The sequence below is a fragment of the Oratosquilla oratoria genome, chromosome 26 (genome assembly GCF_046742065.1).
Source record: "Oratosquilla oratoria isolate Oo_2021 chromosome 26, ASM4674206v1, whole genome shotgun sequence".
Lineage (NCBI taxonomy): Eukaryota > Metazoa > Arthropoda > Malacostraca > Stomatopoda > Squillidae > Oratosquilla > Oratosquilla oratoria.
Window position 1 is genome coordinate 5,878,803 of NC_134802.1, and position 138,816 is coordinate 6,017,618.

Consider the following 138,816-nt stretch of genomic DNA (forward strand, 5'->3'; position numbering starts at 1 on the left):
GAAAAAGAAAACAGTATAATGTCTATAATTCAATGGAATATTCAAGGTTTTAATTCTCATTGAGAGCAGGTTCGAATTCTCTTTAAAGAACATGATGCGTCTGCTATTTGTCTCCAAGAAACTATGCTTGGCAATTTATCCCCTAATGTTGGACTTAATTATAAATTTTACAGATCTCCTCCTATGATTGGGGGCCGTGCCCATGGAGGTACTGGTATCATTGTTAAATCTGTAAACCACAGAAGTGTCCACCTACATTTGGTATCGCAGGCTTGTGTAGTACAAATCTTTACCACTAAATGGATCACTTTATGTACTTTGTATTTGGAACCTGAACTGGAAAATCGACTCCTAGACATATATAACCACTCCTGTCAGCTTGAATTAAATGACCTACAATCTTTGGTTGACCAGCTCCCTGAGCCTTTTATTTTAATGGGTGACTTTAACGCCAAGCATCCTCTATGGGGTGAATCAAGGTGTGACCCCTGGGGCAATATAATTGAAGAATTTATTGATAATAACGATGTCATTTTGATGAATGACTGTTCTAAAACTAGGTTTGATGTCTTTCACAACTCAAGTTCTGCTATAGACCTAACTATTTGTTCATCATCCTTAAGATTAGACTACAGTTGGTCAATAGATGAAGATCTACATGTTAGTGACCACTGGCCTATCCATATCAAATATTTAAAGAACACTCCCTCCTCTTGCTTACTTAAATGGAAGACAGGAGAGGCTAATTGGGAATTATTTAGGAAATCCAGAGAGATTACTTATAAGACTAGTGATTTTTCTAGTAACTCTGATGCATATGATTATCTGGTAGGCATCATACTTTCTGGTGCTTTCTCATCCATTCCTAGGACAGCTGGTAAACCTCAACACCCAGTAGTCCCCTGGTGGAATGATGAATGTGCTTTTAGCAGAAAGATTACAAGAACTTGCTATAAGAGATATCGGAGATATCCTTGTTTAGTCAATAAGATAACGTACAGAAGAGCTCAAGCAAAGCAGAAGAAAATCTTCAAGAATGCAAGGAGGGAATCCTTCATTAAATATATTAGCGAATTGAAATATGACTCTTCCCCTACCTTAGTATGGAATAGGATTTGAAAATGACAAGAAAAGTTTACTCCATCTCCTTTGCCCATTCTCAAGATAAATGACTCTTTTATATCAGATACAAGAGAAGTAGCAGAGGCTTTTGGAAGACATTATGCTGATATTTCAAGTCCACTACATTATTCACATGATTTCAGAAGAATTAGAGACAAGACCATGGTTATTCCTCCTACCAATACGAACTCGGAGGCATATAATCTTCTTTTCACCTTGGATGAAATGGATCATGCTTTATCTTTATCCTCCCCAACCTCTCCTGGAGAGGATGACATTCTTTATTCCATGGATGCTCATTTATCCATATCCTCGAAGAAATTCCTTTTAAATGTGCTGAACAAATTTTGGTCGTCTGGATCTTCTCCTAAATCTTGGAAGACTTCAGTTATCATAGGAATCTTAAAGGCAGGAAAAGACTCTCATGACCCACAAAGCTACAGACCTATTCCTCTCACTAGCTGCATTTGTAAGATCTATGAAAGAATGGTTAATATGCGTTTAATTTGGTTTTTGGAATCTAAAAATCTCCTATCTAACCGACAGTTTGGATTTAGAAGAAACAAGTGCACTATGGACCCCTTACTTTTTATCACTCGTGAAATTCAGAATGTCTTTGCCATTCAGAACTCGAGCATTGCTGTGTTTTTTTACTTGAAAAATGCCTACGATACTACCTGGCGGGGAGGCATTCTGAAGCAAGTTGCAGAGTGGGGTATCGGGGGTAATATGTTCAATTGTTTAAAGGACTTCTTGTCTGACCATTATCTAAAAGTCAAAGTGGGCTCTTCTTTCTTTTTTGCATATCTTCAAGAGGAAGGTATTCCCCAAGGAAGTGTTCTGAGTCCTACACTCTTCAGCATAGCCATTAATAGTTTGTTAGAACAAGTTCCTGTAGGAGTTCATGGATTGGCTTATGCTGATGACTTCGTTATTGTGTGCAGCAAATCGACAACATTAGAAATAGGCCAAAAGATTCAAGAGGTTATTAACTTAGCAACAGCATGGGCTAATTGCAGGGGCTTCAGATTCTCTGCTGAAAAAACAAAAGCCATAAGGTTCTCCAGACTAAGACAGAAGGAAGAGATGCCAACATTATTCTTAGAGGGTGTCATATTACCATGTGAAGATCAAGTAATTATATTTGCAGGGAGGAATCAAGCCTTAGGTATATATCTCATGTCTTGACATCAAAACAGAATCCAAACTTCAAATATGTAAAGCAGCCGGTAGACAGAGCTCCAAGAAAAAGTACTCTGCCGAAACCTTTAGAAGTGAGATGCAAAGTTGGGGCAGAGGAGGTAGGACTTGTTCCTATTACAATTGCTGAGATCACTCCTCCCAAATTCCCTCCTTGGAACCGATGCCCCACTGTAATTTGTCCTTGTAAAAGCAAGAAAAATAGAACTGCTGTATAGCTAAAAAGTGAATTTTTAGAACATTTATCAGTACATGCTGATTCAATTTTTATTTATAGAGATGGATCAAAATCCCAAGATGGTGTTGGTTGTGCTGTTGTATCTGATAGCACAGTTTTAAAGAGGAAGTTGCCTCATTTTAGCTGTTTTTACTGCTGAACTGCTGGCAGTCAGCAATGCCCTCAAATTTGTTTTTAATTCTGTTCCATCTAATAAGAACGTTGTTATGTTTACAGACTCCATGAGCACTCTATCCTCTAAATACATTATTGCCTCTTCACTTTTTAGTCCAAGAAATACAGGACTGGTTGATTCTTATTAACAACCGAAAGAAAATAAAAGTAAACTTTTGCTGGGTGCCATCCCATGTGGGTATCACTGGAAATGAACAGGCCAATGCTGCAGCCAAAGCTGCCACAAGGCTCAGCCATATAACAGACAAAAAATCCCACATACAGACTTCAAACAAGTAATTCATTGTTATGCAATGGAGAAGTGGCAAGAACAATGGACAAGGCTAGATGGTAGTTACAAGTTAAAAGAGATTCACCCCTTGGTGAACCCTTGGAAGTGTCATTCTTTGGACAGAAGGTCAAGTATTGTTTTAACAAGGGTAAGAATTGGCCATTCCTACATTACCCATAAATTTTTTATGGCAAGTGGAGCAGAAAGGCTGGCCCCCCAATGTCCCACTTGCCAAGTTGTTTTTACAATAAAACACATTTAAATTCAGTGCCCTGCATACTCTAATGAGTGCAGGGCAAACTTTTTAACAAATTTATCTTTTAAAGAAATTTTAGGGAAGGAAGCTCATGTGAAGAATGTTATAAAGTTTTTAAAAGACATCAATTTATTTTATGAAATTTAAAATTGTGGTTTAAAGAGTGTAATGAGAAATAGACATTTGGGAATGGATGCAAAGAGGAGACTGTATGAAGGAGTGATTGTGCCAACAGCACTGTATGGGGCAGAAACGTGGAACATAAGAGAAGAAGAGAGAAGGAGTTTGAATGTGTTTGAGATGAGGTGTCTGAGAAGTATGGTGGGGGTTACTAGGCTAGATAGAGTGAGAAATGAGGAGGTGAGGAGGAGAACAGGGGTGAAAAAGGATTTGGGAGAGAGGGTTGATGAAAGAATATTAGGATGGTTTGGACACATGGAAAGAATGAGTGAAGAAAGACTAGTAAAAGAGGTATGGAAGGCAGATGTGGAGGGAGTGAACATGAGGGGACGTCCTAGGATGAGGTGGATGGATGGGGTGAAGGGGGCTTTGGGGAAGAGGGGAATGTCTGTTGAGGAAGGAAGGGAGAGGACGGAAGACAGAGGTGAGTGGAGAATGGTTGTATATGGATGATGTTGTGACTGCATGAGGAGGAATGGGCGGGGGGTGGGGGGGGTAGTATGTGTGAGTACATTTTGACGCAGCCCGAAGGGATTTCTCCCCGTCCTCCCTTTATATGCAAAGGGGGACGGAGAGGGGGGGTCGCCGATTAAATGAAGCGGCCTTGCTGTGGATGTACTGTGTCTTGCGACACTGCTTCTGACCCAGGGCGGTGGGCAGGGTTCAGGGATGACCCGTCATCCAGGAGGTGCTCAGATGAGAGGAAGGGTGGGAGGGGTGTGGAGTGTATTTAGGGATGAAATGGGTGGGAGTGTTTTTATGCCTTTCCCTTTGTGGCTACCTCCCTTGGAAGGGGGAAAAAGCCTTGGTATATGTATGTATGTATGTATATGAATGCTTGTGAGTGTATGTTGTTGTGATGTGTTTTTGTGAGTGCTTATTGTTTTTACTGTTTTACTTGAATTTTTCTCTATTTATATAAGATAAATATGCGCTGAATGGCCTACCGGCTCCGGCGCTTGGCCTTCAAGCCAAAAATTTCATAAATCAATCAATCAACCTCCGAGGCCCTGCATGTGTAAATAGTCGTTTCTGGAACTTTCCAACTCTGCAGAGACTTTTCTTTTATTGCTTGAGGCATCAGGCAACTGCAGTATCTTTTATGTATTTCTCTCTTTTTCTTGATATATGGTGTGGCCCTATAGATATATATGATCATGATAACTGCACAGACTGTATATTCTAAACCTCCACCACTACCTGATCCTCCTTATCCTCCTGATCCCTCTCCTAATATTGCTGATTCTAACATTGACAATGTTGGCTCAGCAAAAGTAAAACTCCCAGTTGTTGACTCTGGCTTGAAAAAGGATTTCGGTAATGATACTGTGACTTCATTGATAGATAATTCTGTTGTCCCGAAACCTACAATTGGAATGGATTCTGGAGTGACAAAATCATCTTTAGATACTCTGAAGCCTATAAATAGCTCCAGTATTGCTCGTAATTGTCATAGAATTTTATATTTCAAATATGTCTCTCTAGATAAGAGTTATGTTGACTTACATGAAGAGTTCAGTAAGTTTGGATCAATGAAAGAGATCAGGGTTAAACTGAAGACTTTAAGGCTTGGCTAGTCTGGATTTAATTTCTTTCTAATCAGGATGCAGCTGCTGCCTGCTTGGATTATAATAATTCCAAAGGAAATGAATCTTTGGCCCAATTTGTTGCTATGGCACCATCAAACCTGGATGTCTTTTATCCAGAAAACTCAATAGAGGATAGGAAGGAAAGTGTACAGAGGCCTCCCAATCCACCTGGCTTATTATCACTCTTGCAAAGGAGCGTGCTAACTTGTTCAAGTTTAGAAGGTTCTCGAAGAGTCACCTTGGCTCTGGTAATTTGACTTACAGGTATCACGATTTGGAAGAAATTCCTTCTTAATTCATGTAAAGTCTTATGAGCAAGCTGCTATTGTGCTTAATTCAAGTCAGAAATCAGACATTAAGGAAGTTAAACCCCACTACACCTTTAGATATTTATGACTTTGAGGAGAATAAAATTTTAGAAACGTGCCCAACTAATGTTTGGAAGGTTTTTAAAATCCCTCGTTATTCTATGATTATCTTAACTTTTTTCTGGCGAAGATCTACCTTATTATGTAGAGATAGAAAAATATATTGTTTATGTGAAGCAGTTTAAGCCTTGTTCCTTTCAGTGCTTTAACTTCTATGGTTTTGGCCATCCTGCCGATGTGCAAGAGACAAACTGTGTTTGATATGTGCTCAGCCTGAGCATGGGGATTGTTCCTGCCCAAGTGTCTGTATAAATTGTACAGAAGAGCATAATGCCAGGGATAAGAACTGCAGAATTTGTAAGAAGGAACAGGAAGCATTACTAAAATCCCATGCAGAACATATTAGTATTGGTTATGCTAAAAGACAACTAAATAGTTCTAAAAGATAGTGATGTTAAAACAAATAGTAATGAGGATCAGCCAACTGTAGAATCCAATAGAAGTAAAAATGCCAATATGAATTCTGTTAACACTGAACCCAAGCCTCAGTGTAAAAGTGTCACTATTAAATCTAATTGTCTCTCTTCTTCTCAACTTGGAGTTTCTAGTACATCTCAACCCTCCTCTGCAGAGGTTTCCTCACTCCCTGTTGAGGGGGTGTCTCCTGCCCCATCTGGAGGGGCACCTAAGGTTTCTTTTGCTGAAACCTCACAGACTTCTTTCAATGAAGCATCCTCTCAAGCAATCTCTCTTACAAAGGATTAGAAAGGCGGAGCATGCCGACAGGAGACCTTTTGATCCATATCTAGGTCGGATGCAAAAAAAAATCATATTAATAATAAAATAATAAATAAAAACTATTATAATGTAAATAACAAATAAAATACATAAATATATGCATAGGTATAGTTAAATGATAAACAAACAGGTAAATAGTAAATAATAATAAATTGACATATAACTAATAATATATGAAAATCAGACAGACATGTGATAACAAAACAAAAACAAATAATATAAGATAAATTATGATCATTACAGCATCTTGTTTAGGTATTTATCTAAATGATTCTTAAAGCTTCGAACTGAACTACATTGCACTACCTGTGCATGAAGTTTATTCCATTCATTAACTACACGGTTGGCAAAGTTGTTTCTACCTACTTCCAAATTGAATCTATTTCCGGACAGTTTGAGACCATTGTTTCTTGTCTGATTCTCATTCAATGTGAAAATTTTGTCACTTTTGATGTCAATTCCCTTTAAAATCTTAAAGACCTGTATCAAGTCACCTCTGAGTCTACACTTTTTTAGGGAAAACAGATTCATGTGTTTTAGTCGATTTTTGTATGATTTATTTTTGATATTTGGAATCAGTTTTGTGGCTCGCCGTTGTGGCTCTCTTCCATACTAAGGAGACTCCCCAGTAGAGGGATTGCTAACTGGTGTACCTCAGTTGAGGTGCACAGAAGCAATGAAGATCCTCTAACTCTAGAACCCAATAGAAAAACAAATGCGAATAAGAATTAAGGAAAATGGAGAAAAAGTGGGAGGTGAGCCAGCTGTTGTTTGCGGACGACACTGCGCTTGTGGCAGGTTCGGAGGAGGGATTGAGGAAGCTGGTGACAGAGTTTGGGAGAGTGTGTGATAGAAGAAACTGAAGATAAATGTGGGTAAAAGTAAGGTGATGAGATGTACAAGAGGTGAAAGTGGCAGTAATCTGGAAGTGAGCATTAAAGGAGAGCAACTGGAGGAAGTGGATAGTTTTAGATATTTGGGTGCAAATGTGGCAGGAAAGGGTGGAGTGAAGGTGGAGGTAGAATGTAGATTGAGAGAAGCGAGTAAATGCCTTGGTGGTTTAAAAAGTGTAATGAGGAATAGGAATCTGGGAATGGATGCTAAGAGGAGACTGTATGAAGGAGTGATTGTACCAACAGCACTGTATGGAGCAGAAACATGGAACATGAGAGAGGAAGAGAGAAGGAACTTGAATGTGTTTGAGATGAAGTGTCTGAGAAGTATGATGGGGGTTACTAGGCTAGATAGAGTGAGAAATGAGGAAGTGAGGAGGAGAACAGGGGTGGAAAGGGAGCTGGGAGATAGGGTGGATGAAAGAGTATTAGGATGGTTTGGACACATGGAAAGAATGAGTGAAGAAAGACTAGTAAAGGAGGTATGGAAGGCAGATGTGGAGGGAGTGAACATGAGGGGACATCCTAGGATGAGATGGATGGATGGGGTGAAGGGGGCTTTGGGGAAGAGGGGAATGTCGGTTGAGGAAGGACGGGAGAGGACAGAAGACAGGGGTGAATGGAGAATGGTTGTATATGGAAAATGTTGTGATGAAAATTTTTTGACGCAGCCTGAAGGGATTTCTCCCCGTCCTCTCCTTTATATGGGGGGACGGAGAGGAGGGGTCGCCGATTTAACCCCTTCCATACGGTGCCGCACACGTAGGCGTCATGGGGAGCGAGTGTATTCGCGAGGCTGCCATATCGGCGTCTTGATTATATTTATTGTAGTCGCCCCTCCATAATGACATTCTTTCTAATTCTTTTGTAATCGCATTTTCTATGGTTATCAAAATTCACGGGTGAAGAGAGAACGATCGATATAAGCGGTGACTATATTTTATGATGCGAGTATTATTACGACACGTCGTACGGCTGGCATTGGCTGCTGCCACCGAGATCTAAGTCCATGACGCCTACGTGTGCGGCACCGTATGGAAGGGGTTAATGAAGCGGCCTTGCTGTGGATGTGCTGTGTCCTGCGACACTGCTTCTGACCCAGGGCAGTGGACAGGGTGCTGGGATGACCCGTCATCTAGGAGGTGCAAAGATGGGAGGGAGGGTGGAGGGGTGTGGAGTATTTTCGGGGATGAAATGGGTGGGAATGTTTTTGTGCCTTGTCCTTTTTGGCTACCCCCCTGGTAAGGGGGAAAAAAGCCTTGGTATATGTATGTATGTATGAATAAGAATTCCTCTGTTAATGCTGAACCCAAGCCTCAGCGTGAAAGAGTCACTACTAGATCTAATCGTTCTTCTCCACAACTTCTCAATCCTCCTCTGCGGAGGTTCTCCCATCCCCTATTGAGAGAGTCTCTCCTGCCCCATCTGGAGGGGTACCTAAGGTCTCCATTGCTGAAACTTTGCATGATACCTTCAATAAAGCCTCCCCTCAGACAATCTCTCCCAAACTTAGGGGGCTCCCCAACAAAGGGATTGTTGACCGGTGTGCCTCACTCGGTTGAGGTGCACAGAAGCAGTCCTATGGAGTCTGAAGCTGTGTGCAGTAAAAGACTCCACAGTCCACCCTCATCTCCAACTTTTTCCCCATATCGTGATATGCAATATAAGAAAGGAACTAGTAATTCAGACTCTCTATCAACATCTGTAGGACCATTGTCAGAGAGGAGGATGCCACCGTTGAAAACAAAGAAATTAGATAAGAACCCATCTTGTAAGTTCTCTCTCTCCTGACCTTCTCTTCCCAGGCCAGGAGAACCAAAAAAGAAAGAGAAAACTGTATAATGTCTCTAATTCAGTGGAACATTCAAGGTTTTAATTCTCATCGAGAGCAGGTTCGGATTCTCTTTAAAGAACATGTGTCTGGTATTTGCCTTCAAGAGACTATGCTTGCCGATTTATCCCCTAATGTTGGACTTAATTATAATTCTTATAGATCTATGATTGGGGGTCATGCTCATGGAGGTACTGGTATCATTGTTAACAAGTCTGTAGACCACAGAATTGTCCACCTACATTCAGTGTTGCAGGCTTGTGTAATATAAATTTTTACCACAAAATGGATCACATTTGTTCTTTGTATTTGGAGCTTGAACTGGAAGATCAACTTCTAGACGTATTTAACCACTCCTGTCAGTTTGAATTAAATGACCTACAATCTTTGGTTGACCAGCTTCCTCAGCCTTTTATTTTAATGGGTGATTTTAATGCCAAGCATCCTCCCTGGGGTGAATCAAGGTGTGACCCCTAGGATAATATAATTGAAGAATTTATTGATAATAATGATGTCATTTTGATGAATGACTGTTCCAAAACTAGGTTTCATGTCTTTCACAATTCAAGTTCTGATATAGACCTAACTATTTGTTCATCATCCTTAAGATTAGATTACAGTTGGTCAATAGATGAAGAGCTACATGGTAGCGACCACTGGCCTTATCCATATCAAATATTTAAGGAATATTCCCTCCTCTTGCTAGCCTAAATGGAAGATAGGAGTGGCTGATTGGGAATTATTTGGGAGATCCACAGAGATTGATTGTAAGACTAGTAATTTTTCTAGTAATTCTGATGCATATGATTATCTGGTAGGCATCATACTTTCTGGTGCTTTTTCATCTATTCCTAGGACAGCTGGTAAACCTCCACACCCTGTAGTCCCATGGTGGAATGATGAATGTGCTTTTAGCAGAAAGATTACAAGAATTTGCTATAAGAGATATTTGAGATATCCTTATTTAGCCAATAGGATAACGTACAGAAGAGCTCAAGCAAAGACTTTTATATCAGATACAAGAGAGCAGAGGCTTTTGGAAGACATTATGCTAATATTTCAAGTCCACTTCATTATTCACCTGACTTCAGAAGAATTAGAGACAAGACCACTGTAGTTCCTCCTACTAATACGAACTCAGAGGCATATAATCTTTTTACCTTGGATGAATTGGATCATACTTTATCTTTATTCTCCCCAACCTCTCCTGGAGAGGATGTCATTCTTTATTCCATGGTTGCTCATTTATCCATATCTTCAAAGAAATTCCTTTTAAATGTGCTGAATAAATTTTGGTCTTCTGGGTCTTCTAAATCTTGGAAGACTTCAATTATCATAGCAATTTTAAAGGCTGGAAAATATTCTAATGTCCCACAAAGCTACAGACCTATTGCTCTCACTAGCTGCATTTGAAAGATCTATGAAAGAATGGTTAATATGCATTTAGTTTGGTTTTTGGAGTTTAAAAATCTTCTATCTAACCTTCAGTTTGGATTTAGAAGAAATAAGTGCACTCTAGATCCCTTACATTTTATCACTCATGATATTCAGAATGCCTTTGCAATTCAGAATTCGAGCATTGCTGTGTTTTTTTACTTGAAAAATCCAACTTGCAGAGTGGGGTATTGGAGGTAATATGTTCAGTTGTTTAAAGGATTTTCTTGTCTGATCGTCATCTAAAAGTCAGAGTGGGCTCTTCTTTCTCTTCTGCATATCTTCAAGAGGAAGGGATTCCCCAAGGAAGTGTTCTGAGTCCTACACTCTTCAGCATAGCCATTAATAGTTTGTTAGAACAAGTTCCTGTTGGAGTTCATGGATTGGCTTATGCTGATGACTTCACTATTGTGTGCAGCAGATCGACAACATTAGAAACAGGCCAAAAGATTCAAGAGGTTATTAATTTAGTAACAATATGGGCTAATTGCAAGGGCTTCAGATTCTCTCCTTAAAAGACAAAAGCCATTAGGTTCTCTAGACTGAGACACAAGGGAGGGATACCAACATTATTCTTAGAGGGTGTTATATTACCATATGAAGATCATGTTAAATACTTGGGTCTGTTTTTGGACAAAAGGTTGACATTTACGCATCATATAAATGAGGTCATATGTAATGTTAAACAGCAACTTAATATACTAAAGGTAGTGTCTTGCTTCAACTGGGGAGCAGATCGTATAACTCTAATAAGGCTTTACCAAGCATTGTGCCTTAGCAAAATCAAATACGGATGTCAAATTTATGGATCGGCATGTAAAACTTTATTAAAGAAGCTTGATGTAGTCCACAATATGGCTTTGCGGATTTGTTCGAGTGCTTATAGAACATCTCCAGTGGATAGCTTGTATGTGGACATAGGAATTCCTCCCCTTTATATTTGCAGAGAGGGATTAAGCCTTAGATGTATATCTTGTGTGTTATCACCAAAACAAAATCCAAACTTCAAATATGTAAAGTAGCCGGTAGACAGAGCTCCAAGAAAAGGTACTCTGCTGAAACCTTTAAAAGTGAGATATGAAGTTGGGGCAGAGGAGGTAGGACTTGTTCCTATTACAATTGCTGAGGTTAAGCCTCCCAAATTCCCTCCATGGAACCGATCTCCCATTGTAATTTGTCCTTGTAAAAACAAGAAAAATAGAACTGCTGTAGAGCTAAGGAGTAAATTTTTAGAACACTCATCAGTACATGCTGATTCAGTTTTTATTTATACTGATGCATCAAAATTCCAAGATGGTGTTGGTTGTGCACAGTTTTAAAGAGGAAGTTGCCTTATTTTAGCTCGGTTTTTACTGCTGAACTGCTGGCAGTCTACAATGCCCTGAAATTTGTTTTTAATTCTGTTTCATCTAATAAGAGAGTTGTTATCTTTACACTCTGAGCATTCTATCCTCTCCAAGTAAATTATTGCCTTTTCACAATTCATGACTTATTGATTCTTATTAACAGCCAGAAGAAAATAAAAGTAAACTTTTGCTGGGTGCCGTCCCATGTGGGTGTCACTGGAAATGAGCAGGCCAATGTTGCAGCCAAAGCTGGTACTAGGCTCAGTCACATAACGGACACTGAAATCCCACACACAGACTTCAAGCAAGTAATTCATTGTTATGCAATGGAGAAGTGGCAGGAACAATGGATGGATGGTAGTTACAAGTTAAAAGAGATTCACCCCTTGGTGAACCCTTGGAAGTCTCATTCTTTGGACAGGAGATCAAGTATTGTTTTAACAAGGGTAAGAATTGGCCATTCCTACATTATCCATAAATTTTTTATGGCAGGTGGAGCAGAAAGGCTGGCCCCCCAATGCCTCACTTGCCAAGTTGTTTTTACAATTAAACACATTTAAATTCAGTGCCCTGCATACTCTAATAAGCGCAGGGCAAACTTTTTAATAAATTTATCTCTTGAAGAAGTTTTAGAGGAGGAAGCTCATGTGGAGAATGTTTTAGACATCAATTTGTTTTATGAAATTGAAAATTGTATATATGATTGTGTGTGTATCTTGTTTTGATGTGTTCCTGTGAGAGCTTATTGATTTTACTGTTTTAATTATTTATTTATTTGTATATGATAGATGTGCGCTGAATAGCCTACCAGCTCTGGCAATTGGCCTTCATGCCAAAAATTTCATAAATCAAATGAATCAATCTATTTCTCATTACACTTTTTAATCACCCAAGGCATAAACTTGTTTCTCTCAATCTACATTCCACCTCCACTTCTCCCTTTCTTGCCACATTCACACCCAAGTATCTAAAACTATCCACTTTTTTTATCCACGGAACCGCAAACGCCTTCATTGTCGCTGGGCCCCAAAGAAGAGGATAAACGACGAAAAAGGAAACCTGGTTTGTATTGAAGGGGAGGGGAGAAATCGTGAGTGTCCGTAATGATATCTCTGCAGTGTTAGTTAATTGTATTAAGGAATAATTTGCAAAAATTAAGGAAAAAATGAAAAGTTCGACGCGAAAGGAAACTGCGAAGCAGAGCCATCTGGTAATGACATGACAAGCCACAATGTAAACAAACATTTCATCATGCCGACCACTACTAGGGAGCTTCACAAAGATGTTTTTTCTGGATTTAATAAGTATGAAAGCAGGAGTCTAAGTCGTATCTTAGAGATAGAGAGGGAAGTGAGCAAGAATAGGATACGGTGGGAGAATGAAATTATGGAATTAAGAAACAAAATAGTTGGATTAATGGACTGCCTAGCACAAGCAAACGTTGATATTTCCGACCTGAGGAGAACTAACTTGGATCTGAGAAACGACATTAAGGAATTGAAAAAGGAAATAAGAGAGCTGAAGAGTGATAATGAAAAGAATAGAATTAATGATACTACCAATAGCGAAAACTTAAAAACAAAGGTAAATAACAAAATAAAGGAAATAACTGAAAAAATCGAAGAGAACTTAGGTGAGGAAAGTATCCAAAAGATTAAGAAATGGAAGGAAAACATAGAAAATAAAAAAATTGCTTTCAAAGAAATAATCCAACAACAAATGCAGGATAATGCAAAAGACAATTATTCAAATAATTAATAAAAAAGCAAATTGGGTCAGAGACACAGTGGATAAAAAAAAAATACATTGTGGTATATGGGCTAAAAGGAAAATATGGTTTGACTAGATTCATGACAGGAAAAGAGACGGCAATAGAAATCTTAAAAGAAGTTCATGAGAGAGCCCAAGATGCAAGTAAAGACTTTGAAGAAACATATAGGATCGGTAGCTATTCTAAGGATAGAAATCGACCCCTAAAGATAAAACTAATATCACAAACGGCAGTAGAGGGCATATTTGAAAAAGTAGATAAATTGGCAAGGAATGAAAAATACAATAAGATATGGATAAAAAGGGAAATGAATACTGAGAAATTAGAAAAAGAAGAGACACTAAGCATACATACATGCATATACCAAGGCTTCCCCCTTACAAGGGAGGTAGCTAAAAAGGAAAAGGCATAAAATCATTCCCACCCATTCCATCCCTGAATACACTCCACACCCCTCCACCCTCCCTCTTATCTTAGCACCTCCTGGATGACGGGTCATCCCTGCACCTTGTCCACTGCCCTGGGTCAGAAGCAAAAGGAAAAGGCATAAAATCATTCCCACCCATTCCATCCCTGAATACACTCCACACCCCTCCACCCTCCCTCTTATCTTAGCACCTCCTGGATGACGGGTCATCCCTGTACCTTGTCCACTGCCCTGGGTCAGAAGCAGTGTCGCAAGACACAGCACATCCTCATCAAGGCCGCTTCATTAAATCGGCGACCCCCCTCTCTGTCCCCCCATGCATAAGAGGAGAAGACGGGGAGAAATCCCTTTAGGCTGCATCAAATTTTGCTCACACATACTACCTCACCCCCCATCCCCCCACCCATTCCACCTCATGCATCACAACATCATCCATATACAACCATTCTCCATTCACCTGTCTTCTGTCCTCTCCCGTCCTTCCTCAACTGACATTCCCCTCTTCCCCAAAGCCCCCTTCACCCCATCCATCCACCTCATTCTTGGACATCCCCTCATGTTCACTCCCTCCACATCTGCCTTCCATACCTCTTTTACTAGTCTTTCTTCACTCATTCTTTCCATGTGTCCAAACCATCCTAATACTCTTTCATCAACCCTATCTCCCAGCTCCCTTTCTCTTCACCTCCTCATTGCTCACTCTATCTAGCCTAGTAACCCCTATCATACTTCTCAGACACCTCATCTCAAACACATTCAAACTCCTTCTCTCTTCCTCTCTTATGTTCCAAGTTTCTGCCCCATACAGTGCTGTTGGCACAATCACTCCTTCATACAGTCTCCTCTTAGCATCCATTCCCAAATGTCTATTCCTCATTACACTCTTCAATCCACCAAGGCATTTACTCGCTTCTCTCAATCTGCACTCTACCTCCACCTTCACTCCACCTTTTCCTGCCACATTTGCACCCAAGTATCTAAAACTATCCACTTCCTCCAGTTCTTTCTTAATGCTTACATCCAGTCTACTGCCACTTTCACCCCTTGTACATCTCATCACCTTACTTTTACCCACATTTATCTTTAGCTTTCTTCTATCACATACTCTCCCAAACTCTGTCACCAACTTCCTCAGTCCCTCCTCCGATCCTGCCACAAGCGCAGTGTCGTCAGCAAACAACAGCTGGCTCACCTCCCACTTTTCTCCATTTTCTTTAACCATTTCCTATCCCTGACCCACTACCCTTGCATTTACTTCTCGCACTATAAGTTGAACAGCCAGGGCGACATAACGCATCCTTGACGAAGTCCCACCTTTACCTCGAACCACTCACTCTCTCCATTTCTAATCCTGACACAAGCTCTACTACTCATATAAAAACTCTTGACAGCTCCTAGAAGCTTTCCTCCTATCCCATATATCTGCATAATCTCCCACAGTGCCTTTCTGTCTACCCTATCTTAAGCCTTTTCCAGATCCATAAAAGCCCAAAAAACATCCTTCCCCTTTCCTATAGCTTTCTCACATATCTGTCTTACCACAAAGATCTGATCTACACAACCTCTACCTGTCCTAAATCCACATTGTTCCTCACCAATTACTCCCTCTGTTCCTCTCCTAGTCCTCTCAATCAAGATCCTCCCATAAGCCTTCCCAACTACACTTAACAGGCTAATCCCTCTGAAACTACTACATTCACACTTGTCCCCTTTTCCCTTGTAAAGTGAAACTATACAGGCACTCCTCCAGTCCTCTAACACTCTACCCTCTCTCCACCAAACATTAAATAACCTCACCAGCCAGTCCACCATCACTGTACCTCCTTTTTTTAGACATTCTGCATGGCATCCATCCAGACCAAGTGCCTTACCTGCTTTCATCATCTTAACAACTGTTTTCACTTCATCCTTCCTTATTTCTCCTCCATTCTCCTCTCTCATCACGGTCATTTTCTTAGCATTTCCCACTGCAACTATCTTTCCTTCCCTATCCTCCTTCACATTTAGCAACTCCCAAAAATATTCTGCCCATCTTCCCCTTACTGCCTTCTCTTCCATTATCATCTCTCCATCTGCACCTTTTACCTTTTCTTCTCTACTTGATTCGCCTCCTCTTCCTCTCTTAATTTCTTCCAAAACATCTTTTTATTACTTTCAAAATTTTCTGTCATACTCTTACCCCATTTCACATCTGCTCTCCTCTTTGCCTCCTTTACCTTTTGCTTTACTTCTCTTTTCTTTTCTTTGTACGTCTCATATGACTCCCTCGTCCTATTTTGTAATCAATCTGTGAAAGCTCGCTTCTTCTCTTCTACAACCTTCTTTGTTTCCTCATCCCACCATTCACTACCCTTCCTTCTATTTCCTCCTGTCCTTCTTGTTCCACACACCATCTTTGCACACTTTATGACTCCCTCCTTGAACCATCCCCATTCCTCCTCCACACCTAGCTCTACTCTATCCTTCACTCCCTCCCACTCCTCCTTCAGCTTCTTGTACTCCTCCTCCTTTTCCTTTTCATTTAAAGAGTTCACTCTAAACACCTCCCTACCTTTTGTCCCTTTCCTCTTTCTCCATCTGTCCTCCACTCTCAACTTACCTTCCACCAAAAAATGATCTGATATTCCCCCTTAACTCTTCCTATCATAGTCTTATTTACCACTACATAATCCATCAATGCTTTATCTACCACCCTTCCATCCACCACCCTCTCCCATGTGTACTTATGCTTGACTTTCTTCCGAAATACTGTATTTGCTATCATCAACTCTCTTTCTAGACACATTTCCACCATCAACTCTCCACTACGATTCTTTCCTGGAACTCCACATTTCCCAACCACTCCATCAATTGGACCATTTCCTACCCTAGCATTAAAGTCTCCCAGTACTATTACATTGACATTTCTCCCTAAATCCTCTATGCACTCATTTAAATCTATCCAAAAGGCCTCCCTTTCTTCTACACTCTTCTCACTGCCAGGCCCATATGCACTTACAAAGACCCACATCTCCTTTCCCAGTTTCACCTTCATCCACATTATCCTTGAGGAAACCTCCTTCCACTCCACTACACATTTACCTATCTCTTCACTTACTAGAATAGCCACCCCTTCCCTCCCTCGCTTTCTCTTCACTCCTGATAACCTCCCACTTACACTCCCAAACTTACACTCACCCTTCCCTTTCAGCTTAGTTTCACTCAAAGCCAACACATCCCTCTTTCTTCTCACAAACATACTACCTATCTCTTCCCTTTTACTCTCATCTGTACCACATCCACGCACATTAAAAGACCCAAACCTTAGGGTGCTGATTGGAAAACTCCCAGACCCTCTTATGCCCTTACTTTTTCGTTTAGGAATGACCCCTGTGGGGCTACAAGGAGAAGGATGCCTAGTCCCACTCCCCGTCCCTTTCTTCTCACCTCTTACGATCCAAGTGGAAATACTTGGTGGCAATATTCTTTTCCCCCACCACAGGGAATTCCCCCACAGCAGAAAATGAATACTCAGAGAAATGGTACAGGACAGCAGCAAGGGATTGGGGGACAGCATAACAGAGGGACAGTCGTAGTATAAAAGTGTCATCATTTCTCTATGAAGAGTTTTCCTCTATCATAGACAAAATGTGTGACTCTGGTCCATAGGGGCGCCCCATATAGACCCTAAAGTATCAACTGGATGCTACTTTGCCACAATAACAAGCAGCCAATACCCCAGACAGGGATACCCCAGAAACATATAGGATCGGTTGCTATTCTAAGGATAGAAATCGACCCCTAAAGATAAAACTAAGATCACAAATGGCAGTAGAAGACATATTTGAAAAAATGGGTAACTTGGCAAGGAGTGAAAAATACAATAAGATAATGATAAAAAGGGAAATGAGTACTGAGGAATTAGAAAAAGAAAAGACACTAAGAGATGAAGCAAAGGAAAAAAAACGTGAAAAGAAAGGAGACAGAAAGCAAAGAATTCCATTGGAGAGTAATCGACCTGAGACTAAGGAAATGGTACATCAGAATGGGCGAACCAAAGACAAAAAAAAAAAAATGGAGAGAAGAAAATTGAAAGTGGCCTATACCAACATCAATGGATTAATTTCAGGACTGAATGAACTTAATGATTACCTGCTAGAAGAAAACCAGACATAATGGGAATTGTGGAGACTAAACTAAGGGGCGAAATACCATCCATCGATGTTGGAAATGGACTATATAATTACTGGATTAAAAACAGAGACAAGAAACAGGGAGGAGATGAAGCAAAGGAAAAAAAACGTGAAAAGAAAGGAGACAGAAAGCAAAGAATTCCATTGGAGAGTAATCGACCTGAGACTAAGGAAATGGTACATCAGAATGGGCGAACCAAAGAAAAAAAAAAAAAAAAAAAAATGGAGAGAGAAGAAAATTGAAAGTGGCCTATACCAACATCAATGGATTAATTTCAGGACTGAATGAACTTAATGATTACCTGCTAGAAGAAAACCAGACATAATGGGAATTGTGGAGACTAAACTAAGGAGCGAAATACCATCCATCGATGTTGGAAATGGACTATATAATTACTGGATTAAAAACAGAGACAAGAAACAGGGAGGAGGAATCATGTTCTTGGCCAAGAAAAAATTGAATGTGACAAAAATTGCTGAGGGCAAAGGTAATGTAGAACTGATCATGATAAAAGTCGAAGACAAGAATATGAAAAGTAGAAAGTTTGTGGTGACTTATGTGCCCCCAAAAATGAACGCTTGGAAAGAGAACAAGCATACAAAAATGTTAGAAGATACAAGGCAATCATTAAACGAGATACTAATGGGCGGGGGTAATCTGGTAATTATGGGGGACTTCAATTGCAAAGAAATTTGATGGGAAAACATGACAGTGCTAGGAGGAGACGACTTATGAGGTAACGTACTACTAGATATGACCATGGAATACACAATGACTCAGTGGGTCAGTGAAAACACCAGATACAGAAGCAACGAAGAGCCGTCAAAACTAGATTTAATTTTTACAACAGAACCTCAAATTGTGGATAAAATCCAATACAAGACACCAATTAGAAAGAGTGACCATATACTCTTTGAAACTGAGCTAAAGGAAGAAATATACATGGAGAGAAATGAAAAGCATAGGAAAGGAAGATTGATGTACAACAAAACGGACTTTGCACAACTAAAGAAATTCTTCCAGAATGCCAATTGGGAAAAATTTTACATGGAAGAGACAAAAATGAAAGAGAAATGAGATATCTTGATGGATAATTACAATGAAGGGGTAAATAAGGACGTACCAAGACAGAAGCAAGTGTGTACATTAAATGCTGGTTCAACAAAAGATGCAGTGAGGCAAAAGACAGAAGGGACAGAGCTTGGAAAAGGTGGAGAAAAGATAAAAAACCTGGAAAATGGCAAGTCTAAACTATAGAAATGAGTATATTAAAGTGAGAAGAGAGGAAAAAAGGAACCATGAAAAGGATATAGATAAATGCAAAGAGCAACCCAAACTATTCTATCGATACGTGAATGGTAAACTTAAAAACAAGCAAGAAATGGTGAAACAACGCCAAGGAAATATAGAATACTGTACACAGAAGATTTAGAAATGGCCGAAATCATGAAAAATCATTTTAATTCTGTCTTCACTAGAGAGAAAACACAATAAAGGAACGAAGGTAATGAAAGGCGATCTCCCCCCATGAGCGACATAACAATAGCACAAAAAGAAATATTAGAACACCTATCAAACCTTGACGCCAGGAAATCACATGGCCCAGATGGAATTGCAAATTGGATTCTAAAAGAATGCAAAGAAGAACTACATACATACATACATATACCAAGGCTTTTTTTCCCCTTACCAGGGGGGTAGCCAAAAAGGACAAGGCACAAAAACATTCCCACCCATTTCATCCCCGAAAACACTTCACACCCCTCCACCCTCCCTCCCATCTTAGCACCTCCTAGATGACGGGTCATCCCTGCACCCTGTCCACTGCCCTGGGTCAGAAGCAGTGTCGCAGGACACCGCACATCCACAGCAAGGCCGCTTCATTAAATCGGCGACCCCCCCTCTCCGTCCCCCCATATAAAGGAGAGGACGGGGAGAAATCCCTTCGGGCTGCGTCAAAAATTTTTGCTCACACACACTACCTCACCCCCATTCCCCCGGACTAACGGACAAAATACATAACATGATAAATTGCTCACTCAAAGAAGGAAAAATACCGAAAGACTGGAAAAATGCTAACATTGTACCAATATATAAAGGAGGAAACAAGGAAGAACTAACTAACTATAGGCCAGTCTCACTAACAATCACTATAGCCAAAATTTGTGGGAAAATAATCAAGAATAGATGGGTAAAACACCTGGAAGACAACAATATAATAAACCCAAGACAATTTGGGTTCAGACAAGGAAGATCATGTAACACAAACTTAATATGTTTCTACTCAAGATTAATAGACATAGTGCAAGAAAGGAATGGATGGGCTGACTGTGCCTTCCTGGACTTACAAAAAGCTTTTGACAAAGTACCACACAAAAAATTATTAAAGAAACTCAAACATATAGGAGGGATACAAGGGAACCTACTAAAATGGATGGAGGACTTCCTGATTGGTAGAAAAATGAGAGTAGTGCTCAGAGAAAAATATTCAGATTGGAAAGAGGTGATCAGTGGAGTACTGCAAGGATCTGTACTAGCTCCAATAATGTTTGATAGTTATGTGAATGACATGGATGAGGATGTAGAATGTTACATGAGCTTCTTTGCTGATGATGCCAAAATGTTAATGAAAATAAAAACTGAAGAGGATTGTGAATCACTGCAGGAAGACCTGAATAAAGTATGGAACTGGAGTCAGAAATGGGAGGTGGACTTCAGTATTAAAAAGTATAGCATAATTGAGTTTGGAAAAAGCCAAAACAGAATATCAGGTCAATATAAAATTGGAACCAAGGAGGTAAAGAAGGAGAGATCCGAAAAATATTTGGGTGTAATTGTCTCAAATGACTTGTCCTATGACAAACAGATAAACAAAATTGTTGGAGAATCCTACAACTTGGTAAGATCAATAAAAGTGGCATTCACATATTTGGACGAAGAAATAATTTAAAAAATATTGGTCACACTGATAAGGCCTAGACTAGAATATGCAGCGACATTGTGGTCACCCAGTACCAAAAAGAATATAAAGAAAATAGAAAGAATCCAGAGAGCAGTAACAAAAATGGGACCTACACTCGCAAACTTGTCATATGAGGAGAGATTGGCTAAACTGGAGTTACCGACTCTGGAGCAAAGAAGAGAGAGAGGTGACCTACTGACCATCTACAGAATCATAAAAGGCACAGAAGTACTTAATAGAGAGGACTTGTTAGACTGGGACAGGAGAAGCACAAGAGGACATGGAAAGAAAATAAAAAAACATAGCTACAGAAGAGATCTGAAGAAAAACAGTTTTCCACATAGAGTGGTAGACACTTGGAACAAACTGGACAAGGAAATAGTGTGCTCAAAAACCATTCATGAGTTTAAAAAGCAAACTAGACACTGTGAGATACAAAGGCGGGACACCATGAGCATAGCTCCCCTTCCCGCAAAATACAACTAAGTAAATACTTCCTGTCTCCCTTAATACTCACTTCCAGTTTGCTGCCACATTCTCTCATTGTACATCTCATCACCTTACTTTTCACCCACATTTATCTTCAGTTTTCTTTCGCACACTCTTCCAAACTCCACCTTGCATATTGGCTGCAAGTTATTCTGGGGTTAACCTCTTCACTCCGGGGCACATCGTACGTCTGGCAGCACTAGCTGCCCGACGTGCGATGTTGCGTCATAATAATCGCATTATAAAAGATAAAGTCAGTGCTCAATCGTTCGTTCTCTTTCACTTGTGTATTTTGATAACCATAGAAAATTGATGAAGCCAGTTTAGAGAGAATGGAAATTACGTAGGTACGACTACAATAAATATAATCAAGATGGCGACGTCGGCATCATCGAGTACCCACTTGCTCCTCATGCCGCCTATGTAGGCGTCACCGTATGGAAGTGGTTAAAAGCTGCACAGTAGCATGCAGCTGATACTTAAGGGTCTATATGAGGCAACCCTATGGACTGGAGCCACTCATCATTTTGTCTGTGGCAGAGGAAATCTCTATTCATAGAGAAATGATGATACTTTATTATACTGCAACTGTCCTTTCATTGTACTGTCCCCTCAATCCTGATAATATCCTCTATGACTTCTCTCAATGTTCATTTTCTTTTTTGCTGAACCCTATGGCGGGGGAAAAGATACTGCCACCAATTGTTCCCACTTGAGTTGTAAAAGGTAACAAAGATGGGAAAGGGATAGGACTAGGCATCCCTCTCCCTGTAAGCCCCCCCCCCCAAATAAAAAATAAAATAATAATAATAGTAATAATAATAATTTAAGGAATGTTCATTTGTAAATGTGAAAAATTCCCCCCTGTTGGGGACTGTATGATAATTGTTTAAGTATGTTGATAATAATAAATAATTCTTAACTATGAACTTTTTCCTGTACTGAGGATTTATTTTGATCTTTAGTCAGATATGATTTGTGCTAAAATTTAAACAATCCATTAAATTATCTATTTGGTAATGCTTAAAGCAAACCTTACATAACTTGTAAAATAATTCATAAATTTAATTCTCAAATGTTGGCAAATCTGCCTTTATTAAAAATTCAATAAATTGTTTTGTTAGTTATTGGAGATGCTTCAAACTGTGTGTCAAAATGTCCAAATTGGTTAGCAGGGCAAAGTTGTCCTTCGTTTTTCTCAACAGCTGGTCTCCAGAATTCATTCAAATATGTTCAGGATGACTCCATAGCTCTGCACCATCATTCATTCTAAAAATGGTTCACTGTCTTTTTCTATTTCTCTTTTTACTGAGAACCATTAAAGTAGAAACCAACCTCCTCCTTTTGTTCCTGAAGTCATTAATATAATTTACCAAAATAGTTGTACTTCCTTATTTTCCTATTATTACACTTTCTCTTGTTCACCTTTTTGGTGTCTATAAGTGAAACTCCTCTTGGTAACCAGTAAATAACTTTGGTCAAGATGTAGAGTTATAATTTATTTTGCTTGAAATCTCTAATGCAAATAATTTTGACCTTTTACTTATTATCATTTGAAGTATTATAAATTGTAATAATTTAGATTAACTTATCACACATTCCTATTATCACACTGGGCTTTTGCAAAAAAAATTTAGACACTAATTTGTGTATGGAACCAAGAACAGAAAATTAATTTCAGTACCAAAAAATACAAAGTACTAGAAATGGCCAATTGCTACAAAAGATTGTCTTTAAAGTATTCCCTAGGAAGTAAATTCATTACAAAATCAAAAGAGAAGAAAGGTTTGGGAGCATTGATAAAGGAAAACCTTCCACATGACATCATCATCAGGGTTGCTCAAGAAGATTAAAGTGGCTTTTCACTATATGGATGAAGAGATGATGTAAAAACTCGTAGAAATGCTGATCTGTCTAAGAGTATGTGTCAGTAGTATGGTCCCCACATAGTGAATATGAGCAAGATCAAGTGAGTACAAAGGGTAGCAACCAAGTTGTACCCAGCCTGGCAAGTCAACTGTATGAGGAAAGACTAAAAGCACTAGGCCTGCCAACTTTGAAAAATCAAAGAGAAAGAGTTGATGTGGTTACATTATTCAGGTCACTTAAAGGAATAGACTACATTGACAGACAGAAGAGATCTCTTGATTAAGGATAGAAGGGTTTTAAGAGGTCATAAGAACAAATTATGTAAGACTGCATGTTTGAAATATGTGGAGAAATACAGTTTTCCATATAGATGCTTAAATACTTGGAATAACTTAGATGATATAGCCCAAGCTAGACCAGTACATGAATTCAAATCTAAATATGATATAGACCATGTTGGAACTGTACATGAATTTGAGGCTAGGTATGATAAATTGGAGAGTAGGAGACATGACCTAACAAGCATTGCTCCTTTTATGTATACTGCAGTTAGATTAGTACAGGTAAATACACTCTTTTAATAGTACCTTTAGTCATATGTTTTGCCATTGTACTTAATTTATCATACCTTCTAAAATGAAATTTGATCATATTTTGCTTTTTCTTATAGGTGGGATGTTCAAGTATGTTACAAGTGCAAATTACTTTGGAGAAATGATTGAAATGTGGGGCTATGCTGTAGCCACTCAAGCCCTTCCAGCTATTGCTCATGCCACCTTCACATCATTGTTCCTAAGCAAACGGGCTCTTGAACATCATAGGTATGTATCCAATTGTATTGTTTTACTTCAGACAAATGCATTAGTGAGTTTCATTCCAAAGGAAGAGAGGGAAAATTTTACTTTACCTAAAATCCATAGGACTTTTATATCTTTAGTTGATTGGATTTTTTTGGTAGAGTGGGAGAAATCTTATTCAGTGACTTTACATACAATAACACATACACCATATACTAATAGAGTTTTAATTAAAAGAACAGAACAACATAGAAATGACAAACATAGAGAAGGAAGAGTTATGTACAACAAAACGAACTTTGTAAAACTAAGGAAATTTTTCCAAAACACAAATTGGGATAGGTTCTCTAAAGAGGAAACAAATATGGATGACAAATGGAACATATTTAAATACAATAAGGAGGGAGTTACTAATATGTACCAAAAAAGAAACAAAAAGAAACTTATATAAAATGTTGGTTCAACAAAAGATGTAGTGAGGCTAAAGCCAGGAGAGATAAAGCTTGGAAAAAATGGAAAAAAGACAGGAAAACATCTAAATGGCAAACATATAAAAAACTTAGAAACGAATATGTAAACATACGCAGGAAAGAAAAAAGAGAATATGAAAGGGATATCATAGACAAATGTAAGGATCAACCAAAACTCTTTTACAGATATATAAATGACAAACTAAAGGATAAGCATGATATAGTAAAATTGCGTGAAGGAGATAAAGAGTACATAGACGACACAGAGATGGCAGAAGTTATGATCAGACATTTCAGGTCTGTTTTTACAATTGAGAGCTCACAACCCCAGGAGGACGAACAACTAGAAAGTTCACCCATGATGAAGGAAATAAAAATAACACAGAGGGAAGTAAGAGACCAAATAAAAAGTCTAGATGTTAGAAAGTCGTACAAACCAGATGAAATTGTAAATTGGATATTGAAAGAGTGCATAGACGAACTAACAGGTAAACTACACAAGATAATAGACTTCTCATTAAAAGAAGGAAAGGTACTGCAAGATTGAAAAGATGCAAACATAATACCAATATATAAAGGAGGAAATGGGGAAGATCCTACAAACTTTAGACCGGTGTCCCTCACAAGCACAGTAGGAAAAATATGCGAAAAAATGATCAGGAACAGATGGACCAAACACTTGGAAGAAAATAAAATAATAAACCCCAAACAATTTGGTTTTAGAAGTGGAAGATTGTGCACCACAAATCTAATCTGCTTTTACTCAAGACTAATTGAGATAATACAAGAAAGAGATGGATGGGCAGACTGCGCCTTCCTGGATTTGCAGAAAGCTTTTGACAAGGTACCACACAAAAATTTAATAGGCAAAATTAAAAAAAATAGGAGGAATTCAAGGTAAACTATTGGAATGGGTGAAGGACTTCTTAACTGGGAGAAAAATGAGAGTGGTACATAGAGACAAAAGTTTGAAATGGGAAGATGTAAAAAGTGGCGTCCCACAAGGCTCTGTTTTGGTTCCTTTAATGTTTGCCATGTACATAAATGATATGGACAAAGGAGTAAATTGTGACGTGAATTTTTATGCCAACTATGCCAAATTATTCAAGAGAGTGAAAACAGAAGAAGATTGCAGATCGCTACAAGATGACCTGGATAAAGTATGGGAATGGAGCCAGAAATACGAGATGAACTTCAACATCAAGAAATAGCATAATGGAATTTGGAAGAAGAAAAAACAGAGTTTTGGGAAAATATATGATTGGACACAAAGAAGTAAAGAAAGTAAACTCAGAGAGGGTCCTAGGAGTAATCATCTCAAGTGACTTGACACCTGACAAACATGTAAATAAATTATTTGGAGAGACTTACAACTTATTAAGGTCAATGAAAGTGGCCTTTGACTACATGGATGAAGAGATGGTTAAGAAAATAATTACTACATTGATAAGACCAAAACTAGAATATGCTATATCAGTGTGGGCACCAAACACAAAGAAAAACACAAAGAAATTAGAAAGAATCCAAAGAGCGGCGACAAAGATGGCACCCACACTATTAAATTTGACATATGAACAAAGATTAGAGAAATTACAGTTATCAGCATTGGAGCAGAGAAGGGAAAGAGGCGACCTGTTGACCATCTTCAGAATTATGAAAGGGATGGAAGTTCTCGATAGAGATGACCTATTGAAATGGGACAAGAGAGAAACAAGAGGACACGATAAGAAGCTAAAGAAGGACAGTTACAGAAGAGACCTAAAAAAGAACAATTTCCCGCACAGAGTGATAGATGTCTGGAACAAACTAAACAGTGAAACAGTGAATGCCAGAACTATACATGAGTTCAAGAATAAACTGGATGTGGAGAGATACGAAAACGGGTCACAATGAGCATAGCTCCCATCCTGTAAAATACAACTAGGTAAATACACACGAGCAGTGATTGAAGCAGGATGTATTGAAAATGTGCTCCGAACTGCTAATTAGTGATTTGCCAACAAAAGAATTTAGAACCAACCAACCCCTACCTAGTTGTTTACACAAAACAAGAAGGGATATATATACAGTAATTTGAGTGGCCAACAATGTAACCATCTTTGTATCTTTATTTTTTTCACAATCAATTACAAAAAATGAAGGACATAGGGACAAAGAACCAACAAAAAGATGCCTAGAGCCGCTGCATGGGGTTATAACGAAAAGGATGTGCCTGAACAAGACCCTAAAGGCCTACCAAAGGTTTGAAAGAATTTTTTTTTCGGGATTTAACAGGGAAAATAACAATATAGAGGGATAGATACAGAAAGTGAACCCAGAAATAGGGAAATCAACGAATTAGATGAAATAATCAAACTCAAAACTGAATGCAAAAGTATATACAAAGAAGTAGCCCTATTATGAAAGGCCAATGAAGAAAATAACAGGGAAATAGATGAGTTGAGAATGGAACTAAATAGGATAAAGGGAGAAAATAAAACATTGAAAAATGAAGATATGAATGGGAATGAGGCATTAAAGAAAGAGATGAAGGATCAAATACAGGCAGTGACCAAGAAAGTGGAAGAAAATATCAAAGAAAATTACTTTCAAGAGATAAAGAAACTGAAAAGTAGAACAAGAAAGTCAAAAATTATCTTTAAAGAAATAGTGGAGCAGCAGGTCAAGGAGAATGCTAAGGAAATGGTAATCCAAGTGATTAAGGAGAAATGTAATTTGGTTAGGGATACAATGGACTGAAAAAGATGCATTGTTAATATATGCTAAATCTCCCACTCAAGCAGCAATGATATCCGACTTAAAAATCAAACCTGATGGAATCATCAAAGAAATAAAACTCCATTACAACTTTAGCTATGCCAAGGGGGTTATTTTCAACCAAGACCTACATGAATTGCCGGAAGAAGAAATTCTTGAAATGTGCCCCGAAGCAATATGGAAAGTTGATAAAATTCCAAGATCTCACATGATTGTTATCACATTTAACAATGAAAACCTCCCTTATGATATTATAATCAACAAGGAAAAAATGAATATTCGCCCTTATAAACAAAGACCCTTACAGTGTTACAATTGTTATGGCTATGGTCATCCCTCAAGGAAATGCACAAGGAACAAAGTCTGTGGTAATTGCTCCCAAAATGAACACGGTGACTGCGACCAACGAGAACTATGTATAAATTGTAAAGAAACTCACAACACTAAAAACAGAAACTGCCCTACATATAAAAAGGAGCAAGAAGCTGTCCTGAAAGCTTCCATAGAAAAAATAAGCATAGGACATGCAAAGAGGCTGTTACTAAAAACAACCTACAGTGAAGTTCTCCAAACAAACAAATCCAACACCATTGTGACATTCTCGACAAACAAGGATAAAAACCACAGACCTTTAGATGAAACCTCTAATCCCCCCTCTTTGGGGGATCACCGGACTTCCTCGAGGACCCACCGGGCTTCCTTGGAAGCCCTCCGAACTCCTGCGGAGAACCCCCAGGCTTCCTCGGAAGTCCCCCAGACTTCCTTGAAGGCTCCCCAGGCTTCCTCGGAGCCCCCCCAGGCGTCCTCGGAGGCCCCCCAGGCTTCCTTGGAGGCCCCCCAGGCTTCCTTGGAGGCCCCCCAGGCTACACCGGAGGCCCCTCTGGCTTCTGCGATGGCACATGAAACATCCTCAAAGTTCCCTAGGGGCCCCCCATCTGCTTCTGAGAACCACAAAACAGACTACGGGACCCTAAGCAAGAAAAGTCACAACCTTGTACAACCAAAAGTACAAAACTCAAAATCCAAGGAGATGCAAAACTCCTATAAAAAAAGACCCCGAACTCTCTCTCCTACCCAAGTAACACCTGAAGGTGCCCGCCAAAAGAGATCCAATCACTCCAACTCGGGACCATACCACTCAGAAAACAAAACCTGGAAACCCAAAAAAGAGACACCTAAAACAAGCCCCACTAGAGACCCAGTAAAGAAGCGACCTAAATAATGTCTCTTATCCAGTGGAACATACGTGGTTTCAACTCTAACCTAGAACAACTTAGGATCCTTTTTAAAGAACATAAAGTCTATGCCATTTGCTTACAAGAGACTATGCTAGGAAACACTTCCCCAAATTTAGGACATGAATATGCTATCTACATATCCCCACCTCTTCCAGGTGTACCTATACAAGGAGGACCAGGGATAGGTACAGGCGTAATTGTTCATAAGTCAATGAATCATCGAAGCCTTCACCTAAATTCAGCTTTACAAGTATGTGCAATTCAGATTTATACAACTAAATGGATTACTCTATGCTCATTATATCTAGAGCCTGCACTAGAAAACAGATTGCAAGATGAATTAGGCAATCACCGACAACTAAAACTGGAAGACCTACAGAACCTAATATACCAGCTACCCCAACCATTCATTTTAATGGGGGATTTTAATGCCAGACACAGGCTGTGGGGAGAAAGAACATGTAACCGTTGGGGCAATATAGTAGAAAACCTACTAGACAATAACGACATTGTACTACTAAACGAAGGTTCCCCAACCATATATGATATCACCCACAATTCTAAATCTGCCATTGACCTCACGATCTGCTCCTCTTCGTTGAAACCAGAATACCAATGGTCTGTAGACGAAAATTTATACGGAAGCGATCACTTTCCTATCCATATGAAATTAAATAGAAATATTCCATCCCCTTGTTTACCAAAATGGAAAGTTGAAGAAGGAGATTGGAAAACATACCAAGACTTCACAAAAATTGACAAAAATATTGAAGATTTTCCAAATGCCTATGTTGCCTATGAACACCTCGAGAGAATTATGATTAATGGGGCCATGAAGTCTATACCAAAAACTCGAGGAAATCCTAGACGCGCTCTAGTTCCATGGTGGACAGATGCCTGTGCCTTAAGCAGAAAAATCACTAGAATTTGCTACAAAAAGTACAACAGACGACCTATAACAGTTAACCTAATAACTTACAAAAGAGCACTAGCTAAACATAAAACTTTAAAAAGCAAGGAGAGAATCGTTCATCAGATACATAAGTAAATTGAAACAAGACTCTCCCGTAAGCTTAGTATGGAATAGAATCCGAAAACTGATGGGAAAATTTGTACCATCTCCATTTCCCATCCTTAAAATTAACAATGAAATAATTTCTGATCCCCTTGAGGTGGCGGAAACGTTTGGACGATACTTCACAAACATTTCAAGTGCTCTCCACTACACTCCCTTCTTCAGAAAAATTCGAGAAAGTACAATAATTGTCCCTCCAAAAAGTAAAAACACGGAGGCATATAATCTCCCCTTTACACAAACTGAACTAGAGTACGCAATACTTCTATCATCTATAATTTCACCTGGTGAGGATGATATAATTTACTCAATGATTTCACATCTTCCTACATGCACCAAATTTTTTTTCCTAAATATACTAAACAAATTTTGGACTACAGGATCTTCACCAAAATCGTGGAAGACTTCGATCATTATAACCATACCAAAACCAGTGTCATGGCCATGTTCACGATACCCCGACCATGACAATATGTTGTAGCGAAGGAGCCCGGATCCAAGAGAAACAATGAGCCCCATTTATATGTCACGAATCTAGGCTCTATGTTTGAGTTTATACATCGAATCGAGACTTAGGATTCGCTCCTAAAGGAATTTAAAGGGGAAATAGAAAAAGAGGCAATTGGTGCAATTGAGACAGGACAAACTGAGGGAAGTCTTGACTCAGATATTGAAGACCTAACATTTTCTTATAATTTGGACAGATCAGATAACAATGAGGCATTGGAGAAATCCTTGTCGTCATTGGAGGGAGAGATGCGGGAAGAAGTTAGAGCGATACTCCGCGAGCACATCCAGGTATTTTCCCCATGCCCCAGCGTTACCCAAGCAATCCATCACGACGTCATACTAGAAGATGGTGCCAAACCGGTGAGACAAGCGCCATACAGATTGTCGCCCCAGAAGAAGAAAATCATGGAGGAAGAAGTTCAACAGCTCATGACCCAAGGTTTGGTGGAGCCTAGTACTAGCCCCTGGGCCTCACCGGCCATATTGGTACCAAAACCCGGAGGTGAGTGGAGGCTGTGCGTGGATTACAGGCAAGTAAATGCGGTCACCCAGGCCGATCCTTATCCCCTCCCTAGAATTGATGACCTCATTGAGGAAGTTGCTACAGCCCAATTCCTTTCGAAGTTAGATTTGATGAAAGGGTATCACCAGATTCCCCTTACAAGTAGGGCCCGCACGATATCTGCATTCGTCACACCCCATGGGCATTTCCAGTATACTGTCACCCCCTTCGGAATGAAAAATAGTGGCGCATCCTTCCAGCGCCTTGTGAATTGGCTTGTCGAGGGATTACCAGGTGTCAGAGCCTATTCGGACGACATCATTGTGTTTTCCGACACGTGGGTTGATCACCTGTACAGGCTGCAGGGGTTGTTTGACAGATTAGCACAGGCCCACCTCACCGTGAACATGAAGAAGAGCTCCTTTGGGAGAAGTTCTATTGCATACCTCGGACATCAAGTGGGCCAAAACAACATCACACCATTGGAAGCCAAGATCAAGGATATAGTGGAGTTCCAGGTTCCGAAGACACGACGAGGCATCAGAAGATTCTTTGGCATGCTGGGATTCTACCGCAGGTATTGTCCAAACCTCGCGGATGCGGCTGCTCCTTTAACCCGCATGCTCTCTTGTAATCCTTTCAGGTGGGATGAAGGCGCAAATGCAGCCATAGAGGAGTGTAAGAAACTTCTCTCTAGAGGTCCTGTCTTAATTGCCCCTGACTATGGTAAGACCTTTATCATATTCTGCGACGCCAGCAAAGTAGCTGTAGGCGCCATGCTTGCGCAAGAGAAGGATGGCGTCATGAGGCCCATCTCATTTATGTCTCAGGTTCTCAAGGACTACCAAACACGGTATTCTACCATTGAGAAGGAAGCTCTTGCCCTTGTATTAGCCCTTAAGAAATTCCATGTATTCTTAGATAGAGAAGTAGTTATCCTTAGTGATCATAATCCATTGAAATATATCATAGAAGGTAAAACCAAAAATGATAGGCTGGCTAGATGGGCGATAGCTCTCCAAGGTTACAATTTAACAGTAAAATATATTCCAGGAAAATCTAATGTGGTAGCTGATGCCTTATCACGTCCCGACATAAAATGCTCAGACCCCATTTCACAGGCCTGATCATTTTTTCCGGCGAAAGGGGGATATATGTCATGGCCACGTTCACGATACCCCGACCATGACAATATGTTGTAGCGAAGGAGCCCGGATCCAAGAGAAACAATGAGCCCCTTTGTGCGCAGGGACTCTATGGACAAGAAGTGCGCGCGAAATGTGTCGGCGGAGGAGTATGAAATCGGTGACCTCGCCGATGTCAGGTCAAGGGGCACGCACGCCAAAACCAGGCGGCGATGTAGAGCCAACATATAAAGTCACATTACATTGTAGAATTAAGGTATCAAATAGAAATTATTTTGTGAGCCCTCTCCACACAAGAATAAAGGAAATGGTGGAAGTGTGGAGTTGGGTAAATAGAATTAGGATAAATAAATTAAGTACATGTTGGCACCTGTGCTATGACGCTGGTGTCGTGCGGTCTGTGTATATAAGAAGGGGAGCAGTGGTCCTTACCCCACCCCGTTCCTGCACCGCACTCTGTTCTTGCTCAACATTGGTAAGAGATATATATATGTATTTATAATTTTATACTGTGCTAGAAAATCTATTTCCCGTTGCTTTTGTCCATTGTTTTTCTTTATCCCCGCGAAGAGAAAGAATATCCAAAACGAGGCTACGTTTTGAATCTAATATTCTAGATTGAAGGAACTGCTCGAATCCTAAGTCTCGATTCGATGTATAAACTCAAACATAGAGCCTAGATTCGTGACACCAGGAAAAAAAACCAGTCTCCCTGAAGGGTATAGACCCATTGCTCTAACCAGTTGTGTATGCAAAATATACGAACGAATGATCAACACGCGCCTTGTATGGATTTTAGAGTTGAAAAATCTCCTCTCAAACAGACAGTTTGGCTTCAGAAAAAACAGAAGCACTATAGATCCACTGATATTTCTTACCCGAGAAATTCAGAAAGCTTTCGCTACACAGAGCCAAACCATAGGAGTCTTTATCGATCTAGAAAAGGCTTATGACACCACCTGGCATGGTGGCATCCTAAAACAACTTGCTGAATGGGGTATAGGAGGAAATATGTTCTTTGCAATTAAAGATTTTCTTACTGATCGTATCCTAAAAGTAAGAGTAGGTTCATCTCTCTCTTCACCTTACACCCAGGAGGAAGGCATACCCCAAGGAAGTGTCCTCAGCCCAACACTGTTCAACATAGCCATCAACGGACTACTAGAACAAGTACCAATCGAAGTGCATAGCTTGGCATATGCAGACGACATTGTTCTAATCTGTAGTAGACCATCAGCACTGGAGGCAAGCCAGAAAATACAGACTGCCATTAACTGTACCACTGCATGGGCAGAAAAGAGAGGCTTTAAATTCTCCCCAGAGAAAACTAAAGCAGTCCGCTTCTGCCGAAGAAAGATAAGAGAAGAAATCCCAACCCTAATCCTGGAAAACTCTATTCTTCCATACGAGGATCAGATCAAGTACCTAGGACTAAGCCTTGAAAAAAACTAAACTTTAATACACACATTAATGAAATAATACATAACATGAAACAACGCTTCAACATCTTAAAAGTAGTTTCACGTTTCAACTGGGGAGCTGACAGAACAACTCTGATACGAATATACCAAGCCGTGCCTAAGCAAGATAGATTATGGATGCCAAATCTATGGGGCTGCCTGTAAAACCACCTTAGAAAAACTAGATATCATCCAAAACATGGCTATACGCATCTGCACAGGTGCATATAAAACGTCACCCATAGACAGCCTAAATGTTGAAGCCGGCATTCCTCCTCTTCCAATTAGAAGGGAGGAACTAGGATTGAGATACCTAACAAGAGTACTGTCATCAAAAAACAACCCCAACTACAAGTTTGCTAAAACACCCAAAGACAGAGCTCCAACTCGACCTAAGCTCTCCAAACCACTGGAAGTTAGACTGGAAAATAGTGCCAAGAACATAGACATGACCCCTCTAGACGTCAAAGAAAGTTTACCAGCTAAATACCCTCCCTGGTGTAGACCTGAAATCAACATTTGCACTTTCTGGTGTAAGAAAAATAGCTGCCCAGAGTCCGAACTTAGAAGTAAATTCCTTGAACACAGCAGGACCCACACAGATGCAACTAGTCTATACACTGATGGATCAAAAACTGCAGACAGAGTAGGTTTCTCAGTGATTACCCCTCAATCTATTATAGAAAAGAGAGCTCATTTTAACATTTCTATTTTTACCGCAGAACTGCTGGCAGTTCTTAATGCTTTAATTTATATTTTTAACAATGCATCTCACAAAGAAATTGTCATATATATACAGACTGTAAGAGCATTTTAACATCAATAAAATCAATATTACCAGTCAACCCCATTATCGGACAAATACAAGATTGGCTGGTCCTCCTCAGTAGCAGAAAGAAAATAACTGTGAACTTCTGCTGGGTGCCTTTCCATGTGGGAATAAAAGGAAACGAGTTAGCTGATACTGCAGCTAAAGAAGCAGTTGGGCTGGCACATATCTCCCAACTCAAAATCCCCAAAATGGATTTTAAAAACCGCATTAGAAGTTACACCAGAGAACAGTGGCAACTTCAATGGAATAATGGAAATAACAATTTAAAGCTCAAATCCATCAAACCCTCTGTCATCCCTTGGAGTCATTTCCAGGGAGACAGGAGGACAGGTATCGTCATGACTCGCCTTAGAATTGGACACACCTTTTTAACCCACAAGTACCTGTTGACGACTGGAGTGGAGAGACAGGCTCCCCTCTGCCCCACTTGTCGAAAGAATCTTACAGTAAAACACATTTTAAAGGAATGCCCACAATTCAGCTCTGCTAGAAGAAACAATCTTTTGGAAGGGCTTACCATCAGTAAAGTTTTAGTAGAAGACGCTCCCATAGATTGGATAAAATGTTTTTTAAAGGAAATAGATCTGTTTTACCATATGTAAATTTCTACAGAAATTGAGTGGATGAATTGAAACAAATGTTTTAAAGAATAAGTAGATATATACATGCTGAATGGCCCCAGGCTCCGGCGCTTGGCATACTAGCCAAAAACTCCATAAACCAACCAACCAACCAACCACATGTCCCTTCCCTGTATTATATCTAGTAGTCTTGAGTAAAAACAGATCAAATTAGTAGTACATGATCTTCCTTGTCTAAATCCAAATTGTCTCTGATTCAGTATATTATTATTCTCCAGATGTTTTATCCATCTGTTTTTTATAACTTTTTCACAGATGCTACTGTGCTTGTAAGGGAACCCGGTCTGTAATTTGTTGGGTCTTCCTTATTTCCTCCTTTATAAATTGATACAGTGTCAGCATTCTTCCAGTCCTCTGGCATTTTTCTTCTCTGAGCGAGATACTTGTTATGTTGTATATTTTGTCAGATAGTTCTTATTTTGCTTCTCTTCCTTCAACCCGATGTTGTATTTTTTCTCCAGTGAAAACCAACTTGAAGTGTTTGTACATAACTTCAGCCATTTTGGTATCATCTGTGTATTCTCTGTTTCTTTGGCACAGTTTCACTATTTCCTGTTTGTTTTTTAGTTTCCCATTTACATATCTATAGAGTAGCTTTTGTTGATCTATACATTTTTTTATTATGTCTTTTGCATAGTTACATTTTTCTTCCCTGTGTACTTTTACATATCCATTCCTTTGATTAACATATAATTGCCACTTTCTAGGTTTCCTGTCTTTTCTCCATCTCTTCCAAGCTTTGTCCCTTTTATCTTTCACCTTGCTGCACCAGCACTTGATGTACACCTTTTCTTGTTTTTGCTTTGGTACATATTTCTCCACTCCTTCTTGATAGATCTTCATCAGAATCATCCCTTTTTCTTCCATTTGTGTTTTGTCTTTGTAGAATTTTTCCCAACTCGCTTTAAGAAAAAAAATTCATGAAGTTCCTCAAAGTCCATTTTACCATACATCAGTCTTCCTTTTCTGTGTTTCTCATTTCTCTTTATATATATTTCCAACTCTAATTTTAACTCGAATAATTACTGAAGTACATGAGACTTACCGTAGGTTAGTTGAGATGTGCTTCTGGTTTTATGAAGCAAATCAATTCTGCTGAAGGGTAAGCATTCATATGAGATACGCTTTGCCCAGCCGGGTCCAACAGTCTTTGAATAATACGAGCACCCACATGATAACCTGGAACTTGATTGTTTTGTAATAGAGAGATTCCCAGTTGGTTATGTGTAAGGGGAGGAGAGGAGGGCATATGAATGCTTACCCTTCAGCAGAATTGATTAGCTTCATAAAACCAGAAGCACATCTCAACTAACCTACGGTAAGTCTCATGTACTTCAGTAATTTCATATCAGCAAATCACAATTCTGCTGAGGGTTCGCAAACATATGAGATTTTGAAGACATGTGGGTGTCGTGCCTCAGAAGTTCTTAGGCAGGTGAAGTTGGGGCCGTTCCCCAATTTTTCCATTTCAAATTTAGTATGCCCAAGCTAATCCAGTACTGCATCTTGGAATGGGTCTCCCTCCTGTACAATTTCCTTGTTGTAGTGTTTGGCAAAGGTCGATTCTCTTAACCATCCAGCTTTGGACATGATGTGGTGTATAGGTACGGATATGGATCTAGCTTGAGAGGCAGCAGCCGAGCGAACACTGCTCGCTGTGTATTTGGTAGAGTCAATTCCAGAGATAGTAAGTACATGCTTGATCCATCTTGCAATTGTGTCTCTTGATACCGGCTTGTGCGGTTTGATGAAGCTTATGAGGAGTCTTCCATCCTTCTTCCTTGTCTCATCTCGGAGGTGTTTCGTTTTTTCCAGATATGTGCACAAAGTCCTGCACACACACAAACATTTGTCCTTAGTGTAGGGAAAGAACTTCACAGGGCGACATTGTTTAATGTTGTCACCTAACCAGACTGAAATAGCTTCTTCCTTTATGCTTATATTTTTGAGTACTAGTAAGTGTAGGGTCTGAACTCTGGCAGCTTGTGTAAGTGCCATCAGCATTACTAGTTTGAGTGTAAGTTCTTTCAGTGGGAGAGACTGTAAGAGTTCCAACTGTTTCAGTTTTGTTAATACAGGTTTGACATCCCAGGTGTCCTTATATCTAGGCATTGAAGGCCTCAGGTTGAAAACTCTCCTCATTAACCTGATGACTAGGGGATGGTTGCCTGCCCTGCATCCGTCCACAACTATCCCCAGCGAGGATAGGGCCCCCCCCTTGTGTTAATACTGTTGTAACCCACACCTCTGTGGAAAGTTTCTGTTAAGAAGTTTATGACGTCAGTTACAATGGGAGTAGTGGGATTGATGTCCCGTCTATGACAAAATTGTGCCCACCTGTTGATATGTGATCTGTATTGTTTGCTAGTTCCGGGTTTCCATGATGCCAAGATAAGGTCCGTACCTTTTTCAGATATACCTTGTTCTCGCAAGCTTTCCCGGAAAGTAGACAGGCCATCAATCTGGTATGGGACATGATGGGATGTTCTTCCGTCAACAGGGGCCACACCAGCACTTTCTTTCTCCTCATTATGATTCTTGGATCTTCTACGAGCAGCCTGAGTAGTGCTCCCATCTAGGGCTGTGATGTCCAAAATGGAACGATCATCCAACCTCTGGCCCCTTCTGCTCTTAACTTCTGCAGGCATCTAGCAATCAGGGAGAAAGGGGGGAAAATGTTGCCCAATTAAGGTTGAATGCATCACAATAATTTGATTCTGGGTCTGGCCTCCAGGAGCAAAACTGGGGCTCTTGTTTGTTCAACCTAGATGCAAATAGATCAATGTTGGGTGTGCCAAAAATAATGCTTAATTTCTTTAAAAAATTCTCATCCAACTTCCATTCATGTCTGTCATTGAAGTTCCTGGATGCTGTATCAGCTAAAGTATTATCACTCCAGGAATGTAGGAACATGTGATCCAGGCATCATTGTTTAAACACCAGTTCCAAATATCAGAGGAGACATTGTTACATACTACCGACTTAGTGCCTCCCATTTCACTGAAGTAGTTAACTGCTGTAGTGTTGTCACAGAAAACTTTGATGTGCTTTCCTCTGACCTCATTTGCAAAAGATTTTAATGTAAGGAGCACAGCTATGAGTTCCCGGGTATTAATGTGAAGCTTCTTTTCCTCTGATGTCCATCTTCCATTGACTGACTGATGATTTATGCAGCCACCCCAACCTAAGTCTGAAGCATCTGAGTATAAGACAATTTCAGGAGTTGGGTGAATTATTCGCCTATGTTGGGTCTCAACATGTTTGATCCATCAAGTCAGGTCTGTTTTCATTTTGTCGGTGATCAACATTTTATCCTCAAAGTTCCCATAACTCCTTCGCAATGCTGTAATCTTTGCCGATTCAAGGTGACGATAGTGTAACTTTCCAAGTTCCACAGCTGGGAAGGCAGTAACTAGAAACCCGATCACCCTGGCTACTTCTCTGATTTTGTCACTAGTCTAGCTATTAGTTGTTTACATCCAAGTAGAATTCTTTCTTTCCTACGTATTGGTAAGGTAACAGTCTTTTTGTCCGAGTCAATGACATTGCCAAGGTATTCGATACTTTTAGTGGGTTCTTGTCTTCCCACTTCCAAACTTCCATGCGCCTGGCTTCCAGGATGGAAAGGGGGATTTGGCTGTGATTTTGCTTTTGAGTTTTTCTGCCTCTTCAATTTGTCTTGCGGATTGCGAGAGGTCATCCCCAAACAGAAAGCGTGACATGGGCACTTTGTCAGAGCATAGGTGTGAGTACTTTTGATTTATTTCCCATTTGATGTTAAAATGGCGAACCAAATTGTTACGGTAGTTGGCATGACCTAACAGTGCCAGAGCACCATCAATCATGCCCACCTCATGGGCCACCACAGCGTTGCCTTCATCCTGGGCCACTTTGTCAAGCACCGAAAGTGATTTGATGATGATGGAAGCTGTCTTAGTTATATCTTTATTGACTTCCTTCATGCGTAAGTCTGCTTTTTTAGCGCCCTGTTTTAGCGCCTCCAAATTTTGCATATTGCACTCAACTGGGGATAAAGCAGGGCAATTACCGGGTCTCTTGGTACTCTCGTCCTCCACAATTTCTTTATAGGTGTCCTCCCTCATGCCGTGGTCAAATATTTGATTGACCATGTCTGCTACATGTTTGGCAACATGTCCGGAGACTTTTTCAACTGGGCCGAAAACCTTAGAGGACTGCATCAAAATACTGCCAATGGGGAAATCTTCATGCAACTCACCTTCTTCACTGCTGCTTCCGTCGGAGATAAAACCCGAAAAGTTACCTGGAGAGGGCGTAACAGGCCCTGCTTCCTTTTTGGTTGTCTAGCACAGATTTTGCAATGTTAAAACAGAAGCCCATTTTCGTGAGTAATTCAATGGTAGAATTAATGCAATCATAGCATCCAGAAAGAGAAGCACTGCTCATGAGAGCGTCATCAATAAAGCTGGTGATGGTGAAGCCCTTTTTCTCTTAAAGTAGCAAAGGTAGGTTTCATGAGTTTGGTAGAAAGTCTGGGTCCTTCTGAGATTCCATTTGGGAGACAGGTGAACTGATAGACTTTGCCATACCATTGAAAGCAAAGGAATTTTTGCTGTTCTTCCGCTATTCTAATAGAGTAGTAGGCATGTTTAAGATCCACAGATGCCATATAGTCCCCTTCATTTATCAGTCTGATAGCTTGTTCAAAGTTCTCCATTTTGATATTGATATAGGGAATGTGGTTGTTTAATTTTTTGTTCCGCCAGGCTAAAGTTATATTCCACATTCTCAAAACACAGGTAACCGATATCATTGACATTGATATTCAAGTGACAATGTTTGACTATGTCTAGAATATATGTATCACTAGTGATTTTTTCCCACTCATGTACAAATCTGTGAAGGGAACCTGCCACAAAGGTGGTACTTGCCTGGTTTATTGTCGGGGAGTGCTGCGTCCCCTGCCTTTGGAGTTTTTTTTTAATCCAAGGCCTGCCGAGCGTAGTAAGGCCTCTGGTCTCCCCTATGTCCTAGCCTCCGCTGTCCATAGGGTTGAACGCTTTTAGTTGATCCATATCACTCCTCAGTTCAGCGATGGCTTGCAGTACAGTGTGCCAAGAGGCTGAGGAGTCGTCATGTACTTGGAAAGCAGTACGTGATGTGGAGCCGTCGGGGGGCGGGGGAGGGGGGTTGCCATGTCTTTTAGACTTCGATACGTAGCGCCAACGCGAGTATTTCTATCCCGATGGGAAGTACTGTTGCTTGACCTGCGTGATTTATGCTTGTATTTGCGAGTATGTTGGTTTGTTTCTCCTCCGTGAGAGGAGGCGCCCGACTTCCTGCTTGTATGGGTATGCGTTTCGTCGGAAGACGACATAGCGGTTGTGACCGACGGAGTCGTATGTACGTTGTTGTATTTACCTGATAATTTAGTGAGTTTCGTTAAAACTCAAAATGAGAGCGTCGTAAACGCTTATTAGATGATAAAATGAGCGTCGTAAACGCTTATTAGATGATAAAATGAGCGTTGTAAACGCTTATATTATATTGCAAATTGAGCGTCGTAAACGCTTATTAGATGATAAAATGAGCGTCGTAAACGCTTATATTATATTGCAAATTGAGCGTCGTAAACGCTTATATTATATTGCAAATTGAGCGTCGTAAACGCTTATATTATATTGCAAATTGAGCGTCGTAAACGCTTATATTATATTGCAAATTGAGCGTCGTAAACGCTTATATTATATTGCAAATTGAGCGTCGCAAACGCTTATATTGCAAATTGAGCGTCGTAAACGCTTATATTGCAAATTGAGCGTCGTAAACGCTTATATTATATTGCAAATTGAGCGTCGTAAACGCTTATATTATATTGCAAATTGAGCGTCATAAACGCTTATATTATATTGCAAATTGAGCGTCGTAAACACTCGAATGCCAGGTCAAGCACTAGTAAGCAGGGAACGGTTGAAATCTACGTGCGACAGAGTAAACAATCTTGACGACCGTTCGGAACGGCAGCGCGTAAGCAACTGTTGGACCGGCTGGGCGAAGCGTATCTCATATGTTTGCGAACCCTCAGCAGAATTGTGATTTGCTGATATAAAATTTGTTATCACTCTTCGCAATTGGTGTCTTGTATTCAATTTTGTCTACTATTTCAGTTTCTGATGTAAATATTAAATCTAGTCTTGATGGTTCTTCATTATCTATGAATCTAGTGTTTTCCTTTACCTATTGTGTCATTGTATGTTCCATAGTCATGTTGAGTAATACTTTTCCCCATTGATCCTCTCCACCTTTCACTGTCATCTCTTCCCAACATATTTCTTTGCAATTAAAATCACCCATGAGTACTGCATTACTTCCATCCTTCAGCATCTTGTTTAATGAAGATTTCGTATCATCTAACATTTTTAAGTAATCTTTCTCTCTTCAAGACCCTGTTCTTGGGGGCACATAAATCATTGCAAATTTTCTGCTTTTCAGGTCTTTGTCTTCGACTCTTATTGTGATCATATCCACCCTGTTCTCTCCATATGTAATTTTCATCACATTTAAGTTTTTCTTAACCAGGAACATGACTCCTCCACCATCATCATAATCAGATGATTAGTTATCATCTTTGTTAGCAATGATCAGTTCTTGGCCAGGAAAAAAAATATATTTGTAGGGCACTTGACTGCCTCTATCCACTGCTTGATCCCATCGGGCTTTAACTGATGGAGTGGGTGACATTTTGGAGTTTCAATAGTAAAATCTATAACAGTGTCTTCTTTTTGTTCCTCTTTTTCAGGTGATATATATATATATATATATATATATATATATATATATATATATATATGTATATATATATGTATATATATATATATATAGAGAGAGAGAGAGATAGATATAAAGGTACTGTGAGAGGTATTGCAGATATATGGGATAGGAAGAAAGCTTTTAGGAGCTGTCAAGAGTGTTTAAGAGAGTAGTGGAATGTGTGTCAGGATTAGAAATAGAGAGAGTGAGTGGTTTGAGGTAAAGGTGGGGCTTCATCAGGAATGTATTGTGTCATCTTGGCTGTTCAATTTGGTGGCTCGATTGCTACCAACACTTTCAGTTTCCTTCTCTCCTTAATTACTGGATTTAATTCTGTTAACTGTTCCTTCTGTGATATAAAATTTCCTCATTCACTTTCTACTTTCTTTACTTTCTTTTTATCATTGTATAATTGTAAGTCACTCATTTGTAGGCCCCATGCCTCTTTTGTAGTGTATGTTTTTAGTCAAGTTCCATTACTCAGTAAACGAAGGGGAATTAAATTGAACTTAAATTTTTCTTCATTTTCTTCACGAATTCTTTTACAGCGTATTGTCTTAGGTACACCAGAGGATTCCCACCAGGGATCCTTTTACACCCACCAAGCCAAGTCTGCTTCGACATCACTATTTAATTCATCCAATAATTTTGACCATTGAAAATAAGTGCCACCCTTTAAGGGCGTGACTTTACCTCCATGCACCAATAATTTCTCTCCTCCTCCACCCTTTTCTCCAATCAGAAAGGCTGTTATATTGTCTCAAGCAATACTGCTTACACAAACAATCTTGTTACAAAGCAAAATGGCTTTAGCGTTAACAGTGTGTAACATCAGCACCTACATCGATACCCTAGCTTGTGTTTACAAACATTGGGCAGTGAGCAAGAATATGCAACTCTGCAACTCTGTAGCGGCCATTGTTTTCAAAACATCTAAGTCATAAAATTAATTTCTTGCCATCTATCCCTCTATTTACCTACTTGTCTATTTTTATCTACCTGCCTCTTACAGGGCTTAGCAGCTACCCTTGGTCATCCCAACCAATTATTTCTACTACCCTCTTACAGGGCTTGCTAATATATACTTGAAGTTAAATATTTAAACTACCCTTGCATAAACTGGTAGAATGGTATCAGTAAAGCATGTCAAACATATACATTTCAAAGAAACAAGCAACCCCTCCAAAATGCATAAATGTTAATAACAATTCAAGCAGAAAAATGGTGAATAACATATTTGTCAGAAGCAACAAAGCATAAACTAAATAATTTGCAACACATATGATGCAATGTTAAATAGATTTGCCAAACTCACTACTTTGATTAAGAACATTAAATTTAAATGGAGAATGGTTTCATAATTTCAGAGAGGTTGAGATAGGTAATATGTTATGAAAGTTATAATATTGTAAAGTGTCTCTTCTTGAAATTCAATTTTTGTTAAACACACACTTATTATTTTTTTTTTTAAGACACACAAAATAAGGGTTCAATACTTATGTGAATTGTCCTTAAGTATTGGCAAGATTCTGAGTCTGACCACAGCAGGGCCAAGGTCTTCATGTCTGGCCAAAGTAGAATCTCTGCTTGACACCAAGTTCCAGTAGTTTAGGTCTCCCATCACAAGTACATACATTTCATAAAAAAATAATTTTATTTGTAAAATATATCAAGATTAATATCCAATTTATGTATTATATTATTAATATATTCCCTATACTCCTCTGGGTTTAATATATCATTAAAATTTATACATAGGGTATCACAGCAGTTATGTTCATCATCAAATTGTATCTTAACCTTCTTCATATCATATAAGTGGCTTATCAATTCTTCCATAGTTTCTAAGTGTAAGATCTTGTATTTATTTCCACCTGCAGAATTAATTACCCTATATGGACCTGAGTACCTTGGTGAAAGTTTATTATAGGGTGAATGTATTTTGACCTTGACTAAATCTCCTATTTTTAATTCTAGTTTATGTGCTATTTTGTGTTGTTGCTTTTTCATCTCTTGCGAATACTCTTCCATATGTTCTCTAACCCTTTGGTAAATACTTTGAAAAGTGTTTATCCTATTGGAGATATAATCATCTATATTATACACAGGTTTCTGCTGTACAATCAAGATTTCATATGGAAGAGTTTTGTCTTCCCCCCAAAATAGTAAAATTATGTGTTTCACCTGTTGCTATGTTAATTTGGTTGTTCAGAGTACATTTAACACAAAGAATCCAAGTATCCCAAGTTATACTATGAGGACTTATCATACTTCTAAGACATGTAATAATTTTCTTATTTAACCTCTCTACAACTCCATTACTTTGAGGATGATTCACTGAAATATTGACTTGATCTTAAATAAACTACATAAATTTTCCAAGATTTTGTTATTAAAATCAGTTCCATGATCTGAAACTAAGATCTTAGGTATAGTGAAATTACAGATTATTTTATCATAGATTACTGAAGCAATAGTTTCAGCTTTCTTATTTGGAATGGGTTGTAAAATACAAAATCTTGAAAAATAATCAATGGCAACAAATACATATATCCATTCTCAGACATAGGTAACTCCAATATATCTATATGAACTCTTTTCCAAGGTTTCTGTGGAATGGGATATGTTAACATAGGAGCAGGTTTTGGTGTATTTTCTTTCACTAACACATTTCAAACAATTTTCTATATAATCATATATATCTTTCTTCCAGGAATATATTCAAACTTAACTTTGTAGCCCTGAAGTACTGCAAACCATCTAGCTAGTCTGGCCATAAGATTATGTTTAAATAAGTTCTGAATAGCTGTATGATCAGTCCACACTCTAATTGGATATCCCAGTATCATATTTCTAAAAAAAAATCTAATAAATATATCACAGCTAAAGTTTCTCTTTCTGTTATAGAGTAGTTTCTCTCTGTGCTATTACAAAGTCAGGATGTGTAAGCTATTGGTTTCAAAGTTCCATTTCTCTCTTGCATAAGTATGCCTCCTAACCCTATGTCAGATGCATCAGTACAAAGAATGAACACTTTATCATAGTCTGGAAGTATTAAAACTTGAGAACTCGTGAGTTTATCTTTCAACTTGTCAAAAGCTTGCTGTTGTGCAAGTCCCCACGTAAACTTTGAGTCCTTCCTCAAAAAAGCTCTTAATGAATTAGCAATGTCAGCATATTGTTGAATAAATTTTCTATAATATCCTGTCAATCCCAAGAAACTTCTAACTTTTTCTACATTGTTTGGAAATGGAAAATTCTTGACTGCTTCAACCTTTGAATTCACTGTACTAATTCCATGCCTGTCTATCTTATGTCCCAAATAAATAACACTGTCCTGCAAGAACTTACATTTTTCAAGTTTCACTTTCAATCTGGCTTCAACTAGTCTTGAGAATATCAAATCTAATTTCTTGAAGTGCTCAGCCACTGTCTGGGAAACTATTAAAATATCATCTAGAAATACACTGACAGTGTTTCGTAACAACCCATCTAAAACTGTATTCATTAATCTCATATAAGTTAATGGACTATTAAATAACCCAAATGGCATTCGTTTGAACTCATAGTGTCCCATTGGAGTGGAAAATGCTTTGAGCTCTCATGAGTCTTCATGCAACTCAATTTGCCAAAAAGCAGATTTGATATCTATATTGCTAAAATATCTATTCTCAGTTCCCAAACTTCTAAGAATGTCCCCCTCACTGGTAATGGTAACCTGTTATGTATGGTGTGCTTATTAATTCCCTATAATCAATAACTGGGCGCATAGTACCGTTTGATTTTGGTACTAAAATCAAAGGAAAGTTCCACTCATTTTTACTATGTTCAATAATATCCTGCAATAACATTTCAGTGGTTAGTTTATCTACAGTGGCTAGTTTAGAGTGAGGAACTCTGTAGGCCAGAATATAAATAGGTTGAGTCCCTGGTTTTGATTTAATCTAATGTTTTAAAACGGTTGTTTTGCCAAAGGCGTCCCCTGGCAAAGCAATTACTTAATTGTGCTTCACGAGCAAAGCAACTAGGCTTTCATCCAACTCAGGGCAACTAGTAGGTTCTAGTTGATTCTTGTATTTCTTTCCCAACTCTGTTTCTTCCTGAACTGAACAGATTGATGAAATTGGTAATTCCAACTCCTCAGTACTCTCATTTAAAATCTTATTGGGTTTTGTACACATCTGAAAACATCCTATTTATGTACCTTTTCTTAAGACTATATTTTTCCTCAAAGTATTAATCATTAATATTTCTACCATGTCCTTATTTGACATATAAATCCCTGAGTCCAATTTCAAACCTTTTATGTACCTTTTCTTAAGACTATATTTTTCTTCAAAGTATTAATCATTAATATTTCTACCATGTCCTTATTTGACTTATAAATCCCTGAGTCCAATTTCAAACCTTTTAATCTAATTGATTCTGGGATGGTTAAAATTTTCAGTCTACAGTGACTCCTTTCAACTGCACTACAACCCTGTTAATTGCTCTGGAGTGTAATAATGTTGACTTTATTACGCCACCATCCACAATTTGCAAGGCTTCATTTGTAGTTGATGAATTAGTAATTTCTGGGATTTCTTGAACATCTGAGTTGGGTTCACTATATGTGGCTTTACTTTCTGTTGGTCTGGACCACTCGGCCTCGTTATCTAAAATAAAAATGTTATCTTTCCTATCTATTTCTAGGGATTCTTTGATTCCTGTCACTGGTCTTAAGTCTGGTTGATTTAAAAATGGGATTAACTGTGATTTCATTAAGATCCCAGGTCAGCAGGACATATGACCATGTTCTTTTTTCTCATAGTTGCAAATCCTATCAATAAATCTCCTGGAAAAACAGATTCTTCTACAACTATCACTGGAATGTGCAAATGTTCATTTGTATATAAGATGACTTCTAGTTCAACCTTACCTAATGTTTTTAACTGATTTCCAGTTACTCCTTGCAGTGAGTAATGGATAGGTTCTAAGATTTTCATGCCCGGTTTTAACTGGTTTAAAACTCTACCAGTTATAACATTAACTACAGATCCTGTATCATTAAATATTTTAATAAATATATTGAACACTCTACCAGCAATGAGAGGTCCTACAGAAGTACTGCCAATTGTAATTGTCAGTTTATAACCATCTTTGATGTTGGATTTTTCTTTCACTCTTATCCTTAACACAATACTGTCTATTTATATATATATGGGGAGTTCTGTAGTATTCATTTATTATGTGTCTGGGGTTTTTCCTCTTGTTTCGGGGTGCATATGAAAGTTTCTACATTCATGTGTTCTATGTCCTATCCTTGATGATGCATACAGAAAGGTGGGTTTTTACAACTGAATTCATTATGACCCTCATATTTGCAATTTCTTCAAATAGTTCCATAATAACAGTCTTGTGCTTTATGCCCCCAAGTATCACAATTGTAACATACAATTCTAGTATCTTTTGATGGGCTTCTAACTCTATGTCCAAATTATTTTTTCCTATACTCACTCCTAGAGTTCCTAGTTTCTGTTGTCCCACTGTCATCACATATGGATTTATGATTCCGGTCTCCTGTACCCTTGAAGAAGATAATCTACCTCCCCCTAAATTCATAGTTGAGTTGAGATCTTTATACAGCTTTTCTGCCATTAAGTCCACAGAGCTTTTTGTTAAGCCAAATGTGATTAATTTTATTACCTGAGAAACTTTCATTTTGTCACTAGATCTTTCTATCCAATTCAGCTGAATCTTTCAAGATAGAATTCATGTCTTTTGACCACTTATCTAATCTTGCTAAGTATTCTGTCTGATTCACTTGTTTTAACTTCTTTGATTATTCTAACCAAAGACCTGATAGGATCCTGGTCACACTTTGACATAAAATGTTTAATGAAAAGTTTTTTATACTCTTCATATTTGTTAATATCTTCCATTTGCTGGAAATATATGATAAACCGAGCTCTACCTTTCTCAGGATCTACATTCTCTTGTAAAATTTCTATTTTCCTTTTTTCTTAAGTTATATTTTTGCTTACAATTAAGGTGTCTATCATGTTGAGAAATTTATTAACTCCTAAGGTGTTTTCATCACTGGTGAATTTGGGAATGTTAATATTTAAGGTATGAACCTCATGTCTAAGAACATTAGTCTTAGTTTTTAAGTTGATTTGACTTGACTGCCTCCATGTAGTCTTCCTTACGTACGTCAACCTCATTGCTCCTTATCAGTCTTTGTTCACTGTTGCTTTGTAGTGTCTCATTCCCTGCTTTGTAGGTCATCTTGTAGATTGCCTCATTCCTTGTTCACTCATAGTATGAAGACGCCTCATTCGTCATCCTTGAAATTAACATACACGTTGATTGTGGTTGTACATTGGATGGTTGTGGTTGTGTGCACTATTTTTAAAGTTGATTCACTTTTACCTCAGTCTTGTCTAATCACTTTGGAGGAGGTTCATCCCACCGCTGCCACCACTCTTAGCTCTATTGCTACCAACACTTTCAGTTCCCTTCTCTCCTTAATTACTGGATTTGATTCTGTTAACTGTTCTTTCAGTGATATGATTATTCTGCATTCACTTTTTACATTCTTCACTTTCTTTTTATCATTGTATAATTGTAAGTCTATCATCTGTAGGCCCCATGCCTCTTTTGTAGTGTATGCTTTTAGTCAAGTTCCATCACTCAGTAAACGAAGGGGAAATAAATTGAACTTTAATTTTTCTTCATTTTCTTCATAAATTCTTGTACAACATATTGTCTTAGGTACACCAGAGGATTCCCACCAGGGATCCTTTTACACCCACCAAGCCAAGTCTACTTCGACGTCACTATTTAATTCATCCAATAATTTTGACAATTGAAAATAAGTGCCACCCTTTAAGGGCGTGACTTTACCTCCGTGCACCAATAATTTCTCTCCTCCACCCTTTTCTCCAATCAGAAAGGCTGTTATATTGTCTCAAGCAATACTGCTTATCCCAGCAATCTTGTTATGAAGCGAAGTGGCTTTAGCATTAACAATCTGTAACATCAGCACCTATATCGATACCCTAGCTTGTGTTTACAAACATTGGGCAGTGAGCAAGAATATGCAACTCTGCAACTCCATAGCAGCCGTTGTTTTCAAAACATCTAAGTCATAAAATGAATTTTTCATCACCTACCCCTCTATCTACCTAGTTGTCTACTTATCTACCAGCCTCTTACAATTTATACATGGATGGGGGTGATGTGTGAGGTAAATGCAAGGGTGGTGGGTCAGGGATTGGAAATGGTTAAAGTAAATGGAGAAAAGTGGGAGGTGAGCCAGCTGTTGTTTGCAGCTGACACTGTGCTTGTAGCAGGATCAGAGGAGGTATTGAGGAAGTTAGTGACAGAGTTTGGGAAAGTGTGTTAAAGAAGGAAGTTGAAGATAAATGTGGGTAAAAGGTGATGAGATGTACAAGGGGTGAAAGTGGCAGCAGACTAGAAGTGAGTATTAAGGGAGAGAGACTGGAGGAAGTGGATAGCTTTAGATACTCGGGTGCGAATGTGACAGGAAAGGGAGGAGTGGAGGTGGAGGTAGAATGGAAATTGAGAGAAGTGAGTAAATGCCTTGGTGGATTAAAGAGTGTAATGAGAAAGAGATATTTGGGAATGGATGCTAAGAGGAGGTTCTATGAAGGAGTGATTGTGCCGACAGCACTGTGTGGGGTAGAAGCATGGAACTTAAGAGACAGAAGGAGTTTGAATGTGTTTGAGATGAGGCATCTGAGAAGTATGGTAGGGGTTACTAGACTGGATAGAGTGAGGAATGAGGAGGTGAGGAGGAGAATGGGGGTTTAAAGGGAGTTGGAAAATAGGGTGGATTAAAGAGTATTGGGATGGTTTGGACACGTGGAAAGAATGAGTGAAGAAAGACTAGTAAAAGAGGTATGGAAGGCAGATGTGGAAGTAATGAACATGAGGGGGCAACCTAGGATGAGATGGATAGATGGGGTAAAAGGGGCTTTGGGGAAGAGGGGAATGTCTGTTGAGGAAAGGTAGGAGAGGACAGAAGACAGGGGTAAATGGGGATGGTTGTATATGGATGATGTGATCCATGAGGAGGAATGGGTGGGGGATGGGGAGTGAGAGAGTTTGTGTGAGAAAAATTTGATGCAGTCTGAAGGAATTTCTGCATGAGGAGACGGTGTTAGCTTTGTTGGTACTAACACTTTTTTATTTTAGTTCTTCTGTAGGCCCCATGCCTTGTCCTTCTCTTTAATTATGTTCCACCATAACTTTTGTAACAAGTTAGTAATGTTTCTGGATGGGGTAAGCAAACTGGTCTACATTTTCTTGATTTTCTTCTTCACTAATTCTCTACATCGCTTTTAGATAAGGTACATGAAGGACTCCCACCTGGGATCCTCTTACACCCACCAAGCCAAGTCTGTTCCGACGTCACGATTTGATTCATCCAATAACTTTGAATGTTACAAATAAGTGCCACCCTTTTAGGGCATGACTTTACTTCCATGCACCAATAATTTTTCTCCTCCACCACCCTTTTCTCCAATCAGAAAGACTGTTATACTGTCTCAAGCAATACTGTTTATGCAAGCAATTTGTCACAAGCAGAACAAGCTCTGTTTACATTTCATCACATCAGCACCTACCTTAACCAATGTTTACAAATATAAGACGGTAAGCGAAATATGCAACTCTGCAACTTGCAGTCAGCCATTGTATCATAACCGAATATAAAATGAATATAAAATTTACATTCTTCTCCACCTACCCCTCTATCTACCTAAATGTCTACCTCTATCTACCGGCCACTTACAGATGGAGGGAGGGGGGGATCACCAATTTAATGAAGCAGCAACACTGCTTCTGACCCAGGGCAGTGGACAAGATGCAGGGATGACCCGTCGCCCAGGAGGTGCCAAAATAAGAGGGAGGGAAGGGGAGTGGAGTGTGATGGGGATGGAATGGGTGGGAGTGGTTTTTATGCCTTTGTTTTTTTGGCTACCTCCTTTACAAGGGGGGAAAAGCCTTTAGGATAAGTATATGGATACATATATATATATATAATATATATATATATATATATATATATATATATATATCATTATAAAGTAATGTCGTAGCACATTGATAAAATAAACTTTTTATCCCACAGTCGGAAAAAGAAGACACTAATGTCGAATGTTCTGTATATTTCGATCACTAACTGTGACCCTCTTCAGCAGAAAGTTCATTCTGCTGAAGAGGGTCACAGTGATCGAAATATACAGAACATTCGACATTAGTGTCTTCTTTTTCCGACTGTGGGATAAAAAGTATATATATATATATATATATATATATATATATATATATACATACATAAATCATTTATATATATCTATATGTATATATGTGTGTGTGTATATATATATATTTATTATATATATTATATGTATATATATATAATGTAAGTGTGGGTATGTGTGTATATATATATATATATATATATATATATATATATATATATATATATATATATATATATACACAGCCAGTCCTCGTTTAACGACGGAGTATCGTTCAGAAGACCCCGTCGTTAAGCGATTTCGTCGAGAGAGACATACATCTATGAGCATATAAACAAAGATTCGGAAGTAGGCAAAGTGACAAAGTGCTACATGCTAGGTTATTTTATTCAGGGAATGTATATTAATACATTTTGTATGTTTACTTACTGTCCATCTTACTGTGGTTGTAGGTGCATGGATACTCGAGGGGACCACATCAATTATAAATAGGTTTAACGTGGAATATACATGGGCACATTATGTGCTTACAAGTGCAATGAAAGAACTAACTGGGCGTCGCTTCTATGCAGTAAGATTATACAGCTAAGGCCGCTTTCACACGAGCGTTTCCGTACGCGCGTTCAGGTGCGCCGCGTTTTAACTTTCAATGGAGTTCAATGGGACCTTTCACACGACGCGGTTTACGGATGTGCAACGCAGCGCAAACGCAGTGCCAGCAAGAACGCATCCATTTTTCCTGACGCACGCGTCCTTGCTGGCTACTAGTGGCAATGAGAGCTTTCACCCGAACGTTCTAGAACGCGTCCACGCAGGTCCCGCTGCCATATCAGTCATCGCTTCCAGCTGGGTGATGTAAGTTACACATCCCGTTCTGGTGTGTAGTTCATTCGAATATGATATAACAGTCATGATTTATAGGAAATACAGTATGCATAGATATTTTAGCACAGTTGGTACACATGCATGCATATATCACGTAGCCTACTAATATTAATTAATGAAGAACATTTTCAGACGAGTAGCAGGATGGCATGCCACAACACTGAGGAGTTGATTTCCGAAGTAGAAAAGAGGCCTGCGCTATGGGATCCTTCGAAAGAAGGTTCGGGCGGGAGCGCTCACCGCAGGCCAGCGGCATGGCCTGCTGGTCAGTGAAACGCGAACGCGTGGCAAACGCGTGTACAAATAGCTGATGCGTTTCTGTGCGTCCGTTCGACGCGTGCACAGAAACGCTCGTGTGAAAGCGGTCTAAGCATACGAAGCGACGGTGCCGCTACCTAATTAGGTACATTGTGCGTGTGCGGTGCGCTATACGTTCGCTACGCGTCCGAGTCACTTTAGCAACGCTGTGTCCAGAGTTGCGGGCAGCACTGGGTTGCTATGGCAACGTCTGGCCGTGTAGAGGTGCACTCACGCTAAGTGTGCTGTGAGCATGCACGTGTACTGTGCATGCATGCTTACTGCTCCTGACGTTCGCTCGGGGGTGAAATACCACACACTGTATCACTTTGCACATTACACTGCCAATGGCTATGCGACATAGCCATATTATTATACCACACACACGTCATTGGGCTGCATGCATCGTACATACGTATGCATGCTACGCCTAACACTCGCACGGGGGTAAGCTACCACACACTGTATATCTAAGTCGATGGCTTTCCTCTGCTTCTTAGGACCGGATCCAGTAGGAGAATTTGTATTCTTTCGTTTTCCAGTCATCATGAAGGGATAAAGTTGTATACTGTTAACTAGAAATCACTAAAAAATTGAGGAGCAAATTTAAGTATAGATACTTGGAACAAACTGAATAATGAAATAGTATGCGTAAAAACCATTCATGAGTTTAAAAGCAAACTAGACACTGCGAGATACAATGGCGGGACACCACGAGCATAGCTCCCCTTCCCGCAAAATACAACTAGGTAAATACACGCTAGCAGCGTGTTACGGTTACAACTGACGAGTAGCGATCGCATGTGTTTCGGTAGGCGCGAAGATTCGAATGCAGTAAAAGAATATATATATATATATATATATATATATATTCTTTTTTTTTAAGAAGCCGTCGTAACTCCGAGTGGTCGCTAAACGAGATCGTTGTTAAGCGAGGACTGGCTGTATATATATATATATATATATATATATATATATATATGTATATATATATATATACATATATATATATATACATATATATATATATATATATTATACAGTCACTATCCGAGTTATGACCTAGATCGGTTCTGACCAACCAGTCATAAGTCAGATTGGTCGTAAGTCGGATCCCGTTCAAAATGGCCAACACAAGGGTTATACTCTAGGATACATGATATCAATCTGTTGCATTTTTAAGTAACCTTTTCTATTGAATACTATTATTTACAAGCTGTTTACTATTTAATTATCAATTGTATGCCTTTTAGTTTAATTTTTATCATTTTTTCTTAGTTTTTTAATGTTTTAATACTGCGCTGTATTTCAGTATATATATATGTATGGTTGGTTGTACGTCATCTACACTTTCTTCATGCTTATGGTTGAGAGAAAGATACCACCCCACGAGAAGGGGTGGTATCGATGCTGGGTGATGCAGGAGAGGGGGTGGCATCGATGCTGGATAAGGCAGGCTTGGGGGTTTCCACACTTGGGGTAACGATTCTCTTTATAAACATGCTCAAATCAGTTTGGATGTTTTGCTTTTTCTTCTCTTCATAGATCTCTTTGTATGGACTCATTGTTTCTTGCATCGCTCGCTCTATCCAGGCAAACCATTCAACATTTGGATCCATGCCTTCCAGTTTTTGTAGCATAGCGTTCATAATGGACATGGCTTCGGATAAGCCCTTTACAGTAAACTTTCTTTCGGGCACTTCTACAATTTCCTTTTCTGCCTCTCTTCTTTCTTCTTCAGCTTTTCTTTCTTTTTCTAATTGCTAACAGTTCTTCATTTGGTAATTCATCAGGCTCTTCAGTTATAATTTCTTCAATTTCTTCCTCGTCACATCCTAGCTCCAGCTGAATTGCCATCCGACCTAGATATGGACCAAAAGGTCTCCTGTCGGCATGCTCCGCCTTTGTAATCCTTTGTAAATCCTTTGTGAAATTTTTTTCCTTGGGCATTGCTTAATTCCTCCTCACTATTAAATCCAACAAAATCTCGAAGAAAGCATTTGTTGCAGTGTTTCCATATGCCCTGCATACATTTTTCTGTTACTAAATATCAAGCGTTGGCAACATGTTTGATACAATGATAGATGTTGTATGACTTCCAATATTCACGGAAATTCAAATTAGGGTTTGCATCCATTGCTTCGATGGCCTGATCAAAAGAAATGCGCAAGTAGTGCGCCTTGAAGGTTGAAATCACCCCTTGGTCCATGGGTTGGATTTGGGGGAGGGTATTAGGGGGTAGGTACACAACTTTTACATTTGGATGAAGATCATCCAAGTAGGGTGGCCAGGTGTATTGTCAGGCACTAATAAAATCTTAAAAGAAATGCCTTTATTACTGCAATATTGACGCACTTCTGGAATAAAACGGTTTTGAGACCAATCCTCAAACAGTCCCTGTGTCATCCACACCTTTTTGGTACTTTGGAAATAAACAGGAAGGGCATGCTTATTCACATTTTTCAGTGCATGTGGATTTTCCAAAAGCGCAATGAGAAAAGGTTTCAATTTATGTCCTGCAATGTTACCACCAAAGAATAATATGAATCTTTCTTTTATTGCCTTATGCCCTGGTGCACTTGAGAATTCTTTTCTAATGCATGTTCCTTTTGGCATTTTCTTCCAAAACAAAGCTGTTTCATCTACATTAAAAATTTGTTCTGGCAAATATACTTCATCCTTAATTAATTGATCAAACTCATCCACAAATGCCTTAGCTGTAGGCGCATCACTGCTAGCAGCCTCACCTTTCGACAACACATGGTGAATCTGGTAACGCTCTCGAAAGCGAAGAAACCACCCAGCACTCGTTATGAATTCATGTGAAGCGTATTCTTCACCTGCACCTTCTTTCAACATGCAAAATTAACTTATAGCCTTACTTTGCACGGCAACTTTTCCAGCTCTGTAATCGGTCCTTCACACTGTTTTGTGATGATAGTTGACTTAATTGGGGCTACTGATTTCACTGCTTCCTTAATGCGGTCCTTGTCCTTCAAAATTGTAGACACCGTGGAGTAGGAAGAGATGAAGATCTCGAGCGATATAATTTACTTTTTTGCCTCCTTCATACTGCTTTATCACTTTCATCTTCATCCCCAATGACAGTGCCTTCCTTGCTTTCTTGGTAGAATTGCCATCTGAAGAATCGGACTTTCTCTTGGGGGCCATGGTTACGGTGTCCTGTAAATGAATGCTGCCATAACTGTTGTATGCGATGCCGGGCTGCCACAACTATTTTACATGCTGTGCTGCCAGACATATACTGTAAACTCATAATAGGCATCTGCTAGACATGGTCATAAGTACGTAAATATCCTTCATCCTTAATTAATTGATCAAACTCTTCCACAAATGCCTTAGCTGCAGGCACATCATGGCTAGCAGCCTCATCTTTCGACAACATGTGGTGAACCTGGTAACGCTCTCAAAAGCAACGAAACCACCCAGCACTCGCTATGAATTCATGTGAAGCGTATTCTTCACCTGCACCTTCTTTCAACATGCAAAATTAACTTATAGCCTTACTTTGCACGGCTTGCAACATCACTTTCACATTTCTTTGCCGATTATCTTCCAACCATGTGTATAGCAACTTTTCCAGCTCTGTAATCGGTCCTTCACACTGTTTTGTGATGATAGTTGACTTAATTGGGGCTGCTGATTAAACTGCTTCCTTAATGCGGTCCTTGTCCTTCAAAATTGTAGACACCGTGGAGTAGGAAGAGATGGAGATCTCGAGCGATATAATTTACTTTTTTGCCTCCTTCATACTGCTTTATCACTTTCATCTTCATCCCCAATGACCCTTCCTTGCTTTCTTGGTAGAATTGCCATCTGAAGAATCGGACTTTCTCTTGGGGGCCATGGTTACGGTGTCCTGTAAATGAATGCTGCCATAACTGTTGTATGCGATGCCGGGCTGCCACAACTATTTTACATGCTGTGCTGCCAGACATATACTGTAAACTCATAATAGGCATCTGCTAGACATGGTCATAAGTACGTAAATATCCTTCATCCTTAATTAATTGATCAAACTCTTCCACAAATGCCTTAGCTGCAGGCACATCATGGCTAGCAGCCTCATCTTTCGACAACATGTGGTGAACCTGGTAACGCTCTCAAAAGCAACGAAACCACCCAGCACTCGCTATGAATTCATGTGAAGTGTATTCTTCACCTGCACATTCTTTAAACATGCAAAATTAACTTGTAGCCTTACTTTGCACGGCTTGCAACATCACTTTCACATTTCTTTTCCTATTATCTTCCAGCCACGTGTATAGCAACTTCCATCTCTGCCATAACTGTCGTACACAATTCCAGGCTGCCACAACTATCTTATGGGCTGTGCTGCCAGACATATACAGTAAACTCATAATAGACATCTGCTAGACATGGTCGTAACTACGGGTGGTCGTAACTCACGTACGTCGTAACTTGGATAGTGACTGTATATATGTATAGGGTATTCAGGATAAATTTGATAATTTTTTTATCTGTCATTTTAGAACTGTGACGAGTGAATTACGAGACTAATTGAAGTGTTGTGAGTCGTGGTGGGACAGTGGTGACAGTGGTGGCAGTGGTGGGATTCGAACCCACGCTTTACCTAGACAGGACGGTGACTAAACAAATCCGCTACTCAGCACTTCGCAGTCATAACAACTGATATTGAATTAGCATTCGTGTTCTCCATCTACCTAATTGTCTACCTCCATCTACCGGCCTCTTACAGGGCTCGGCAGCTACCGTTGGTCGTCCCGACCAATTTCTTATTTCCCTCTTACAGGGCTTGCTAATATATATTTAGAATAAGCTAATCTACCATTGCGTAAAATTGTATATCAAAGATATAAGCAACCCTCCAAAATGCACAAAATAGTTCAAACAGATTAAATGTAAATAACATGCATGCAAACTATATAAATAAATTGCAAGTAAAATAATTTGCAAAATTCAATCAGAACACTATTTTCAATTGTGAATCATACATAAATTAAGCAGACACATGGTTGATATGGTTAATGGGTTTTGACAGAGTCAACCTCCGGAATACAACAATGGCAATCAGTGCAGACAATAACATTGAAAGAAAAGGTATAAGAATAATTGTTGTAATAGGAAAATCATTTGAGGGAGATCTTGACAATGATCTCTTAATTTTCAAAGGAGGTGAGTTTTCAGGCAATGTGAAGTTGAAGGTTGAAATATATGAATCTTCTGTTAAATGCATGGTATTAAGGGTATTAGAAATGGTGGAAATAGTGTCTCCATGCAATTCACAGGTATCAATTACAGAGATAAGACCTTCAACCAAATCCAATTTAGGACTCAACCCGGGACAATTGATTGATATTTTTGTCTTGTTAGGGAAAAACAGATAATGAGATCCTTGTATGTTACAATGAGGAATTTGGTCTACAGAAATTTTTTGATAATGGCAATTGTTCATAACAGACACATTCCTAACCAGAGAAGCTTCACATGAATTTTTCAAAGCTTCACGGAACACAAAAAGAGAAGAATGACAAAGATAAAGATTCTTATTAACTCTTTTACAATCATTTAATTTATCATTAGAGATCATGCTTTCTTTTAGATTGTCTACAGAAAGGATGTAATTGATTGGATCTACAACTGGAGTATCTACTTCATATAATGAACCATTTACCTTCAATGGGAAAGGTAATTTGAATAAGTTAAATTTCATGCTTGATGAAAAAGGAATTTCTATTATCACTGAGGTTATATTTAAGTATGAGGTCAATAATGGGTAATATAAGGCCTAAATTGCAAATTTGCAAAATTCACTATTTTAGAGTTTTAAGTGTCTCTTCTTGTTCAATATTCATAATTATTATTTTTCAACACAATTCATTTTCAAAGACAGTCTTAATATCACTTATGTGAGAGGTCCTTAAGGTTCCAAGTCTGTCCACAGCAGATCCTAGGTCTCCATGTATCTGCTTGATACCAAGTTCCAGTTGTTTAGGTCATCCCAAGTACATACAAATGGTCAAAGCAATACTATCTGTAAAATACATCAAGATTAATATTCAATTCATACAGAATACAGTCAAAATATTCCCTATACTCTTCAGGGTTCTCAACATTGATTCATAGGGTATCACTATAATCATCTTCATAGATCTGTAACCTTATTTTCCTCATGTCATCTAAATGTCCTATCAATTCTTCCCTTGTTTCTAAATGTTTAAGTCTAAATTTGTTCCCACCTGCAGAAGCAATTACCCTATATGGACCAGTGTACCTTGGTGAAAGTTTATTATTGGGTGACCATTAGTAAATCTCCAATTTTCAATTCTAGTTTGTGAGCTATTTTGTGTTGTTGTTTTTTCATCTCTTGTGAATACACCTGCATATGTTCCCTAACTCTTTGGTGAATACTTTGAAAAGTATTTATCCTATTTGATATATAATCATCAATATTATATATGGGTTTCTGGTCTGCAGTCAACATTTCATATAGCAGAGTTTTGTCCTCCCCAAAAATTATAAAATGAGGTGTATCACCTGTTGCTACATTAATTTGATTGTTCAGGGTACACTTAACTCAAGGAATCCAAGTATCCCAAGTTACACTATGAGGACTTATCAGAGTTCTAAGACGTATAATTTTTTTTTTTATTTAACCTTTCTACTACATTACTTTGGGGATGATTTACTAATATATTGACTTTCTTTATACAGAATACCCTACATAAATTTTCCAAGATTTTGTTATTAAATTCAGTTCCATTATCTGAAACTAAGATATTAGGTGTAGTGAAATTACAGATTATCTGATCATAGATTACTGAAGCGATAGTTTCAGCTTTCTTATTGACTATGGGTTGTAATATACAGAATCTTAAAAAATAATCAATAGCAACAAATAAATAATTATATCCATTCTCAGACATAGGTAATTCCAATGTGTCAATGTGAACTCTTTCCCAAGGTTTATGTGGAATGGGATAGGTGAGTATAGGAGCAGGTTTTGGTGTATTTCCTTTTACCGTAACACATTTTACACACTTTTCTATATAATCATATATAGATTTCTTCATACCTGGCCAAAAGTATTTAAGTTGTGCTTGCCTATAAGTTTCATCCTTTCCTGGATGTGAGCTACAATCACTATCATGAAGTAACTTCAATATCTCATTTACAAGAGTTTGTGGTATTACCAACTGATTTATTTGGCCTCTAGAAATGTCTTTCCCACTTACAACTGTTTTCCTATACAAAATTCCATTAATCAAATGAAATTCCTCTATCTTATACCCCTTTGGTAGCTTTGGAGGATCTCCTCTTGGGTTCATCAAATACTTGATTAATGAATCACATGTCTCATCATCTCTCTGTTCTCTTATTATTATTTCCTCATCTAAAGTTACTAATTCCTCTATACTACAAATAAAACTAATCAACTCAGTCATTGGTTGACTAATGTTTCTAGAAAGTGCATCTGCCGCAGCATTCTTTCTACCAGGTATATATTCAAATTGAACTTCATAGCACTGAAGTATTGCAAACCACCTAGCAAGTCTGCCCCTAAGATTCTTATGCTTAAATAAGTTTTGAATAGCTGTATGATCAGTCCAAACTCTGATTGGATATCCTAGTATCATATCCCTAAAACTTTCTAAAGAATAAATTACTGCTAAAGTTTCTCTTTCTGTTATAGAGTAGTTTCTCTCCGCACTATTACAAAGTCTTGCTGTGTAAGCTATCAGCTTCAAAGTTCCATTTCTCTTTTGCATCAGTATGCCTCCTAATCCTATGTCAGATGCTTCAGTACAAAGAATGAATTCTTTTTCATAATCAGGGAAACTTAGGATGGGTGAACTCGTGAGTTTATCTTTCAACTTGTCAAAAGCTTCTTGCTGTGCAGGTCCCCATATGAACTTTGAGTCCTTTTTCAACAAAGAACTTAGTGGATTAGCAATGTCAGCATATCTTTGAATGAATTTTCTATAATAACCTGTCAATCCTAAAAAGCTCCTAACCTTGTCTACATTGGTCGGAACCGGAAAATTCTTGACAGCGTCAACCTTTGAATTCACTGTACTAAGTCCATGTCTGTCTATCTTATGTCCTAAGTAAATGACACTGCCTTGCAAGAACTTACATTTTTCAAGGTTTACTTTTAACCCTGCTTCTCCTAGTCTTGAGAATATCAAATCTAATTTCTCAAAGTGCTCCACTGCTGTCTGAGAAACTATTAAAATGTCATCTAGAAAAACACTGGCAGTGTTTCCTAACAATCCATCTAGAATAGTATTCATTAATCTCATGTAAGTTAATGGACTATTACATAACCCAAATGGCATTCTCTTGAACTCATAATGTCCTGTTGAAGTAGAAAATGCTGTGAACTCTCTTGAGTCTTCATGCAACTCTATTTGCCAAAAAGCTGATTTGATATCTATTGTGCTAAAATATCTATTCTCAGTTGCCAAACTTCTCAAAATGTCACCAATAATGGGTAATGGTAACCTATCACGAATGGTGTGCTTATTCAATTCCCTATAATCTATAACTGGGCGCATAGTACCATCTGATCTTGGCACCAAAATCATAGGAAATTCCACTCACTTTTACTATGTTCAATAATATCCTGTGATAACATTTCAGTGATCAGTTTATCTACTATTGCTAATTTAGAGTGAGGAACTCTGTAGGCAGGTATGTAGATAGGTTGTGTTCCTGGTTTTAACTTAATGTGATGTTTTAAAACAGTTGTTTTGCCTAAGGCGTCCCCTGGCAAAGCAATTGCTTTATTGTGCTTCACAAGCAAAGCAAGTAAACTTTCATCCAACTCAGGGCAATTAGTTGATTGTAATAATTCTTTATATCTATTTCTTAAGTATATTCCTTCTTGAACTGAACAGATTGATGAAGGTGGTAATTCTATCTCCTCACTATTCTCATTTAAAATCTTAATGGGTTTAGTACACACCTGAAAACATCCTATTTGTGTACCTTTCCTTAAAACTATCTCCTTATTCATAGTGTTAATTACTAGTACTTCTACTCTGTTCTTATTTAACTTATAAATCCCTAAGTCCCACTTCAATCCTTTAATTTTAACTGATTCTGGGACTGTAATTATTTCAGAGTCTACATTGACTCCTTTCAAACACACTTCAACCTCATTAATCGACATGGGATGTAACAATGTCAACCTTGCCATGCCACCATCTACAATTAGCAAGGCTTCAGTCGTTGATAATTTAGTAATTTCTGGGATATCCTAAACATCTGAGTTGGGTTCACAAGTTGCTTTACTTTCTGTTGATCTGGACCGCTCGGCCTCGTTATCTAAGATAGAAATGTTATCAAGGGATTCATTGATTCCTGTCACTGGTCTTAAGTCTGGTTGATTCAAAAATGGGATTAACTGTGACTTCACTAAAATTCCTAAGTCAGCAGGACATATCACCATGTTTTCTTTTCTCATAGTTGCAAATCCTATCAACAAATCTCCTGGAAAAACAGATTCTTCTACCACTATCACTGGAATATACAAATGTTCATTTGTATATAAGATAACTTCTAGTTCAGCCTTACCTAATGTTTTTAACTGATTTCCAGTTAATCCTTGCAATGAGTAACGGATTGGCTCCAACATTTTCACTCCTGGGTTCAACTGGTTTAAAACTTTACTAGTAATTACATTAACTACAGACCCTGTATCAATAAATATTTGAATAGGGTTATTGAATACTCTACCCGCAATGAGAGGTCCTACAGAAGTTTTACCAACAGTAATTATCAGTTTGTCAGTTTCTTTCATTTCTCTTGCATTCCCATATTTAACACAATACCGCCTATCAGTATATATATGGGGAGTTCTGAAATTGTTTATTCTGTGTCTGGGGGTTTTCCTCTTAGCCCTGGGAGTACCCTGAAAATTTCGGCATTCATGAGTCCTATGACCTATCTTATTATGATAAATACAGAATGGTGGGTTCCTACATTGATACTCTGTATGACCTTCATACTTGCAATTTCTGCAAATGGTTCCATAAAAACATTCTTGTGCTTTGTGTCCCCAGGTATTACAATCAAAACATATGATTCTGGCATCCCTGGATGGACTTCTAACATGCCGTCTATGTCCTACTTCTGTTTTCTTAAACTCTCTAGAATTCCTATGTTGGCTTTGTTGACTTACAGGCATTACATATGGGTTTATTGTTCTGGTCTCACTGTATCCTTGAAGAAGATAATCTACTTCTCCTAAACTTATGTTTGACTTAAGATTTTTGTACAGCCTTTCTGCTGTTAAGTCATCAGAATATTTTGCTAATAAGCTAAATGTAATCAATTTGATTACCTGAGAAATTTTTATTTTGTCACTAGATCTTTCTATCTAGTCTGAATCTGTCAAGATAGAATTCATGTCTTTTGACCATCTATCTAATCTAGCTAAGTACTCTGTGTCAGTTTCACTTATCCTAACTTCTTTTATCATCTTGACTAACGACCTAATAGGATCCTGTCACATTTGGACATAAAATGTTTAATGAAGGCTTTCTTATAAGCTTCATATTGGTTGATATCTTCCATTTGCTGGAAATTAATGATAAACCTAGCCATTCCATTTTCAGGGTCGATATTCTCCTTCAGGACCTCTATTTTTCTTTTTTCATCTGTTATATTTTTGCTTACAATAAGAGTGTCTATCAAATTAAGATATTTGTTGACCCCATAGGTATTTGCTTCCCCCGTAAATTTGGGGATATTACAATTTGAAGTATGGACCTCATGCCTCAACACGTTAGACTGGGTGGTCATAACTTACTTTAACCTGGCTGCCTCCACGTATTTGCTTGCGATGTCACTTCGTGATGTCAACTTCTATCTTGACATCCTCCTTCCTCAGCCTTGTCATTCGCCAACGACGTTGTTCCTCAGTTGAAGACCGTCTTGCTGGTTCCACTCGTATCCACTCGTAATAGTAGTTGCTCGTAGTTTGTAGATAATTCATTCCTCGTCTCTTGAAACCAACACACTCTTGGTTGTGGTTGCCGTATTCCCGTAAACTTTCTCGCACCACCCTTGAAACCAACACACTCTTGGTTGTGGTTGCCGCATTCCCGTAGACTTTGTCGCACCACTTCGCACCAGTCTATCTTGCTTCCACCACTTCACGCACCAGTCTTATAATCTCTTCGGAGGTGTGTTTAGCACCCAGTTCGTCCCACAGCTGTTCACCACTGTCCCACCACGACTCACAACACTTCAATTAGTCTCGTAATTCACTCGTCACAAGGCCCCCATGCCTTTGTTACGTCAGTTTCACTAACTTCCAAGTTCATCTTATTCAGTAGGCCCCATGCCTTGTACTTCTCATACTTCAGTCAAGTCCTTAGGTTAAATAAAGTTGATTAATTTTTTTCCTTTTCTTCTCACTAAATTTACACTTAAGTTACACACAGAGTCTCTTCTTCCGTCTTCGTCTAGCGAGATCTCCATATCATACGCCAAGCCACCTTCGTCTGACGTCACTAATTTTTCTCATCCAATCTCCTCTTACTTCTCAAATAAGTTTCACACCTTATGGGCGTGACTTTAAATCCATCCACCAATAATTGTTCTCCTTCTCCACCTTTTCCTCTAATCCGAAAGGCTGTTACATTGTCACAAGCAATATCGTTTACCTCAGCATTTGTCAAACGAAAAATAGCTTAGCGCTTACACATTGTTACATTAGCATATTTCATCGCCGCTCCAACCCTTGTTTATAAAAACAGTCAAATCCAAGCTATCGCGAGTCTGACTCAGCTATGTCGCCTATCGGCTGTTGTTTACCTAGACAGGACGGCGACTAAACAAATCCGCTACTCAGCACTTCGCAGTCATAACAACTGATATTGAATTAGCATTCGTGTTCTCCATCTACCTAATTGTCTACCTCCATCTACCGGCCTCTTACAGGGCTCGGCAGCTACCGTTGGTCGTCCCGACCAATTTCATATTTCCCTCTTACAAGAACCATTTGAAAGATTTGATAGTGGTAAAGTGCAACAGATAGCTGCTTATGTGTACTATTGGTGGATATGAGATTTAGATAGCATGGACGACTGGAAAGCACTGGAATATTGGAAGAGAATGACCTGCATCATGATGATTTGTGTTGGATTAAAAAATTCAGAAATCTTAGCTGCAGCTCACTGTTCCTTGAATACCATGAAGGCGGTGAGATGTGAGCTGGAGAATTGTGACAGAGATGTGGAAGCAGTGGCTAGCAGGAAAGATCATAACAGGTGTTCTGACTGTCCACACAACAAAATTAGTTGAGAAGCCGCCAAAAAAAGGTGCGGCAAGATCCAGGTAAGGCAAAGCAAACCCTGGCAAGAGAGATGGGCATCAGAGTGGTGACTTTGAAGAAAGTGCTGAATGAGGATCTTCACAACTCATAAAAGAGGTGCAAGGGCCAACTGATCATTGCCAAGGCTCAAGATGCCTTATGAAAGCCAAGAAACTCCTCAACAAGGTCAAATACCCAGTCGAGCTGGGGATGCTCTGGTTCTTCTGAGATGAGAAGAAATTCTGCCAGGACCAGTTGCACAACACACAGAACAACAGGTGGCTAGCCTACAGTCTGCACAAAGTCTTGCGTTTCATGAAGACCAAGTTCCCTCAAACTGTATTTATCTAGTCGTATCTTATGGGAAGTGGAGCTGTGCTTATGGTGTTCTGTCTCTATATCTCATCAAATCTAATTTGCACTTAAATTCTTGTATTGTTTTTGCACACACTATTGTTTTATCTAGTATGTTCCATACATCCACCACTTTGTGGGGAAAGCTGTTTTTTTTCATGTCTCTTCTATTACTGTCCTTTTTTAATTTCCATGTCCTCTTGTGTTTCTCTTATCCCAATTTAGTAAGTCATTTCTATTAAGGACTTCTGTGCCTTTCATAATTCTGTAGATGGTCAACAAATAACCTCTTTCTCTTCTTTGTTCCAGAGTCTAGTTCTAGTTTTGACAATCTTCATATGACATTTTTTATAGTGCTGGGGCCATCTTCGTAGTTGCTGTCTGGATTCTTTCAGTTTTCTATATATTTTTTTTAGTACTGGGTGACCATAGTGTCACTGCATACTCCAATTTGGGCCTTATGTGACTAATATTTTCTTTACCATTTCTTCATCCAAGTAAAAGCCACTTTTATTGATCTTAGCAAGTTGTTGTTGTTCCCTAGACTATCTGTCCGAGCAGTCCCATCTCCCTAAGTAATGCCATGGCCGAAATGGGGTTTTCCCACAAATCCTTTATGGAGTGTATATTGTGTTGTTTGCGTGCGTGATTGTGTATAATGCAGTCTTCCATGACATGTTGAATAGTATGGGGGTGAAGTGTTACATCCTGGGCATTTGTCCACAATGCAGTCATCCAATCTCTTCTGGTAGCTTAGAAGGGCTGGGTGGTGGCCACATCACAGTCTGGCCAGGTGGACCCTGTCTTTTTGTGGGAGAGAGGATTCAGAGGGATGGATATCAGGGGGTCTGGCATGCAGCAATGTGTTGTCTTTTAGTGCATTAATGGAGCAGTGAGTGATGTGATTATGTTTCCGGAGGCTGGTATTTGGTGGTTTTGGGGGAAGAGAAGAGAGTATTTGAGTGTGATAAAGATATTTGGGTGTTTTTTTTTTTACATATATTTTTGGTGTGTGTTGGTGTCCTGCTATATAGTGTAATGGGTGTGCTGTGTTTGTAGAGGCTGCAGCAAGTGTTTGTGTGCCTCTCATGTCAAGGTGATCTTTGACTTTGAGGACTTTTGCTTCATAGTGTAGGTGGTCTGTAGGTGTTGTGTATGTGCAGCCTGTAATTGTTTTTAATGCTTTGTTTTGTATGTTCTGAAGGGTGTTGAGGTGTGTCTCATTGAGGTTAGGTGCCCATGCTGGACTTGCACAATTCATCACTGAGCATGTGCATTGTTTGTATATTGTAGTATTAGTTTCTTTGTTTCATCCAAATGTTGTTCCAGTGATTGATTTAAGTGCATTGAGTTTAGGTGTGCATTTATTTTTTATGTTTGTGATGTATTGTTTAAGTGACATGGATGTATCTTATGTTACACCAAGAATTTTTGGGGTGTGTGTGTGTGGTATTAGAGTGTTGTTGATATAGAGATGAGGAATATATTTGTGTTCTTTTGTGCAGTTGGTGGGAAGTGTTGCTGTAGATTTGGCTGGGGCTATTTTGAGTCTGTAATAAACCATGTGTTGAGTGTATCAAGGTATGACTGTATTATTTCTGTGGCTTTGTCTGTGTTACGATGTGTACATATGATTTTTATGTCGTCTGCGTAGGGAAAGATTTGTATTTCTGAGGTGTCTGGTGTGGGTATATCATGCATGTATAGATTAAAGAGTGTGGGGGATAGAGCAGAGCCCTGTGGTACTCCATTTTTAATGTTTCTGATGTACAATGATTGGCCAGCCAGATAATTGGCCAGCCATCTTTTGTTGTTATTGTGAATGTTTGTGTTATATATTTTGTTAGTTTGTAGCAGGGGATAGCATCAAAAGCTTTACTAATGTCTAATGTTATAAGAAGTGTTCTGTGATGGGGCCTATCTGAGTTGATGCCATCTAATATTCTTTGAATGAGGTCTATTAGAAGAGTGTTTGTGGAGTGTAGTGGCCTAAAACTGTGTTGTGATTCAGCAAGAGGAATATGTGGTGCAATGAGTTGAAGTATGAGGCATTCACTGACTTTGGAGGGGGTACAAAGAAGTGTGATTGGGGCGTGTGGTGTAGGGATTATTGGGTCTTTATTGGGTTTTGGGATTGTATTTACCTAGTTGTATTTTGCATGAAGGGGAGCTATGCTCATGGTGTCCCGCCTTTGTATCTTGCAGTGTCTAGTTTGCTCTTAAATTCATGAATGGTTTTTGTGCACACTATTTTTTTTGTCCAGTTTGTTCCAAGTGTCCACCACTCTATGTGGATTTTTTTTTTTTTTCTTCTTTTTTCAGATCTCTTCTGTAGCTATGTTTTTTTTATTTTCTTCTCATGTCCTCTTGTGTTTCTCTTGTCCTAGTTTAACAAGTCCTCTCTATCGAGTATTTCTGTGCCCTTCAATATTCTGTAGATGGTCAGCAGTCACCTCTCTCTCTTTGCTCCAGAGTCGGTAACTCCAGTTTAGCCAATCTCTCTTTGTATGACAAGTTTGCAAGTGCATGTCCCATTTTTGTGGCTGCTCTCTGGATTCTTTCTATTTTCTTTATATTCTTTTTGGTACTGGGTGACCACAATGTCACTGCATATTCTAGTCTAGGCCTAATCAGTGTGACCAATATTTTTTAAATTATTTCTTCGTCCAAATATGTAAATGCCACTTTTATTGATCTTAGCAATTTGTAGGATTCTCTGACAATTTTGTTCATCTGTTTATCATAGGACAAGTCATTTTAGATAATTACACCCAAACCTTTTTTGGATCTTTCCTTCTTTACCTCCTTGATTCCAATTTTATATTGTCCTGATATTCTATTTTTGCTTTTTCCAAACTCCACTTCCAAAGTCCACTTTCCATTTCTGACTCCAGTTCCATACTTTATTCAGGTCTTCCTGCAGTGATTCGCAATCCTTATCAGTTTTTACTTTCCTTAACAGTTTGATGTTGTCTGCAAAGAAACTCATGTAACATTTCACATCATCATCCATGTCATTCACATAAATACATTATTGGGGCCAATACAGATCCTTGCAGTACTCCACTGATCACCTCTATCCAACCTGAATATTTTTCTCTGAACACTACTCTCATCTTTCTACCAATCTGGAAGTCCTCCATCCATTCTAATAGGTTCCTCCTGTATGTTCCAATTTTTTTTTTTTTTTTTTTTTTTTTCCAATAATTTTTTGTGTGGTACTTTGTCAAAAGCTTTTTGTAAGTCCAGGAAGGCACAGTCAGTCCATCCATTCCTTTCTTGCATTGTGTTAATCTTGAGTAGAATCATATTAAGTTTGCGGTACACAATCTTCCTTGTCTGAACCCAAATTGTCTTGGGTTTATTATATTATTGTCTTCCAGGTGTTTTACCCATCTATTCTTGATGATTTTCTCACAAATTTTGGCTATAGTGCTTGTTAGTGAGACTGGCCTGTAGTTAGTTGGTTCTTCCTTGTTTCCTCCTTTATACATTGGTACAATGTTAGCATTTTTCCAGTCTTTTGGTATTTTTCCTTCGTTAAATGAGCAACTTACTATGTTATGTATTTTGTCCATTAATTCTTCTTTGCATTCTTTTAGAATCCAATTTGCAATTCCATCTGGGCCATGTGATTTCCTGATGTCATGGTTTGATAGGTGTTCCATTGTTTCTTTTTGTGTTATTATCTAGCTCATGGGGGGAGATCGCACCTCATTTCCTTCGTCCCAATATTGTGCTTTAGAGTGAAAACAGATTTGAAGTGATTATTCATGACTTCGGCCATTTCTAATTCTTCTGTGTATTCTATATTCCCTTGGTGTAGTTTCACCATTTCCTGTTTGTTTTTAAGTTTACCAATCATGTATCAATAGAATAGCTTGGGGTGCTCTTTGCATTTATCTATACAGACGCTCCTCAACTTACGTTTTAGTTTTAGTTACGTTCCGAACGGCCGAACGTAAGTTGAAAATGAACGTAAGTTGTTACTGTACTATACATCCGTAAATTCTATTACCGTATCTTATAAAACACCCCTAGATCATTAGTTATACACATAACATTGTAAAATAATAACATTAATTTCAAATAAATTAAATTCAAGCAACATAAATTGAGATGGTGGAGGAGGAGGAGGAGGCAAGGCACGTTCAGTCTGTTGTTTGTGCCATGTAAACAATGGATGCAGCGTCATGCGTAAGTATCGTTTGAACTACGGAGAGCGCGCTAAACTAAAAAATTCTATTTTTTTTTACAGTCCGTTCAAACGTAAAATCGAAAAATGTAAAACGAATGAACGTAAGTAGAGGAGCATCTGTAATATCCTTTTCATGGTTCCTTTTTTTTCTCTTCTCTCTTTAACATACTCATTTCTATAGTTTATATACTTGCCATTTTCCAGGTTTTCTATCTTTTCTCCATCTTTTCCAAGCTCTGTCCCTTCTATCTTTTGCCTCACTGCATCTTATGTTGAACCAGCATTTAACCTCTTCACCCCGGGGCACATCGCACATCTGGCAGCATTAGCTGCCCAACGTGCGATGTTGTGTCATAATAATCGCATTATAAAAAATAAAGTCAGTGCTCAATCGTTCATTCTCTTTCACCCGTGTTTTTTGATAACCATAGAAAATTGATGAAGCCAGTTTAGAGAGAATGGAAAGTACGTAGGTACGACTACAATAAATATAATCAAGATGGTGACGTCGGCATCATCGAACACCCACTTGCTCCTCATGCCGCCTACGTAGGCATCACCGTATGGAAGTGGTTAATGTACATTCTCTCTAGCTTCTGTCTTTATACGTGTCTATTCACCCCTTCATTGTAATTATCCATCAAGATATTTCATTTCTCTTCCACTTTTGTCTCTTTCATGTAAAAATTTTCCCAGTTTGCATTCTGGAAGAATTTCTTTAGTTTTGCAAAGTCCATTTTGTTGTACATCAATCTTCCTTTCCTATGCTTTTCATTTCTCACCATGTATATTTATTCCTTTAGTTTAGTCTCAATAAGTATATGGTCACTTTCCAATTGGTGTCTTGTATTGGATTTTATCCTCAATTTCAGGTTCTGTTGTACATATTAAATCTAGTTTCGACAGCTCCTCATTATTTCTGTATCTGGTGTTTTCACTGACCCACTGAATCATTGTATATTTCATGGTCATGTCCATTAGTACATTACCACACAAGTCTTCTCTCTCTGTCATATTCTCCCAACAAATTTCTTTACAATTGAAGTCCCCCATGATTACCAGATTACCCCGGTCCATTAGTATCTCATTTAATGATTGCCTTGTATCTTCTAACATTTTCATATGCTCACTCTCTTTCCATGCGTTGGTTTTTGGGGGCACATAAGTCACCACAAACTTTCTACTTTTCATGTTCTTGTCTTCGACTTATATCATGATCAGTTCTACATTACCTTTGCCCTCAGCAGTTTTTGTCACATTCAGTTTTTTCTTGGCCAAGAACATGATTCCTCCTCCCTGTTTCTTGTCTCTGTTTTTAATCCAGTAATTGTATAGTCCATGTCCAACATCGATGGATAGTATTTCACCCCTAGTTTAGTCTCCTCAATTCCCATTATGTCTGGTATTTCTTCTAGCAGGTAATCATTAAGTTCATTCAGTCCTGAAATTAATCCGTCTATGTTGGTATAGGCCACTTTCAATTTTTTTCTTTCTCCTTTTTTTTCTGTTTTTGATTTGCCCATTCTGATGTACCATTTTCTGTCTCATGTCAATTACTCTCCAATAGAATTCCTTGCTTTCAGTCTCCATTCTCTTCACATTTTTTCCCTTTGCTTCATCTCTTAGTGTCTTCTCTTTTTCTAATTCCTCAATACTCATTTCTCTTTTTATCCATATCTTATTGTACTTTTCACTCCTTGCCAAATTACCTACTTTTTCAAATGTGTCTTCTACCATTTGTGATCTTAGTTTTATCTTTAGGAGTCGATTTTTATCCATAGAGTAGTGGCCATTCCTATATGCATTGTCTACATCTTTGCCTGCATCTTGGGCTCCATCCTGAATTTTTTTAGGATTGCTATTGCTGTCTCTTTTTTTTTTTTTTTTCTCTCTTATGTACCTCGCCAGATCATGTTTTTCTTTTAGTCCATATACCACAATACATTTTTTCCTATCCACGTCTCTGACCCAATTTGCTTTTTCATTAATTACTTGGATAATTGTGTCTTTTGCATTTTCCTGCAATTGTTGTTTTCCTTCCATTTCTTAATCTTTTGGATACTTTCCTCACCTAAGTTCTCTTCAATTTTTTCAGTCATTTCTTGTATTTTGTTGTTTACCTCTTTTTATAAGTTGTTGCTAATGGTTGTATCATTAATTCTCTTTTCATTTTCACTCTTCAGCTCCCTTATATAATTTTCTATTTCCTTAATCCTATTTCTTAGATCCAAGTTAGTTTTCCTTAGGTCGGAAATTTCAATGTTCACTTGTGCTAAGCAATCCATTAATCCAACAATTTAATTCCTTAAGTATTTAATTTCGTTCTCCCACCATATCCTATTTTTGCTCATTTCCCTCTCTATCTCTTAAGATTCGACTTAAACTCCTTCTTTTGTACTTACTGAATCCCGAAATGCATCATCGGGATATTCCCTCATGGTCGCAAGAGTCACACAAAGAGCATGGCATCACTAAATGGCTCTGGTTTGAAGTTGTCAATCAAGTCACTTTTTTTTTTTTTTTTTTTTTGCTAATTGCATCGTAATACATTTAACTAACACTGCAGAGATATCATTTTGGAACAATTTCTCCCCTCCCATACAATACAAACCAGGTTTCCTTTTTCATTGTTTATCCACTTCTTTGGGGCCCAGCGACGAAGGTGTTATAAATATTATTTTCCCATGCTTCCAGATGTCAGGTATAGTGCTGTGTGAACATTTGTAGTTTGCAATGTTTGTGAGTGCATGTATACCATGTGGTCCAATGTGTTTTAGGTGGATGTTACTTATGTTGTCAGGGCCACAGGCAGATGAGTGAGGTTATGTATTATGTGTTTTGTCTGACTGTCTATGAAGGGATAGTCTGAGTCTTTGGGAAAGTCTTTCTTACATCAAATGGTGCATCATTCATCAGGGTGAAGAGATGGCTTGTCTATGCAAAATGATTTATGATTGTGTTTGCTTGTTGTGTGTTTGAGGGTAAATTATCTGTTGTTGTGGTTACTGCTGCATGAGAGCATGTTGTGTTACTGTTGGATAGTGTAATGCTGTTGAGTGTTTTGTACAATTTGCTGGTGTTTGTTTTGTGATCAAGTGTATTGACAAACTTTTGCCTTTTTTTTTTTTCATGTATTCTATTGGAACGGGGATTGGGACTAGGCATCCTTCTCCTTGTAGCCCCACAGGGGACATTCCTAAACAAAAAAGAGAAGGCATAAGAGGGTCTGGAAGTTTTCAGACCAGCACCCTAAGGTTTGGGTCTTTTAATGTGCGTGGATGTGGTACAGATGAGAGTAAAAGGGAAGAGATAGGTAGTATGTTTGTGAGAAGAAAGATGGATGTGTTGGCTTTGAGTGAAACTAAGTTGAAAGGGAAGGGTGAGTGTAAGTTTGGGAGTGTAAGTGGGAGGTTATCAGGAGTGAAGAGGGGGCGAGGAAGGGAAGGGGTGGCTATTGTAGTAAGTGAAGAGATAGGTAAACGGGTAGTGGAGTGGAAGGAGGTTTCCTCAAGGATAATGTGGATGAAGGTGAAACTGGGAAAGGAGATGTGGGTCTTTGTAAGTGCATATGGGCCTGGCAGTGAGAAGAGTGTAGAAGAAAGGGAGGCCTTTTGGATAGATTTAAATGAGTGCATAGAGAATTTAGGAAGAAATGTCAATGTAATAGTACTGGGAGACCTTAATGCTAGGGTAGGAAATGGTCCAATCGATGGAATGGTTGGGAAATGTGGAGTTCCAGGAAAGAATCATAGTGGAGAGTTAATGGTGGAAATGTGTCTAGAAAGAGAGTTGATGATAGCAAATACAGTGTTTCAGAAGAAAGTCAAACATAAGTACACATGGGAGAGGGTGATGGAGGGAAGGGTGGTAGATAGAGCGCTAATGGATTATGTAGTGGTAAATAGAATTATGATAGGAAGAGTTAAGGATGTACATGTGCTAAGGGGAGAGGGTGGGGGAATATCAGATTATTTTTTGATGGAAGGTAAGTTGAGAGTGGAGGATAGATGGAGAAAGAGGAAAGGGACAAAAGGTAGGGAGGTTCTTAGAGTGAACTCTTTGAAAGAAAAGGAAAAGGAGAAGGAGTACGGAAAGAAGCTGAAGGAGTGGGAGGGAGTAAAGAATAGAGTAGAGCTGGGTGTGGAGGAGGAATGGGGATGGTTCAAGGAGGGAGTCATAAAGTGTGCAAGGATGGTGTGTGGAACAAGAAGGACAGAAGGAAATAGAAGAAAGGGTAGTGAATGGTGGGATGAGGAAACAAAGAAGGTTGTAGAAGAGAAGAAGCGAGCTTTCACAGATTGGTTACAAAATAGGATGAGGGAGTCATATGAGAGGTACAAAGAAAAGAATAGATAAGTAAAGCAAAAGGTAAAGGTTGCAAAGAGGAGAGCAGATGTGAAATGGGGTAAGAGTATGACAGAAAATTTTGAAAGTAATAAAAAGATGTTTTGGAAAGAAATTAAGAGAGGAAGAGGAAGCGAATCAAATAGAGAAGAAAAGTAAAAGGTACAGATGGAGAGATGATAATGGAAGAGAAGGCAGTAAGAGGAAGATGGACAGAATATTTTAGGGAGTTGCTAAATGTGAAGGAGGAGGGAAGGAAAGACAGCTGCAGTGGGAAATATGAAGAAAATGAGAGTGATGAGTGAGGAGAATGGAGGAGAAATAAGGAAGGATGAGGTGAAGGCAGTTGTTAAGATGATGAAAGCAGGTAAGGCACCTGGTCTGGATGGATGCCATGCGGAATGTCTGAAAAAGGGAGGTACAGTGATAGTGGACTGGCTGGTGAGGTTAATTAATGTTTGCTGGAGAGAGGGTAGAGTGCCGGAGGACTGGAGGAGTGCCTGTATAGTTCCTCTTTACAAGAGAAAAGGGGACAAGTGTGAATGTAGTAGTTTCAGAGGGATTAGCTTGTTAAGTGTAGTTGGGAAGGCTTATGGGAGGATCTTGATTGAGAGAATTAGGAGAGGAACAGAAGGAGTAATTGGTGAGGAACAGTGTGGATTTAGGACGGGTAGAGGTTGTGTAGATCAGATCTTTGTGGTAAGACAGATATGTGAGAAAGCTATAGGAAAGGGGAAGGATGTTTTTTGGGCTTTTATGGATCTGGAAAAGGCTTATGATAGGGTAGACAGAAAGGCACTGTAGGAGGTTATGCAGATATACGGGATAGGAGGAAAGCTTCTGGGAGCTGTCAAGAGTTTTTATGAGAGTAGTAGAGCTTGTGTCAGGATTGGAAATGGAGAGAGTGAGTGGTTTGAGGTAAAGGTGGGACTTTGTCAAGGATGTATTATGTCTCCCTGGCTGTTTAACTTATACATGGATGGGGTGGTGCAAGAGGTAAATGCAAGGGTAGTGGGCAAGGGATTGAAGATGGTTAAAGAAAATGGAGAAAAGTGGGAGGTGAGCCAGCTGTTGTTTGCGGACGACACTGTGCTTGTGGCAGGATCGGAGGAGGGATTGAGGAAGTTGGTGGCAGAGTTTGGGAGAGTATGTGATAGAAGAAAGCTAAAGATAAATGTGGGTAAAAGTAAGGTGATGAGATGTACAAGGGGTGAAAATGGTAGTAGACTGGAGGAAGTGGATAGTTTTATATACTTGGGTGCAATTGTGGCAGGAAAAGGTGGAGTGAAGGTGGAGATAGAATGTAGGTTGAGAGAAGCGAGTAAATGCCTTTGTGGATTAAAGAGTGTAATGAGGAATAGACATTTGGGAATGGATGCTAAGAGAAGACTGTATTTACCTACCTAGTTGTATTTACCTAGTTGTATTTTGCGGGAAGGGGAGCTATGCTCGTGATGTCCCGCCTTTGTATCTTGCAGTGTCTAGTTTGTTTTTAAACTCATGAATGGTTTTTGCGCATACTATTCCATTGTCCAGTTTGTTCCAAGTGTCCAAAACTCTATGAGGAAAACTGTTTTTCTTCAGTTCTCTTCTATAGCTATGTTTTTTTATTTTCTTTCCATGTCCTCTTGTGTTTCTTTTTTCCCAGTTAAGTAAGCTCTCACTATCGAGTACCTCTGTGCCTTTCATGATTCTGTAGATGGTCAATAGGTCACCTCTCTCTCTTCTTTGCTCCAGTGTCGGTAACTCCAGTTTAGCCAATCTCTCTTCGTATGATAGGTTTGCAAGTGCAGGTGCCATTTTTGTAGCTGCTCTTTGGATTCTTTCTATTTTCTTTATATTCTTTTTGGTACTGGGGGACCACAATGTCGCTGCATACTCTAATCTAGGCCTTATCAATGTAACCAATATTTTTTTCATCATGTCTTCGTCCAAGTATGTAAACGCCACTTTTATTGATCTTAGCAAGTTGTAAGTCTCCCCGACAATTTTGTTAATCTGTATATCATAGGACAAGTCGTTCGTGATAATTACTCCCAAATCTTTTTCGGATCCTACTTTCTTTACTTCTTTGGTTCCAATTGTATATTTTCCTGATATTCTGTTTTTGCTTTTTCCAAACTCCATTATGCTACACTTCTTAGTATTAAAGTCCACTTCCCATTTCTGACTCCAGTTCCATACCCTATTTAGGTCTTCTTGCAGTGCTTCACAGTCCTCATCAGTTTCTATTTTCCTTAGCAGTTTGGCGTCATCGGCAAAGAAGCTCATGTAGCAGTTCACGTCCTCATCCATGTCATTCATATAGATAGCAAACATTATTGGTGCCAGCACAGATCCTTGCGGTACTCCACTGATCACCTCTTTCCAGTCTGAATATTTTTCTCTGAGCACTACTCTCATCTTTCTACCAGTCAGAAAGTCCTCTATCCATTTTAGTAGGTTTCCCTGTATTCCTCCTATGTGTTCCAGTTTTTTTAGTAGTTTTCTGTGTGGTACTTTGTCAAAGGCTTTTTGCAAGTCTAGGAATGCACAATCAGCCCATCCATTTCTTTCTTGCACTATGTCTATTAGTCTTGAGTAAAAGCATATTAAGTTTGTGGAGCATGATCTTCCTTGTCTGAATCCGAATTGTCTTGGGTTTAATATGTCATTGTCTTCCAGATGTTTTACCCATCTATTCTTGATTATTTTCTCACAAATTTTGGCTATGGTGCTTGTTAGTGATACTGGCCTATAGTTGGTGGGTTCTTCTTTGTTTCCTCCTTTGTGTATTGGTACAATGTTAGCGTTTTTCCAGTCCTCGGGTATCTTTCCTTCTTTGAGTGAGCTGTTTATTAAGATGTGTATTTTGTCTGTTAGTTCTTCTTTGCACTCCTTTAGAATCCAATTTGCAATACCGTCCGGGCCATGTGATTTTCTGACATCCAGCCTTGATAAATGTTCTGATATTTCCTTTAGTGATGCTGTAAACTCATTCATGAGGGGAGATTTCTTGTTTTTGTCTATGTCACAATTTGGTATTTTCTCTCTGGTGAAAACAGATTTAAAGTGATTGTTCATGACTTCGGACATCTCTAAATCTTCTGTGTATTCTATGTTTCCTTGGCATAGTTTCACCAATTCCTGTTTGTTTTTAAGTTTACCATTCACATACCGATAGAATAGTTTGGGTTGCTCTTTGCATTTGTCTATAATATCCTTCTCATGGTTCCTTTTCTCCTCTCTTCTCACATTAACATACTCATTTCTATAGTTAACATAAATTTGCCATTTGCTTTGTTTTTTGTCTTTTCTCCACTTTTTCCATGCTTTGTCCCTTCTGTCTTTTGCCTCACTGCATCTTTTGTTGAACCAACATTTAATGTACTCTCTCGCTTTTGTCTTGGTACATGCCTGTTTACCCCTTCATTGTAGTTTTCCATCAATATATTCCATTTCTCTTCCACTGCTGTTTCTTCCCTGTAAAATATTTCCCAGTTTGCATTCCGGAAGAATGTCTTTAGTTTTGTAAAGTCTGTTTTGTTGTACCTCAGTCTTCCTTTCCTATGCTTTTTGTTCCTCTCTATGTCTATTTCTTCCTTTAGTATAGTTTCGATGAGTACATGGTCACTCTTTCCAATTGGTGTCTCATACTGGACTTTATGCACTATTTCAGGCTCTGTTGTAAATATTAGATCTAGTTTCGATGGCTCTTCATTATTTCTGTACCTTGTGTTTTCACGGACCCATTGGGTCATTGTGTACTCCATGGTCATATCTAGCAGTACATTGCCCCACGAGTCATCTCCTCCTTGCACTGTCATGCTGTCCCAACAAATTTCTTTGCAATTGAAGTCCCCCATAACTACCAGATTACCCTTACCCATTAGTATCTCATTGAGTGATTTTCTTGTGTCATCTAGCATTTTTGTATGTTCGATTTCTTTCCAAGCGCTTGTTTTTGGAGGCACATAAGTCACCACAAACTTTCTACTTTTCATATTCTTGCCTTCGACTTTTATCATGATCAATTCAGCATTACCTTTGCCCTCTGCAATTTTTGTCACCTTTAGGTCTTTCTTGGCCAAGAACATGATTCCCCCTCCCTGTTTCTTGTCCCTGTTTTTTATCCAGTAGTTGTATAAACCTTGTCTGATAACAGTGGATGGTATTTCACCTCTTGGTTTGGTCTCTACAATTCCCATTATGTCTGGTTTTGCTTCTAACAGATAATCATTGAGTTCGTTCAGTCCCGAAATTAGTCCGTCAATGTTGGTATAGGCCACTTTTAATTTTCTTCCTTCTCCCTGGTTTCTTCTTCCCTTGTTTTGTTCGTTTTGAAGCGCCATTGTCTTAATCTCAAGTCTATTACTCTCCACTGGAATTCTTTGCATTCTGTCTCCGATCTTTTCAAGTTTTTTTCCTTTGCTTCTTCTCTTAGTGCCCTTTCTTTTTCTAATTCCTCAGTACTCATTTCTCTTTTTATCCATATCTTATTGTATTTTTCACTCTTTGCCAAGTTACCTACTTTTTCAAATATGTCTTCTACTACCACTTGTGACCTTAGTTTTATCTTTAGAAGAATATTAGTTTTATCTTTAGAAGGATATTAGGATGGTTTGGACACATGGAAAGAATGAGCGAAGAAAGACTAGTAAAAGAGGTATGGAAGGCAGATGTGGAGGGAGTGAACATGAGGGGACGTCCTAGGATGAGGTGGATGGATGGGGTGAAGGGGGCTTTGGGGAAGAGGGGAATGTCTGTTGAGGAAGGATGGAAGAGGACAGAAGACAGGGGTGAATGGAGAATGGTTGTATATGGATGATGTTGTGATTGCATGAGGTGGAATGGGCGGGGTGGGTGGGGGGTGAGGTAGTATGTGTGAGCAAAAGTTGACGCAGCCCGAAGGGATTTCTCCCCGTCCTCTCCTTTTATGCAATGGGGGGACGGAGAGGGGGGGGTCGCCGATTTAATGAAGCAGCCTTGCTGTGGATGTGCTGTGTCTTGCGACACTGCTTCTGACCCAGGGCAGTGGACAAGGTGCAGGGATGACCCGTCATCCAGGAGGTGCTCAGATAAGAGGGAGGGTGGAGGGGTGTGGAGTGTATTCAGGGATGGAATGGGTGGAGATGATTTTATGCCTTTCCCTTTTTGGCTACCTCCCTAGTAAGGGGGAAAAAGGCTTGGTATATGTATGTATGTATGTATTCTATTGGTAATATCTGTGTTTAGTGTTTGTATTTGGTCTGCTATGTTTTGAGGGATAGGTGTGGGGGTATTGTGTTTAAGTTTATCTTGTTGTCTGATGAGGCCTTGGATTTCTGGTGTGAATTTGGGGTTGTGTGATTTTCTGTTCCTCTTGGGATATACCTCTTGTCTGCATTTTGTATGATTGTATTAAAAGTGTGTACAGTATTGTTTATGTTTGATTAGTGTACTGGTAAGTGTCTCAAAACGTTGTTCTGTCTCTTCAGTAAAAGCTTCCCAGTTTGCTCTCTTATAGTTGGTGTATGTGTGTCTGTGGCCAACTGGGAACTGGGAAGCATCTTGTTTTGGTAGTGATGATGGTTTGAAGGTGGCCAGGTCAGATATAGGATCTTGTTCTCCAGATGTTTTATCCATCTGCTTTATATAACTTTTTCACAAATTTTAGCTACCGTGCCTGTGAGGGAAACTGGTCTGTAATTTGTTGAATCTTCTTTATTTTCTCCTTTTCTAAATTGGTACGATTACAATGTAAGCATTTTTCCAGTCTTCTAGTATTTTTCCTTCTTTGAGTGAGCAACTTGTTATGTTATCTTTTGTCTGTTAGTTCTTTACATTTTCTTTTAATATCCAGTTTGCTATTCCATCCAGGCCATGTGATTTCCTGACATCGAGGTTCATTATTTCTTCCATTATTTCTTTCCATGTTACTCTTATTTTCCGTATGGGAGGGAATTTTATTTCTCACCCTTCATCCCGATGTTGCATTTTTTTCTAGTGAAAACTGACTTGAAGTGTTTGCTCATGACTTCTGCCATTTCTGTATCTTCTTTGCATTCCATATTCCCGTAGCATAGTTTCACTATTTCCTGTTTATTTTTTAGTTTACCATTTACATATCTATAGTGTAGGTTGCATGGTTTAACACAACATTGGTGGATAAAGGAAAGTCTGGTGGTTGTTGTTGGCTTTAATCTGCCAGACAGCATTCTGCTCTACAAATACACAGCAAGCTCCAATGAAACCTCAGTGTTGCCAGAAACATTTCCTATATACATATCTACACAGTGGCCATGCATGGAAATAAGTAGGCTGTTGCCATATTAGTATAAGGAATATTTGGAAGGTTGGTCGCGTTGGATGGTGACATAATGAGAGGCACTAGGAGAGCCTTTGTCCATGCAGGTGGCTTGACCTGAGGTGCACAGAGTCTATTTGTCGCTGAAGGGCATTGCCAGGAAAGTTGGCAAGCTGGTTCATTTGGATAATAAACCTTTCCCTTGGGAGATCGGCAACAACGTCAGAGTACCAAATTGTAATCTATGTGTATTTACCTAGTTGTGTTTTACGGGAAGGGGAGCTATGCTCGTGGTGTCCAGTCTTCATATCTCATTTTATCTAAACTATTTTTAAATTCATGTATTGTTTTTGCACACACCATTTTCTCATCTAACTTGTTCCAACTGTCTATTACTCTGTGAGGAAAGCTGTTCTTTTTCACATCTCTTCTGTAGCTGTCTTTCTTGATGATTTTCTTTCCGTGTCCTCTTGTATTTCTATCATCCCATTTTATCAGATTCTCTCTATCAATAATTTCTATGCCTTTCATGATTCTGTAAATAGCTATCAAATCTCCTCTCTCTCTTCTTTGCTCTAGTGTCTGTAGTTCAAGTTTTGCTAGTCTCTCTTCATGTGATAGTTTTGAGAGTGTTGGTGCCAATTTTGTAATTGCTCTTTGTATTCTTTCAAGTTTTTTTATACATTATTTTTGTACTTGGTGACCACATCGTTGCAGCATATTCCAATCTTGGTCTTATCAGAGTGATTAGAATTTTCTTCACCATTTCTTCATCCAGGTATGTAAATGCTACTTTAATTGTTCTTATTGAATTATAAGTTTCTCCAAAAATCTTATTTATATGTTTCTCAGGTGACATTATTCATAACAATGACTCCCAGGTCCTTCTCATTTTCTACTTTTTTTTATTCCTTCTTCTCCCAATTTATATGATCCTGTTATTCTGTTTTTGCTTTTTCCAAATTCCATTATACTACACTTTTTAGTGTTGAACTCCATCTCCCACTTCCTACTCCATTCCCATACTTTATTTAGATCACTCTGTAGTGATACACAATCTTCTTCCGTGTTCACTCTTTTCAGTAGTTTTGCATCATCTACAAAGAAGCTCATATAGCTTTCAATTCCTTCATCCATATCATTAATATATATAGCAAACATTATTGGGGCCAGAACTGTTCCTTGCAGAACACCACTTATTACTTCATCCCATTTTGAGTGTTTGTCTCTTATCACTACTCTCATTTTCCTTTCTTGCAAAAAGTCTTCCATCCATTTAAGCAGTTTGCCCTGTATTCCTCTTTCAGTTTCTAATTTCTTAAGCAACTTCTTATGTGGTACTTTGTCAAAGGCTTTTTTTAGGTCTAGAAATGCACAATCAGCCCATCCATCTCTTTCTTGTATTATATCTATTAGCCTTGAATAGAAACATATTAAATTAGTGATGCATGATCATCTTTGTCTGAATCCAAATTGCCTTGGATTTAGCACGCTGTTTTTTTTTCTTCTAAATATTTTACCCATTTACTTTTGATAATTCTTTCACAAATTTTTGTTATTGTACTTGTTAGAGAGACTGGTCTATAGTTGGTAGGGTCTTCTTTATTACCTCCTTTATATATAGGTACTATATTGGCTTTTTTCCAATCATCTGGAACTTTTCCTTCTTTCAAGGAACTATTTATTATGCTATGTATTTTGTCTGGCAGTTCATTTCTGCATTCTTTTAAAATCCAGTTTGCTATTTCATCTGGTCCATGCAATTTTCTAACATCAAGATTACTCAAGTGTTTCATTATTTCATTCTTTGTTATTTCTATTTCTTTCATAGGGGGGACTTTCTCTTTCCATTCAATCTCTTCTGGTTGTATATTCTCCCTTGTAAACACCGATTTAAAATGCTTGTTCATAACTTCCGCCATTTCTATTTCCTCAGTGTATTCAACTCCTCCTTGTCTTAATTTCTCCAAGTCTTGTTTGTTTTTCAGTTTGTTGTTTACAAATCTGTAGAATAGTTTTGGTTGATCTTTACATTTTTCTATGACATCTTTTTCATATTTTCTCTTTTCCTCTCTGCACGCTTGTACATATTCATTTCTATAACAAGTATATATTTTCCATTTTTCAGGTCTTTTGTATTTCTTCAATTTGGTCCAAGCTTTGTCTCTTTTGTCTTTTAACACTCTACAACTTTTGTTGTACCAGCACTTTACATATTCTTTTTTTTTTTTTTTTTTTTTTGTCTTGGGACATACTTTTCCACTCCTTTTTTATAAATTGTTGTCAAAATATTCCATTTCTCTTCTACTGTTGTATCTTCTTTGCGTATTCTTTCCCAGTTTTCATTTTGAAAGAATTCTCTTATTTTATAAAAAAGACAAAATTTCATACATCAATCTTCCTTTTCTATATTGTTCATTTCTTTTCATGTATTTTTTCTCATTTAGTTCTAGTTCTATCAATATGTGGTCACTTTTACTTATTGGTGCCTGGTATTCTATCTTTTCCACTATTTCAGGTTCTGATGTGATTATTAGGTCTAGTCTCGATGGTTCTTCATTTCTATACCTAGTGTTCTCCTGAATCCATTGTGTCATTGTGTGGTCAATAATCATCTCAAGTAGAACATTTCCCCATGAGTCTTCTCCACCCTTTACGGTCATCTCTTCCCAGCAGATTTCTTTGCAATTAAAGTCGCCCATCATAACTATTCTTCCTCCATCTTCCATTATCTTGTTTAATGTTTCTTGTGTCTTCTAACATACTTTTATGTTCACTCTCTTCCCACGAGGCTGTTTTTGGGGGCACGTAGTTTATTACAAACTTTCTGCTCTTCTTATCTCCGTCTTCTACTTCTATCATAATCGTCTCTACTCTATTCTTTCCATATGTGACATTCTTCACGTTTATATCCTTCTTAGTCAGGAACATAACTCCACCCCCTTGTTTTATCTCTCTGTTTCTAATCCAATAATTATATGCATTGTGTTCTATGCTGTTGGGTGGTAGTGGACCTTTTAATTTTGTCTCTACAATTCCCATTATGTCCGGTTCTTTTTCCTTCAGTCCAGTCTGACTGTTATTAATCCATCTATATTTGTGTAGGACACTCTTAACTTTCTGTTATTTCCATTGTATTCTCTGTTTCTTTTTTGTTTCTGTTATGGTCCATTTCCTCAATTTCAGATTCACTACTCTCCAGTAGAATTCTTGTTTTTCTGACTCCATTCTGGTCTTGTTTCTTTCTTTAGCTTCTTTCCTTTTCATTTTTTCTTCCTCTCCTTCCTCTTTATTAATTTTTCTTTTTATCCATACCTTGTTATATTGTTCACTTGCTGCTAGCTTCCCTGTTTTTGCTAAGATGTTCTCTGCTGTCGTTTGTGACCTGAATTTAATCTTAATTGGTCTGGTCTTATCTGTACTCTATTTTCCGAGCCTCAACATCTCTTCAATTTGTTTCAGTATTTCAGGTTCATCTTCCTGAACTAATTCTAGTAAACTGCTTACTTTTTCTTTTTCCTCACTGATTCTTGAAGTTCTATCTGGGTTATGTTTCTCTTCCATTCCCAATATAATTATACATTTCTTTTTATCTGCTAAGTCTCTTACTATATTTGTGTATTTACCTAGTATTTACCTAGTTGTATTTTACGGGAAGGGGAGCTATGCTCGTGGTGTCCCGTCTTCATATCTCATTTTATCTAAACTATTTTTAAATTCATGTATTGTTTATGCACACACCACTTTCTCATCTAACTTGTTCCAACTGTCTATTACTCTGTGAGGAAAGCTGTTCTTTTTCACATCTCTTCTATAGCTGTCTTTCTTGATTTTCTTTCCGTGTCCTCTTGTATTTCTGTCATCCCATTTTATCAGATTCTCTCTATCAATAATTTCTATGCCTTTCATGATTCTGTAAATAGCTATCAAATCTCCTCTCTTCTTTGCTCTAGTGTCTGTAGTTCAAGTTTTGCTAGTCTCTCTTCATATGATAGTTTTGAGTGTTGGTGCCAATTTTGTAATTGCTCTTTGTATTCTTTCAAGTTTTTTTATACATTTTTTTGTACTTGGTGACCACATCGTTGCAGCATATTCCAATCTTGGTCTTATCAGAGTGATTAGAATTTTCTTCACCATTTCTTCATCCAGGTATGTAAATGCCACTTTAATTGTTCTTATTAAATTATAAGTTTCTCCAAAAAATCTTATATGTTTCTCAGGTGACATATTATTCATAACAATGACTCCAAGGTCCTTCTCATTTTCTACTTTTTTTTATTCCTTCTTCTCCCAATTTATATGATCCTATTATTCTGTTTTTGCTTTATCCAAATTCCATTATACTACACTTTTTAGTGTTGAATGCCATCTCCCACTTCCTACTCCATTCCCATACTTTATTTAGATCACTCTGTAGTGACTCACAATCTTCTTCCGTGTTCACTTTTTTTAATAGTTTTCCATCATCTGCAAAGAAGGTCATATAACTTTCAATTTCTTCATCCGTATCATTAATATATATAGCAAACATTATTGGGGCCAGAACTGTTCCTTGCGGAACACTGCTTATTACGTCATCCCATTTTGAGTGTTTGTCTCTTATCACTACTCTCATTTTTCTTTCTTGCAAAAAGTCTTCCATCCATTTAAGCAGTTTGCCCTGTATTCCTCCTTCAGTTTCTAATTTCTTAAGCAACTTCTTATGTGGTACTTTGTCAAAGGCTTTTTTTAGGTCTAGAAATGCACAATCAGCCCATCCATCTCTTGTATTATATCTATTAGCCTTGAATAGGAACATATTAAATTAGTGACGCATGATCGTCTTTGTCTGAATCCAAACTGCCTTGGATTTAGAACGCTGTTTTTTTCTAAATATTTTACCCATTTACTTTTGATAATTCTTTCACAAATTTTTGTTATTGTACTTGTTAGAGAGACTGGTCTATAGTTGGTAGGGTCTTCTTTATTACCTCCTTTATATATAGGTACTATATTGGCTTTTTTCCAATCATCTGGAACTTTTCCTTCTTTCAAGGAACTATTTGTTATGCTATGTATTATGTCTGCCAGTTCATTTCTGCATTCTTTTAAAATCCAGTTTGCTATTTCATCTGGTCCATGCGTTTTTCTGACATCAAGATTACTCAAGTGTTTCATTATTTCATTCTTTGTTATTTCTATTTCTTTCATAGGGGGGACTTTCTCTTTCCATTCGATCTCTTCCGGTTGTATATTCTCCCTTGTAAACACCGATTTAAAATGCTTGTTCATAATTTCCGCCATTTCTATTTCCTCTGTGTATTCAACTCCTCCTTGTCTTAATTTCTCCAAGTCTTGTTTGTTTTTCAGTTTGTTGTTTACAAATCTGTAGAATAGTTTTGGTTGATCTTTACATTTTTCTATGACATCTTTTTCATATTTTCTCTTTTCCTCTCTGCACGCTTGTACATATTCATTTCTGTAACAAGTATATATTTTCCATATTTCAGGTCTTTTGTATTTCTTCAATTTGGTCCAAGCTTTGTCTCTTTTGTCTTTTAACACTCTACAACTTTTGTTGTACCAGCACTTTACATATTCTTTTTTTTTTTTTTTTTTTTGTCTTGGGACATACTTTTCCACTCCTTTTTTATAATTTTTTGTCAAGATATTCCATTTCTCTTCTACTGTTGTATCTTCTTTGTGTATTCTTTCCCAGTTTTCATTTTGAAAGAATTCTCTTATTTTATCAAAATTTGTTTTTTCATACATCAGTCTTCCTTTTCTATATTGTTCATTTCTTTTCATGTATTTTTTCTCATTTAGTTCTAGTTCTATCAATATGTGGTCACTTTTACTTATTGGTGCCTGGTATTCTATCATTACCACTATTTCAGGTTCTAATGTGATTATTAGGTCTAGTCTCGATGGTTCTTCTTCATTTCTATACCTAGTGTTCTCCTGAATCCATTGTGTCATTGTGTGTTCAATAATCATCTCAAGTAGAACATTTCCCCATGAGTCTTCTCCACCCTTTACGGTCATCTCTTCCCAGCAGATTTCTTTGCAATTAAAGTCGCCCATCATAACTATTCTTCCTCCATCTTCCATTATCTTGTTTAATGTTTCTTGTGTCTTCTAACATACTTTTATGTTCACTCTCTTCCCACGAGGCTGTTTTTGGGGGCACGTAGTTTATTACAAACTTTCTGCTCTTCTTATCTCTGTCTTCTACTATCATAATCGTCTCTACTCTATTCTTTCCATATGTGACACTCTTCACGTTTATATCCTTAGTCAGGAACATAACTCCACCCCCTTGTTTTATCTCTCTGTTTCTAATCCAATAATTATATGCTGTTGGGTGGTAGTGGACCTTTTAATTTTGTGTCAACAATTCCCATTATGTCCGGTTCTTTTTCCTTCAGATACTCGTTCAGTTCATTCAGTCCTGTTATTAATCCATCTATATTTGTGTAGGACACTCTTAACTTTCTGTTATTTCCATTGTATTCTCTGTTTCTTTTTTGTTTCTGTTATGGTCCATTTCCTCAATTCCAGATTCACTACTCTCCAGTAGAATTCTTGTTTTTCTGACTCCGTTCTGGTCTTGTTTCTTTCTTTAGCTTCTTTTCTTTTCATTTTTTCTTCCTCTCCTTCCTCTTTATTAATTTTTCTTTTTATCCATACCTTGTTATATTGTTCACTTGCTGCTAGCTTCCCTGTTTTTGCTAAGATATTCTCTGCTGTTGTTTGTGATCTGAATTTAATCTTAATTGGTCTGGTCTTATCTGTACTATACTTTCTGAGTCTAAACTTCTCTTCAATTTGTTTCATTATTTCAGGTACATCTTCCTGAACTAATTCTAGTAATCTGCTTACTTTTTCATTTTCCTCATTGATTCTTGTGGTTCTATCTGGGTTGTGTTTCTCTTCCATTCCTAATATAATTATACATTTCTTTTTATCTGCTAAGTCTCTTACAATATTCTCCTTCTGTCTCATCACTTTGATAACAGAGTCTTCAGTTTGTTCTTTCATTTGCTGTTTAATTATATCAGTAAATGCAATTTTACTGTTTTCCTGTATTTTCCTCCATCCCTGTGCTTCTTTTGCTATGGCCTCTTTATTGTCTTTATTGCTCCTTTTTAATTCTTCATTCTCCTCTTTTAATTCTTTTAACTGTCTTTTTAGTTCTATTTCATTAGTCAAGTTTTTGTTCGCCTTCTCTAGTTCTTCCAATCTTTCAACCCTTTGCGGAATTTTTGACATTCTACCAAACCTAATCTCCCAATGTTCGGTCATTTGTTCAAGTTTTTCCTCTAGTCTTGCCAGTCGGGGGAGGTTGATATCCGCCCCCCCCCCCTCATTAAATCCATGGAAATTATTATCCTCACCTTCGATTGTGCAGCTCTTACCTATGTTTCTAATCTTTACATTTTTGTTAGTCCCTTCATCGTCACTAAATTGCTCTGGCCCGTGCTTGTTTACATGGGGTCTTCCTGCCTGGACCAAGTCTTCTCCTTCCTCATTTCCTTCCATTTCCCTCAGTAATCCCTCCCCTTCTCCTTTTTCCTCACTTTCCCACTACACCACAAGCAATCCCCTTCCCTGCAAATACAATTGTGTGTGTGTGTGTGTATATATATATGTATATATATGTATATTTATATATTTATATATATATATTAAAAAAAAATATATATATTTATGTATATATATATATATATATATATATATATATATATATATATGGATATATATATATATATATATATATATATATATGTGTGTGTGTATATATATGTACATATATGTATATATATATATATATATGTATATGTGTATATATGTATATATATGTATATATATATGTGTGTGTATATATATATATGTATATATATATATATATATATATATATATATATATATATATATATATATATATGTTGCAAGATAATACCTATACAGATATTTACCTTTACCTAGTTGTATTTACCTAGTTGTAATATACGGGAGGGGAGCTATGCTCGTGGTGACCCGTCTTTGTATCTCTCCGCATCAAGTTTTATCTTAAAATCTTGTATAGTGTTAGCACATACTGTTTTGTTGTCAAATTTGTTCCATGTATTTATCGCTCTGTGTGGGAAACTGTTCCTTTTCAAGTTTTTTCTATAACTATCCTTTTTCAATTTTTTTCCGTGTCCTCTTGTTTTACCGTTGTCCCACATTAATAGGTCGTTCCTGTCTAAAACTTCATTGTTCCTGTCTAAAACTTCATTGTTAATTGGTTCCACAAGTCGTGACTAATGTTGAAAAGTGACTTAAGTCAAAATAATCACACTATAAACCACAAATAAGCACTCCCCATTGTGGGTAGAGCTGGTGGGAGCCAATTCTCACTAACACACACCATGACTCACATAACTGGCACCAACACTCTCAAAACTATCATATGAAGAGAGACTGCAAAAACTTGAACTACAGACACTAGAGCAAAGAAGAGAGAGAGGAGATTTGATAGCTATTTACAGAATCATGAAAGGCATAGAAATTACTGATAGAGAGAATCTGATAAAATGGGATGACAGAAATACAAGAGGACACGGAAAGAAAATAAAAAAAGACAGCTATAGAAGAGATCTGAAAAAGAACAGCTTTCCACACAGAGTAATAGACAGTTGGAACAAGTTAGATGAGAAAGTGGTGTGTGCAAAAACAATACATGAATTTAAAAATTGTTTAGATAAAATGAGAAATGAAGACGGGACCCCACGAGCATAGCTCCCCTTCCCGTAAAATACAACTAGGTAAATACAACTAGGTACAACTAGGTAAATACATGTTGGAGGAGAAAGCCTAATACAAAGGCATGGGTATAGTTTTGTCTTGCTTTACTAAGACTACATTGCACAGTTATCAATGGTGCAGAGTAGTTATCAATGGCACAGAATACAGGGAACAAGCAGACTCGATCACAACTCAATTGGTATGCGTGTCCAAATCCTGACACTCACACACACACTCTTCCAAGCTTGACTCTCACTCTATCTTTTGTATTAAAACACATACCAGGTAACACAGCACCCACGAGACTGCTTAAACTTAACAAAAGGATTACACAGATCATACATTTGTAACAGTTTTCTGAATAAGATAAAAACAAGTAAAAACAAAATTTTAACTTATCTGATGCATGGTAATGTTGCTTCCTGGGGCTGGTATAGGAGGATGTAACATAGAAGTTGATGGCTGAGGATCATTAGGAGAGAAATCATCAGCAGACAAATTATTTTGTATAGGGACTTGTCTCAGGAACTTATCAAGAGTGTCTTGAATTCCTTTGCTCCTTCATTACAAGCCCCCATAACCTTTGAAAAATATTGAGCCTTTGGATCCATGTCTTCAAATAAAGCGAGACACTTATCCATTTGTTCAAATGCCTCTTGCATTTTCTTGATGGTAAAGTGACAAGGTTCAGGTCTGGTTCTTGTTCTTTATTTTATTGTTCATGAAGTTACATCAACTCTTTGTTCATCAGGGATGCCTTATTTTTCTCAAATAGTTCTACGAAATCTTACTCATTTAAATCCATCTGCAGCTCACTGCTCAATGTCACCAAGGATTTGTTGTTGGTAGCCTCATCAAAGCCCTTGAAGTCCTGCACAAATTGTGGGCATAGCTGTTTCCATATGCCATTCATAGCCATGCTCTGAATCTCATTCCATGCAGCTGATATGTTCATTACTGCTTTGTAGATGTCATATCCTTTCCAGAAGTCACAGACAGTGATAGACTCATTCAGGTCGGTTGCTACAATAGCTTGATTTAGTGTATGCTTCATGTAGTAGTGCTTGAAGATTGCAATTATCTGTTGCTCCATCAGCTGCAACAGAGATGTAGTGTTAGGGTGGAAGTAGATGACAATAATGTCAGGGTGAAGATCTCCAATGTTTTGTGGGTGGCCAGAGCACTATCTAAATGAAGCAGAATCTTAAAAGGAATCTTTTTCTCCTTACAATACTTTTCTGGTTCAGATACAAAATTATGTAAAAACCAATCTTCAAAAATAACTAGTGTCACCCATGTCTTTGAATTAGCAGCCCAAAGAACTGGGAGAGATGCCGTAACTACATTCTTTAGCATGCAAGGTTTCTGTGCATGATGAACAAGTACCCAGTAGTGGTTTTAGCTTATAATCACTTGCACAATTACTGCCCAACAATAAGGTCAAATGTTCTTTGGATACCTTGTAGCCTGGGATAGTTTTCTCCTCCTTGGAAATGAATGAACAATCTGGTAATTTTTTCTAGTACAATCCTGTCTCATCAACATTGAATATCTGTTCAAGTAGAAACCCATTTTCTTCAATGATCATCATTAAAGTACCAAGAAGTTTCTGTGCAGCAACTACATCAGCTGATGCATTTTCACCTAGTTTTTTCAGGAAGTGATAATTATGGCGCTGTTTAAATCCTATAAACCAACCTTGACTTGCTTTAAACTCTCCTCTTCATCTACATAGCTTTTCTTTGAGATCTTCAAACAAAGACAGTGCTTTCTCCTAAACTAGTTCCTGACTTACTGAAGCAAACTGACGATTCTGCCTGTCATTCCAAAGATACAGAAGCTTTTCAGTTTCTTCATAAATCTTTCTTCTTTTCTTGTTGATGATGGTGTTCCTCATCCCTGGAACTTATTCTTTGACATGTGATAAAATCCTGTCCTTATCATGCACACATTGTTGATACAGTCATCTCAATCCCAAAGATCTTGCAATGACAGCCACCTTTTCACATTTCTTATGCCATTTTATGATTTCCACCTTATCTTCCAGCGATATAGCCTTACACTTAGCACTAGCATCTGCACTGGGACTTTTCCTCAGAGCCATCACAGTTGAAATGCAAATGAAGGAATAAATCTCATATTGAAGAGGTTAAGGTTTGCATAATGTTCAAACAGATCAACATGCAAATCCTACCATAGTGTAACATAAGAAACACCACCCTTACAACAACCAGCCAACATATGAAACAAAAATGTAGCCACATGCATGCCATTGCTGTTTGTTCAGTACTTCACAAATCACATTCTGAATATGCTCGGAACACTTTCATTCAGCAATTCCACGAACAAGAAACCACACCATTACTGAGAATAGCTTCTCACACAGTGATAGATATCTGGAACAAACTGAATGAGAAAACAGTGAGTGCTAAAACTATACAAGAATTTAAGAATAAATTGGATGTGGAAAGATACAAAAGCTGGTCACTATGAGCATAGCTGTCTTCCCATAAAATACAATTAGCTTTTGAACTAGCTATGTAGGCTGCCAAAGAAGACAAAAATTCTTAATTGTGCAATAAAAACAGGAGGCCTGGTTTGTATTGAATAGGAGCGGAAGCAATTGTGATTACCCAAAATGATTTCTCTGCAGTGTTAGATTGATTTGATAAGAGAAAATGCAGGAAAAAAAAACAGTGATTTTGAGACGAATGTCAACTCAAAAGCAGAGCCATCTAGGGGGACCACGTCAAAGTAAAATATAAAGAGAAGAATCAAGACACCAGCAAAATTTAGACTGTATAATGAAGGCTCCTTTTCCAGTTTTGGTAAGTACAAAAGAAGGAATTTGAGTCAAATCTTAGACATGGAAAGGGAAATCAGTAATAATAGAAAATGGTGGGAGAACGATTGTAGAATTAATGGAATGTTTAATCCAAGCTAACAACAAGATATCTGATCTGAAGAAATCAAACTCTGAACTTAGAAATGAACTCAAGATAATAATAAAATATATAACAGAAGTTAAATGAGAAAATGAAGATTAATGATACTACCAATAGTGAGAACTTAAAAAAGAGGTAAATAACAAATACAAGAAATGACTGAAAGAATTGAGGAAAACTTAGGTGAGGAAAGTATGGAAGGAAAACAGAGAAAATGAAGAAATTTCCTTTAAAGAAATAGAAAAACAGATGTTTGTTTAAGAGAAGGTAAAGTGCCAGAGGACTGGAGGCCTGTATAGTTCCACTTTAGAAGGAAAAAGGGGACAAGTGTGAGTGTAGTAGATTAAGAGGGATTAGCTTGTTAAGTGTAGTTGGGAAGTCTTATGGGATTGAGAGGATTAGAAGAGGAACAGAGAGAGTAATTGATGAGGAACAGTGTGGGTTTAGGACAAGTAGAGGTTACATAGATCAGATTTTTGTGGTAAGACAGATATGTGAGAAAGGTATAGGAAAAGGTAAGGATGTCTTTTCAGCTTTTATGGATTTGGAAAAGGCTTATGACCTCATGCATCACAACATCATCCATATACAACCATTTTCCCTTCACCCCTGTCTTCTGTCCTCTCCCATCCTTCCTCAACAGACATTCCCCTCTTCCCCAAAGCCCTTTTACCCCATCCATCCATCTCATCCTAGGTTGCCCCCATAGTTCACATCCTCCACATCTGCCTTCCATACCTCTTTTACTAGTCTTTCTTCACTCATTCTTTCCATGTGTCCAAACCATCCCAATACTCTTTCATCTACCCTATCTCCTAACTCCCTTTCCACCCCCGTTCTCCTCCTCACCTCCTCATTTCTCACTCTATCCAGCCTAGTAACCCCTATCGTACTTATCAGACACATAGAGAAGGAAGATTAATGTACAACAAAACTGACTTTGTAAAACTTAGAAAAAAAAATCAAAATGCCTGTTGGGAAAAATTTGCAAAGGATGAAACAAAGATGGAAGAGAAATGGTACATTTTTAAAGAAATATATAAGGAGGGAGCAGATAAACATGTGCCTAAGCAGAAACAGAAAAGGGAGTACATAAAGTGCTGGTATAATAAAAAGTGTAGAGATGCTAAACATAGAAGAGACAAACCTTGGGAAAGATGGAAAAGAGACAAAAAAGTGACTAAATGGCAAACATACATCAAACTAAGAAATGAATACATAGACATACACAGAGAGGAAAAAAGAAACTATGAAAAAGATATAGCAAAATGCCAAGATCAACCTCAACTATTTTACAGATATGTAAATAATAAACTAAAAGACAAACATGAAATAGTGAAACTCGTGAAGGAAATAAAAAATACACAGAAGATGTAGAAATGGCTGAAGTAATGACCAGACACTTTAAGTCTGTATTTACAATTGAAAGCTCACAAATGTGGGATGATGGTCACCAAGAAGGATCCCCTAAAATGAAAGAAATAACGGTGACACAGAAAGAAATAAGGGACCAAATAAGGAAACTCAATGTCAGAAAATCACATGGGCCAGACAGAATAGCAAACTGGATATTAAAAGAATGCATAGATGAACTCATAGATAAAATACACAAGATAATTGACTTCTCACTCAAAGAAGGAAAAGTACCACAAGACTGGAAAAATGCTAATATTGTACCAATATATAAGGGAGGAGATAAAGAAAATCCAACAAATTATAGACCGGTATCCATGACAAGCACAGTTGCAAAAATATGTGAAAGAGTTATCAAAAATGGACTAAACACTTGAAAGAGAACAAAATACTAAACCCCAACCAATTTGGATTTAGAAGTAGAAGATCATGTACAACAAACTCAATATGCTTTTACTCAAGATTGATAGATATAATACAAGAAATAGATGGCTGGGCAGACTGTGCCTTCCTGGATCTACAAATGGCTTTTGATAAAGTACCAAGTACCACACAAAAAATTACAAAAAAAATTGAAACAATAGGTGGAATACAGAGAAAATTATTGGAATGGATGAAAGGCTTCTTGAAAGGAAGGAAAATGAGAGTAGTACTTAGAGAAAAGAACTCAAATTGGGTAAACATGTCAAGTGGAGTCCCCCAAGGCTCCATGTTGGCTCTGATAATGTTTGCTGTTTATATAAACAACATGGATGAAGGAATTAATGTTATATAAACTTCTTTGCAGATGATGCAAAACTATTGAAGAGAGTGAGTAAAGAAGAAGATTGCAAATCTTTTCAAGAAGACCTGGACAAAGTTTGGAAATGGAGTAAAAAGAATGAAGTGAATTTCATCATTAAGAAATGTAGTATAATGGAATTTGGAAAAAGTTGAAATAGAATATCCAGTCAATACAAAATTGGAACAAAGGAAGTTACAAAAGTAAACTCAGAAAGAGACCTAGGAGTAATTATCTCAATGACAGGACACCAGACAAACATGTAAACAAAATAGAGAAACCTACAATTTAATAAAATCAATGAAAGTGGCCTTTGACTACATGGATGAGGAAATGGTAAAGAGAATACCAGTTACAATGATAAGACCAAAATTAGAGTATGCAGGATCACTATGGACACCCAATACAATAAAAAACATAAAGAAACTAGAAAGAATTCAAAGAGCATTGACGAAGATGGCTCTAACACTTAGCAAGTTGACATACGAACAAAGATTGGACAAACTAAACTTACTAACTCTGGAGCAACGAAGAGAAAGAGGCGAATTGATAACCATCTACAGAATTATGAAAGAGATGGTAATACTTGATAAGGATGATCTACTTAAATGGGACAGAAGAAACACAAGAGGACACAAGAAGAAACTTAAGAAGGACAGTTACAGAAGAGATTTGAAAAAGAACAGCTTTCCACACAGAGTAATAGATACATGGAATAAATTGAATGAGAAAACAGTGAGTGCTAAAACTATACATGATTTTAAGAAAGAACTGGATGTGTAAAGACACAACTGCGGGTCACTACAAGCATAACTCTTCTCCCACAAAATACAACTAGGAAAATAGATTCAAACTCCTTCTCTCTTCCTTTCTTATGCTCCATGTTTCTGCCTCATACAGTGCTGTTGGCACAATCACTCCTTCATACAACCTCCTCTTAGCACCCATTCCCAAATGTCTTTCTCATTGCGTTTTTTAATCCACCAAAGCATTTACTCACTTCTCTCAATCTTTATTCTATCTCCACCTCCACTCCTCCCTTTCCTGCCACATTCGCACCCAAGTATCTAAAATTATTCACTTCCTCCAGTCTCTCTCCCTTAATGCTCACTTCCAGTCTGCTGCCACTTTCACCCCTTGTACATCTCATCACCTTACTTTTACCCACATTTATCTTCAACTTCCTTCTTTCACACACTCTCCCAAACTCTGTCACTAACTTCCTTAATCCCTCCTCTGATCCTGCTACAAGCGCAGTGTCATCCGCAAACAACATCTGGTACACCTCCCATTTTTCTCCATTTTCTTTAACCATCTCCAATCCCTGACCCACCACCCTTGCATTTACCTCTCACACCACCCCATCCATGTATAATTTGAACAGCCAGGGTGACATAACACATCCATGACGAAGTCCCACCTTTACCTCAAACCACTCACTCTCTCCATTTCTAATCTTGACACATGCTCTACTACTCTCGTAAAAACTCTTGACAGCTAAAAGCTTTCCTCCTATCCCATATATCTGCAAAACCTCCCACACTGCCTTCCTGTCTACTCTGTCATAAGCCTTTTCCAGATCCATAAAAGCCCCAAAAAACATCTTTACCTTTTCCTATAGCTTTCTCACATATCTGCCTCACCCATCCTAAATCCACACTGTTCCTCACCAATTACTCCTTCTGTTACTCTCATTATCCTCTCAATCAAGATCCTCTGTAATGTTCTAGCCTTTCTTGGTGGGTTAATCAAAATCACAAGACCTTTCTAAAAGTCTAATACAAAATTATTACACTGGCAGACCTTCCTTGTCTGCTTTCCACCTCAAGACTGACAGGTCTTCTCTCTGTCGGTGGGGTACATCTGCAAAGTTCTGCATCAGCAATAATGAATGGTGTACAGTTTTCTAATATTACTACATTTATTATAGTGATACAAGTTTTGGATACTATTTTATTTTACAATGGTTAGAATGATTAGTTATTCCTGATCATTTATATATTATGGTTATTAATCTAGGTTACATAGTATATTGTGTATGGGTAAAAGGTGTTCTTAGGAATCGGGTACTTCACAGTTTGGTCACGTGAAGGAAGAGGTTGGTGGTATGTATTTACCTAGTTGTATTTTACGGGAAGGGGAGCTATGCTCGTGGTGACCCGTTTTCATATCTCGTTTTATCTAAACTATTTTTAAATTCATATATTGTTTTTGCACACACCACTTTCTCATCTAACTTGTTCCAATTGCCTATTACTCTGTGAGGAAAGCTGTTCTTTTTCAGGTCTCTTCTATAGCTGTCTTTTTTTATTTTCTTTCCATGTCCTGTATTTCTCTCATCCCATTTTATCAGATTCTCTCTATCAGTAATTTCTATGCCTTTCATGATTCTGTAAATAGCTATCAAATCTCCTCTCTTCTTTGCTCTAGTGTCTGTAGTTCAAGTTTTGCTAGTCTCTCTTCATATGATAGTTTTGAGAGTGTTGGTGCCAATTTTGTAATTGCTCTTTGTATTCTTTCAAGTTTTTTTATACATTTTTTTGTACTTGGTGACCATATCGTTGCTGCATATTCCAATCTTGGTCTTATCAGGGTGATTAGAATTTTCTTCACCATTTCTTCATCCAGGTATGTAAATGCAACTTTGATTGTTCTTATTAAATTATAGGTTTCTCCAAAAATCTTATTTATATGTTTCTCAGGTGACATATTATTCATAACAATGACTCCCAGGTCTTTTTCATTTTCTACTTTTTTTATTCCTTCTCCCAATTTATATGATCCTGTTATTCTGTTTTTACTTTTTCCAAATTCCATTATACTACACTTCTTAGTATTGAACTCCATCTCCCACTTCCTACTCCATTCCTGTACTTTATTTAGATCTCTCTGTAGTGATTCACAATCTTCTTCCGTGTTCACTTTTTTCAGTAGTTTTGCATCATCTGCAAAGAAGCTCATATAACTTTCAATTCCTTCATCCATATCATTAATATATATAGCAAACTGTGTATGTATGTTTGTATGTGTGTTGCTGTGTAGTTTTCCGTTGTGTTGTAATCTGTGAGATTATGGTTACACCTCCCATAAGCCTTCCCAACTACACTTAACAAGCTAATCCCTCTGAATCTACTACACTCACACTTGTCCCCTTTTCCCTTCTAAAGTGGAACTATACAGGCACTTCTCCAATCCTCCAGCACTCTACCCTCTCTCAGGCAAACATTAAATAATCCCACCAGCCAGTCCACTATCACTGTACCTCCTTTTTTCACACTTTCTACATGGCATCCATCCAGACCAGGTGCCTTACCTACTCTCACTTCGTCCTTCCTTATTTCTCCTTACCTGCCTTCACTTTATCCTTCCTTATTTCTCCTCCATTTTTCTCACTCATGCACTTCCCACTGCAACTACCTTTCCCTCCCTGTCCTCCACATCTAGCAACTCCCTAAAATACTCTGCCCATCTTCCTCTTACTGCCTTCCTTTCCATTATCATCTTTCCATCTGCACCTTTTACCTTATCTTCTCTACTTGATTCGCCTCCTCTTCCTCTCTTAATTTCCTTCCAAAACATCTTTTTATTACTTTCAAAATTTTCTGTCATACTCTTACCCCACTTCACATCTGCTCTCCTCTTTGCCTCCTTTATCTTGTGTTTTACTTCTCTTCTCTTCTTTGTACCTCTCATATGACTCCCTTGTCCTATTTTGTAACCAATCTGTGAAAGCTTGCTTCTTTTCTCCCACAACCTTCTTTGTTTCCTCATCCCACCACTCGCTACCCTTCCTTCTATTTCCTCCTGTCCTTCTTGTTCCACACACCATCTTTGCACACCTTGTGACCCCCTCCTTGAACCATCCCCATTTCTCCTCCACTCCTGGTTCTACTCTATCCTTCACTCCCTCCCACTCCTCTCTCAGCTTCTTCTTGTACTCCTCCTTTTCCTTCTCATTTAAGCAGTTTACTCTAAGCACCTCCCTACCTTTTGTCCTTTTTCTCTTTCTCCATCTGTCCTCAACTCTCAACTCACCTTCCACCAAAAAATTATCTGATATTCCCCCACTCTCTCCCCTTAGAATATGTACATCCTTAACTCTTCCTATTATACTCCTATCTACCACTTCATAGTCCATTAACGCTCTGTCTACCACCCTTCCATTCACCACCCTCTCCCATGTGTACTTATCCTTGACTTTCTTCCAAAACACCGTATTTGCTATCATTAACTCTCTTTCTAGACACATCTCCACCATCAACTCTCCACTATGATTCTTTCCTGGAACTCCACCTTTCCCAACCACTCCATCTATTGGTTTATTCCCTACCCTAGTATTAAGGTCTCCCAATACTACTACATTGATGTTCCTCCCTAATGCCTCTATGCACTCATTTAAATCTATCCAAAAAGCCTCCCTTTCCTCTACACTCTTCTCACTACCAGGCCCATATGCACTTACAAAAACCCAAATCTCCTTTCCCAGTTTCACCTTCATCCACATTAACCTTGAAGAAACCTCCTTCCACTCCACTATACGTTTACCTATCACTTCACTTACTAGTATAGCCACCCCTTCTCTCCCTCACCCTCTCTTTACTCCTGAGAACCTCCCAACTACACTCCCAAACTCACACTCACCCCTCCCTCTCAACTTAGTTTCACTCAAAGCCAACACATCCATCTTTCTTCTCACAAACATACTACCTATCTCTTCCCTTTTACTCTCATCTGTACCACATCCATGCACATTAAAAGACCCAAACTTTAGGGTACAGGTCGGAAAACTCCCAGACCCTCCTATGCCTTTACCTTTTTTTAGGAATGTCCCCTGTGGGGCTACAGGGAGAAGGATGACTTGTTCCAATCCCCGTCCCATTTTTCTCGACTCTTATGTTCCAAGTGGGATACTTGGTGGTAGCATTCTATCCCCCACCAAAGGGTAAGCAAAAAAGGAAATGAATATTCAGAGAAATGGTACAGGACAGCAACAAGGGGTTGGGGGACAGCATAATGGAGGGACAGTAGCAGTATAATAAAAGTGTCATAATTTCTCTGTGAGCAGAGTCCTCCTCTATCACAGACAAAATGATGTGTGGCTCTGGTCCGTAGGGGCACCCCATATAGACCCTAAAGTATCAACTGCATGCTACTTTGCCACAACAACATGCAGCCAATACCCCATATTCGTTCCTAAGTTTTATATATGTTTGTCATTTGGATGTTTTTTTTTTTTTTTTTTTTTTTTTCTCCATTTTTTCCAGGCTTTGCCTCTTTTCTCTTTAGCCTCACTGCATCTTTTGTTATACCAACACTTTATATAAATCTCTTTTTACTTCTTTGGTACATATTAATTTCTTCCTTGTACTTTCCTTTGAATACGTTCCATTTATCTTCCATCTTTATTTCCTCTTTGGAAAATTTATCCCAGTTTGCATTTTGGAAAAATTTCCTAAGTTTTACAAAATTGTTTTTTTTGTACATTAACCTTCCTTCTCTATGTTTATCATTCCTTGTCACATCATTTTGTTCTTTTAGTTCAAACTCAATTAGTATGTGGTCACTCTTCCCAATTGGTGTCTTATACTCCATTTTGTTCATGATATCAGGTTCAGAAGTGAATATTAAGTCTAGTTTCGATGGTCCTTCATTGTTTCTATGTCTAGTTTTTTTTCCTTAACCCATTGTGTTAAGGTATATTCAATGGTCAAATCCAGTAGGATATTGCTCCAAAGTTCTTCTCCCCCTTTTACTATCATTTCTTCCCAGATTACTTCCATTGCATTAAAATTGCCCATAATTACTATGTTACCACCCTCTTTCAGTAACTCAGAACATTCATTGTGTCTTCCAATAATTTAGAATGATCACTATCAGACCAGGCCTATGTTTTTGGTGGCACATATACTACAACAAATTTTCTACTTTTCATATTATTATTTACAACTTTGATCATAATTAGTTCTACATTATATTTGCCTACATTTATCCTTGTCACATTTAAACCCATTTTGGTCAACATCATGACTCCTCCTCCCTGTTTATCTGTTCTATTTTTTGCCCAGTGGTTGTGTAGCCCTTGTCCCACCATATTTGTTGATAGAGGACCTTTCAGTTTTGTCTCCACAATTCCCATAATGTCAGGTTTCTCTATTTCCAGATAGTCATTTAATTCATTAATTCCATAAATCATACCATCCATATTTGTGTATGCCACTTTTATTTTTATCTTTTCTTCTCTTTTTTTTATCTAAGTTTCCATTTTTCTGATGTACAGTAAGTCCTTGTTATACGGTACATATGCATTCCTGAAAACCTTACCGCAAATTGAAATTACCATATACTGAACCCATTATAACATGTAATAATAGGATATGGCAGACATACCTTCTCCCTGCTCTTTCCTTTTCAAAATATCTAGTGGATACCATATCTGTGAATTTTTTGTACCGTAAATAGAATCGAGGGTAGTAAGTACCAAATATCGTAACTGTGAATTTACTGGATAAAGAATTACTGTATAAGGAGGACTCACTGTACTATTTTTTCAGTCTCAGATCCAATAACAGTTGGCAGTAGGTAATTTGCAAATATATTGCCATTGACTAAATTTCTTGCATCAGGGTGGGCCTGGCAGTTATTGAGGATGAGGATAACTTTCTTGTCCTTGTAAACAATGTTCTCTCTAATTTTTTACTGTATGTGCAGAAATTTGCTTGTGTGCAAACTTTGCCTTCTTTGAAAAGCATGCACGTTTCCATGGCAGCAAAGTAATTTTGTATGTTATGGAAGTGCTAGAATTAGAAGAAAAAAAAGCAATTATTGGTTTAATGGTTGGCAAGATATCACATTTTTAGAGATTTTATAAATTGATGTTTGGGTGGAACTTCTTTATTGAATGGATTTTAATATAATTTGAAAACCTTGTGTGCGCACATTTTTTCTTTTAGTGCTCTAGTTGTAAAACGTGCATGTTCACAGCTTAGAGGTAATGTTGCTTGTAAAGTACTTTTTCTTGCAGTTGATCCTTAACAGAAGGTACAAACTTCTAGGGAAACCAGTAGTGAAAAATGTGTTTGTTCATTCACTTACTGCTTCATAATTGACGGGGAAATGAATTGTGTTCTTGAATGCTCTTAGGGCTATATATTTTCCAATCACTAAGGGCTTTAATTTGTGGGTGCCAGTCACTTGGTCTTCGTTTTTCTTGAAGCCTGATGGGGCAGCCAGTGAAATATCAGGGATTATTCTGTAGTGCAGTGAGGTTTCAGCTATATTTTAGATGAACTCTGGTTCAACATCATGCTCACTGATCAAGTCATGAAATTTATTAACAAATTTGACTGCTGCCACACTATCAGCTGATTTTTTTTTCACCACACACATCAAGATTCCTGATTCTGTGCCTTTCCTTTAATCTATTGAGCCATCCTTGAGAAAATTCATGCTCTTCCTTAATTTCCATGAGCTCATGAAACTCGTGGGCCTTTTCAATAATAATAGGGCCGGTCATTGGAAAACCCTTGGTCCTTTTCACTTGAAACCACTCATACAGTACTTTATTTAGCCTTTCAAACTTTGCATCCTTTTGAAGTATAGTGCTTTTCTATGGTATGGGTAACATCAGAGTTCACAATGAATTTCATGAGTTTGTCTTGTTGCTTTTGGATGTCATAAAAGGTGTTTGAACCAACATGTAAGTTTTCATCAATATACAGTACTTCTATTTACACCTTGTTCCATTTTCCAACATGTTTCAATTTTTTGTTTTACAATTACCATGACCCATTTTCTTTTTGTTGCACCATTAACCAAATGTTTAAAGGGAGCCATGGTGGTGGTTATAGATGGTGAATATAGTGATCCTGGAATACTATAGTTTGCATGCACACAGTGAAAGCATAGCAGGAACTAGAGAAGGGTGCAGCTGTGGCCTGTGGGTTGGTAGTAAACATGCAGATGGCACAAAAAAAACACCCACTGTATTTCAATTTTCTGTTGGATCATAGATTTATGTAGATAAATGAATTTAGAAAGTTTCCTAAAAACCTACATTTAACTGCAACTTATGGAACTTTGGAACATGGATAAACGGTGTTTTACTGTAATATAATGTTTTACATCTTAGGTTTAATAGGAAACTTCACTGTATTGATAAACATTCCCTTCAGGAATGTCTTGTTAACATTCATTTTGTGTTACAGTATTTTGAGTTTGTAGTACCCAATGTGTTATTGTTATTTGCTATTCTTGATCACTGTTTTTAATGCCATACTTGTCCTCTAAGTTCTGCAGCCAATGCATTCTAAATGCAAGCACAATGTAGACCAGTGATAGGTATTTGCTTGTGATGGTTGTATAAGATGGATATTGAAAAGAAGCCTCTTTCTGTCTATTATCTTCAAAATATGTCAATCCATGTGGAGGTGTACATGGCTGGCACTTGTCTTTGGAGCATGCACAGTGCCTCTATATCATCCTAAATTGCCCCCACCCATTTTCACACAAGGAGAGCTGACAATCATGAACCGCTCTTCTTCTTCCTCTTTTCAAACTCCTATCCCTCCTCTTCTTCCTCCTCTTCCTTCTCATTTTCCTCCCATTCCTCCTCTTCCTCTTCCTCTGGCTCCTCTCTTATTCCTCCTGCTCCTCTTCCTCCTCCTCTTAGCTGGTGACAGAAACAAGTTCACACTATTGCAGTACAGACAGCAGTTCAGTGTTTCATCTCAGTTCAGTGTTTCATCTATGGACAGGACCAAAGATTGATGCCAGCTACTATGGAGCAACTTATTATAACAATTACAATATTAGCATAGATCTCCAAACCATTCCAAGGACGCTTTTGTAATTTCATACTGTTTTAGGTTTATACAGTAAATAAATACAGTGTTCTCTCTGAGGGTGTATGGGCTAGCCAGGGAACCATTGAACCTTGGGGTCATGGGTCTTCTGCAGATGATTCAGATATTTTGTATAATTTTTTAATGAATTTATTTGTAGCTTCAAACAATGTTCCTTCTAATTTTTTTGCTGTGAGTGTGTGCAGAAAATTGCTTATGTGCAAACTTTGCCTTCTCAGAAAAGTATGTGTGCACCCATGGCAGCAAAGTCATTTCATTTGCAGTGGAAACACTAGAGTTAGAAGAGAAAAACAACAACAACAAAGCAATTATTGGTTTGATGGTTGGCAAGTTACCATATTTTTAGAGAATTTATAAGTTGATATTTGGGTGGAACTTCTTTATTGAATGGATTTTAATATAATTTGAAAACCTTGTGTGTGTGCACATTTTTTCTTTATGTGTGCTAGTCGTAAAACGTGTGTGTGCACATGTGCTCAGCTTGGAGGGAACATTGGCCTCAACCCACCCACAGAACCATTAGATCTTTTATTCTAGACCCCAGCCTAGTCTAAGAATAAAACAACAGCCTGCAAGGATGCTTCCAAGAGGGGTTGAGAAAGGTTGGATGTGTCTCAAGGAATTAGATGTATCTACCTTTTGGAGAGTATGGGTATCATGTGTAAATGTCACCAGTTACAATTTTTTTTTTCAAAATTTCCATTACCCCAGACTAGGGTATTGACTGTTTTGGGTGCCCCTATGGATTAGTTGCACATCTAATGAAAGAATGATGATACTGTTCCCTTGAACCTGTCCTTTACCACTTCTATGACACTACCACTTCTGGATCTTCCTGTGGTGTTGAGTTGGGGGTAAGAATTCTGCCACCATATTTCCCATGTATGTCATAAAATGCAACTAAGTGGAATGGAGTAATGGGACTAGAAATCCTGCTGTCTGTATATTTCTAAGTTGAGGCATAAGAGGATCTGATACAGGTGAGAGTAAAAAGGAAGGGATTGGCAGTATGTGTGAAGGAAGATGGATGTGGTGTTAGCATTAAGTGAAAGTAAGTTGAAGGGGAAGGGTGAGGTTGAGTTTGGGAGTGTGGTGGAGAATGATGAGGGGGTGAGGGAGTGAAGGAGTAGCTATTCAGGCGAATAATGAGATAGGAAAATGCATGGTGGAGTGGAGGAAGTGTCTATGAATATAATATGGGCAAAGTCAAAATTGTAATAAGATAAGTATTTACCTAGTTGTATCTTAAAGGAAGGGGAGCTATGATCTTGGTGCTCCATCTTTGTACTCAGTGTCTAGTTTGCTCTTAAATTTGTGTATAGTTTTTGCACACACTATTGTTTTATACAGTTTGTCCCAGATATTCACCACTCTGTATGGAAAACTGTTTTCCTTCAGGTCTCTTCTATAACTATCCTTTTTGAGTTTCATTTCATGTTCCCCTATATATCTCTTATCCTAATTTAGTAAGTCCTCTCTATCAAGGACTTCCGTGTCTTTCATGATTCTGTAAATGGTCAGTAGGTCACGTCTTTCTCTTCTTTGTTTCAAAGTTGGTCATTTCAATTTAGCAAGTATCTCATATGACAAGTTTGAAGGTGTCGGGGCCATTTTCGTGGCTGGTGTCTGGATTTGTTAAATTTTCTTTATATTCTTTTTGGTACTAGGCGACCATAGTGTTGCAGTATACTCTAGGCTAGGCAAGTATTTTTTTCAACCATTTCAACATCTAAATAGGTAAAAGCCACTTTTATTGATCTTAGCAAATTGTAAGATTCTCCGGCAATTTTGTATATCTGTTTATCAGGGGACATGTCATTTGAAATAATTACTCCCAGGTCTTTTTCAGATCCCGCTTTCTTTACTTCCTTTGTTCTGATTTCATATTGTCCTGATATTCTTTTTTTACTTTTTCTGAACTCCATTATGCTACATTTCTTAATGTTGAAATCTACTTCCCACTTTTGGCTCCATTTCCTAACCTTGTTTGGATCTCCCTCTAGTGATTCACAATCCATTTCAGTATTCATTTTCCTCAGCAATTTAGCATCATCTGCAAAGAAGCTCATGTAACAATCCACATCTTCATCCATGTCATTCACATAAATAGCAAACATTATTGAAACCAATACGGATCACTGTGGAAGTCCATTAATCACCTCCTCCCAAGCTGAACTCTTTTCTCTGAGCACTACTCTCATTTTTCTGCCATATCCCTCTTATGTTTTCCATTTTTTTAATAGTTTTTTTTGAGGTACTTATTCAAAGCCTTTTTGTAAGTCTAGGAAAGCACAATCAGCCCATCCATCCCTTTCTTGTATTATATCTATTAGTCTTGAGTAGAAACAGATTAAGTTTGTGGCACATGATCTTGTAGTGTTCTATAACCAATACGTGTAGTTACCCCTTTAAGACTTGTGACCGCCAAATATAGGACAAAACTATGGTTACCCCTTGGGACAACATGCGTTCAATTAATTTATATTCATATAAATAATAATAGTCACTCCAGGGTCACCAATTGTGGTGACACCACATTTGTAGTGTCACCACATTTGGTGACCCTGGAGTGAATATTATTATTCATATGAATATGAATTAATCAATCGCATGTTGTTCTAAGGGGTGACCATAGTTTTGTCCTGTACTTGGCGGTCATGAGTCTTAAAGGGATAACTACACATGTTGGCTATAGAACACTACAATCTTCCCTGTCTGAATCCAAATTGTCTCAGGTTCATTATATTGTTTTCTTCCAGATGTTTTATCTATCTATTCTTGACCATTTTTTCACAAATTTTGGCTACAGTGCTTGTAAGGGAGACAGGTCTGCAATTTGTTGACACTGCTTGTTTCCTCCTTTATATATTGGTACAATATATGCATTTTTCCATTCCTTTTGTATTTTTCCTTCCTTGAGCGAGCAACTTATTATATATATTTTGTCCATTAATTTTTCTTTACATTCTTATATTATCCAATTTGCATAGTAGTGAGAAAAATGATGAGTAAAGGGAGGCATTTTGGATTTCTTTAGAATCACTGATGTCCCCCATGTGGTGATATACAGTTCTTATAATTTGAAAAATAAACTCTCCTTCAGCTGAAAAAGTGTAAAACCTTGGTTTAAAACGCTTCAAAAGAACAAGGCATCAATGAAAAAATAAAAACAAATTGCCCACCTGTGGGGCGTACACCCCAATTTGAGAACCACCAATTTAGATGAATGCTTAGAGAGTTTTGGGAGGAATGTAGATGTGCTGCTGCAGGGGGATCCCAATACTAGAGTAAGCCAATAGATGGTATATTAGGAAGGTTTGGGATGTCAGGTAAGTATCATAGTGGAAAGATGGTGTTGGAGATGTGTTTAGAAAGGAAATTAATATCAAACACAATGTTTAAGAAGAAAGCCAGGTATAAGTATGCCTGGGAAAGGGTGGTGGAGGAAAGGGTGGTTGATAGGACATTCATAAATAATGTATTAATAACCAAAGGGAGGATTGGGAAAGTTCTGGACATTCATGTTTTCAGGTGATAGAAGGGAAATTGATAAATGGAGAAAAAGTGGAGAAGTAAAGGAATGGAGGTAGAGAAGTGCTATGAGAAAAAAAAAAGATAAAGAGAATATTAAGAGAAGCTGAGTGAAGTGTGGGAAGTAGTGAGGAACAAAGGGGAATCAGGAGTAGAATGAGTATGGTATGCAAAGATGGTATGGAACAAGAAGGATGGGAAGGAGCAAAGGGAAAGGGATTGAATGGAGGGCGAAGAGGTGAAGGCCGTGGTGGAAGAGAAGTAAACATATGAGTATTAGTTCGAAGGGAAAACTAGGGAAGCACATGAGTTACAAGAAGAAAAGCAGGATGCAAGGTAAGGGAAGAGGGTAGTTGTAAAGAGAGGGAACTTGAGAGAATTTTGAAAATTGTAAAAACAGTGTTTTCTTAATTCTTTTGTTAGCTGTTCATGTAATAAGCAAGATTGGATGATTAGTGTTCAGATCACCTGCCAGTGTTTGGTTTGTTATTGTGTTGAGTAGTTGGAGTTATAGGATGAAGCCTTGTGGAGTTGATGTAGTTGGTGGAATATATATGTTTGAGATAGTACATGTTGTTGTTTTTTATTTGTGTTAGGATTGTGTTTATATCAGTTATGGTGTCTGTGAGTCACTGTCTGGTATTTCTTGTTTTGTTGGAGAAAGGAATGCTGTTGGGTACTAGTGATATGAGTCCACCTTTGTGTCATGTGTTGTTGTCATTCCCTAGACTGTCTGGCTAAGCCATCCTGTCCTCCTGAGGTACACCACAGCAAGAATGGGGTATTCCCACAAATCCTTTATAGAATGTAAATTGTGTTGTTGGTGTGTATGATTGTGTACAATGCAGTCTTCTATAATGTAGTGTATAGTATGGGATGAAGTTATAGTAACTGGCGAGGGGGTGCCATCGTTGCTACTACTAAGAACTCGGTGGTAGAGTATACCAGTAAGAAGAGGCCAAGAAAAATATTGTTCCTCATTTCTTATCTTCCCCTTTATTAACACAAATTTATAACAAGTTTATACATAGGTGAGATGACTCACTGGTGAACATAGTCTCTGAGCAAGAAAGGCACATTACACATCTAAGACAAGGGGTGACTCTAGGTTACATAATGGTAATAGTAACATGTCACTACAGTGAAACATCCAAGGCAATTGTATGCAATGGGGTCATCCAGCCTCTTCTGGTAGCATAGAAGGGCTGGATAGTGGCTGCATCACAGTCTGGCCAGGTGGACTCTGTCCTCTCATGGGAAAGAGTATTCAGAGGGATGGATATCAGGGGGTCTGGCATGCAGCAATGTATGTCTTTCAGTTTGTTCATGGAGCAGTGAGTGATATGATTATGGATATGCTTCTGGTAGTTGTGGAGGAAGAGAAGAGAATATTTGTATGTGATATAGGTATTTGGGTGTTGTTTTGATGTTTCTTGATGAGTATAGGTGTTCTGCTGTATAGTGTAGTGGGTGTACTGTGTTTGTGGAGACTGCAGCAAGTTTTTGTGTGTCTCTCATATCAAGGTGATCTATGACTTTGAGGACTTTCATGGTGTAAATGGTCTATAGGTATTGTATTTTTGCAGCCTGTAATTGTCTTTAGGACTTTGTTTTGTATGGTCTGTAAAGTGTTGTGGTGTGTCTTTGTGAGATTTGGGGCCCATGCAGGGCTCGCATAATTCATCACTGAGCATATGCATTGCTTGTATACTGTAGTATTAGTTTCTTTGTTTTATCCAAATGTTTCTGCAATTGATATAAGTGCATTAGGTCTAGGTGTGCATTTATTCCTTATAGATCTGATGTGTTGTTTGACATGGATGTATTTTAAGTTATCCCAAGGATCTTGGGTGTATGTGTGTGTGGTATGAGAGTGTTGTTGATATAGAGATATGGTATGTATTTGTGTTCCACTGTCCAATTGATGAAAAGTGTGACTTTAGATTTGGTTGGGGCTATTTTGAATCTGTAATAAACCAGGTATTAAGTGTATCAAGATATATTTTTAGTATTTCTGCAGCTTTGTCTGTGATACTGTGTGTGCATGTAATTATTACGTTGTCTGCATAAGAAGAGATTAGTATTTCTGTGGTGTCAGGTATGGGTATATCATGCATGTATAGATTAGAGAAGAGGATAGAACTGAGCCGTGTGGTACCCCATTCTCAAAGTTGCTGGTGTGCAATTATATGAAACATAGGCATTATATGAAACATAGGCATTTCTACCTACCAGATAATTGCCAGCCATCTTTTGGTATTGTGCATGTCTGTATTATATATTTTGTTTGTGAGATTGTGATGGGGATGGTATCAAAAGCTTTACTGATATCTAGTGTTATGAGAAGTGTTCTGAGTGGGGTCTTCTCTGAATTGATGTCATTGAAAACTTTTTGTGTGAGGTTTATCGGAAGAGTGTCTGTGAAGTATAGTGGTCTAAAACCATTTTGTGATTCAGCAAGGGGTTTATGTGGTGTAATGAGTTGTAGTATGAGGTGTTCTATGACTTTGGAAGGGGTGCAAAGAAGTGTGATTGGGTGGTGTGATGCTGGAACTGTTTGGTCTTGGTTTGGTTTGGGAATAGTGATGTTTTTCCCATGCTTCCAGATGTCAGGTATAGTGTTGTGTGAATAGCTGTATTTTGCAAATATTGGTGAGTGCATGTATGCCATGTTGTCCAAGGTGTTTCAGGTGAATGTTACTTATAATCTCACATCCACAGGTGGATGAATGTTTGAGGTCATGGATTATATGTTCCATCTGGCTGTCTATGAAGGGTGTGTAGTCTGGGTCTGTAGGAATGTCTTAAATCAAATGATGCATTTGGGTGAGGGATGTTATAGCTTGTCTATGCAAAATGATTTATGAGTGTGCTTGTTGTCTTAGAGTAAGTTGACTGTTGTTGTGGTTATCATTGTGTGAGAGTATGTTGTGTTACTGTTGGATAGTGTAATGTTGTTAAGTGTCATGTACAGTTTTCTGTTGTGTATTTTGTGATTAAATATCTTGACATGTGTTTGCCAATTTTGTGTGTCTTGTTCATGTATTGAGTTGTTAATCTCTATTTTGTGCATATATTTGGTCTGCTATGTTCTGAGGGATAGGTGTGGGGTATTGTGTTTAAGTGTGTCATGTTGTCTGATGAGGCCTTGGATTTCTCTTGTGAAGTTGGGGTTGCATGATTTTCTATTGCCTCAGGGGATGTATTTCCTGTCTGCATTTTGTATGATTGTATTGAAAGTGTGCACAGCAGTATCTATGTCTGTGATTGGTGTACTGGTTTGTGTCTCAAACTGTTGTTCAGTCTCTTGTGCTGGTTTGCTCTCTTGTAATTGATGTATTTGTGTCTGTGACCAACTGGGTTGCATCGTGTTTTGGTGGTAATAATGATTGGAAGATGATCAGATCTGAGGGCTCTGACCACTTTCCATGAAGTTCTTGGGATTAAGCAGGGGGAACAGAAGGTAATGTTAGAGAGGAGAGAATGTAGCTGGTTTGATGGGGGATATGTGTGTGATTATGAGAGTTGTTCATAATGGTCAGTGAGTCAAGAGTTGTTCATAATGGTCAGTGAGTCAAGTTGTGTTTGTAGATCAAACCCTCTATCTGTGTGAGGTTTGTTCACATACCAAGCCACTTAGCATTGAAGTCACCACCCAGGATAAGGTTAGGAATGGTGGCAAATTGGTTGAGTTTAAGTTTGAAGATGTTTGGAACTGTGAGGGTTGATGGGGGAGGGGGATGTACATGTTAATTATTGTAATTGTGGATTTGTTACCTGTACAGATTTGGATTGATTGGGTTTCAGTGGTGTTGTCTTTGTTAGGGAAGAGGGTTTTGGTGGTGGCACTTGTGTCCATGAAGCAGATAGAATGATTAATCAAGGTTATGAGTCCACTGCCATTGCTGTTGGTCCAGTTGTGAAATTATGAAATGTGGGTGTTTTTTGGGAGTGTCACAGGTTTGTTTCTTGTATGATGGTAATGTGTATGTTGTGTTGCTGGAAAAAGTGTTTGATTTTTTTCTGTGTTGATACCATCCCTGTTATGTTGTAAGTTGTTGTGTATTCTGTACATGTTATAGGTTGCTGTATGGGGTTGAGGTACTGGTGGAGGAGGATTAGGATCAGGGTTAGAAGAAGGAAGAGGAATGTTTAGGGAGGAGGGTGGAGGGAGAAAGGGGATGTCAAGGTTGGGGTGTGGGTAAGGATGCAGGCTGGGGGTGAGATTGTGGAAGTGAACATATGGGTGGATAAATAGAAGAGGTTCTGGTGTTTGTGTATTGTTTCATGTCAGCAAATGTTGTGCAAGTAAGGTGGGCTCAGTTTTTGCATGAATTGCACAGAACTTAGTCCTTTATCTGTGAAAGGTGAAAAGTTTGGAGCATGTTGGATGTGTATTTTGTGGTGGGCCCAGGATTGCTCTCTACATCTACAGCTAATAGTAGAAGAAGAGGGATGCTTGCCGGAGAAACATCCTTAATGGAGAAAAAATGTGAAGGTGCATTGTTGTAAAAAGGTTTGTGTACTCTCTCGGGTAAATGAAGCAGCTCCCAGGAACAATGCCACCAGTGTAGAGCTGGTGGCAGTTGTATCCTGTAGCTGGTTGGCCCCCAACTCTTAGGGTTGGTGGGGGGGGGGGGTAGTCCCACAATGAAGATACTGCCAAACCAGGACCACGAAGATGCAAGGAAGAACCCAAACTATTTTACAGGTATGTAAATGGCAAACTGAAGAACAAACAAGAATTAGAAAAACTGCATGGTAAAAATGAATATACAGAAGAACTGGAAATGGCTGAAATCATGAACAACCATTTCAAACCAGTATTCACAATAGAAAACTCACCTAACTGTGAGTAAATAGAGAGATATCCCCCTCAATGAAAGAAATAATCGTAACACAGAAGGAAATCAGCGACCAAATTAAAACCCCTGATGTCAGAAAATCACATGGTCCGGATGGAATTGCAAATTGGATACTGAAAGAATGCATGGAAGAATTAACAGACAAAATATACAATATAATTAAATTCTCACTTAAAGGAGGAAAAGCGCTGCAGAACTGGAAAAAGGCAAACATTGTACCAATTTATTTATAAGGGAGGAAACAAAGAAGACCCATCAAACTACAGACTGGTCTCCCTAACAAGCACAGTAGCAAAAATTTGTGAAAAAAAGTCGTCAAAAATAGATGGGTAAAGCATTTGGAAGAAAAAACTATACTGAATTCAAATCAATTTGGATTTAGATAAGGAAGATCATGTACAACAAACTTGATCTGCTTCTACTCAAGATTAATAGACATAATACAAGAGAGAGATGGTTGGGCAGACTGTGCCTTTCTGGACCTACAAAAGGCATTTGATAAGGTACCACACAAAAAACTAATAACGAAGATAGAGTCAATAGGTGGCATCAGAGGAAAATTATTGGAATGGATGAAAGACATCCTGACTGGGAGGAAAATGAGAGTAGTAATTAGAGACAAATTCTCAAACTGGGAAGAAGTGATAAGTGGTGTCCCGCAGGGATCAGTACTGGCCCCTATCATGTTTGCCATATACATAAATGACATGGATGAAGGAGTAGAGTGTTACATGAACTTCTTTGCAGATGACGCAAAAATACTAAACAAAGTAAAAACGGAGGAAGACTGCAACTCATCACAAGACATGGACAAGATCTGGAAATGGACTCAAAAGTGGGAAGTAACATTCAATATCAAGAAATGTAGTATAATGGAATTTAGAAAAAGTAAAAACAGAATATCAAAAGATTACAAAATTGGTGAAGAAGAGGTCAAAAAAGTAAACTCGGAGAAAGATCGTGGAGTGATAATCAGCAAGGACATGACACCAGATAAGCATATTAGTAAAATAGTCGGAGAAACCTACAATTTATTGAGGTCAATAAAAGTGGCATTTGCTTATTTGGACGAGGAAATGATAAAAAAATTCTAACTACACTAATAAGACCAAAACTTGAGTATACAGCAACACTATGGACACCCAGTACCAAAAAGAATATAAAGAAATTAGAAAGTAAAGGCATAAGAGGGTCTGGGAGTTTTCCGACCAGCACCCTAAGGTTTGGGTCTTTTAATGTGCATGGATGTGGTACAGATGAGAGTAAAAGGGAAGAGATAGGTAGTATGTTTGTGAGAAGAAAGATGGATGTGTTGGCTTTGAGTGAAACTAAGTTGAAAGGGAAGGGTGAGTGTAAGTTTGGGAGTGTAAGTGGGAGGTTATCAGGAGTGAAGAGAGGGCGAGGGAGGGAAGGTGTGGCTATTCTAGTAAGTGAAGAGATAGGTAAACGTGTAGTGGAGTGGAAGGTTTCCTCAAGGATAATGTGGATGAAGGTGAAACTGGGAAAGGAGATGTGGGTCTTTGCAAGTGCATATGGGCCTGGCAGTGAGAAGAGTATAGAAGAAAGGGAGGCCTTTTGGATAGATTTAAATGAGTGCATAGAGGATTTAGGGAGAAATGTCAATGTAATAGTACTGGGAGGCCTTAATGCTAAGGTAGGAAATGGTCCAATTGATGAAGTGGTTGGGAAAGGTGGAGTTCCAGGAAAGAATCGTAGTGGAGAGTTGATGGTGGAAATGTGTCTAGAAAGAGAGTTGATGATAGCAAATACAGTGTTTCGGAAGAAAGTCAAGCATAAGTACACATGGGAGAGGGTGGTGGATGGAAGGGTGGTAGATAGAGCATTGATGGATTATGTAGTGGTGGATAGGACTATGATAGAAAGAGTTAGAGATGTACATGTGCTAAGGGGAGAGGGTGGGGGAATATCAGATCATTTTTTGGTAGAAGGTAAGTTGAGAGTGGAGGATAGATGGAGAAAGAGGAAAGGGACAAAAGGTAGGGAGGTGCTTAGAATGAACTCTTTAAATGAAAAGGAGAAGGAGTACAAGAAGCTGAAGGAGGAGTGGGAGGGAGTGAAGGATAGAGTAGAGCTAGGTGTGGAGGAGGAATGAGGATGGTTCAAGGAGGGAGTCACAAAGTGTGCAAGGATGGTGTGTGGAACAAGAAGGACAGGAGGAAATAGAAGGAAGGGTAGTGAATGGTGGGATGAGGAAACAAAGAATGTTGTAGAAGAGAAGAAGCGAGTTTTCACAGATTGGTTACAAAATAGGACGAGGGAGTCATATGAGAGGTACAAAGAAAAGAAAAGAGAAGTAAAGCAAAAAGTAAAGGAGGCAAAGAGGAGAGCAGATGTGAAGTGGGTAAGAGTATGACAGAAAATTTTGAAAGTAAGAAAAAGATGTTTTGGAAAGAAATTAAGAGAGGAAGAGGAGGCGAATCAAGTAGAGAAGAAAAGGTAAAAGGTGCTGATGAAGAGATGATAATGGAAGAGAAGGCAGTAAGGGGAAGATGGACAGAAAATTTTAGGGAGTTGCTAAATGTGAAGGAGGATAGGAAGGGAAAGATAGTTGCAGTGAGAAATGCTAAGAAAATGAGAGTGATGAGTGAGGAAAATGGAGGAGAACTAAGGAAGGATGAAGTGAAGGCAGTTGTTAAGATGATGAAAGCAGGTAAGGCACCTGGGTTGGATGGATGCCATGCAGAATGTCTAAAAAAAGGAGGTACAGTGATGGTGGACTGGCTGGTGAGGTTATTTAATGTTTGCTGGAGAGAGGGTAGAGTGCCGGAGGACTGGAGTAGTGCCTGTATAGTTCCACTTTACAAGGGAAAAGGGGACAAGTGTGAATGTAGTAGTTTCAGAGGGATTAGCTTGTTAAGTGTAGTTGGGAAGGCTTATGGGAGGATCTTGATTGAGAGGATTAGGAGAGGAACAGAGGGAGTAATTGGTGAGGAACAGTGTGGATTTAGGATGGGTAGAGGTTGTGTAGATCAGATTTTTGTGGTAAGACAGATATGTGAGAAAGCTATAGGAAAGGGGAAGGATGTTTTTTGGGCTTTTATGGATCTGGAAAAGGCTTACGATAGGGTAGGAGGAAAGCTTCTAGGAGCTGTCAAGAGTTTTTATGAGGGTAGAAGAGCTTGTGTCAGGATTAGAAATGGAGTGGTTCGAGGTAAAGTTGGGACTTCGTCAAGGATACGTTATGTCTCCCTGGCTGTTCAACTTATACATGGATGGGGCAGTGCGAGAGGTAAATGCAAGGGTAGTGGGTCAGGGATTGGAGATGGTTAAAGAAAATGGAGAAAAGTGGGAGGTGAGCCAGCTGTATGTTTGCTGACAACACTGCACTTGTGGCAGGATCGGAGGAGGGACTGAGGAAGTTGGTGACAGAGTTTGGGAGAGTATGTGATAGAAGAAAGCTAAAGATAAATGTGGATAAAAGTAAGGTGATGAGATGTACAAGGGGTGAAAGTGGCAGTAGACTGGAAGTGAGCATTAAGGGAGAGCGACTGGAGGAAGTTGATAGTTTTAGATACTTGGGTGCAAATGTGGCAGGAAAAGGTGGAGTGAAGGTGGAGGTAGAGTGCAGATTGAGAGAAGCGAGTAAATGCCTTGGTGGATTGAAGAGTGTAATGAGGAATAGACATTTGGGAATGGATGCTAAGAGGAGACTGTATGAAGAAGTGATTGTGCCAACAGCACTATATGGGGCAGAAACATGGAACATAAGAGAGGAAAAGAGAAGGAGTTTGAATGTGTTTGAGATGAGGTGTCTGAGAAGTATGATGGTGGTTACTAGGCTAGATAGAGTGAGAAATGAGGTGAGGAGAAGAACAGGGGTGGAAAGGGAGTTGGGAGATAGGGTTGATGAAAGAGTATTAGGATGGTTTGGACACATGGAAAGAATGAGTGAAGAAAGACTAGTAAAAGAGGTATGGAAGGCAGATGTGGAGGAAGTGAACATGAGGGGATGTCCTAGGATGAGGTGGATGGATGGGGTGAAGGGGGCTTTGGGAAAGAGGGAATGTCTGTTGAGGAAGGATGGGAGAGGACAGAAGACAGGGGTGAATGGAGAATGGTTGTATATGGATGATGTTGTGATGCATGAGGTGGAATGGGTGGGGGGATGGGGGGTGAGCTGGTATGAGTGAGCAAAATTTGACACAGCCCAAAGGGATTTCTCCCCGTCTTCTCCTTTTATGCATGGGGGGACGGAGAGGGGGGGTCGCCGATTTAATGAAGCGGCCTTGCTGTGGATGTGCTGTGTCTTGCGACACTGCTTCTGACCCAGGGCAGTGTACAAGGTGCAGGGATGATCTGTCATCCAGGAGGTGCTAAGATAAGAGGGAGAGTGGAGGGGTGTGGAGTGTATTCAGGGATGGAATGGGTGGGAATGATTTTATGCCTTTTCCTTTTTGGCTACCTCCCTTGTAAGGGGGAAAAAGTCTTGGTATATGTATGTGTGTATGTAGAAAGAATACAAAGAGCAACAACAAAACTAGCACCAACTCTTTCCAAAATGACATATGAGCAAAGACTGTACAAATTAGAATTACCAACTCTGGAACAAAGAAGGGAAAGAAGAGACTTACTAACTATAGAATAATGAAATGAGTATTGTTAACTGTGGTGTCAGTTTTGTTTTTTGTACAAGTGTTATATGTATGTTTGTTTGTGTTGTAAGTGGACCAGTTCTGTGTGTTTAATAATGAGTCCATTTATGTTTATATGAAGTATGCTTTGTGTGTATTTATGTAATGGATTGTTTGTGAATGTTGTCATGTGTTAAAGCTCCAGTTCTCAGTGCATTGGTTTGTGTCTGTAAGTGTTGCACATGTTAAGTGGAATCAATAATGGCATGTGTTTCATTTGATAGATATGTATGCATATTTTATAGGTTTAGTGTATACAGAGCAAGTGTAAAGTTCAGGGTTGGCTTCTATGTTGCATGTTAATAGAAGTGGGAGGGCAGGGTGCTGTCCCCTCAGGACCACATCTTGCAATGGGGAATGCTGTGTTCATTTGGTGTCTGTGGTAGCTCTTGGGTTTCTGCTTTCCTTTGGGGGGGGGGGGTCTTCCTCTCCTTTCCATCTTGATGCTCATTGTATCTGTTTGAAAATTGGACACTACAGAATTTTGGTCCATTTTCAATCATTTCCATCTGGTATCACAATCCCGATGTTGCTCATGTCATCTGGAATACTTACAGTATATCAGTGTAATTTGGATCCTCAGTGAGCCAAATCATAATCCTTTCAATTTGTATGTCACATCTTTCACTCCTGCTTGATCATTTACCATCTTCATCCTCACAGCTCTTAATGGTGTCAGGTATTTGTTGATTAGTATATTGAAATACTTTTTTCAGATCACCTTTCTTCTTGAGAATTTCTTTCCTTTTCTTCTTATGTTAAAATTGAATTGTCATAGGTCAATCACAATGTTCCAGTTTACCAAGGCAATGGACAATAGAAGTTTCTCCAGGTTGCAGGTGGACACACATGTTCATCACAAGCTTAACCACCTTCCTCTCTAGAATTTCTATCATTTCATCTTTCTTTTCCTCTTTTCCATAGATATGTAGGTTATAATTTCTTTAATACTCTTCCAATTTATCATTAAGGTGGCTTGCTGTTGGACCTTGGAGTTTTCCACTGTTTTGTTTTAACCACTTCAAGCTTGTGATTCACTGCTGCCAACACTGCTATGGACACTGCCACAGTGATCACTTTGGTTACTTCAAGCATCAAAATCTTGATCATGTATTTACATAGCTGTATTATATGAGAAGGGGAGCTATGCTCGTAGTGACCCATCTTTTTATCTCCCAGCATCTAGTTTGTTCTTGAATTCTTTTATGGTTTTTGCTCACACCATTGTTTCATTCAATTTGTTCCAGACATCCACCACTCTTTTTTTTTTTTTTTTTTTTTTATATATCTTCTGTAACTATCCTTTTTGAGTTTCTTTTGATGTCCTCTTGTTTTTTTCTTACCCCACATTGATAAGTCCTCTCTGTCAAGGACTGCCATGCCTTTCATGATTCTGTAAATGACCAATAGCTGATAGTATTCCTATGATGACAATTGATTATATGAATAATAGAGTGTATTATCTTCTTTTCAGATGGTACCTAAAGAAGTTTGAAGACTATCCAAAAAATAGAAAAGCCATAATCCCGTACATTCTGTAGGTTGTCTCAAGTCCTTCTGTATGATGTTATTAGTTATGAATATAGCTACAATGTACATCCCTTGATAGATGAAGTGTTGCCTAAGTTTCCATTGCTATTGATTACATACTGATTATGTGGGTCTGTTTTGTTTAGAGCATTAAGAGTTGATTTGTATGTATGCTATATTTCTTCTTATTACAAGATATTGTAACTTCTCAAAAAATGCATCCTATTTGTCTATTTTTGATATTCCATTTAAAGGGAGAAATATTGGCATATTTACCCTGTGTTGGTTGATGTTATGTAATGGTATCTGAATCAGTGTTATGTTGCATAGTTCACCACACATACCCAGCCCATTATTTATATGAATATTCAGCAGTCTTGTGTTTATTGTTAATTTGGGAAGCAGTATGTGAAGTAAAATTTGAACTTGTATACAGTCGAACCTCGAAAGCCTGGACTAATTGGGGGGAAGGGCGGTCCAGTCATGCCAAAAGTCCGGTCATCGAAAATGTCGCCCTAACACCCGTAGATTTTTGTAGTGGTATACATATAGGTAATGTATGATATGGCATAGAAACACATAAGAATAATACTCTAACACTGTAATAATAACAATACTGTAATAATAATACTAATAATTCTGTACCATTTATTATTTGATAACTAGTTCTATGATTTTTAAACAAAAGTTTGAGTTTTTGAATGTTTTTAACAGCCCACTGATATGTAGGAGAAATTTCCACTTGTAATTGTGCAGTTGCCACATGCCGCTATTTTACTACGTTTTGGTACAAAATTCTACGAAACGGCAGCCCTGGTGCTAAAAGAAAGCTGAAACTTTAGCGTAGAATTTTTTTCTACACCGTAAAAACGTATCTTTTGGGGTATAATATTTTATAAGTAACACAATTACCAATAAAAGTCATATTTTGATGTACCATTTATTATTTGATAACTAGTTCTATGATTTTTAAACAAAAGTTTGAGTTTTTGAATGTTTTTAACAGCCCGCTGATATGTAGAAAAAATTTCCTCATGTCCTTGTGCAGTTGCCACATGCCGCTATTTTACTACGTTTTGGTACAAAATTCTACAAACGGCAGCCCTGGTGGTGGCTTGACTGGGCCGGGCTTGAGTACACGTGTACGGCCGTCGCTGCCAACCTACCGGACAAATAGGGAACTTTGCTTGAAAAGTCCGCCCTTTGTTCATTTCGACCGGTCATACGAGTGTCTGGGCATTCTGGGTCCGGGCTTTCGAGGTTCGACTGTATTTAATCCAAGTTTGATATTTGGAACATTTCCTAACATTCAGAAATGTGCTTCTGCAACAATATTCACCAAAGTATCTGTAAGTTAAGGGGATCCTGGTCCCTTGTCTCTCACACATGAATTCAAATTTGAATATGATAATTGGAGTAATGATAATGCCCAAGGTGGAATCATACATGAATTTGAAGCTGGGTATGAAAATTAGAGAATAAGAGACAGGACCCTGCAACTGTTGATTTTTTAAATTTATACAGTAGTACAGTTAGGAAAATACATATGATTTTGATCAAGTTCTTGAAGGTGAAATAGGAAAGTGGATAATGGATAATATCAAGTTGAATATTGATCCTTGTCAATATATATTAATTCTAATTCCACAGCACATTGTTTAGTTTATACAAAGGAGATACAGACAGCAACAGACCTATTGGTCCTAATGGTTTACAAATTGAAAGGGGATGTAAACAGTGGAAACAGTTAAGAACCACTGACTTAAGTGTATGACCTTATGATGCTGAGGAATAAGTTAGATTAGGGTTGGACTCCATATATTTATCTAGGAATTATTTAAGTGTCAATTGTATTTGAACACACAACATAAACAGGTAGTTTGTTCCAAACACTTACTATGCAGTTAAAGAAAAAGTTTTTAGGTTCTTATTGATAAAAATCTCAAAAGCTTAGAAAATTCACATGAGATAACTAGTATAGTATTTAAAAACTTTCAGAATGCCTTTGGCGATTGATCACTGTAACCATTGAGGAGTTATATAACCTTGGTTTTCAAACTTTTTTTATTACATTTTGTTGCTAGTTTCATGTCAGGTTTAAAATAGAATATAGTACTAGGGTTCACAATAAGAGGTGACATGTAACATGCATATTAATACAGAAATGGGTCCCCTAATCTTAATTGTGGTAAATATGTCACAATACTATACATTTGTATAAAATGAGTAGCTGAAATTATAAATGTAACAAATAAAATTGGAATAGAAACAAGCCACGGGCTTCGCCCTACCCGCCTTTGCCGGGGGGCTTGGTTGCGCAAACAGCGGCCTTCAGCTGCAGCGCTCTGCGCTCTAATCCCACGATAGGTATCCCGTACTGGGGATCCCATGTTGGGGTTCTGCCCCGAGGCCGAACCCAAGGGACATTTTTTCCTGGTCAATTCAAGGGAACATGGCGACCACTGAGGACTTGCGACCACTGAGGACTTGCGACCTTTGAGGACTTACGACCTTTGAGGAATTGTTACCTTGGAGTACTTGTTACCTTGGAGGACTTGTTACCTTGGAGGACTTATTACCTTGGAGGATTTATTACCTTGGAGGATTTAAAACCTCGTAGGACTTGCACCCTCGTAGGACTTGCACCCTCGTAGGACTTATGACCTCAGAGGACTTAGCCTCGGAGGGCTTACAACTTCGGAGGACTTGCACCCTCGGAGGGCTTACAACTTCGGAGGACTTGCACCCTCGGAGGACTGGCACCCTCGGAGGACTTACACCCTTGGAGGACTTGCACCCTGAGAGGACTTGCACCCTAGGAGGACTTGCACCCTTGGAGAACTTGCACCCTCGGAGAACTTACAGCCTTGAAAGGCTTGCTGCCTCAGAGAACTTATGACCTTGGAGGACTTACAGACCCCCCTCTCAAAGACATATAAGATTTTTAAAATGTGTCACCTTTGAAATGGTTTAATTTAATTTATTATTAGTAACGAAGATCGTCCAAGGCTCAACGATGATCGTCCATGGCTCAACGATGATCGTCCACGGCTCAACGATGATCGTCCATGGCTCAACGATGATCGTCCATGGCTCAACGATGATCGTCTACGGCTCAACGATGATCGTCCATGGCTCAACGATGATCGTCCTTGACTCAACGATGATCGTCCACGGCTCAACGATGATCGTCCATGGCCCAAAGATGATCGTCCATGGCTCAACGATGATCGTCCACGGCTCAACGATGTTCGTCCATGGTTCAACGATGATCGTTCTTGACTCAACGATGATCGTCCACGGCTCAACGATGATCGTCCATGGCCTAACGAGGATCGTCCATGGCTCAACGATGATCGTCCATGCCTCAACTATGATCGTCCACGGCTCAACGATGATCATTCTTGACTCATCATCCATGGCTCAACGATGATGATGATATTCCACGGCTCAAAGATGATCATCCATTGCTCAACGATGATTGTTCACGGCTCAACGATCATCATCCACGGCTCAACGATGATCGTTCATGGCCTAACGATGATCGTCCATGGCTCAACGATGATCGTCCACGGCTCAACGATGATCGTCCATGGCTCAACGATGATCATTCTTGACTCAACGATGATCGTCCACGGCTTAACGATGATCGTCCACGGCTCAACGATGATCGTCCACGGCTCAACGATGATCGTCCACGGCTCAACGATGATCGTCCATGGCCTAACGATGATCGTCCATGGCTCAACGATGATCGTCCACGGCTCAACGATGATCGTCCATAGCTCAACGATGATCGTTCTTGACCTTCTTGACTCAACCATGATCGTCCACGACTCAACGATGATCGTCCATGGCTCAACGATGATCGTTCACGGCTCAACGATGATCGTCCATGGCATGTAACATTTTTAAAATGTGTCTATTTTGAAATGGTTTAATTTTTATTATCGTCCACGGCTTAACGATGATCGTCCACGGCTCAACGATGGTCGTCCACGGCTCAATGATGATCGTCCATGGCCTAACGATGATCGTCCACGGCTCAACAATGATCGACCATGGCTCAACTACGATCGTCCACGGCTCAACGATGATCATTCTTGACTCAACGATGATCGTCCACGGCTCAACGATGATCGTTCTTGACCTTCTTGACTCAACCATGAACGTCCACGGCTCAACGATGATCGTCCATGGCTCAACGATGAACGTCCAGGGCTCAACGATGATCATCCATGGCATGTAACATTTTTAAAATGTGTCACTTTTGAAATGGTTTAATTTTGTATATGTATAGATTAAGGACACTTTTAACAAATTAATGAATAATTGTGGAACAATCAAATGTGAGTTTGTTTATGTCTCCCCCACAAAGGCCCATTACTTTCCTGATTTGAAATTAAATCATGTTAATTTACCGATTGTCAATAAAATCAGAATGTTGGGTGCTCATTTCATTAATCATTTGATGTGGCAGAATATGGAAACCATGTAAAACATGTAAAACATATGATTAATAAGGGAAAGATGTATATTCATTCTTTATAGAGCATGCCACTTTGAATTTAGTATCAATGCTATGTTGACTTTGTATATATGGTTAATTTTAACCATCTAGTATTAAAACAAAAAACATGGCCAAATTAATGGATCACTCCATTGCCCCAAGTCTTTGTTGTAGGAGACCCACAGCTCCCAGGTAACTGGGTATTGAATGCATGTTATTGTGCAGTATCAATTACACAATAGCATGCAGACTATGCTTTAGGGATAGTTTTGTGGTGCCTCTTTGGACTAGTGCCACATATGATTTTGTCTATGTTAGAGTAAAATCTTTACTAGAGAAATGGTGCTGCTTTTATATTATGAGTATCCCACCATTATGCTGCTTTCTTGAAACTGTCCTTTACCACATCTTTGAGCATACTTTTTCTTTTACCTTGTGTCCCCAAGGTAGGGTAAGGAAATAATTCTGCCAGCATGATTCCCATGTTAGTTGTAAAAGGCGGCTAAGTGGGATGGAATTATAGAACTAGGTATCCTGCCTTCTGTATACCTATCCTAAAAGAAGTAAAGGCATATGAGGGTCTGGAAGGAGATTTTCAACCAGAACCCGAAGATATGGATCAGTAAATATGTGTAGTGATATATAGATGAAATTGAAAAGAAAAAAGCAATATGTTTGTAAGAAGGAAGATGGATGTGTTAGCACTAAGTGAAATTAAGTTGTTGTCGTTCCCTAGACTGTCCGAGCAGTCCCGTCTCCCCAAGGAATGCCACAGCCGAAACTGGGTTTTCCCACAAATCCTTTATAGAGTGTATGTTGTGTTGTTTGCATGCATGATTGTGTATAATGCAGTCTTCCATTATGTGTTGTATGGTATGGGGTGAAGTGTTACATCCTGGGCAGATACTCTCTTCTCTTCCTCCACAACCACCAAATACCAGCCTCCGGAAACATATCCATAATCATATCACTCACCGCTCCATTAACACACTGAAAGACAACACACTGAAAGACAACACACTGCTGCATGCCAGACCCCCTGATATCCACCCTTCTGAATCCTCTCTCACATGAAAGGACAGAGTCCACCTGGCCAGACTGCGGTGTGGCCACCACCCAGCACTTCTTAGCTACCAGAAGTGAAATTAAGTTGAAAGGGAGGGGTACTTTTGTGATTGGAGTGTGAGGAGGGCCAAGGAAAGGAAGGTTAGCTCTGCTGGTAAGTGATAAAGCAGGAAAGTGCATGGAGTGGAGGGTAGTATCTTCCAAGGTTAATGTGGGTGAAGGGGAAACTGGGATGGGATATGTAGGTATTTGTAAGTGCATATGGTAGTGAAAAAAGTGTAGAGGGATGGGAAGCTTTTTGGAGAGGTGTTTAGAGAGTTAATAATTCCAAATAGTTTAGGAAGAAAGTCAAGCATAAGTATACATGGGGAAGGGTGACAGATAGAAAGGTGGTTAAGGCATTAATGAACTATGTAATATCCCATGGAAGGATAGGAAGATTTTTGAATGTTGATGTCCATATTCTTAGGAGAGAAAGTGGTGGAATGTCAGATATTTTTTTTTTTTTTTTGGTGGAAAGGGAGTTGATAGTGGATGATATGTGGAAAAAGAGGATAAGGTCAGAAGGTAGAGAGGTGCTTAGAGTAAACAATTTAAGTGAGAAGGAAAAGGAGGAATACCAGGAGAAGCTGAGAGAAGTGTGGGAGATAGTGAAGGATAGAGTAGATGTGGGAATGGAATAGGAATGGGATGTTTCAAGGAGGAAGTGACAAGGAAGGATAAGAAGAGTTCTGGATGTCCATGTTCTTAGGGGAGAGAGTAGGGTAATCGGGTAATTTTTTGGTGGAAAGGAAGTTGATAGTGGAGGATATGTGTAACAGGATTTTGGCTGGAAGGCAAATATGAGTGGGAAAAATGTAGTTCATTAAGTTGAAGTTGGGTGCCAAAAAATAATATGGCTTGCTCTAGTTGCGAGAAGGGAGGGGGGATGACGGCAAGGGAAGTGATGGCTATGCATTTCAAACTGTGTCCTAAGGCGGTCTAATTTTTCGGTGATTCCGTCCAGAGCTTATGTACCGGGTCAGGTCATGACCCGTGCTCTTAATGGGACGCTAGGGAAAAGTGTCGATGCCTGGGAAGCCAGACGCAATACGTTCTCAGGCCGCTGAACTAACCAGAATGGAATGTATGGAGCTAGGTACTGTACATATGTTCCCCAAAGAACCGGTGTCTTTCCTGACGCAGGCGGTCGAGGTACAGGTGTCGTGGGAGCCGACAGGGTCCGTTCTCAGGACTCTGATCTAACCAGGATGGAATGCACGGAGTTGGTATTACACGTGCGTTTCCTCAAAGAACCGCTTGTGCAACCTACGCAGCCGGGTGGTGCGATTCCCGTGGGACATCGTACAGATCAAAGGGTCGTGAGATAGTATGAGGACAACTCTCTGACACGCCCCCACGGAAGTCGAGGCTGGAGGTGAAATCGTGTGGAGCCTCGATAAAAAATCGGCCGGGTAGTTGTTCTGGTCCCGGATGTGACGGGGCCGGAACCTGAAGAGGCCGATGTAGAGGGCCCACTTCTAAAGGCGGGGATTGAGCAGGTCAGCAGACTGCAGGTACAGGAGCGGGCGGTAGTCCGTCTGTAGCTCGAACTCTTGGCCGTACAGGTAGAGCTCGAACTTCTGAAGGGCCCAGTAGACGGCCAGAGCGTCTCGTTCTACAATAGAGCAGTCGTTCTCTGCTCCTCGCAGGCTCCAGGAGGCATAGGCGACTGGAATCAGACATATGGGGTCCAGGAAATTAAGCTGCAGAAGAACCGCTCCTAGTCCGGTGCCGCTAGCATCGGTTCTGAGAACAAAAAGCATGTGTGAGTTAGAGAGTTGGAGAACAGGGGGCGGACTGCAAGGAATCTTTTTGTTGGTGGAACGCAGCTATGGTTGCGTCTCTCCAAGGGATGACCCCTGGGGAGTTCTTCAGGAGGCCGTTGAGGCTATGGGCCTGGTCTGAAAAGCAAGAATGAAGTGGGAATAGTAATTTATCGAGCCCATGAAAGAGCGGAGTTGTGTCTTATACTTGGGCAGATCAGGGGAATCAACCTGGTCCAACAGTGGGCAGAACCTTCCTTTCTCTACCGTATGGCCTAGGTGCTGGAGTTCCGGGCAGTCAAACTCACACTTCGAAGGCTTAGCGTATAGTCCGTGGAGTCGTAAGGAAGTTAGTAGATCCCTTAGAGATTGCTGGTGTTCTTCACACGTCGGAGTGGCCACCAGCAAGTCGTCGAGGTAGGCGTCTGCTTGCGGTATATCTCAAAGAACGGTTCTCATCAGACGGGAGAAGCATCCCGGTGTGTTGACCATGCCGAAAGGTATGGCCGTGAAATGAAACAAGCTGCTGCGAGTCTTCAAAGCCGTTAGGGGCTTAGTGTCCGGGGCGAGAGGTATCTGCCAATAATCCATGGTTAGATCTATTTTGGAAAGGTAATGAGAGCCCAGAAAATATGTCTAATGCATCACCTACCGGTTTCGTGTCAAACTTAGTCTGGGCGTTGAGCTGGCGGCAATCTAGGCAGAAGAGGTGCGTGCCGTCCTGCTTTCTCATGGCCAGTAGAGGTGAGCAATAGGGGGAGGAAGATGGCTCGACAATTCCCATCTCTATCCATTGTTGGGGGTCCTTACGGAGCTGTGGCTCGAGGGCTTAAGGAGGGAGGTAAGTCTGGTGGATTTTGAACTCTGTTTTGAAGCGATGTTCGGTGGTGGGCCTGCATCCAGACAAGTCAGAGAACAATCTGGCATCCTCCTGCAGAAGCTGCCGAAGGTGGTCAGACTGTTGACGTGCAGAGTTCAGGTCTGGATTTGACGGGAAGGGATGTCCTAATCTCCCGAGTCTCCTTCGTCTCCGGGAGATTCCCAATGCGGGGCGACGGTGTCGAAAAATGTGTCGACATGGTTTGATGCAAAGACGGTAGCGTGGATGTCGTGGTCCTCTGGGTCGGCCCGGTGTGAGTACTTCTTCAGGAGGTTTATGTGGTAGATTTTGGGACAACCTTTCACCTCCACGGAGTAGGTGTAGGCGCCCTGCCGGACGGGGACCTTGTACGGCCCACGCTACGCCATCGTCAGCTTGTGCGTCAAGTCTGACAGAAAGATCAGGGCGTCACTTCAGGGTTGCAGGTGACGAACGTGGGCTCGACGATAAAAAAAAAAAAAAAAAAATCGAGGTGGCTTGGACCTTCAGGAGATTCTCCTTTGCAATGCGACAAGTAGCTTGGAGGCGAGACCGCATTTCGGGCAATTACCGATGTACGCCAGACTCTTCGGTGGTTCCAGCACTCCTTTATGAACGTCAGGGGTCCTCGTACACGGTGACCACTCAGTTGAACAGTAGACGTCACTTAGGTCAGGTCAAACTGGGGTAGCTGCTTCAAACAGTGAGGTAGCGAGTGGGTGTGTTTCAGTGATCAGCGCCGAAGAGGTGCATTCTCTGCGTAGTAGAATTGTAGCATTAGAGAGGACTGTTGAGGGCCTTAAAGAGAGGATCGAGTTGTTCGAAGACCCAAAACACGGACGGCAAACCATGTTTGGAACCTGGGGGGCGGGGTGAACGGCGACAAACAAAACATGGAGAGATGGTAAGAAAAAAAAACCTCACTAGGCCCGTTTGAATGCAGAAAATTCTTTCAAGCTCTCGCGGGTCTACAAGAAGAAACGAAGAAGATGCAAGAGAAGAAGGGTAGGGCAGTCGCTAGATCCCTGCCCACAGGTAAGATTTTGGTTGTAGGGGATAGCCAGGTGAGGTATTTAGATAGGGCCTTCTGCGACAAAGATAGGAAGCATAGGACCCAGGTGTGTTTCCCCGGGGCGGGGATAGGTGATGTTAGAGACAGGATAGAAGAGTGTATAGTCGGGGAAGGTGTGAAACCCATAGTTTGCTCGAGTGCTGTGGTAAAGACATAGCCATGTTAGGGAGTGAGGAATTGTTTGTGTGATTCCGGGATGCGCTAGATAAGATTAGGAATAAGGGAGGGCCCCTGTTGTATGTGGAATCCTTCCGAGGCGTAGAGTTGGAGGTATGCGACATTCCGGGTTTATTGCAATAAATTGCAGGCTGGCGACACATTGTAACGCTAATGGATGGGCATTTGTCGACAACTGGGATCGCTTTTACGGTAAGAATCATCTATATACAAGGGACGGGATGCACTTGTCACCCAAAGGATTTCGGCTCCTTGCTGAATCCCTTGAGCAAAAAGTAGTCATACTGCAGGATTTTTTTTTTTTTTTTTCGAGTAGATTACGTGGGAATCAGGGCGGAAATATTAGAACATAGTTTAGGCAATAGAAACAACTCGGACAGGGACTGTAAAAAGAATCACTTAATCAGGTGGAGGGAGGATAAACTAAAAGTTTACTATACAAACGGCAGAAGCGTAATAGATAAAATTCATTTGTTGGGAGGTAAAGCATGCAGAGAGATTTGATATTATAGCTATTACTGAATCCTGGATCAATATGGCTAACAGACATTTCCTTCCGGAAATCGAGATAGGATATATATGTATATATATATATATATATATATATATATATATATATATATATATATATATATATATACATATATATAAAAGGACAGTTGGTAGGAGTGGGGGGAGAAGTAGCACATTTCGTTAAAGATGCAATATATTGTATTATCAACAATTCAATCAAGGAAGAGGATAATACAGAAACTATTTGGGTGGAGACTGTAGGCAAGAATAAGAAATTTATTATTGGCGTCCTATAAAGACCTATCTTCATCATTGAGCAGACTGATACCCTTACTCATGAAAATTCCAGGGCGTCCCAGTACGAAAGCGTTGTAATTATGGGATATTTTAATTATAGAAACATTGAGAATTTTTAGATCAGAAAGTGCAAAATTTCTAAGATGTGGAGGATAATTTCCAACAAATTATTACCGATCCTACGAGGGGAGAAAATACTCTGGACCTACTTTTAACGGGTCACATGAAGAATTGTCACCTCAGAAATCCCACATGAAGAATCTTCACCACATGAGATCTCACCTGAAAAACTGTCACCCCAGTACGCCAAATATCAACAGTGGAATAAAGATTACGTTAGGGTTGGGTTTGGTTAGGTTAGGCTAAGTTAGTTTGGTTAGGTTAGGTTGAATGAGGGTTATGCTTATTGTTACCAACTTATACAACCGAAAATCGTAAGCCCAGGATGGCCCACATGAAGAATTGTCACCCTAGGATAGCCCACATGAATTGTCACCCTAGGATAGCCCACATGAAGAATTGTCACCTTGTCGAAGACTGGGGTGACAATTCTTCAAGTGATCCCTTTTAACTAATAATGAACACCTAACGAGAAACGCAAAAGTGGGAAATAGCCTAGGCTCTAGTGATCATCAAGAAATAAGATTTAATATTATTTGGGAAGAATTAGATAGTACTAATAACGTTGTAGTACCGGACTTCAGGAGAGCCAGCTTTGATGAGAAGGTATTTAAGACATTTGGTCACTTACGAGACCAACCCAGGGGTCTATGACGGGGTAAGATAGACAGCCAGTCCGGACGTCATTAGAGCGGCCAGGAGTCGGGTCACGGAGGATAATATGCGAACCTTGGGTCAGGTCACAAGCGCGAAGTCAACAGCCCGGTCAGGGATTTAGATGAAATGTGCAGTAACCTAACAGCTTTAATTCTAAATGCACAAAAAAATGATTCCCCTCAAGTCAATACGGAAGAATAGAAATACTCCCAAGTAACTGATGGACAGGCTGAAATGTGAGATCGGAATGAAAAGAGGACTTTACACAAGAAATAAAAATAGGGAAACACACCTTAGATCTAAATATAACGATATGGCAAGACTAGTTAAAAAGAACACGCGCACAGGGAAACTTAACTACAAAATTAAGGTTGGCAGACAAGCTAGATTCAACCCAAAGGGCTTCTTTGATCTCTGCAGAACAAAAAATAAGGAAAGGATAGGCCCAATTAAAAATGACGAAAATGTCATGATAGAATGTCTAGGAGGAAAAAATGAGCGAGGCTTTTAACAAATATTTTCTCAGTGTTTACTAAGGAGGGGTTAGATAAGGTACCTGACTGCGATCCGATTTTCAGTGGGGGTGAAAAAAGTAGACTATCAAATATCAGCATTAGTAAGGTAGTAGTCAGATTGAAAGACTTAAAGCTACAAAATCTCCAGGTCCAGACGAAATTTTTCCGAGAGTGCTTAAAGAGTGTAAATTTGAAATCTGCAACCAGTTAACAGAAATATTTAATAAGTCGGTAGACATTGGTTTTGTGCCTATTGGTTGGGGGCAGGCAAATGTTGTTCCTCTTTTCAAAAAGGGAGATGAATTGTCTATATGCAACTACAGTTTGACATCAGTTATAGGTAAAAGGCTTGAATCAATAATAGTTAATAGACTCAGAGATCACATCGAGAGATATAATTTGATTCGTGACTCATAACATGGTTTCTCCAAAGATAATTAATATGTGACTATCTTTTTATAATAACGTATATAAGGCGTCAGATAACAATGATATTTACGATGTTATTTACCTTGACTTTAGCAAAGCGTTCGACAGGGTGCCCCACCAGAGACTACTAAATAAAATCAAAGCCCATGGCATAGGAGGAAAAGTGTTTGAATGGATTAGAGCTTGGATCAGTGACAGAAATCAGCAGGTCACCATAAAAAATCCAAATGGGGGGGGAGTGTTTCTAGTGGAGCTCCCAGGGCTCGGTTTTGGGTCCCTTATTGTTCATTATATACATAAACGACTTGGACAGTGATGTTAGTAAGGATTAATAGTGATGTTAGTAAGTTTGCGGACGACACTAAAATAGGACGCCTAATTAGGTCAGGAGACGACACAGAGATTCTGCAGGATGATCTTAACAAATTGTTTACGTGGTCGGTGAAATGGCAAATGGACTTCAATATCTCAAAGTGCAGCGTGTTAAACGTAGGGCTACACAACCCCGAAAACAGATATAGCTTAGATAATATATCTTTACAGAAAATTGAGTGTGAGAGAGACTTAGCAGTTCTAGTGAGTCCTGACCTTAAACCCAGGAAATTGTGCATTAGCCCCATGAATAAAGTTAACAGAGCATTAGGTAATTATCAAACTCTATCTAACGTTAGACCCATCATTGACTATGCGGTACAGTTTTGGTCTCCGTCTTATAGAATGGACATCAATTTACTAGAATCAGTACAAAGGAGAATGACCAAAATGATACATGGGCTCAGAAATTTACTTTACCAAAAGAGGCTTAGACACATTTACTTACACTCTTTGGAAAGTCGCGGAGTGCGGGCTGATACAATAGAAGTATTCAAGTAGATCAAAGGCTTTAACAAGGGTGGCGTGATCAAGGTCATCATATTAAGACAACAGGGCAGGACTGGCAGTAATGGATAAAATGGACAAATTTAGATTTAAGAAGGAAATAGGAAAAAAAATTAGTTTCATCATTATCATAATCATTATAATCATTGTCATCATTATCCTTATCGTCATTGTCATCATTATCCTCATCGTCATTGTCATCATTATCATCATTATTATTGCCATCATCATCCTTATCATCATAATCATTATCATCATTGTCATCATCCCCATCGTTATTATCACCATAATTATCATCTTTTTGTCATCATTATCAACAACATCGTCATTATTATCATTATCTTCATCGTCATCATCATCGTTAGCATCATCATCATTGTCACTATCATCATCATCGTCATCATTATCATTATCATCATCATCATCGTCATTGTTATTGTCATCGACATCATCGTCATTGTCATTATTATTGTCATCATCATCGTCATTGTTATTGTCATCGACATCATCGTCATTGTCATTATCATTGTCATTATCATTACCGTCATTACCAACATCATTATCATCGCCATTATCATCATCATCATAATCGTCATCATGATGATCGTCATTATTATGATCGTCATTATCATCATCGTCATCCTTATCGTCGTTATCATCATTATCATTGACATCGTCATCATCATTATCATCATTATTATCATCGTCATTATTATCATCGTCATAGCTGCATCTCCCTTCGATGACTAGCGTGCACACGCGCACACGCACTCATATGGTGGAACGTGGTACTGTCGGCGAAGACTACCATCTCCCTATGGACTGTGCATTGTTCAGTGACCAAGCTAACCGACCTTTCCGACTACGCCTGTTTGATGAAGAATAGATTCTCGGCATCTCGAGTCAAGCCCTCTACCTTGAACAATGGCTCTCGCTGCATCTCGGGTCCGCCACTTGCGCTCACACTAAAGGATCTGTGCCGGCGCCTCTCCACGTCGGACCAAACCTTCCAAATATTCCTATGATATGGCAACAGCCTCCTTATTTCATGATTGGCAACCTTTGTAAATTTGTACATAGAATATGTTTCTGGCAATCCTCCGATTTTTCCTGGGAGCATGCCGTGTATATTGTAGGCAGAACGTAACTTGGAAAATTAAAGCCAAGAACTCCGCCCGAGTTTCTTTCACCACCAATTCCAAATGTAGTACCACAACTTACACATCATCATCGTCATTATTATTGTCATTATCATCATCATCGTTATCATCATCATCATCATCATTATCGTCACTATCATTATTGTAATCATCGTCATTATCACCATCGAAATTATATATCATTATCATCATCATAATCATCACCGTGATTATCATGATCATCATGATCATCATTTTTATCATAATCATTATCATCGTTATTACCACCATCGTTATCATCATCGTCATTATCATCTTAATCATCATCATTATCGTCATTATCATTGTCATCATCATCGTGGTCATCATCGTCATGATCATCATAATTATCATCGTCATTATCATCATCGTCATTGTCATCATTGTCATTATCATCATTATCGTCATCATTATCACCATTATCATCATCATCCGTATCCTCATTATTATCATTACCAACGTGATCATTATCATCATAAGCATATTCATCATCATAAGCATTTTCATCATAATTATCATTATGATCATTATCATAATCATCATCATCACCATTATCATCATCATCTTCGTCATTATTATCGTCATCTTCGTCATCGTCATCACTATCATAATTTTTATCATTATCATCATCACCGCCATCATCATTCATCATCATCATTATTATCACCGTCATCATTATCATCATCATAGTCGTCCTTGTCCTCGTCATTATCACCGTCAGTCATTATTATTGTAATTATCGTCATTATCATCATCATTATAATCGTCATTTTCATTGTCATTGCCATCCTCACTGTCATCATCATCATTGTTATTATCAGTATCATGATCATTATAATCATCATCGTCATTTTCAACATCATTATTGTCATCATCGTCATTATTCTCGGCATTATCATGGTCATGATCATAGTCATTATCATTATTATTATCATCGTCATTATCATTATAATCATCGTCACTATAATCATAGTCATTATTGTGGAAATTATCATGATCATAAATGATTATTATGATCATTGTCGTCATGATTATCATCATTATTATCATTATCATCATTATTACCAACATCTTTATTATCATTACCATTATTATCATTATTATTATAATCATCATTATCATCATTTTCATCACAATTATCATCATGACTGTCATTATAATTGTCATGATCATCATCATCGCCATCGTCATAACCATAGTTATGATGATCATCGTCTTCATCGTGAACGTCATTCATCATCATTATTGTCATCATCATTGTCATCGTCATTTTCAACATAATTATTGTCATCATCGTCATTATCCTCGGCATTATCATAGTCATGATCATAGTCATTATCATTATTATTATCATCGTCATTATCATTATAATCATCGTCACTATAATCATAGTCATTATCGTGGAAGTTACCATGATAATAATGATTATCATGATCATCATCGTTGTCGTCATGATTATCATCATTATTATCATTATTATTATTATCAGGATCATTATCATCATTATCATCAACATCTTTATTATCATCACCATTGTTATCATGATTATTATCATAATCATTATCATCATTTTCATTTTCATCACAATTGTCATCATGATTGTCATTATAATTGTCATGATCATCATCACCATCATCATCATAATCGCCATCGTCATTATAATCGTATGTCCTTATCACAATCATTATCATTATCAGTCATTATCATTATCATCATGATATGATCGTCATTGTCATCATTATTATCGTTATCAGCACCATCATTATGATTGTAATAATCATCATTATCATTGTCATCATCATCGTCATTATCGTTATTATTATTGTCATCATTATCATTATTATCATCATCATTATCATCTTCATGATCGATATCATTATCGTCACATTATCGTCACTATCATGATCGTCATCATCATTAGGATCATCGTTACCATCACCACCATTATGATTATAATCATCATTATCATTGTCATCATCATCGACATTGTCATCGTCATTATCATGATCATCATAGTCATTATCATTGTCATTATTATTGTCATTATTATGATCATCGTCATTATCATAAATATAACCATTATCATCATCGTCATAATTATTATCATCATGATTCCCATCTTGATCATGATCATCATGATTATCATTCTTATATTTTTATCATCATTATTATCATAATTATCATATTCATCATCATTATTATAATGATCATAATTATTACTATAATGTGTATACATTGTGACGAATGTGGATAGGAGGTAAAGGGAACACGGGCTGAGGGAAATACTTTTATTCCTGACTAGTTTCGCCTGAGTGGCTTCTTCAGAGGAACATAGTTTGAAGTCAAGTTGGTCAATATATATATGGCAAAAGAAGGAACGTGGCAAAGTGTCAGGTTGGTCCCCCACTCGACCTCATCTGTCGGTGTGACGGGCTATCACAGCGGGTGGACCAATTATCCGCCTGTTGGTATTCGCGTGGCTGAAATGTCCGTCTGGATCAGGGGCTCTGTGTTTATTATTCATGACGACAAAGTGTGCTGCTGCTTTAGCCCATATTAAATCCCCAGTCCTCTTATTAATGTTATCATGGATGTTGATAAAAACGGACTCCATCGCCTTTATTTCCTCCATGAGAATTTTTGCCTGGTTCCATTTTGGTAGATGGCCTCTTTCGTCGACATGGTTAACTATTGCACAGGGTTAGTAGTGCAATAGTTATGTGAGAAAGCCATAGGAAAAGGTAAGGATGTTTTTTGTTTTATGGATCTGGAAAAGGCTTATGACAGGGTAGACAGGAAGGCACTGTGGGAGGTATTGCAGATATACGGGATAGGAGGAAAGCTTTTAGGAGCAATCAAGAGTTTTTACGAGAGTAGTAGAGCGTGTGTCAGGATTAGAAATGGAGAGAGTGAGTGGTTCGAGGTAAAAGTGGGACTTCGGCAGGGATGTGTTATGTCGCCCTGGCTGTTCAACTTATACATGGATGGGGTGGTGCGAGAGGTAAATGCAAGGGTGGTGGGTCAGGGATTAGAGATGGTTAAAGAAAATTGAAAAAAAAAAGTAGCAGGATCAGAGGAGGGATTAAGGAAGTTAGTGACAGAGTTTGGGAAAGTGTGTGAAAGAAGGAAATTGAAGATAAATGTGGGTAAAAGTAAGGTGATGAGATGTACAAGGGGTGAAAGTGGCAGCAGACTGGAAGTGAGCATTAAGGGAGAGAGACTGGAGGAAGTGGATAGTTTTAGGTATTTGGGTGCGAATGTGGCAGGAAAAGGAGTGGAGGTGGAGGTAGAATGTAGATTGAGAGAAGCGAGTAAATGCCTTGGTGGAGTAAAAAGTGTAATGAGAAACTGACATTTAGGAATGAAAGCTAAGAGGAGATTGTATGAAGGAGTGATTGTGTCGACAGCATTGTATGGGACAGAAATATGGAACATAGGAGAGGAAGAGAGAAGGAGTTTGAATATGTTTGAGATGAAGTGTCTGAGAAGTATGATAGGGGTTACTAGGCTAGAGTGAGAAATGAGGTGAGGAGGAGAACGGGGGTGGTAAGGGAACTGGGAGATAGGGTGGAATAAAGAGTGTTGGGATGGTTTGGACACATGGAAAGAATGAGTGAAGAAAGACTAGTGAAAGAGGTGTGGAAGGCAGAAGTGGAGGCAGTGAACATGAGGGGGCGACCTAGGATGAGATGGATGTATGGGGTAAAAGGGGCTTTGGGGAAGAGGGGAATGTCTGTGGAGGAAAGACGGGAGAGGACAGAATACAGGGGTGAATGTAGAATGGTTGTATATGGATGATGTTGTGATGCATGAGGTGGAATGGGTGGGGGGATGGGGGGTGATATAGTATGTGTGAGAAATTTTTGACGCAGCCCGAAGGGATTTCTCCCCGTCTTCTCCTTTTCTGCGTGGGGGAACGGAGAGGGGGGATCGCCGATTTTATGAAGCGGCCTTGCTGTGGATGTGCTGTGTCTTACGACACTGCTTCTGACCCAGGGCAGTGTACAAGATGCAGGGATGACCCGTCATCCAGGAGGTGCTAAGATAAGAGGGAGGGGAGTGGAGTGTATTAGGGATGGAATGGGTGGGAATGGTTTTTATGCCTTTATTTTTTGGCTACTTCCCTTGTAAGGGGGAAAATCCTTTGGTATATGTATGTATTATTATTATTATCATAATCATCATTAATATCATCATATAATGATCATCAATATCATTATCATGATCATTATCATTACTATCGTCATAATTAATATAATTATAATCATAATTATCATTGTCATCATCATCGTCATTATCATCATCGTCATCTTTATGATTATCATCATCATTATCATCGACATCATCTCCATCATTATCAATATAATCATTATCATCATCATAATCGTCATCATCGTGATCATCACCGTCATCATCGTCACTATTATCATAAATTTTATCATCATCATCATCATCATGATTATCATCACCATTGTCATCATCAGTCATCATTATCGTCACCATCATCGCCATTGTCATTATTCTTGTTATTATCATTGTCATCACTGTGATCATCTTCATCGTCATTATCATCATAATCGTCATCGTCTCCATTATCATCATTTTTATCATGATTACTATAATATTTTTCATCATTATCATCATCGTCGTTATTATCATCGTCGTCTTTATCATCATCGTTACCATCATCATTATATTCATTATAATTATCATTATCATAATCGTCATCATCATCATCGTCATAATATTCATGACCGGTATCACCATAATCATCACCATCATCATGATCATCGTCATGATGATGATGATGTTTATTATAATTATGATGTCGATGATGATGATGAACAGTCATCATCATTATTATTATTATTATTGATATTATTGTTCTATTATTATTATTATTATTATTATTATTATTATTATTATTGTTGTTGTTGTTGTTGTTGTCGTTATTGTTGTTATTATTGCTGTTGTTGTTATTTAATATTCCATTCAGCTGATACTTCAGGGTCTATATGGGGTGCCCCTACGGACCAGAGCTACACATAACTTTGTGGTAGAGGAAATCTATATAGAGAAATTATACTTTTATTATACTGGGACTTTCCCTCCGTTTTGCTGTCCCCCAACTCTTGTTACTGTCCAATATTTTTTTCTCTGAATATTAATTTTCTCATTTCGCCAGACCCTGTGGTGGGGGAAAAGAATACTACCGCCAAGTCTTCACATTTGAGTCGTATAAGGCGACAAAAACAGGATGGGGATAAGATAAGGCATACTTCTCGCTGTAGCACCACAGGGAACATTCCTAAAAAAAGTAAATGCATGAGGGTCTGGGAGTTTTCCAACCAGTACCCCAAGTTTTGGGTCTTTTAATGTGCGTGGGTGTAGTACAGATGGAAGTAAAAGGGAAGATATAGGCAGTATATTTGTAAAAAGAAAGGCGGATGTGTTGGTATTGAGTAAAACTAAGTTGAAAGGGAGCTGCGAGTTTGAGTTTGGGAGTGTAGTAGGCAGGATCTCTGGAGTGAAGAGAGGACGAGGGAGAAAAGGGATGACTATACTAGTAAATGAAGAGATAGATAAGCGTGTAATGGAGTGGAAGGTTTCTTCAAGGTTAATATGGATGAAGGTGAAACTGGGAAGGGAGATATGAGTACTCTTGGACCACAGATGCCGGCAAATCTAACCACTGGTGGGCTACATAAGGGGGCTTAGCGGGTGATGTAAAATTTCGATTTTGTTGGTTTTTATTAACAATATCAGGGGTTACAGCTTAGAATATAATCTAAATGGGGATTTCTATACACTGAAGGTATGAATACAGGTCGTATTTTGAGGCATGAGGTTTATACCTCGAATGTCAATATTCCCAAATTCACAGGTGATGAAAACACCTTGGGGGTTAATAGGTTTCTCAGTTTGATTGACACTTAAATAATAAGTAAAAATATTAGATATGAAAAAAGGAAAATAGACATTTTAAAAGATAATGTAGATCCTGAGAAGGATAGAGGCTTATAATAAATTTCCAGCAAATGGAAGATATCAACCAATATGAAACTTATAAGAAGGCAGTTGACACCTTGACGTGGTGGATAGGCTTGAGAATCTTAATGACTACAAAAGCTATGTCGATAGAGAGAAAATCTCTTCAGGGTCACCCATATCGAACAAGTTTTGTAAGAAAGATCAGACAAAGAGCAGCTCACACGCACAGTAGCAGGACCCACTCCAAACTGGCACGTCCCTGATGGCGAACAGGGAAATTCCTCATAGATATATGGGGTACCGTCATAATGACGGCATGGACTATTGGGCACCCTATAGATATAGGGCTTCACCGAATATAATAAGGTGACACCAGAGAAATATCTCACCAGAAACCAGTTGGCACGGAGGTGAGATTACTGCCAACCCCCCTTCATAGCCAATATGAACAGCACAACTAAAACAGAGTCGGGCGATCCTGTTGGATCATCGTCTCCTAAAGGTCTAACCGCATTGCCTCGTGTGCTTATGGGCAGTGTGTCACCGAATGTGAGTAAGCACTGTCCAATTAGATCCAAGTCTTGGACGTTAAACAACATAAAGAAAATCAAGATCTATACTGACAACGTAAGAAGTCTCAGAAGATCACAGGCTGGAGAGTTTAATGGAAGAACTAGACAACATCAAGTGGGACATCATAGGACTGAGCGAATTCCGAAGAGCGGAAGAAAAGCTGATACAATTACAAGATGGTCACCACCTGTTCTACTACAGAGGTAAGGACAAAGAAAGATCTAGTGGAGTAGGATTCTTGATCAACCGAGAGGTTGCTGGTAACGTAGTCAAATTCAGTAGTTTGTCAGACAAAGTAGCTTGGATTGTGATTAGGCTGTGTTAAAGGTACAGTCTAAAAATAGTTCAGATTTATGCACCAACTTTACAGAGTTCAGACGATGAAATTGACTCGTTCTATGATGATTTAAGTCATGTAATGGATCAAGAAAAAAGTAAGTACACGTTGGTAATAGGCGACTTTAATGCTAATGTGAAAGAAATTACAGAGGCGAGATGTTAGTCAATTTTGCAGAGAACTACAACATGAGGATAATGAACACTTTCTTCCAAAAGCGTGTAGGTTGTAAATGGACGTGGAAAAGTCTAAATGGAACAACAAAGAACGAAATAGACTTCATATTAGGAGACGAGAGCAAAAGCGTTAGCAATGATACGGTGATAAATAAAGTCAACATACTAAAAACACACGAAACAAATGAACGACGCTTTCGGACGTAGAGAGAGCGCGGACGACAGCCCGGCGTGAGCGGGTCGGATCGGTCAGTCGAGTACAGTACAGTCAGTTACTAGAAGCACGCCAGTTGGGTAGCACTCACCGACTAGAACGGATCGGTAGCAGTATATCGCCAATCTAAAGAACTTATACTTAACTACTTAAACTTTGACACATAAGACGCCGGTAAGACAATCCGGAGACAGGTACGTAAGACATTGTTGACGATTATGACTAAACAAACTTACACTTTTGCGTACCGGCTTTCCGCGATTGCTCCTACCGGCCCCTACCTCTACTATGGGACCTGTGCCTACCGTAAGTAATTGGTAACTATCGTTTATATATATTTCCTAATCCTATTCATTATATGCGGGTACGATCCTGCAGGTTACACAGCTAAATTCAATTTCAGAGCAGAGAGAAATAAACTAATTCTAAGAAAGAAAATAAGCCTTGCAAAGGTTAAGGATAATAATAAGAAATTTCCGTTAGAAATTAAAAATAGATTCGAAGCTCTAAGAACTAAGGAGGACAGCTGGTAGTGTCCCGTCTTTGTATCTCGCA

The 138,816-nt window shown here is 38.7% G+C and overlaps 2 protein-coding genes across 4 annotated transcripts in view; both read left to right on the forward strand.

Moving 5' to 3' along the window:
* The window catches only part of LOC143039370 (3-oxo-5-alpha-steroid 4-dehydrogenase 1-like), a 160,326-nt gene extending 128,008 nt beyond the window's left edge, over nucleotides 1-32,318 (forward strand). For both annotated transcript variants that reach the window (XM_076209279.1, XM_076209277.1), the window contains 2 exons: nucleotides 24,062-24,212; nucleotides 31,384-32,318. In XM_076209279.1, the coding sequence (XP_076065394.1) occupies nucleotides 24,062-24,212; nucleotides 31,384-31,867 (635 nt within the window). In that variant the 3' untranslated portion in view covers nucleotides 31,868-32,318. The remainder of the gene's footprint in view (nucleotides 1-24,061; nucleotides 24,213-31,383) is intronic.
* A 23,602-nt stretch (nucleotides 32,319-55,920) lies between these two features.
* On the forward strand, nucleotides 55,921-121,341 carry LOC143039371 (uncharacterized). 2 transcript variants are annotated; one of them, XM_076209280.1, is made up of 2 exons: nucleotides 55,921-56,060; nucleotides 116,839-121,341. In XM_076209280.1, the coding sequence occupies exon 2, from the start codon at nucleotides 119,911-119,913 to the stop codon at nucleotides 120,325-120,327; it is 417 nt and encodes a 138-aa protein (XP_076065395.1). In that variant the 5' UTR covers nucleotides 55,921-56,060; nucleotides 116,839-119,910; the 3' UTR covers nucleotides 120,328-121,341. The 2 variants fall into 2 exon arrangements, with proteins under 2 accessions (XP_076065395.1, XP_076065396.1); XM_076209281.1 differs by having other exon boundaries at nucleotides 55,922-56,060.
* The last annotated feature ends 17,475 nt before the right edge of the window (nucleotides 121,342-138,816 follow it).

Bases quoted from the DNA above. Each gene is read 5' to 3' on its own strand.
- LOC143039371 (XM_076209280.1), top strand. From the start codon at position 119,911: ATGATCGTCCATGGCTCAACGATGATCGTCCACGGCTCAACGATGATC.